Genomic DNA, 121,896 nt, shown 5'->3' with positions numbered 1-121,896 from the left:
GCCATAATCTAGCCCCTGTTTGCCATCATCTAAAACCTGTTTGCTATAATTTTCTGGAATGAGAAATCAAAATTCCGACTTAAATATAATATAGTTCTGCTATACAGTGAGCAGCATGTGGTTGTGGATTGAACACCTCCATAGTGGTCATGGACACTCCCTATTCAAATAGAGTCGTGTATAAACAGCATGTTCTTGACTGCTCTAGTTTCCAGTGAGCTCTGTGATAGATAACACTCCCATACACTTTAAATCTGGGTGAAGCAGAACTCAGAGAAGGATGATTTTAGGACAGTGTATTTTACTGATACTCATTTCATGTAAGTTTATGCTTTTTATGTGATGATTACCAGCATTACAATCATTATAAGATAACATTACCTAGTCCTTTCTTCTCTTTTAGATTCTTATGGACAGTCCCTGACCTCCTCTGCTTCTGTAGTGAAGAGACCTGGAGAGTTGGTCACTCTGTCCTGTACTGTCTCTGGATTCTCAATGGGAAGCAGCTACATGAACTGGATCCGTCAGAAACCAGGACAAGGACTGGAGTGGATTGGGCAGATTGACACTGGCACTGGCACTATATTCGCTCAGTCACTGCAGGGCCAGTTCTCCATCACTAAAGACACCAATAAAAACATGCTGTACCTAGAAGTGAAGAGTCTGAAAGCTGAAGACACGGCAGTTTATTACTGTGCACGAGACTCACACTGACACAACAGACTCCAGAGCTGCACAAAAACTTACACAAGCACGTCCTCATGAGCTGTAAATATTCCCTCAGCAGGAAGCTGCACCCAAGAGACATTCATTATAAACATCCATTCACACTCAGCACTCAGATCTTCCTCTTTATTCCTCTTTATTCCTCTTCTAGTACTTATTAATATTAATAATAAGAATCCCTATGTAATGTATCACATTTACATTATAATGTCTTTACATATTTGACGAGGGAAATCAGCTCTAGGACAATGATTCATATGAATAGTTGTGACTAGAATAGTTGTATATACTGTACTATTCATTGTTTTATTCTTCTTATTTGTGATACCAGCTGCCGGAACACTACAGGACAATGGATTAATTTCCTGAATTTAGAAACACAGAGTCTGTTCAGTAGATCAAACAAAATGTACATGTTTTCTGCAGCATCATTACTACAAACTGCTGGAATTAAAAATCATCTGTAGGGGGCAGCAGCACACTTGTATTTGAGAAGGATTCATGAAACTGAAATCTAACAGCTGAAGGATGTTTATGCAAATTCACCCTGCTAAAAAAAAAAAAAAAAATCAGCCTCTTGCTCACCAGAAGTTTGTTTCACACAACTTGATGATGGAGCTGAGGGTCACTCAGTACTACATCTTTGTTATAATGTTAACCAAAGGTACCTGAGACTTCTTCACTGTATATTTCTTCCCTCAGAATATCTTGACTGTGTTGATGATGATCTTTGATTGTTATGTTTTATCTGCTAGGTGTCAGCAGTGATGAGATCAGACTGGACCAGTCTCCTGCTGTGGTAAAGAGACCTGGATAAACTGTGAAGATCTCTTGTAAGATAAGATCTCTTGTAAGATAAGTGGATATTCAATGACAAGCTACAGCATAAACTGGATAAGGCAAATTTCCTTGGCATCTCATAAATGTATGACATATAATGTTTTTTGTTTTTTTTTGAGGCGAGATCTTGTTTCTCTTCGTTATATTCCTTGGTGAATGTATTTAAGTATACCTGACCATTATTGAGAGATGTTTTTGTAAATATTTTCAAATGTCTTTTGTCTGAATTTACCACGTATGACTCTGTAAGTGAAAGAAATTATCTGTAAAATATCCTATTTTCTTCAATAAAATTTTATTAAAAAAGCAAAAACTGGGGAAAGCTCTGGAATGGCTTGGCAAGCACACAGTACTTAGAGGCCAAGAGTCTGAGGACAGAGGACAGTGCAGTTTATTACTGCGCCCGAAGAGCCACAGTGACTGGAGCTGAGGAAGCAGCTGTACTAAAACCAGACACACATTGTAACTGAACTAACTGAATTTACCTCACTTATAATTCATACACAGATAAATGTATTGTATTTTGTCTCACGCCACAAAGAAATCCCACAACTCTACTGGCTTTGGTGGACTATGTCTGCAGTTTATTAAAAACAGGACAAGGATTAACACAAATCACAACACACCCTCAGTTCTGTAGTCTCTGCCTCGCTCACGTTCAAAGCTGTTCTGAGCGTTTACTAGTAATATTCTTTCATTTTACAGTGTCATATTTCACTTATTCCCATCAAAACATGCATCACATTACACTGTTCCACATTATACACACATTCTTATAGACACATTCAATAAAATTCACATAGATTCCTTATACTAACATATTACATACATCACTCTTTACAAAATTACATTTCAGTCTAAACTCTATAAATCAGTCTAAACATATGATGGTATAGTGGTAATATTATTGTTGAAATTCGACATACCTGCAGTTTATTAAGTACAAGACAGGGATTAATACAAATCGCAACACACCCTCAGTTCTGTAGTCTCTGTGAGGAGTGTGAAAAGAGAGAAAAGTAAACCCCCGCCCCATTAACACTGCACTTGTGTCTAGAAAAGAAAGAAAATAGAAATACCTCTAGAGCAGAGAGAGTTAACGGTCTTGCTCAAGGGCCCAACAGTGGTGGTGCTGGGGCTTGAACCCCTGAGCTTCTGGTCAGCAACCTAGAGCCTTAACCACCTGAGCCACCACCACCACATGTGAGCACCTAATTCAAATATTCACACAGCATTTTAGACGTAACAGGAAAATATACTTCAACAAAATATTATTTTATATCATTTTATGCATTTTTACTAACCGATATGAAATATACCTTGCGTTTTAAAATGGCATTGGGTGGCAACTTGAGCCGAACTTATACAGCTCGTTAGCACTAAACTCCAAATATACATACAACTAACAACAATTAAGCACACTATGTGACTCAGTCCAACATAAAAACATGTCATCCACAGATATTAACCAAAACCTTAACTTAATCTGCTACATTTTAGCACTTTACTACAGAACCCATTTGCAACATACCTGCCTCGCTCATGTCCAACAGGGATGGGCTGATCGATCCTGAAGTATTGTTATTTTCGATACTGCCACAATGGCAGTAGAATTGATTCTCAAAAACAAGTATCAATCCTATCTGTTTTTTTAAACAAGTGATTTTAGAACATTTTCATAGTTCCCTATAGAGCACAACAAAGTACAGCTGAGGCGAGCAGAGGCTTGAGGCAGAGTTCTTTAGCAGAATCCTTTCAGAGAGGTGGACATTATCCAGGTACCAAATGGTGATTAGATTATTTGAATACAAAACGTGGAGTCATATTTATCATAGCTATACTCTGTACAATACAGATTTTTTCAGATATGAAGATATTACGGTATATCATGTGGAACAGAATATTACACTGCATATAAGTATTTAAACTGAATATTTTGTTTTAAACAGTAGGATTTTAATTAAAACCTTTCATACATTTTTTTCATCAGCCTATATCTATTTCTGTTACCTGATATCTGGTGGATATTCTTAATGAAATCATTTATGTATTATTTATAGAATTTAAAACATGTTTATTAAATAAATTACATAGTTTAAGTGTCAAGTAATTCCTGGGAGGGATTTACTATCATTATAAATTCTTAATGCCTGTTACACAGCTTTGAGAACATAATATATATACTATATTTTATAGATGACTCACAGAGAGCATCAGAAATTACAAGAAGCATAGGAGAGATGATTGTAAAGGACCTCCAGCCAATCTCAGTTGTAGAAGACAGAGGATTTATCGCTCTTGTCAAGACTCCACGTTACCAGATCCCTAGCCAGAAAAAGCTGGAGGAAGGCACAATTAACATGCTTATGCTGATTGTAAATCCAAAGTATAGGCAGCATTACAACATGCAAACCATTTCATTCTCACAACAGTTATGTGGACCTCAAGGTCCACAGAGGCATATTTAACTGTGACATTTTATTGACAACTGGCAAATGCAGGAATTTGTGCTAGAAACCTGCCATTTCAATCTATAGCACACAGCTGACAATATTAGTGCAAAGATGAAAAGAATAGCCAAAGAATGGGGCATAACTCAAAGGAGCTTGCAGCTGTCACAGACAATGGTGCAAATATGGTTTCTGTAGTACATAAGCCTGGGTGGAAGCATTACCCATGTTTTGCCCACACATTAATCTTGGTGGTCAAAGATGCAATAAAAGCATCTCCTGAGACCTCTCACCTGCTGGAAAAATGCAGAAGCATTATATCCTTTTTCCACCATAGCACAAAAGCCACAGAGAAGCTTAAACAGATACAAAATCAACTAAAAGTGGCAGAAAATAAACTGATTATTTCAGTTGAAACCAGGTGGACTTCAGCTTTCTACATGTTGGAGAGGCTACATGAACAAATGGATCCAGTCACCACAGCCCTCTGTTTACTTGGGAAGAGTGACCTGTGCTTTACAAATGAAGAGCGGTCTGTTATCCATCTGATCAATGAGGACTTGAAACCGTTTGAGGAGGCAACATGTGAAGTATCAGCAGAAAAATACATTTCTGTCTCAAAGGTCATTCCTCTAGTATCTCTGCTGCTTAGAGCAACTGCTGCCAGTGAGCGTCAAGGTAGCTCTTTTGCCACGGAACTGGCACAGCAATGTCAGCGTAGATTCCATGGGATTGAAACCATACACAGCCTTGCTGCCAGCACCTTTCTTGACATTAGGTTTAAGCACCTGGCATTTCGTGACAAAGATCATGTAGAAGCTGTGAAAAAGCGACTCCTATCTGAAATGCAGGATGTCCACTTAGCTGCTGCACCACTATTATTATTATACAGTTATAATAATAATAATAATAATAATAATAATAATAATAATAATAATAATAATAATAATAATAATAATAATAATAATAATTATTATTATTATTATTATTATTATTATTATTATTATTATTATTATTATAATGAGAAGAAGAAGTAGGGGAAGAAAAAATTAGTTATTAAATAACTAGCAGGAAGTTGATATAAGCTAATTGTAGAGTTCTTTCTAACCGTTTCTTACTTTTTCCTCCTTGGCTGCATAGAAGCTGTGGGCTAAAATGAGTAGCCGGATGACCAGTGGTGTAGCTTTTTTCCCTTATCTTGTGCTGTCGTCCATTCATGGTGTTTCCCATGTGTATTTGGTGTGCTCACTTGTGGTGTGCCATCCCAGACGTCGCCTTCCATTAGAGCAGCCTTTGGCCATCGTGGTAAGTCCCAGTGTCTCTGTGCTAGCTGGCAGTGTTGGTCTGGGATTCAGTCTATAGATCATTGATCCCTGTGTGTGTGTGTGTTCTGAAGAGCTGTACTCTTTCATTTAGTATTTCTCTCACACACTCTTGCCAGACCTTGTTATACTGTAGTGTCTTTGGCTAACAATGATCATATAAACAAATAAGAATTTGTTTGAACATGTGTGAGAAAGTGTAAAAGCATTCTGTCAGGAATTTTCAGAGGTAGAATTTTTCTATTAATATGACGTGAGTATGTTCAGTCATAGATAATAATCCTCAAATAATCCTCAAATTTGCCTATTTCAGGCAAATATTTTATTGAAAATTATAGTATTTGATGAAGAGGCTTCTGTTCCATTCAAAATCCACATATAATCTGGAGCTCTGGTTAGATATATCAACAGCGGTGGGGGTACAGCTTACAGTGACAAACTGATCCTCACACTGACACGACAAGCTGGAGTCTTCTCTGTGTTTCAAAGTTTAACTGACACCATTCTTCTTACCACCTTCCTTTTCCGGATTTTTCTTCATTGGTGCCATTGCTGCAGTACTAAAGAACAGTCTCTACACTTGGATGCAAAATATGAACATACACACACACACACACATAGTTACAATGATATAGTAAACAGTACGCTCGCGCAGATGTTCCCTATACGAGAGATTTATGCCGACTGAGGACGAGTACATGGGAAGCTTAACCGAGCTCCCATTGTTTTACGCAGCGAGACAGAAGAACCACCGTACGGAAGCCCAGAGAGGCCATGTGACTAACTTCACTGCGGTTCTGATTATGTCGTGATCACGAGAAAACAACTTTTGTTATCTCAAGATCACGAGAAAATTAAGTCGTGATCTCAAGATAACAAAAGGAAAAAAAATAATATCACATGGCCTCTCTGGGCTTTCATATCATTAATAATAATAACAAACAAATTAATTATTTTCCACATTAAATTGATATTGATTAAAACAGGGTGTGAGTGTGATTAACATTCTTTTCACAGATGTGTTCTGTGCTACTGAGCTCATCCAGCCAGACTCACTGCTTATAAAGCCAGGAGAGACTTTAACCATCACCTGTAAAGTGTCTGGAGCTTCTATCAATGATAGCAGCAGCCACTATGGAACAGCTTGGATTCGACAATCGATCAATATAATTTATAATAATGGGGATATTTATCAGAAAGATTCACTTAAAGACTTGTCATCTCTCGAGACACTTCCAGTAACACCGTGACCTTACGGGGACAGAACATGCAGACTGAAGACACAGCTGTATTACTGCACTGCGCTCGTGACTCACAGTGAGACAGAATAGTAGATTCCTCTTACAAAAATCTTATGAGACATGTTACACACATCCTCCCAACAAGCTGCAGTGCTACACAAAAGCCTCATCACAATTCACTTTTTAATTAATTAACAACTACATTTTACTGATTACCTAATCCCCCAATTACAAACACAAACTTTAACAAGAACTATTATAAACATGACGCATTTCAGAATTATTGTGAATATGTTGCGTCTGAATGTCCAGTTAACATTCCACCTGTTTCACATGTTTGAAAGCAATTTTTACTCCATATAACTGAGTTCAAATGATACTCACAATAATTCGTCCAATAATTTTGATTCAATACACGATACAGAGAGAGGTATTAGAGGAACAAAACATGTCCACACATGCTACTGTATCCCATCACCCTGTCATTGATTATTTTTCCTAGAACATCATGCCTCCATGTGTTTTATTCCTTTCTCAATCTGTCACTGAGCTCTTCTGCTTCTGTTGTATTTTAGATGAAGGTCCAGGTCTTCATGTCTTTTAGCAGAACTGTGAAATTATTCTCAATACAGGACCAAGCTATTGATGTCTAAAAGCCTTGAGAGGGCAGTCTGTGTGAATGAGACCCTCTTTAACTGCTCATTAATACACATTCAGCTTCAGTTACAGTGATACAAGTGATGGATTAAAAAGTCATGAGATCTAATGAGTAAAGAGCAGTGATGAACCTGACAGCATGAAACACACCCAGAGTCTTACAGGAAGCTTTTTCTCATCTCAGCTGTTCCTCTGTGAATGTTTTTATATCTCTAGTGGGCGTGTCATGCAAATGAAATCCTGTATTTGAACCCTTTATGCTGAAACATTCAGCCCAACAACATACCAGCAGTTTGTGTTCATTTACAGCAGCAGGAATTATTTTAATTCTTTGAGATGGGACTATCCAGTGTTTTGAGTTACTTTACTCTAGCAATCTGCATTCAATGTTAGTATGATTATTTTTCCATATAGAAAAAACATTTTACGGATTTTTCATACTTTCTTTTTTAACTTCAACAATTATCTTTGTGTGTTCTTGCAGATTCTTGCAGTCAGACACTGATCGAGTCTGATCCAGTGATCATCAAACCTGATCAGTCTCATAAACTGACCTGCACAGCCTCTGGATTAGACATTAGTAGCTACTGGATGGCTTGGATCAGACAGGCGCCTGGAAAAGGACTGGAATTTGTTGCTCCAAGTGAGATGCTTTTTATTGACAGCCAGAAGATTATAATCTTTTTCTCATAAATAACTCATTCTAGTTACTGATCATTTGAAAAGAGGAATTTTATGCCTCTAGAGGGCAGTCTGTACAAACTCAACCACACAATCATTACATAAAGTGTCTTAGAACCCTGTGTTGATCAATAAATTCTACTGTCTAATTTTATACAAATAAATACCTGATTAAAGCTTTATACGAAATGTGAATTTCTCTGCATACTTTAGGGTTTTCTTTCATTTAGAGAAAGTATTATTAAAAATGATCTAAAGTAAAGTGGATAATTACGGCTTTTCCGAATTCTAATAAATAGCAAGAGTGAAACATTTAGTTGTTGCTTTTCTACACAGAACCTTATAATCATCCACACATCTATACAGTGAGCAGCATGTGGTTGTGGATTGAACTCCTCCATAGTGGTCATGGACACTCCCTATTCAAATAGAGTCGTGTATAAACAGCATGTTCTTGACTGCTCTAGTTTCCAGTGAGCTCTGTGATAGATAACACTCCCATACACTTTAAATCTGGGTGAAGCAGAACTCAGAGAAGGATGATTTTAGGACAGTGTATTTTACTGATACTCATTTCATGTAAGTTTATGTTTTTTCATGTGAAGATTATTAGTATTATATTTATTATAACATAAAATTACATAGGTCTATTTGTCTCTTGCAGATTCTTATGGACAGTCCCTGACCTCCTCTGCTTCTGTAGTAAAGAGAGGAGAGTTGGTCACAATGTCCTGTACTGTCTCTGGATTCTTAATGAGCAGCTACTACATGCACTGGATCCGTCAGAAACCAGGACAAGGACTGGAGTGGATCGGGTGGATTGACACTGGCACTGGCACTACATTCTCTCAGTCACTGCAGGGCCAGTTCTCCATCACTAAATACACCAGTAAAAACATGCTATACCTAGAAATGAAGAGTCTGAAATCTGAAGACACAGCAGTTTATTACTGTGCACGAGACTCACACTGACACAACAGACAAACTTACACAAGCATGTCCTCATGAGCTGTAAATATTCCCTCAGCAGGAAGCTGCACCCCAGAGACATTTATTATAAAGAACAACATCCATTCACACTCAGCACTCAGATTCTCCACTGTATTCCAATCTTTTTTAGCAGTTATTAATATTAATAAAAATAATCCCCATTGTAATCTATCACATTTACATTATGATGTCTTTACTTATTTGACTCGAGGCAAATCAGCTCTAGGACAATGATTCTGATGACTAGTTCTGACTATATACTGTACTATTCATGCTTTTATTCCTCCTATTTGTGATACCAGCTGCAGGAACACTACAGGTAAACGGTTAATTCCTGAATTTAGAAACACAGAGTCTGTTCAGCAGCACAGAATCTGACGAGAGATTAAACGGAATGTAACATGCATTCTGCAGCATCTCTACTACAAACTCCTAAATATAAAAATCATCTGTAGGGGCAGCAGCACACTTGTTTTCAAGAAGGATTCATGAAACTATGAAATCTAACCGCTGAAGGATGTTTATGCAAATTTACCCTGCTATATAAAAAATCAGTGTCTTGCTCACCAGAATTTTGTGTCACTCGAAACACTTGAATCAAAGAGTCTGATGATGGACTACATCTTTGTTTTAATGATAACCAAAGGTACCTGAAACTTCTTTCTGTCTTTCTCTGTTGAGCTATATGTCCCACTCCCGAGCTCCAAGTGTTCTAAGTTCCAGTGTGACCACTGGCTCTACCCCTGGTCTGAGTCTCATCGCTTGGTGGTGCTCACTGTGGATGCTGTGGATGGATCTGCGTGGACAGCCTGTGACCAGGAGACAGCCGTGGACAGAGCCACCTGGGGACTTTCACACCGTCACGGATCTGCCGTTACATCTGTCAGCTTGTGACAAATATACCTGCGGCAACTGGAGCGGACCTTATACAGCTCATTAACACTAAACTCTAAATATACATACAACTAGCAACAATTAAGCACACTATGTGACTCAGTCCAACATAAAAACATGTTGTCCACAGATATTAACCAAAACCTTAACTTAATCTGCTACATTTTAGCACTTTACTACAGAACCCATTTGCAACATACCTGCCTCGCTCATGTCCAAAGCTGTTCTGATTGAGGGTGGGAATTAATTAAGCAATTACACAGGCAGAAATGACATCACTCAAATATAAAAGACCCTTCTGTGCTTCAAAGATAACAGGACATCAACATAATTCATCTTTATCTCAACAATACATTAAATTGTTGTTCTGAATACAAGTGAATACACAGTTAATCCATCATTAATACTACACCAATCCAATTGTGCAGGTTGTTGAAGTGGATGTTGCTATCAGTGATAGAAGCTCCACACACTCAGCTCAGTACAAAACACAAAAAAGAGAAACATGTAAATATTTATTGCACCTATTGAGGGCAGCAGCTCACTTCTACTGAAGTAAAACTCAACTGGCAAACTAAAAATGTGACAGCGTTTTCATCCTCAGCTCCTCCAAAATCAGCCTGTGGATGTCCAAAATACAAACCTGAGTCTACTGGTTAAAAGGATGTCTGTTTGTTCGGCATAAAAATCAGCTTGTTGCTCAGCTGATAATCACCCAAGTAAATTACAGACCTATCACCAAGTTTTGGGGCTCAGTGTCATTCAGCAGTGCATTTTATACTCCTTTTAACACAAGGTATCTGAGACTTACTCATACACCCACTCAGTGTAAGATTTAATGCATTAATGACTATTTTTTATCATTCTATGTGGCAGGTGCTGAGATGAGACTGGACCAGTCTTCTGCTGTGGTGAAGAGACCTGGAGAAACTGTGAAGATCTCTTGTAAGATAAGTGGATATACAATGACAAGCCGCAATCTTTGCTGCAGCATTAAGACTGTGATACCATTTCTGATCACCCATTATATCTGTACTTTTATACTGTAAGTTTGGCTTTAACAGTTTCATCACTGTTCATTTTCTGGTTCTCTAAATGACTCTAAATAAGTTACAGCTAAATTTCTCCATCTGCATCTGCAGGTTTTATGTGTTCAGGAGTCCACAAGAGAACAAATGTCTGTGCTCTCATAAATAGAGAACCAAAACTACAGGAATTAGAGGTGTAAGGATATATATACTGTAAATAAAAATTTACTTTTTGAATATCATGAGACAATAATCATGATAACGTATTCAGTCACTTGTTCATGTTTAGGAAGTGTTTTATTCGGGTCACAGTGCTGGATCCAGAGTCCATTTCAGGAACACTGAGCACACACATGTTGCACATTCACACTCGCATTCACACCTAGGGGCAATTTACAGAGGACAAGTCACCTGCTTTATTCCTGATCTTCTTAAAGAAGATAATCAAGAATGAAGAAGAAGAGGTATAGAAAATAGTTTCACTGTTGAGTTGTTGATAGATATTAGATTTCAGCTTTGCCTTCTGCTCACTAGAGATTACAATTCTTCTTCAGAATTTAAAAACACCTGATCTAGAATCTTCTCAGCTATTTCTCTCTGGATTCATCAGTTAAAGCCTCTAGAGGGCAGACTATACCAGAATGAACATCATGTTCTATTGAACGGTTTGATTATAATGTTAAATGTAGTTCATGCTGTTCAGAAAACACTGCAATATTTCACCATGTCAGAGTCAAATATAGAAGCAGTTACTCACACTGTTTAACACAGAAACCAGGAAATTTGTAGACATGAGAATCATTTCTGTGTTAATGTAATTCTCTAGAGTGCAGCCTACACATGACTGATAATGACACAAAGGACTGTTTATCTAACTATTATTATTTTCATGTGTTATGGCAGATTCAGATGGAATTTTAGGGAACTGGAAATAAATCAGTTTTCGTTCTGACCATTACAGGAACTGTTAATTACATCACAATTTACATAAAACAGGGTGTGAGTGTGATTAACAGCTGCAGAGCTGCACTCAACACAGCCTCTCTGGAATGTTTATGCAAATCTTCATCTCCTCTTGTAATATTAGCAGCGTGCTGATCTAGAGAGGAAACACTTCTCATTAGTCTTCCTTCAACACAAACATGTTAGCTTCAGCTCCACTGCTGCTGCTGGCTCTCGCCCCCTGTGAGTGTTTGGATTGAAGCTTTATTATTTCATCTGATCCTTTCAGTTGGACATGTCAACCTTTTCTTTTTCTCTTTTCACAGATGTGTTCTGTGCTACTGAGCTCATCCAGCCAGACTCACTGCTTATAAAGCCAGGAGAGACTTTAACCATCACCTGTAAAGTGTCTGGAGCTTCTATCACTGATAGCAGCAGCCATTTTGGAACAGCTTGGATTCGACAACCTGCAGGAAAAGCTTTAGAATGGATCAATTTAATTTATTATGATGGAGATATTCGTCAAAAAGATTCACTTAAAGACAAGTTTGTCATCTCTCGAGACACTTCCAGTAACACAGTGACCTTACGGGGACAGAACATGCAGACTGAAGACACAGCTGTGTATTACTGCGCTCGTGATCCACACAGTGACACGACAAGCTGCAGTGCTGCACAAAAACCTCATCACAATTCACTTCTTTAATTAAATCACAACTACATTTTACTGAGTAACTAATCCGCAGCTTACAAACACTTCAGCCTTAATACTGTACTTTGATAATTATTTAACCAAAACAAATACAAAAGTTTACTCAGTTCATAATTATTAAGAATATGTTGCTGTTTGAAATGAGAAGATTTTTTTTCAAAACAAAGATTTGTTTTGATTTCAGGGTACATAACATTGAATTTTTTTTTGTTGTTGTTTTTTTGTTTTGTATATATGTATATTTTTTATGTGCATTTTATTATTAAGTATGTGCATTGTCATTTGAGTTAAACCTTATCTTGTTAGAGAGTCACTAATGGATCTTGTTAGCCCATTGGGTTATTAATAAGTATGTGTGTGAGTGACTGAGTGTGCCCTGCGATGGGTTGGCACTCTGTCCAGGGTGTATCCTGCTTTGATGCCCGATGACGCCTGAGATAGGTTGGGGGTCGGGACTTGTGTCGGACATTGAGTGAGCACAAGAAAGAACCAAGGGGAAACGGTAGGGCAAGGGGTGAGGCAGATTTGCACCACCATGCTCACGAGCATCGCTCAGGCCTGCAATGTTTTTTTTTGTTTTTTTTTCTTGTTTAATTATTATAAATTATTAGTAAAATATTTCTATTTTAGTTGTTTTACTTAGTGTTGTATGCATACCAGAAGTTCTGGGACCAGTTTATTCAAATGAATATGCTGAGTACTGAGTAGCACCAATTGTACCCTTTTGTTTTCTGTGACTTTGTACGCTGTTGACTGAATTTTAGTTTCTTTAGTTAAGTAAAGTTTTAATACCAACCTCAATTGCTTAACTTCTACAGTATTAGTTGACACTTCATTTTCGTTTGATTATTTTTATATTCTACTGGTCATTAATGTTATACACCATTTCATTAACAGGGAAAAGTCCCGTAAAATAATAAATATATAATTTAACTTGATATAATAAAGTCAAGTGTTATTTGTTTTTTCCATCTGGTTGTTCTTCTAGTTGCTTTACTTAGACACCCTGGTTTGCCATAATCTGCACAAGGGTCTTAAGCCATTTCAGTTACAAGCATAGTGTCGAACCCACAGCACACTTATTTTACAGGTGTGGAGAAGAGTGCTACATGAGTTCAAATGATACTCACAATAATTCCTCCAAGTCAAGTCAAGAAGCTTTTATTTTCATTTCAACCACATATAGCTAATGCAGTACATGGTGAAATGAGAAAACGTTTCTTCAGGACCCCGGTGCTACGTTAACATACAACAAAAACAGTACACAAAGTGCAGAAAAAGAACATGTGCAATGAAATGAAATAAAATGCAATTATGTTCAACTTTGAGAGACTGTAAAAAACAGGTAACAAATAACATGATTGTTATATACACTATATATATACATATACATATACATAGCAGCCTGACAATACGTACTGTGTATTGTGTACGGTTGAGGTAGTGCAATAAGTAGTGAACAATATATTTTGATTCTGTTCACACAGCTGAGAGAGAGAGTTTTGTACAGTTCAGTCCTGGGTTCAGTCCACCAAGGAATTTGGTGCTCATTTTCACTTTCTACCACTGTAATGTATTCGTAATGTTTTGCAGCAGTTTAAAACACAGTCACACAAAGTCATTTTTAAATAAAAAAGAAAACATTAATGAAAGAGTGTTCATTCTGAACTATTATTAATCCCTTCATTTTACAGGATTTTTTACCAACAGTTGGAATCAGTGTTTATTGACTGGATTCAGGAATAATACAGCATGTTTCCAGCAGTGTGTTGTGTTTAACACACAGTTAAACACAACACACAATGTGAGGTGCAATGAAGGAGGCAGCAGAGTTTAACAAATAAAAGAGAAAAAAAAGGTGAATCCACAAAATGCATTCTGTATGAGACTCATTCAGTATCACTCATTATCAAAAATAACTGTTTGTTTTTCATAAATTAGGATTATTTGTGTTACATATCACCTAAGATTTACATCTAGCATTTTCTTTGGCAGGTGTGAAATGTTTACTGTTTATATTTATATGTTCATGTGAGAAACTGAAGGTTAAGACATACTAGAGACATCTTCTCAAAGGCTTCTGGACAAAGAGCATATACTTTATACATTCACAAAGATTTAACAGACAAGTTGTTGGCATGAGCTCCTGACTGAATGAATCAGTGATGATTTGTGACCTGAATTATTTATTTAATTAATTTCACTTTTTATAAGACACACAGATGAAAAAGGCAGGTTCTGAACAGACGAGAATGTTCTTCTGGGTGTTACAGTGATACACAGTGATGGACTAAAAAGTCATGAGATCTAATGAGTAAAGAGCAGTGATGAACCTGACAGCATGAAACACACCCAGAGTCTTACAGGAAGCTTTTTCTCATCTCAGCTGTTCCTCTGTGAATGTTTTTATATCTCTAGTGGGCGTGTCATGCAAATGAAATCCTGCATTTGAACCATTTATACTGAAACATTCAGCACAACAACATACCAGCAGTTTGTGTTCATTTACAGCAGCAGGAATCATTTTAATTCTTTGAGATGGGACTAGGCAGTGTTTTGAGTTACTTTCTTTAGCAGTGTTCTTTCAATGTTAGTATTATTTTTTTTTAACATAAATATTTTATGGATTTTTCTTACTTTCTTTTTTTAAACTTTAACACCAATCTGTGTGTTCTTGCAGACTCCTGCAGTCAGACACTGACCGAGTCTGATCCAGTGACCTGGAGCACAGTGACATTAACAGGGCAGAACATTGGAGAGGATTGGATACATCAGTAGTGGTGGGAGTACAGCTTACAGTGACAAACTGAAAAATAAGTTCAGCATCTCCAGAGACACTTCTACTAACACAATAACAATTGGAGGACAGAACATGCAGACTGAAGACACAGCTGTGTATTACTGCGCTGGTTACACACAGTGAGACAGAATAGTGGATTCCTCTTACAAAAACCTTATGAGACATGTTACACACATCCTCTCAATGCAACTAATAAATCATCTCAGTCACACTTTCACTTTCTTCTATTGTAATAAAGTTGTAATAGTTTGCAGTGTTTTAAAACACATTCACACAAAATCTTTATTAAATAAAAAATAAAACATTACTGAAAGAGTTTATTATCAGTTTATTCTGAACTATTATTAATCCCTTCATTTTACAGGATTTTTAACCAACAGTTGAATCAGTGTTTACTGAGTGGATTCAGGAATAATACAGCATGTTTCCAGCAGTGTGTTGTGTTTAACACACAGTCTGTTCTCACAGTGTGAGGTGCAATAATTGAAACAACTGAAGGAGGCAGCAGAGTTTAACAAATAAAGTGAAAAAAGTGAATCCACAAACTGTATTCTGTATGAGACTCATTCACTATCACTCATTATCAGACAAATATTCATTTATTTTTCAAAGTTTAGGATTATTTGTCACATATTTCCTGAGATTTACACCAGATATATAGCATTTTATAAAAACAGAATATAAAAATTCATTCTATCTTCCTTTATCCCTCAACTGATTAATTGTTTCAGTGAAATGTTTACAGGTTAGATTTGTGTTTATGTGAGACATTGAAGGCTAAGACATGCTAGAGAAATGCTAAGAAATCTACTCAAAGTCTTCTGGATGAAGGACTTTGCCCCTTGTCGTTTCTTCAAAAAGGATAGAGAAAAAAGAAAAGCAGATGCTTTAAATTATTTCATCATTCACAAAAATTTAACAATAGACAAGTTGTTTGCATGAGCTCCTGACTGAATGAATTAGTGATTTGTGACCTGAATTAAATACAGTTTCTAAACAGACCAGAATGTTCTTCTGGGTGTTACAGTGATACACAGTGATGGACTAAAAAGACATGAGATGTAATGAGTAAAGAGCAGTGATGAACCTGACAGCATGAAACACACCCAGAGTCTTACAGGAAGCTTTTTCTCATCTCAGCTGTTCCTCTGTGAATGTTTTATATCTCTAGTGGGCGTGTCATGCAAATGAAATCCTGTATTTGAACCATTTATGCTGAAACATTCAGCCCAACAACATACCAGCAGTTTGTGTTCATTTACAGCAGCAGGAATCATTTTAATTCTTTGAGATGGGACTAGGCAGTGTTTTGAGTTACTTTACTCTAGCAATCTTCATTCAATGTTAGTATTATTTGTTTCATATAGACAAAAATATTGATATATTTTTCATACTATTTTTAACATCTTTGTGTGTTCTTGCAGATTCCTGCAGTCAGACACTGATCCAGTCTGATCCAGTGATCATCAAACCTGATCAGTCTCATAAACTGACCTGCACAGCCTCTGGATTTGACTTTAGTAGCTACTGGATGGCTTGGATCAGACAGGCGCCTGGAAAAGGACTGGAATGGGTTGCAAGCATCTACAATAGTGCTAACATATATTACTCCAGTGCAGTTCAGGGCCGCTTCACCATCTCCAGAGACGACAGTAAGAAGCAGGTGTATCTGCAGATGAACAGCATGAGGACAGAAGACACTGCAGTTTATTACTGCGCTCGTGGACCACAGTGATACTTCCCCTTAGACATCAGTACAAAAACACATACTTGCTATAGTCACATGACAAACCCACATTTTCATTTTCATGGAGGTCAAACAATCTAAATGTTTAATCTAAATGAGTCAGTGTACTGGATTACTGGATTGTTGTGAACGTTGTCGGGACATTTACACTGATGCAAAGTTCCATACTTCAATTCAGAATTCATGCAATAAAAATATAAGCAACACACACAACAGTGTAGCTTTCCTGCATCCTTCAGGAGTCTGTGTAATGAGATCCAGTCAGTATAAATATTTTCCCTACATGCTGTTTAAAACACAGAAATATTTCACAATATGACAGAGTGAGAACTATGTAAACAGTTTAGAGTTTAAAAGTCATTTACATACTAAATTTAACTTTACTTATCCAGTTTTAAATAAATATAAAGTAACATAAGCACCAAAGAAAATTTTTCACTGTGATTATTAAAACCTGTAGAACACCATCATAACAATATGTAAATGAATATGCAAAATGTTCCCCTTACAGCTACATATAGAGAAATATCAGCCACGGTCACTGTGGGCTCTGGAGAGTTTAGCACTGCTTTTAGATAAAAGATGTTCCTTCCAGTTCTGCTGCTGCTGGCAGCTTCATCCTGTGAGTTTCACTTCAGTAATGAACTCAGAGCTGCTAGTAAATTACTGCAGTTATAACCTACTGTACATACATTTTTACTGAAACTGTGACATCTCTTTTTTTCAGATGTGGAATGTGCAGTAGAGCTCACTCAGGACACCTCAGTGATGTTAAAGCCTGGAGATTCTTTAACCCTCAGCTGTAAAGTATCCGGTTACTCAGTTACTGATAACAGCTACGCTACAGGTTGGATTCGACAACCTGCAGGGAAAACTCTGGAATGGATAAACTACATTTGGGGGGGTGGAATCATTATTCATAAAGAGTCTCTAAAAAGCAAGTTCAGTATTTCTAAAGATGCCTCCAGCAGCACGGTGACTCTGAGAGGACAGAACATGCAGACTGAAGACACAGCTGTGTATTACTGTGCACGAAGACCACACTGATGCATTTCCAAGACAAGTGTCATTACAAAAACACATGTGTACTGTAATCATACACTGAGCTCATATTTTCATAATCTACGTATTTGCACTAAAAAAACATTAAGACTGAAAAACATTTCACAATTAAACAGCATTTACTTACTAAATTTAACTTAGATATTCAGTCTTAAATAAATACAAACTAATTTAAGCACCAAGGAACATTTTAATAAGTGTGTGAATTTATTAACTTCACATATCTTTACAGTCTTATTTTTTTTTCTTCAGATGACTTTAGAGTTGGACACTGAGAGTGAAGTACAACCTCCATCATAAAGACATGGTTATAAATGACTTAACTGACCACTGATTCATTTGATTAAAATTGCTGCTATCACAAAAATCCCCTTTACCATACAACTGCATTGCTATTATTTTTAAGGCAATTACTTTAAATTTTATGTACATGTGTGTCTACACACCTTCACAGATGCTGAGTTAGCTGTTAGCCCTCAAAAATGTCAGCTCACATAACACGTTATGGACTTCTAAGTATTTATTTACTGAAGACAGATGTAAAGTTGTATGCTTTCTTTGTGAAATACAGATTGCTGTTTTTATAAATTACAGTTTGAATTGCCTCTACAGAACTAAACATGCAGAAAAACACAAGACCTTGACTGATGCAAAGCAGTGACAGTGCGGTCAGTTAAAGGGTTTGATTTTAAGATGATTTTAAGGGGAGAGGATGACATGTTATAATGATGAAGTGTTTCTTCAGTTTGAAATCTCTAAACACTTGTGAAATCCTGATTACATTCTACACCAAATACCACAAAATGCAGACTTAAACATAATATAGTTGACCTATACAGTGAGCAGCATGTGGTTGTGGATTGAACACCTCCATAGTGGTCATGGACACTCCCTATTCAAATAGAGTCGTGTATAAACAGCATGTTCTTGGCTGCTCTAGTTTCCAGTGAGCTCTGTGATAGATAACACTCCCATACACTTTAAATCTGGGTGAAGCAGAACTCAGAGAAAGATCATTTTAGGACAGTGTATTTTACAGCACTCAGATCTTTCTCTCTATTCCAATCTTGTTTTTTTTTAGTAGTTATTAATATTAATAATAATAATCCCCATTGTAATCTATCACATTTACACGGACAATGCTCTAGGACAATGATTCTGATGACTAGTTGTGACTATATACTGTACTATTCATGATTTTATTCCTCCTATTTGTGATACCAGCTGCAGGAACACTACAGGCCAGTGGTTAATTTCCTGAATTTAGAAACACAGAGTCTGTTCAGCAGCACAGAACCTGACAAGAGATCACATGAAATGTACATGTTTTCTGCAGCATCATTACTACAAACTCCTAAATATAAAAATCATCTGTAGGGGGCAGCAGCTCACTTGTTTTCAAGAAGGACTCCTGAAACGATGAAATCTAACAGCTGAAGGATGTTTATGCAAATTCACCCTATTATATAAAAAATCAGCCTCTTGCTCACCTGAAGTTTGTGTCACATGACTATATCAAAGATCTTGATCATGGAGCTGAGGGTCACTCAGTACCAGTGGCGGACTGTCAGGGCCAGCAAACAGCAGTGATCTGAATCACTGACTTGCATGTTAATATATTTAATATATTTTTCCATGAATGTGTATTAAATTATTCCCAATAGTCTATTCTCTACATTTCATAGCTTTTCTCTTGGTTGCGCTGCTTCCAGTAGTGTATATTTATGATAAGAGTATTTATCCAATCATATTTCAGCCAGTGGCTGACATCATGTGTTGCCCAGCTCTAAGGCCTTCAGAATCAATAGTGCAGGCGCCCGTAGATTAAAATGAGTGGCAATGAAACTGCTCCATTAACCAATCAGATTTCGAGTTGGCGTCACGGGGTCATCTAGCAGGCATACGATTACGTCAGCAATTTCATGTCTTGTGATTGGATAATTGGAGTAGTCAGAGGCGGCGAACCACATAAACTAAATAAAATATATATATTTTATCTCACAATGGCTGACAGAGGAGAAGAAATCGATTTGGTCACGGACATCCTTACAAATGCATTTTCAAGGCGGACATTTTAAGAAAATCCTTTTGATTCTTCAAAATAGTTGGTAAGCTTTTTCAGGAACCATTTATGCTTTTGGGTTTTCTTTTTTTCTGGGTTTTCAGTTTGCCTTCATTCCAGATCCCCGGGGTGGACTGTGGTTTTGTTTTTTTTTGCTGCAGTGAAAGGAAACTTGTGAGACTGAATTGTGTTAATGTGTTTTTTTTGCTATATGTAATGTAATTTTATTCATGTTCTCTACAAGAGCCTGTGACACAGCGCACTGTTATACAGTGTTTCTATATTCACTGTGTCTCATTTCAGATGCTGCGTCCTCCGGAGATTGCAGTTTGCTGCATACGGCATCAAGAATGACTTTTTTGAGAAAAGTAACCCTAATAAAATTGACTATTCCTTGTGAGGTGTGAAATACTGTAGACTAATTTCTTTTTTACTTCGTTATTTAATAGTTGATTAGTATCTATAGTGATGCTATGAAGGTGGATTAATTCAGTTAGGACACCAGTGAAGGCCTAGGTCTGAAATGCACGGCCCGCCACTGTTTATATCAATGTTGTGCATGAAAGGGTTAAGAATTCTCTCCAATTCTGCATTATCCTCAGAGGGAATTTGGGGCATTTTAATGGTATTTAAAAAAGAATCAAGTTCAGAACAGTTATAATCAATTTCAGATGAATACAGGGCTGTATAGAATTGTTCAAAGACCGAAATGATTTCCAACTCATCCTTGGTGATCCTGCCATCATCCCTACGAATAGATGTTATAGTATTTGTAGTTAAGTACTGTCTTATTTGTTGAGCAAGAATTTTCCCACATTTGTCCGAAAGTTTCTATAATTTAGAGCGAGATTGGAGCAAAAGTCTTTCTGTCTGTTCAGATGTTATTAGATCACTCTCTGTCTGTAGCTTTGTTCTTTCCTTAAAAATGTCAGGTGAGGGCTTAATTGCACATTTCAAGTCTAATTGTTTAATTTGATTAAAAGATCATTTAGTTGATGGTTTCTTTTTTTCCCCTCTCCCTCGATGAAAATGAGATTATTTCCCCCGTAATATAGCCTTTTAAAGACTCCCAAAGTGGATATGAACGATGCAGTGGGGAAAAAAAGAGAACTGCTTATGGCTTGGATATAAGAAACGTCAGAGATCAGGAAATGTATATGTCTCAAAAAAGTATTAATAGACATGGCGGATTTAGTTATTTTGTAGGGCAGGGACATTCGAAGGTCCAAATATGAATTTTCATCAATGTCCAAGTTCTTGAAGATTCAAGATTCAAGAAGCTTTATTGTCATTTCAACCACATATAGCTGACGCAGTACATAGTGAAATGAAACAACGTTTCTCCAGGACCTGGTGCTACATAAACATACAACAACAAAGTTCAACATAAAAAACAACACCACAGAGCTAGGACAGAAGATTGTCATTAGCCACGTAAAGTCCACAGTGTGCAGCTAGGTGCAAACAGAGCATAGACAAGACAGTACAAAAGACAATAAATACAAGAAAAACAACACAAAAGAACACAGGACACTTAGCGCCGAAAAGAAAGAAAAGAATGTGTACTGGAATGTAAGTGAAATAAGATAAGATGAAGTGAAATGATGTAAAAAAAAAAAAAAGTATTGTACAAAAATAATTGTGCAAAAATACACAGCAGCGGTTGAGGTAGTGCAAATAGAAATAAACATAAATATAACTATAGCAGCGGATGACAGGTTGAGGTAGTGCAATAAGTGTGAACAATATAAATTGTGTGTGCACGTGTGTGTGCGTCCACACAGTCAAGAGAGAGTATGTGTGTATCTGTGTGTGAGAGAGACAGAGAGTTGATATACAGTTCGGTCCTGAGTGAGAGTGTGTGTGTGTGTGTGTGTGTGAGAGAGTGTAGGACAGTTCAGTCCAGGGTGTTGAGGAGCCTGATGGCTTGAGGAAAGAAACTGTTACACAGTCTGGTTGTGAGGGCCCGAATGCTCCGGTACCTCTTTCCAGATGGCAGGAGGGTGAAGAGTGTGTGTGAGGGGTGTGTGGGGTGTGTAAGAGTGTGTTTGAGGGGTGTGTGGGGTGTGTAAGAGTGTGTGTGAGGGGTGTGTGGGGTGTGTGTGAGGGGTGTGTGGGGTGTGTGAGAGGGGTGTGTGGGGTGTGTGTGAGGGGTGTGTGGGGTGTGTAAGAGTGTGTGTGAGGGGTGTGTGGGGTCATTCACGATGCTGTTGGCTTTGCGGATGCAGCGTGCGGTGTAAATGTCCGTGATAGAGGGGAGAGAGACTCCGATGATATTCTCAGCTGTCCTCACTATCCGCTGAAGGGTCTTGCGATCCGAGACGGTGCAGTTCCCAAACCAGGCAGTGATGCAGCTGCTCAGGACGCTCTCGATGGTCCGTCTGTAGAACAAAGTCGGGATGGGGGAAGGGAGATGGGCTTTCCTCAGCCTCCTCAGGAAGTAGAGGCGCTGCTGGGCTTTCTTGGTGATGGAGCTGGTGTTGAGTGACCAGGTGAAGTTCTACGCCAGATGGACACCAAGGAATTTGGTGCTCTTGATGATCTTCACAGAGGATCCGTCGATGGACAGCGGAGAATGGTCACTCTGTGCTCTCCTGAAGTCAACAACCATCTCTTTGGTCTTGTCGACGTTCAGGGAGAGGTTGTTGGTTCTGCACCAGGCTGTTAGATGTTGCACCTCCTCTCTGTATGCTGACTTGTCGTTCTTGCTGATGAGACCCACCACGGTCGTGTCATCAGCGAACTTGACGATGTGGTTGGAGCTGTGCATTGCTGCACAGTCGTGAGTCAGCAGAGTGAACAGCAATGGACTGAGCACACAGCCCTGAGGAGCTCCAGTGTTCAGTGTGGTGGTGCTGGAGATACTGCTCCCGATCCGGACTGACTGAGGTCTCCCAGTCAGGAAATCCAGGATCCAGTTGCAGAGAGAGGTGTTCAGGCCCAGGAGACTCAGCTTTTAACAACTGGTTATCATAAAACTTGGTTTTAAAAAGCAAGCATGCATAACAAATCAACACTATTATTGAAAAAAGTGACTTTTGCATTCAAAATACATTAATAACAAATGGCAAAACAAATAATTTAAAGTGTTCAAGAGGCAGGCTAAAAATAACATAATAGAGAGCAGTCTAATGTGAGAAAAGGCTCTGTCTGTCTTCCATCAGCTGCCTAAACCATGGCACAAAAGGAGTGGTTGCTAGACGGGACACTGGCCTAAATGTTAATTAGTCAAGCTGCTGCAGTATGAGTTCTTCACAACATTCATTACTGAGAAGACTCGCACTGATAGGTCGACCCAGAGTTCAGTCTGCAGAGATGCCATACTTGCCCATGGGAAGATGCTCTTGTTTCTTTTGACAACTCCTCAACATTCTTGACCAGGAATGGAGATGGAATGCAGAGCAGCACTAGTCTGCCTACACTGAAGCCCTCAAAGCGCTCCCTGAAATTTTCAGCTAGCTTCTCCAAAAAGGAAAGATGGTGATGATGGTGATTGCCATTAGTCTGCTGGAGAAGAGTTGGAAAGTGGATATGTGGCCATGTGATGTCACTCTTAAAGATCTCCAGCCGTCTTTCAGAGGAGAGTCCTGCTGCCATCAGATCACACACTGTGTTGCCTTTGCCCTGGAGCCTCTGATTCAGTTCATTTAGCTGAGATGTTATGTCCACTAAAAAGGCCACAAGCTCTATGCTATCATCATTCCTCAGAAAATCCATGTAAAGGCTGGCTTTGACAAATCCATGTCCAAATCTTTCCTGATGACCCTAACCTCTCCAAGACTCTTCCCTTACTCAGCCACCTGACATTGTTATGGAGGAGTAAGTCATCATAAGCAGCATTTACCTGGTAAGAGAAAGAAAAAAGAAATAAATAAACAAACAAAGAAATAAATACGAGATCTTTTGTGTTGCAGAAATATTCATAAAGTGAACACAAACACCTTGTAAATGCTGTAAATGTAAATGGTTTAAGTCTGTTGAAAGTAGATTTTGATGACAACTGTTAATACTTCCAAATGCATATAATAACATTTTCTCCTACATTTTATTGACAATTGAAAATGATTATATGCATAAAAATTCATAATGTCTGTGTTTTGTTTCGTAGTGGCGTGTGACATTTCCACTCTTCACAACTCCAACTGTCTCATTACAAATCAAACAGAACGGTTTTGTGTTGGATTTGGGCAAAATGAATGCATACCTCTCTGTCCAATTACCTTTGAAAACTCTATTTTCTTCATCAACTTTTCTTTTCCTGGAAACTGACATCCTCACCCATCCAATCACTCACTGTGGTGAAGTGTCACCCGATTACGTCAAACGTCATACACACACTAGATGTCATGACAACAATGTCAAAAACAAAACTTTTAATATCTTGCCTTCGCTTTCATTTTGGAACATCTTTAAAAAGACATTAAAAAACTAAACAGATGATTTACAAGTCTGACATGCGTTTATCAAAGTAGGAAATCCACACTTTTATTCACCAGAGTCCAGACTTTGAGAAGTGATGTAGGGTGTTTTTGAAGACCGATCCATAGTGGGGTGGAGCACACAGTTAAAATCCCCTCCTGGGATTAGTTTAGGTGAAGTCAAATTGGAAAAACTAGTTAAGAATTTTTTTTATAAATAATACATAGTCCCTATTAGGGACATAAATATTGTCTAATATCAGGGGAACATTATATAATGAACCTGTTGCTATTACAAATCTACCCCCCACCCAGCCCCACCCCCCCTATCTTTTGGACATTACTTACACAGAATGGTGTGTTTTCTCTTATAAGAATCACAGTCCCTCTGGATCTCTGTACATTTGCCCCACCCAAGATTTTTGTAGTTTATAATGATCAGCTGGTATTGAACACACCTTAAATACTGTACCAGATGATGGTAGCTATGTAGAAACTAATGAATTATTACTGTTTAATGTTTACAAAATAAACAGTTTAATTGTAGTGTGTGTGTGTGTGTGTGTTTAATTTCAGAGAAAAAATAATAATTATATTTATTTGGACATTTATCAAAAGAAAATTAATACTTAAAAATATCCAACAGAAAACAATATAATAAAATCTACTTATTTAATTCACAACAGGAAATTCTACAGACATTTAAGATTTACTTCATATGTGGATGAAAGTGATGTTTCTGTCTGTAAAAACTTGACTACTTAATTAGTTTAATTAAATAGAACTTATGACTTAAATATAATTAAGTATTTTTTTTTTATTTTATTTTTTTTTATTGAGGTTTTTTGAAAAGGGACCATGTACAATTATAAACATAAATGTGTCCATTTAATGCACCGAATTTAGCCAAAAGGCTAATTTTCATCCGAAAAGATCTAGTAGATCTTAAAAAATCTGCAGAGCGGAGGTGCACAAAAACATGAAGTATGGGAGGGGCCAAACCATTTAGAATTTTATATACCATACACAAATTTGTAAAAAGTCTAAAATTATCGAAACTCAAAAAATTATATTTCTCCAAAACCCTACAGTGGTGATACTGGTTAGGCTTTTTGTCCAAAGTTTTTAAAGTCTGTTTATAAAGAGATCTTAAAGGTTTAATAACTGTTTCTCCTGCTTGACCCCAACATGTCGCACAATATGACAAATGAGAAAAAATTGTAGCATGCATGAGAGTCGTAGCTACGTCAGTGGGAAGACATTGTCTAATTTGTCTGAAATTTATCAAGTTACATTTTATAGTCCTCACCATTTTCTTTACATGCTTTTTGAAACTAAGCTTTGAATCCAACGTTAAACCAAGATAATTAAACTCTGACAATTTTCTCCATTTATAGAGATCTACATATCTACAATACTTGATATCTTCATGAAGGTTATGTTTAGTGGTAAGTACATTTTACTTGATACTCCTAAGTGAGTTGTACTTGTTATTCCAGCAGAAATATTTACTTAAAAAGTGCTAGTGCACATCGCTATGAGGATTTTTTCAAGTAAACCCTAAAAGGTTTTTGTTAAGTGTATGAACAGGGTACTGTGATTAGTAATTAGTAATTAGTAATGCTCTAAATTTCCCAGTCTACCTTATCCCACTGATTCTTAAGATGTTTTATAAACATACTTAACATGATTTGTAGGTTTATTATTATTTATATATTGTATTCGACTTTAACACTTTTGCTCATTATTGAAGACAATATGAAATATGTTCAAATTTGAGATAAATGTATACTATAGATGTATATTCTCTCCTGTGGGTTGGACATTTAAAATATCCATATTTTTTAACCTATAATACAAGATCAAGTTCATTTCTGGCTATTACTCATTTGCTGGATTGAACGGTTGCCACACATGAATACAAAAACGACAAAAATGAATAGAAAAATCATCCTAGGCCAAAAATGAAAATGAAAGGTGCAGTCGCATATGCAATATGATTGTGCAATGGGATTTGACTATTGTTTACCAGCTCTTCTATGTGGAATTAAGTTACATTAAACGTGCAGCTATCTTTTTGGGAAGCTGAGCTCACTCTTGTTGTTTGAAATACACAATATTGCCAAAAGTTTTGGGACACCCCTTCAAATGATTGTCTTTAGGTGTTGTTTTTTAGTGGTTGGGCTCAGGCCTCTGAGAAATCTCACAGCTAAAATAATTAAGGAGATAAATCCTGTTGTAATTAAAACCAAGCTGTTAAGAGAAAACCTAAAAACAGCACGAGTTACAACATGATTTCATGAGGGTCGACCATATACTGCATATAAAACCTCCACTGGTTTCCAACAGAACGTCGACCCTTCCAACATGGCGGAGGAATTGACGTGTCTGTATACAAATCACAGCGGCGCCCTCTACTGCCTCCTGATATAAGTGAATAGGACAAGCTGTTATGACAGGAAAGTGTATTTATTAACCATTTATTATCAGATTTAATTGAAACATAATCATCATGCATTATAACCTTAATTAATGTTTATATAAAATATTAAGAATATAACGCGCCATGTTGATGTTTTTTGAAAGTCCCGCCCCTTTTGTGGTTTTCATTTAAAAGTCCAGAGCGCGTGCTATGCGTCATCTAGAAGGCTTTTAAAAGAGATTTCAAAAGAAAACGACGGAGACAGCGACACTGCGGATTACCTGGAGATATTTCAAGGATAAACAGCAGATTTTCTTGGAGAGAAATGATGGATTTAGGTAAGTATCTTCCCTTCCTAGGTAGATGGTCAGGCCGGGGCCTGGCCTGCGCCGCCGTGGATGCTCGCGCTCACCTCCGCTGGGATACTGCGCGTATCGCTGGCTGAAGAGGAGCAGCGATCTTCAAGCTGCTGAACTTCAAGCTGCTCACGGTGAGAAAAGCTCACTTTTTACTCAGTCTGTGTGTTTCTAATCGCTTTAGAACTTACAGAGAGAGTGTGTGTGGAAAATGAATGACTTTAATCGGTACAGAGGACAAACAGGATCAAATATCCTGTGTAGTTTAGCTAACAGAGCTAGCCAAAAGCTAAGGCGCGTGACTGAGCTAACATTAGCCGGCGATGCTACATGGCTCATATCAAGAGCATTTTAAAGTATAAAAGTGATTATTGTGTGGATTAAAACATTTCGAGGCACAACATCAGGACTTTTAGAAATAGTCTTGAAGTTCTAGGAAAATAATCAAGTACAGGGCGGAGTCACGAAGCCTGACATGAAGCGGAGTTACTGTTAGCACCGGGATTATTATTATTATTATTATTATTATTATTGTTATTATTATTATTATTATTATCGTTGAAGTGTTTTATTTCTCTTCTTGGTCTCGGCATTGTTTCTTCTGATGTGTTAATAGTTAGAGTGAATGTTGTGGTAATGAGTGAGTTCCTGTTAGCGCATCATTGTAGCAGCTGTAAAGAGTCAGTCCCTCACCAACTCGCCTTTTTATTTCCCTTCCTCTTCAATAAGACTCGTTTCTCCTTACTGATCACTAATATAACCCTCTGATTAAAGACATGAAGGGGATGAGAGAGTGTCTTCTTGAAATATTTTCTTTCCTACATGAATGTCAGTTTCCACTGATGAAATTTGTCATCTCCGTGACATACTGATGTGGTTAAATGTGTCAAATGTTTTCCAGGATCTGTTGTTGATGATGTGGAGGAAGCCGAGACCACCGAGGTATGTGTCAGGAAAAAAGGACTAGGATTAATATATTATATACTATAATATCAAATGTATTAGTTTTTCATTTTTAACTGGTGTGTGTGTGTGTGTGTGTATTAAGGTCACTGATCCAAGCGTCCAGCTCCTTTGCTCTGAACACGACCCTCAGATGTCAGCTGATGCCCTGGTAATTTTATATTTCTGTTATTTTTAGTGTATTCTTTAGATGCTTTTGGTTGAAACAGCAAATTTTAATCTTTGTGCTTTATTCAGGTCACTGAGATAAATATCCAGCTCCGGAGCACCAGCCTTGACCCTCAGAAGTCGGCTGTCATTCTGGTAATTTTATATTTCAGACATTTTTCAGTGAAATGTTTCTCAACCTTTTGTTTTTGTTTTTGTTTGGCCTTGTCATTGTCCATGCTTGTAAATCCAAATATGAAGTAATTCTCGCTGGATAATCCTCCTCTTGGGAATTTCTTTTAAAGACGACGCTTGTAGCCACTCAGAATGTTTGAGTTAGTTTACAGTAATTTACATTTAACTCTCACATGCAGTGAACTCTATGAACTCATATCTCATGATATGAACCATTTAATCAGCTTGTATCACTTTTTTATTCGTGAAGTTACAGTAGTCACAGAGGTATGTGTCAGTAAAAAGTAGTACAGGTAAAATACTATATACAACAATTTAAAATATATTAGCTGTTCATTTCTAACAGGTGTGTGTGTGTGTGTGTGTGTGGGCGCACTGTATTAATGTCACAACTTCCTTCACTTCTGAGATTTTGCACAGAAGTTATGTGTAGAATTATGTGTCGGTTGAATTGTTTCGGGAGGCTTCGGGACAGTCTGTGCAGGAGTCTGTAATGCTGATGGCAAGCAGGTCATATGACTGCACACGACATCTACAGGTCATTTACACTTAGTAACAAAATGCAGGAATTGTAAAGCATTAAAAATGACCAATGTCCCTGAGGTACAATCACAGGGTTAAGCAATAACACTTGCCTGATTATTTGGGGCAAAGGAAAACGCTATGTCAGAACAGCAGAATGAAAAAACATAGTTTTTGCAGGGAACTGTTTAGTAACTGAACAATGTAATTGATATCACTGTGATTTATTTAATCTTCACCAAATGCTGAAAATTGGTCTAATTTTTCCCAGAATAGGAGTATGAGGCTAAGCAAGTCTGAAGCCTTATTCCCCAATGAAATAGTTTCATTTTATTTCTGATCATAACTGTGTACAAATTATGAATTGTATATGCTCTGTTCATGTTTTACAATAAGAATGTTCATGTGTTTTATATCTGAACAGGTTGCACTCAAATATGTGGGGAAAACTCCAGACGATAGATTCATCACCATTGTAAGTAAACTTCTACTTCTGAGATTCTGCAGAGAAGACATAGGGTCCAAATAACAACCACCTGATAGATCAAATGATGTGTCCATTTACTCAGTCCTACTAAAATAATCCTAAACAATTTACCTTCAAATTAGAGTTCACATTTAGATTGTATTCCCTATCATCCATAATCGATATCTGAATCATTACCAGTTCAACCCTTCGTATTGTATCATGTCTGATCCAGTAGTTTAGAAGAATTCACTAGGGCTAACTAGTAAACAGTAGTGGCAGAAACACTGCTTAGATTCATGATACTGCGTTATTTACATGAGTCTCTGATTTACAGAATTATATTCCTTACTAAATCCATTTCAGATGCTACGAATCTGACACGACAGAAAGGCATTACAGAGGGTGATCAAGCTGATCCGGAAAATCCCAGGGACAGATCTCCCCTCACTGCATGACATCTACAATAAAAGGAAATGGGCTTGAAACATCATCAAGGACACCACCCATCCCATCCACAATTTCCTCACCTTAATGAAGTCTAGCAAGCGGTACCGGAGCACTGCGGCCAGAACATCCAGACTCCAGAACAGTTTATATCACCAGACCATTAGATTGATAAATAGTCCAAACCCACTGCCACTTCCACCTGTATCATCAGGGTCAGTTCAGTCTGTTCAGTGGCACTCTGCACTTTACCTGCTGAACCATCATGCACTCATAACGGATAATCATGGACAATTTAAACACTAGACTTTACACGGACACTTTATCACCACAAAGTAAGAATTTCATTGTACCAGTACATATGACAATAAAGCTCTTGAATTGAATTGATTAGTATCGTCATCTGTAACATTACAATCAATAGAATGAATTAAATGAGACGTAATTACAAGAACACAGTTTAGTTTAGTAAAATTTCCCTGGTGACAATGCTGTATGTTCTCTTTAATAAAAGTGAAAAAATGTAATGTAGGGGCCTTTGGGGGGAAAAAATTAGTATGCTTTCTAGTTAAGGTACAGAAAAATCATTTGTGTTTAGAAAAACAGTGCCTGCAGAAGGTGCCTTAAAAAATCTGAGCAAATTGGATCTTTTATATTAAGCATTCCCATGTGGAATGAAAAAGTATTCAACAAAACATTCTGAGGTTATTCATTCATTCATTTATTAAATAAAATACTTTGTGCTTATTAATAATTAATATCCATTATTAAAGTGACGCAAATGACTAAGTTACAAGAACTCTCAACTCTTGCTTGCATGTACACCAGTTATTAAACACAGCCACTAAGCTGAACTGATGAACTGTAAAAATGTGACAGCGTTTTCATCCTCAGCTCCTCCAAAACCAGCCTGTGGATGTCCAAAGTACAGACCTGAGTCTATTGGTTAAAAGGATGTGCAAAGGATGTCTTTTTGTTCTGCAGCATTCAGACTCTCTAAAGACCAAGTGATACCATTTCTGATCACCCATTATATCTGTACTTTTATACTGTAAGTTTGGCTTCAGCAATGTTCATTTTCTGGTTCTCTAAATGACTAAATAAATTGCAGCTAAATTTCTCCATCTGCAGGTTTTATGTGTTCAGGAGTCCACAAGAGAACAAATGTCTGTGCTCTCATCAATAGAGAACCAAAACTACTGGAATTAGAGGTGTAAGGATATATATATATACTGTAAATAAAAATATTGCTTAATCCACTTAATCCATTGCTTAAATATAATTGCTTAATATCATGAGACAATAATCATGATAATGTATTCAGTCACTCGTTCATCTTTTAGGAAGTGTGTTATTCGGGTCAGAGTGCTGGATCCAGAGTCCATTTCAGGAACACTGAGTGTACAGCCTGGACATGTTACACATGCCCTTTTAAACTGTGATTTATATGCTTCATTTATATGTTTCTTATATTGCTGTAGTTTTTGTTCTTAGCATTGCACTAGTAACTTCTGGTCAGTTATCACATTACCCTGTGTATACTGACTATATGTAAGATATACAGTGTGCAGTCTACACCCCATCTTCATGTTACTGTCTCTATTTCTGCTGAATATCTATCTATCTATCTATCTATCTATCTATCTATCTATCTATCTATCTATCTATCTATCTATCTATCTATCTATCTATCTATCTATCTATCTATCACACCTAGGGGCAATTTAGTCACCTGTTTGATTCCTGATTCAATTTCTTGAAGAAGATCATTTTAAACTTTTGAATAAGAAAGAAGAAGAAGTACAGAGAATAGTTTCACTGTTGAGTTGTTGATAGATATTAGATTTTACATTTTCACAAGATCTGCAGGTGGCGCTAGAGCTTAACAAATATACTGTTGCATTGTAGGTTTTTTTAAAGTGGTCATAAGTAGGTTGTAGGTGTTTTTTAAAGTGTTCTGTCAGACAATGAAAACTGAGACTCTTATAGTCTAATTCCCAAAGAGGACCAAAAAGGGAAATAATAACATTCACAGAAAAATTGTCAACTTCTAATCAGTGATTATTAAATACATACATTTCACAGAAGTTCCACAACATTAACTGTTAACTATAAACAAACAAAATGTTCACTGTATTCTTCTTTAATTAATAAATAAATCGTAACCGTTCACAGACTGCTGCTTTATAAGAGAAATTGTGATTATAATAATTAATGGTATTGAATATTGGAAAATAATTGTCTTCATGTTTGTAGCAGTAACTCCCTGACACAGTTCAGCCAAAGTATGCAGAACTACACAATGTCATTTTTTCTTTCTACTTCACACAATTAATCACCTTGACAAATTAGAATGTGTGATCATGTGTAATGCTCTCACACTTTCTCAAATATTGTTTAAATTAAAAATGTGAGAAGTGTGAGGGCATTTTTTCATGACTTCAGAGAGGTAGATTTTTTTCTATTACCATGATCCCAGTATCATCAATCATAGAAAATAGTTGTCAAAGTTGTCAAATCCGTGATGTCTGTTTCTACATATGATCCACTTATCCTCCATCAGATGAATCTCCTCCTCATGATTTAAATACATTGCAGATACATTCTCCTCCCATCATCAGCAGATAAGCAAATCCAAGCATCAGAGCTGGATCTCACTCTATTTATATGATGTGATGGTGTCTGTTAAACTTTGGAGAACAGAGAAGACTCCAGTACAAACAACACACACCATGTTCTCTACATCTCTACTGCTCCTGCTGGCAGCTGCTTCTTGTGAGTGCTTTATCAAATTCATTCATTTACTAGATGAAGAATAAAGGTGCAGCAGATATTGTGTGAGATATCACCATGTGTTTTCCTCCACAGATGTACATGGTGAGGAACTGACTCAGCCTGCTTCCATGACAGTCCAGCCAGGCCAGAGTCTCTCCATCCACTGTAAGGTTTCATATTCAGTTACGAGCTATGCTACAGCTTGGATCCGACAACCTGCAGGAAAAGCTCTGGAGTGGATTGGAATCATCTATAGTGGTGGGAGTACAGCTTACAGTGACAAACTGAAAAATAAGTTCAGCATCTCCAGAGACACTTCTACTAACACAATAACAATTGGAGGACAGAACATGCAGACTGAAGACACAGCTGTGTATTACTGCGCTCGTGAACCACAGTGAGACAGAATAGTGGATTCCTCTTACAAAACCTTATGAGACATGTTACACACATCCTCTCAATGCAACTAATAAATCATCTCAGTCACACTTTCACTTTCTTCTATTGTAATAAAGTCATAATAGTTTGCAGTGTTTTAAAACACAGTCACACAAAGTCATTTTTGAATATAAAACAAAACATTATTGAAAGAGTGTTCATTCTGAACTATTATTAATCCCTTCATTTACAGGATTTTTAACCAACAGTTGAATCAGCATTTACTGAGTGGATTCAGGAATAATACAGCATGTTTCCAGCAGTGTGTTGTGTTTAACACACAGTCTGTTCTCACAGTGTGAGGTGCAATAATTGAAACAACTGAAGGAGGCAGCAGAGTTTAACAAATAAAGTGAAAAAAGTGAATCCACAAACTGTATTCTGTATGAGACTCATTCACTATCATTCATTATCAGACAAACATCTGATTATTTTTCACAAATTAGGATTATTGAAATGAAAGCAAAATGATAATTAAATGGTGATAAAATTTTCTTTCCTTTGCAAGTGGGCTCAAAATATATTCTGGTTACATTTGTTAAATCATTTACTTGTTACCATAATAACTAGGAAAAAATACATAACCCATTCTGCATGCAAATTTCCCAGTTCCCAGGCAGATATAAATACACTGCATGTACATGGCAGCCTCTGTGTTTAGTTGCGTACAGCAGAGGAATCATGAGCTGGTCTTTTCTTCTTCTTTTGATATCCTTTGTTCCTTGTGAGTAAACATGTCTCTCACATCGTACTCAGATAAATATAGATATTAAATATAAATATAGATATGATAAATATTTCAGTCTGTGTTGAGTCCACTCTCCTCTTTTCAGATGTGTGTTGCATCAGTCTGACCTCGTCTCCTGATGAGGTTAAATCTCCCGGAGCCTCCGTGAAGTTGTCCTGTCAGATTTCTGGCTATGCCCTCACTGACTATGGAACAGTCTGGATCAAGCAAGCTCCAGGAAAAGCCTTCGAGTGGATCGGGATCATATGGGGTGATGGAAGCATAAACTATGGAGCTTCCTTTAAAACTCGTTTCAGCATCTCCAGAGACACGAGCAACAATGTGCTTTACTTAGATATCAGCAGCCTGGTGTCAGAGGACACGGCTGTTTACTACTGTGCAAAGACAGACACAGCTGTACAGCTCAGTGCTAGAGGTGTACAAAAACATCATCAATAAAAATGCAAGGATGATCAAATTAACAAGTAATACATTATAATGGGGAAAAAAAAATCTCTTTCATCAAAACTCAGTCAAACAGATGTAAAGCCCCTAGAAGGCAACACTGCAATATATTATACACACCTAACATTTTTTCTTTATTTTATTTTATTTTGTGCTTAATATAAAGATGTATGTAAATAATATTTGGTGTCTCATGAATTATTACATTGGCAAGATTAACTAAACTAAGCAACACGTCATGTCAGTTTTCATCCACTCCAAAACCTAATAAATAAAAATATACAAATACATTTTTATAAAATTAAAAGAGTCACACACCACTTGACACATTTCCCTCAGTAATTACACTGATTAGTGCATCTTTATCTTGAGTCTCAGGATTTATTGCCTCTATAGTGGTCATGGACACGCCCTATTCAAATAGATTCAGGTATAAACAGCATGTTCGTGGATGGTCTGGTCATCAGTGTGCTCTTTGATAACACTTATACATTTTAAAATTGTGTGTATGCGAACTGTGAGAATGATTTTAGGATACTGTATTTTATTTGCGCTAATATCATGTACGTTTCACATGATCCTCACTAGGAAATTTAAATATTTCTCAGTACTGTTTCTCTCAGCAATATAACATTTAATTCATAACTCCCTTCTTTTCAGATTCTTATGGACAGTCCCTGACCTCATCTGCTTCTGTGGTGAAGAAACCAGGAGAATCGGTCACTCTGTCCTGCACCGTGTCTGGACTCTCCCTTAGCTGGCTGCACTGGATCCGTCAGAAACCAGGACAAGGACTGGAGTGGATCGGGTACATTGACAGTGGCACTGGCCACTTTAGTTATATATATATATATATATATATATATATATATATATATATATATATATATATATATATATATATATATATATATATATATATATATATATATATATATATATATATATAAAACTAACAATTAAAGACTTGATTTGCTTAAAGGAAACTATCTAAAATATCCTCTAATATGGGTCTCAGAGACCTTTCATGAGCTAATCCATGTCTAGCCAGTGACCGGCTTCAAGTCGTTTTAGTATTTACATCCAACGTTTTTAACTTTAAACGGTAAAGAAACGCTGTTTCAGTGATATTTTTCACTGCACCGTCATATGAGTTTGGACTTAAAAACCAGAGGCGGCTGGTCAATAGGGGGCGCTGGGGCACCGCCCCCTTAAAGTTAGCCAGAGAAGAATGCTGCTTTAACACAATAACAATAATTATATATTTTAATAACGAAATAAAATCAGTTAGTCGTACTATTCCACTGTTAGTCATATTATTAATAATTTAAAATAAACTAAAACTAAAATAAAATCAAACTGTATTTCGTTCGTGTGTGTGTGTGTGTGTGTGCGCACGCGCACGGCACCGGACACACGAGTGTGTAAGTAGGTTTCAAACTTTTGAAAAGGCTGATTGTCATGTTTCATATTGTCCCCGCCCACTTTTGTTGTTAGCGAATCAATATTGTTTTTATATATTTGGCCTCATGTGATTGGACCATTCTCAACGAGTCTCATTACCGCTCAACAGATACTGACAGTACTAACGAGGCAGGTACTGAGTAACGTGGAAGCAGGCGAGAAAAAAATTCGGTTATATCTTTACACAAGACTCTCGGATGAAGAAAAGAAAAGAATCACGCAGGTTGGACCACATCGACTCAATTTGTAAATTCAGCAGCAGTCAGATGTTCACGGTCGAGCTTACACACTGTCAATGGAAAAGAGACTAGTGATTGAGATGACTGACTTTTAACCAGAAGGTCATTGAGAAATTTGCAAGCCAGAAAGACAGAAAAGCAAAGTTTATTTTCAAAAAGTGCCACTGGTCTGTGATTAGGCAACTTTCAAATTTGTTGCAACTATCCACGGCAGTAGCATATATTACTCCAGTGCAGTTCAGGGTTCACCATCTGCAGAGACAACAGTAAGAAGCAGGTGTATCTGCAGATGAACAGCATGAGGACAGAAGACACTGCAGTTTATTCTCAGAAGCACTGGATTCATGGAGGTAAAACAAACCAAATAAAAATAAAATTGTCTCGGACTTACGTGTGACCACATGTTGACTTTTACTGCATGTGGATTATTATGAATACTGTCTGGACATCTCATTCAAACTTTCATCTAAGTCTATTGGAATAATTTGCAGCATTTTAAAACACACTCACACAAAGTCATTTTTAAATAAAAACAGAAAACATTATTTAAAAAGTGTTCATTTTGAACCATTATTAATCCCATCATAACCAATATTTGAAATCAGTGTTTAATGAGTGTATTGGGAAATATCTGAAGGAGGCAGCAGAGCTCAACAAATTAAGTAGAAAAAAGGTGAATCCACAAACTGCATTCTGTATTCAGTATCACTCATTATCACACAAATATCTGTTTGCATAATTTATGATCTGGGTTGTTAAACACAGGTTGGACAAATGAAAACACTATCATTTATGTGACTACATCATCCTTTGGTTGTGAGGTTTCTCAGTAACATGACAAGATGTGTTTCATAATGCTGTTATAACACAAGTTTCCACATTAAACATAACTATTAATGAATAAAAATAAAAATTTCTTGTTCTTATTTTGCAAACAGGTCTTTTGTGCCTCTAGAGGGCAGTCTGTACAAACTCAACCATCTCAATGTGTTTCCATCTGTACATTTGGGCAATCTCTCTTTTCACATTCTGTTATGACTCCAGCATCATGACACTCAGATTAAACTCAATTACATAAAGTCTCTTACTGACTTGTTTTGTATTGATCAGTAAATAAGGTTCTTAGTTATAGAAACACTGATTTCTGTGGAAAATTCATATGAAGTCAAACAAGCGAGACAATCGATTGTCTAATTTTATACAAATAAACACCTCATTAAACTTTTAATTAATTTATAGCTTACACATGTCAATTTTCATAATCCCAGGATCCTCAAGCATACAGTACATAATAATTCTTATGATATATTTAATATTTATTCCTTGTTGCCTATTTCACTGAGACTTTGAGAGGAAATTAAAGTATTTGATGAAGCTTCGATTCCATTATAATTCGATTCCCACATATCCTCCATCAGATGAATCTCCTCCTCATGATTTAAATACATTTCAGATACATTCTCCTCCCATCATCAGCAGATAAACAAATCCAAGCGTCAGAGCTGGATCTCACTCTATTTATATGATGTGATGGTGTCTGTTAAACTTTGGAGAACAGAGAAGACTCCAGTACAAACAACACACACCATGTTCTCTACATCTCTACTGCTCCTGCTGGCAGCTGCTTCTTGTGAGTGCTTTATCAAATTCATTCATTTACTAGATGAAGAATAAAGGTGCAGCAGATATTGTGTGAGATATCACCATGTGTTTTCCTCCACAGATGTACATGGTGAGGAACTGACTCAGCCTGCTTCCATGACAGTCCAGCCAGGCCAGAGTCTCTCCATCCACTGCAAGGTTTCATATTCAGTTACAAGCTATGCTACAGGTTGGATCCGACAACCTGCAGGAAAAGCTCTGGAGTGGGTCTCACTTATGGGTTATAGTGGTAACACTTACTACAGTGAGAAACTGAAAAGCAGGTTTCAGGTTTCCAGAGACACGTCCAGCAACACAGTGACATTAACAGGACAGAACATGCAGACTGAAGACACAGCTGTGTATTACTGCGCTCGTGAACCACAGTGAGACAAATAAACAACATCCCTGTACAAAAACTCCTCATCCAGTGTTCATTACAATAGAATGTCCACAATACTGATCTATCCAATTCTCACAAATAATAATAATAATAATAATAATAATAAGTAGAAGAAAAAGAAATCACACAGATGAGATCAAAGAGTTTTAAATTAATACATTTTTAAAAATATTTATATTCCTTTAACATTTCCACTCAGCTCCCCTAAAAATTCTGCAATTCTCCATAAACTGTAGACAAATTGGTGATCTTCTCAGTCCCCTTTAAATTTCATATGGAAACTCCGGCAGTCTTGGGCTCCTCCCCGTCTTTCAGCACGTTCTTCAATCCGCAGACTGCGGCATCACAGAGTGAGGATCAGAGGACAAGTGTGTGTGTGTGTGTGTGAGAGAGAGAGAGAGAGAGAGAGATCAGGAAGACTCATATTTGGCTTGTTCAATACTCAAAGTTGATACTTAATACTCAAAAACACATCTATGCAATACAGTGGAATACTGCAATTAGTTTACCATTCTACTCTGTTAGTCAAACCTTTATTTTATTTTACTTTTTTTTTTTATTTTTTACTATTATACTATCATTGGGGGCTGAGCCCCCCTAAAATGGAAATCCTAGAATTGCCCCTGAACATTGCTGTAAATAATAAGCATTTTTATAATCAAATCAACAGTCTCCTGCTGTGGTAAAGAGACCTGGATCTCTTGTAAGATAAGTGGATATTCAATGACAAGCCACAGCATAAACTGGATACGACAGAAACCAGGGAAAGCTCTGGAATGGCTTGGCTGGATGAGTACAGGCAATAATCAAGCAATATATGCAGAGTCTGTGAAGAACCAGCTCACCTTTACAGAAGATGTCTCAGCAAGTACACACTCCTGTTTCAATTAAATTAAAATACAATTTTTCAATTAAAAATACAATTCTTCTTCAGAATTTAAAAACACCTGATCTAGAATCTTCTCAGCTATTTCTCTCTGGATTCATCAGTTAAAGCCTCTAGAGGGCAGACTATACCAGAATGAACATCATGTTCTATTGAACGGTTTGATTATAATGTTAAATGTAGTTCATGCTGTTCAGAAAACACTGCAGTATTTCACCATGTGAGGGTCAAATGTAACATGAGCATCATTTCTGTGTTAATGTAATTCTCTAGAGTGCAGCCTACACATGACTGATAATGACATAAAGGATTGTTTATCTAATTATTATCATTTTCATGTATTTAACCTAGATTCTGATTTATTTGAGTGAACTAGAAATAGATCAGTTTTCATTCTGACCATCACAGGAACTGTTAATTACATCACAAAACATCCATGGTTAATACAGTAATAATAAGAAAAAACTGAATTATTTTCCACATTAAATTGATATTGAGACAAAACAGTGTGTGAGTGTGATTAACAGCTGCAGAGCTGCACTCAACACAGCCTCTCTGGAATGTTTATGCAAATCTGCATCTCCTCTTGTGATATTAGAGACAACAATAAAGAGCAGGTGTATCTGCAGATGACCAGCATGAGGACAGAAAACACTGCTACACACCACAATGATACTTCCGCTTGAACATTAATGCAAAAACACATACTTACTACAATCAATACAATAAAAACAATAAATAATATTGATGACAATCCTGTCTGCAGCACAGGAGCATCATGGACAATTTGACAGTCGGTATCTGATTACAAACTGAATTGATTAGGCTCATGTTCATTTCACTTTAACGCACAGCTATCAATATCTGACATTCACTGTGAGAGGAAATCACACTTATAGCAAGGTTTTACAAATCTTCAGGCAGACTGACTGTTTGTTGAATTCACTCCTTACCCAAGATTTTTACAGGAACATAACTGAACCTGTATTACACATTCATTATAAACAGTTTCATGCATGGTTTCTTAACACTGATGTTAACTGCACCGTCACTGATGTTTCTGCAAAAATGTTTAAAAATTCATTTGAACAGTTGTGCAAATTATGTTCCATTTTTCCTGACAGTCAAACTGAAAAAGTTTACTCAACCTTTGGTCTTGAACTGTATACTGTATATTTAACCTGCACACACATTAGAAATGTTTAAACATTATACTTTTCTTTAAGCTTTAAGGCCTGTGTTGGTCGCTCTTTCTTTATTCACACAACATCTACCCAACATTTTGAGGCTTAAAGGACTGAGGGTGTGTCATAAATATGAGAACATGTTCTCCTGGGATTTACATCAAAGTCATAAACTCTACAGCATTGTTATGAAGCTAAGACATTACAGCTCCATTATATCAGTGTCTCATTAAACCAGGCTGCTTCATCCACACTGGTTGATCAACTACATTAAATAAATAGTAAGTAACTAATATTTGTGAATGTGTATGTTTTTACATTTGCAGGCAATGCCTCATGTCTTCTGAAAGCCTAAACACTTACATGCAAATCAAACCCCTTTATAAATGATTAGAGGTGTTCTCAGGAGAAGTGAGGTTCTGGGTTCAGGTTCTGCTCAAACCATGTTCTTTACACTTCTACTCCTGCTGTTAACAGCTACATCTGGTAAGTGTGTGGAGAATTTTGGAGAGATGCAGATCATTGTGTACATTTTTCCTGTTGATAGATTTCACCTGAATAATTGCATGATTGTTGTTCACAGGTATTAAATGTATTGAACTGGTAAAGTCTGCAGTCATGCTGGTTAAGCCTGGAGAATCATTTTCAGTCCCCTATCAGATCAAGTGATACTTCCAGTGTCTCATTAGTGTCTCATCAGTGTCTCATTAAACCAGGCTGCTTCATCCACACAGCTTGATCAATTACATAGTAAATAAATAGTAAGTAACTAATAATTTGTGAATGTGTATGTTTTTACATATTCGGGAAATGCCTCATGTCTTCCTAAAGCCTAAACACTTACATGCAAATCAAAGCAGTTAACTGGACTGCAAAGTTATAAGTGTTTTATAGAAACTATTCACTTCATGCAGTTGTGGTAGTTTCATGTAAATGTGTACAATAAGTGTCATTTATGTCAATAATTATATAATAATTATTATACTATTAATTGTTATATTTATATAAGAATTAAAATGATTAATAGAAAACACTGCGTCCTAAAGAGTATTATAGCAGAAAAAAAAATATTGATTTCAAATCTGTGAATCTGGAGACTCTATATATGCTTTGGTTCGATCAGGTGTGTATAGAGTAGGGAAAACTCCAAACTGTTGAATAAAGTGAACAGAGACAACAAGTCCTCTTCTGTGCATGTGAATAAAAGAGTATGACGCTTATGATTAAAACATAATGTGAGAAATTTGCATGTTAGTCTGAGTCTCCTCCCTTTTTCACATCAAGTCTGAAGCACAGAGACATAATAAAAAGCTCTGTGAACTGTGGAGATCCAAGATCAGTAGCCATAGCTGGTGGAAATCCAATCACCATGAGCTCCATCTGTCTCCTGCTGTTTCTGACAGCTGTGTCCTGTAAGTGCAGTTCTCACTCACTGAAATGACTTTTCTGTTTCATTCTGCATCTCTTACAGATATGAAAAAGTATTGACTGTATTATAAAATACAGCATTTGATCTTGTGTTGCTCTTTACAGGTGTGGATTCAGTTGAATTTACTCAGTCAGATAATATAGTGGTACGAACTGGAGAGGTGTTTACCATCTCCTGTAAATTCTCTGGGTTTTCAATATCCAGCTACTGTCCACGCTGGATTCGCCAAACACCATCCAAGACTTTGGAACATATTGGATATGTGTGTAGCAGCAGCTCGAATGTAAAGGACTCACTCAAGAACAAAATCAGTTTCTCTGCAGACGTCTCCAGCAGCACAGTGTTTTTAAAGGGACAAAACTTTCAGACGGAGGACACAGCTGTGTATTACTGCACACGAGAGCCACAGTGATTCAGAGTACTGGTGCAGCTGTACAAAAACCAGGGTCATACTGTGTGGAGCTCTCTTTAGTCTGCATTTAGACATATCCTACAAATAACATTGGACAAAGACCTGACTGAATATTGAATATTGTATTTTAGACCTTTGTGTGGTTGCTTAATGTAACAGGAAATAAAATAAAATTGATGAATTTCTGTATATCCGAACACATACAGTATAGATCCTGCACAAGTGATACATAACATTCTACTTAACTCACAGTCATTCTACTAAATTTAAGTTTGTAGTTTATTTATAATAAATGGCCTGTAATAGATTCTATATTCTTATTTCTGGTATAAATAAATATGAAAACTACAGATTTTCCTTTCCTGAAGTATATTTCTCTTTTGCATGTCTCTCAACTTCAATTAAAGTTTTAGATTTTCAAGGTTTTATTCTGTTTATGGTGCAGAAGATAATCGCAGACAATCGCAGACATTTGACATCCAGTATCAGATTACATACTGATCTGACCATATAAGAGTTTATCCAGATCACTAAACATACATGTGATAAATATTCTAATTTAAAACTTTACAGTATATGCTGTATTTTGTAGAAATCTATTCCATCCTAATCACATTATATACAGTTTGAGAGCATATAATGGATGGATGCATAAACAAAAAAAGCATGAACATTGTGGGAAGAAGAGAATGTTCCATATACAAAATATTGTTCTTAGTTAGGTTTATAAAGTTTATAAGGAAGACTTGTCATCTTTATAAGAGTTTTTCTCCCAATTCTAAACCCACACATACAGTACTTCATGAGATGAATCTCCTCCTGATGATTTAAATACATTTCAGATACATTCTCCTCCCATCATCAGCAGATAAGCAAATCCAAGCATCAGAGCTGGATCTCACTCTATTTATATGATGTGATGGTGTCTGTTAAACTTTGGAGAACAGAGAAGACTCCAGTACAAACAACACACACCATGTTCTCTACATCTCTACTGCTCCTGCTGGCAGCTGCTTCTTGTGAGTGCTTTATCAAATTCATTCATTTACTAGATGAAGAATAAAGGTGCAGCAGATATTGTGTGAGATATCACCATGTGTTTTCCTCCACAGATGTACATGGTGAGGAACTGACTCAGCCTGCTTCCATGACAGTCCAGCCAGGCCAGAGTCTCTCCATCCACTGCAAGGTTTCATATTCAGTTACAAGCTATTATACAGCTTGGATCCGACAACCTGCAGGAAAAGCTCTGGAGTGGATTGGGCGCATCAGTAACAGTGGGGGTACAGCTTATAGTGACAAACTGAAAAATAAGTTCAGCATCTCCAGAGACACTTCTACTAACACAATAACAATTGGAGGACAGAACATGCAGCCTGAAGACACAGCTGTGTATTACTGCGCTCGTTACACACAGTGAGACAGATCAACAACATCACTGTACAAAAACTCCTCATCCAGTGTTCATTATAACAGATTGTCCACAAGATACATGTAATGAACGGGGATGAACCGGCCGATGGCAGAGATCAAACCCTGATCACCACCGTAAGCTCTATCACCCGCAATAGCAGATCAGACCCAAACGCAGGGATCCAGTACGTGCACTGTTTTTATTTAACAAAACTAAACACAACTACATTAAACGTGACAGAAATAAACTATAAATATGACATGAAAAATTCAATAACCTCAACAAAACATGACTATAACATAAAAGCCTAAATAACACGGCGTTCGGCCTTACAGCACACATACACCGCTACGTCAACACATATTTAAAAATAATGACAGAAGGGCAAAGATATATAAAGCAGCACATCAATGGAAAACAAGGGACAGGTGAGAAAGCAGGAAAACTCATTAGGAAAAGGCGTGGCACCGCCCACACAGGAATAACACAATAATAAATAAACCACTTGCCAGTACCCAAGGAACTGTCCCAATAACTCTTGACTATACAACACTGACAAAAATAAATGAATGAATGAATGAATGAATGAATGAATGAATAAATAAATAAATAAATAAATAAATAAATAAATAAATAAATAAATAAATAAATAAATAAATATTGTAGTGTAGATTTTAAACCATAATACTATATCTAACATTACTGCACATGATGATGAAGCCGTGGGTGGATAAGACAATCTGCGACACCCTGAGATCCCGCTCCGCTGCCTACAACGCGGGGCTCGTCACCCAACCCAGTCTCACGCCATTACATGCAATAGTCACGTAATTTAATTTATTGATTCATGCACACTGACACAAATTTCCCTTTTTTTTTCGTGCCAGACAGCACGATTTTCAAACTAATTCACTTTTGTGACTATTGCACGTAATGGCGTGAGACTGGGTTGCGTCACCGGGAACATGGACGACTACAAGGCTGCGTCTTACAGCGTGCGCAGAACGGAGAACGAGGCAAAGCGGTGCTACGGGAGGAAACTAGAGTCGCAATTCCAACATGGCGGCTCTAGGAGCCTGTGGCAGGGACTTAGAACCATCAGGGACTATAAAACACCACCCTCCAGAATGGGGAATGCGGACGCTTCTCTGGCAGACGAGCTAAACACTTTTTATGATCGCTTCGAGGCTGCAGCTAATCAAGCTAGCTGTGCTAGTGGCACAAACAGCATGCATGCTGAGAGAGCCAGTGAGGTTAACGCGTTCACCATCTCGGAGCCTGACGTGAGGAGGACATTCAGGAGAGAGAACACGAGGAAGGCAGCAGGACCAGATGGCATCACAGGTCGGGTTCTGAAAGCGTGCGCTGACCAGCTAGCACCGGTGTTCACCGAGATCTTCAACCTCTCCCTGAAACAGTCTACAGTCCCCTCATGCTTCAAACAGTCCACCATTGTTCCTGTCCTGAAGAAACCCCAGCCCACCTGCCTCAACGACTACCATCCTGTAGCCCTGACTTCAGTAGTGATGAAGTGCTTTGAAAGACTGGTCAGAGACTTCATCACTGCATCACTACCAGACACACTGGATCCACTACAGTTTGCGTACAGGCAAAACCGCTCCACTGAGGACGCCATTTCACACCTCCTTCACACAACAACAAGCCACCTGACTGCAGAAAAGGGAATTATGTAAAAATGCTGTTTGTGGACTACAATTCAGCATTCAACACCATAATTCCTTCCATGCTCACCTCTAAGTTGGAGGTCCTAGGTCTCAGCTCACCCCTGTGCCAGTGGATTTCCAACTTCCTGACAGACAGACCACAAGCCGTACGGATGGGCAAACACACCTCATCCTCCATCACCCTCAGCACTGGAGCTCCTCAAGGTTGTGTTCTGAGCCCCCTGCTGTACTCACTGTACACTTATGACTGTGTGGTCACTTCCAACTCCACCACCATCATTAAGTTTGCTGATGACACTGTTACATTTGGCCTGATCTCAAACAACGACGAGATGGCCTACCTACAGGAGATTAAAAACCTGCAGAGCTGGTGCCAGGTGAACAACCTACTCCTGAACATCAGCAAGACTAAGGAGTTAATAGTGGACTTCAGTACAAAGCAGGAGCGGTCATACCAACCGACCATGATCAGCGGAACCCCAGTGGAGAGAGTGGACAGCTTCCAGTACCTAGGTGTTCACATCACACAGGACTTGACTTGGTCCTGTCATACCAACACCCTGGTAAGAAGGCCCGGCAGCGTCTATACCACCTGAGATGCTTTAGGAACTTTAATCTTCCTTCTCAGGTGCTAAAGACTTTTTACACCTGCACCACTGAGAGTGTCCTGACGGGTAGCATCACTTCCTGGTTCGGGAACAGCACCATGCAGGACAGGCGAGCCCTGCAGAGAGTGGTGGTTTCAGCTGAACGTACCATCCACACCGAGCTCCCTGACCTGCAGGACATCTACAGCAAGTGGTGCTGGATCAGAGCCAGGAAGATTGTGAAGGACCTCAGCCATCCCAACAATAGACTCTTTTATCTGTTGCGTTCAGGGAAGCGCTTCCGCTCCATGAAGGCAAACACAGAGAGAATGAGGAGGAGCTTCTTCCCGCAGGCCATTCGGAGTCTGAACCAGGAAACACCTAGAACCTGATACAGATACGGGGACTCTCTCTGCTTTTTTTAATCACTTTGCACAACCTCGCACATTTGCACAAACGGACACTTTGACACTGGACTGGCACAAGTCACTTTATACAATTATTCCAGCATATGGACACTTTAATGATAAACACTGGATCACCTCAATATATGCCATATACACATACATCCCTTCATGTCTGCATTTATGTGTATATATGTGTATATACTGTATGTATTTTTTTTAAAATGGATCTGAAAACAAAAGCAGAAAGAAAGTGAAAAAATAAAGGGCAAAAAGATTTTAGGCATGGACAGGAAAAGAGAAAGAAAAAAATAAGACAAAGAATCAATTGGGAAGTTTTCAAAAGTGCACAAAAACACTCAAACCCTTCTCTAAAGCTTGATCTTACCTGTATATTCTGAACTGTCCTGTAACAATGACAGCATGTCCCGATGTGTTTTACTCCTTTATCACAGCATTTTGAAAATACTGACATTTTTACGAATTTAAGAAAACATTTTGTACTTTTTATTCTTTATAGAAAGTAATATTATGAAACAACCACAAAACAAATTGGTTTCTTTTATCAGTTGTGCTCAGTGTCAGTGTCTGTTTCAGGAAGGGGCTTTAGCGGGCCATGTGCGGCAAGACGAGTTACTGTGACACAACAACCCAAATTTTAACCTGTTTATGTTCAGTGATAGACAGATATAACTGTCCACGACAGCCACACTGACACAAAAGACTTCAGAAACGTATACAAGCACATCCTCCTGAGCTGTAAATATTCCCTCAGCAGGGACCTGCACCCCAGAGACATTTATTAGATATTTTAGTTCTCAGTTTCTTTTCATCTTTTCTCAAACTTAACTAACTCTCAATAGTTCTCATTCAAAAATTCTCAGCCCTTTTCTTTTAATTATCTCTGGCTGGTGATTAAGGATGAAGACAAAAATGAAAGCAAAATGATAATTAAATGGTGATGAAATTTTCTTTCCTTTGCAAGTGGGCTCAAAATATATTCTGGTTACATTTGTTAAATCATTTATTTGTTCATTTGTTTACAAAATTTGATGAAAAATGTTTAAAGAAATGATGTACTATAGGAAAACTGTCCCAATAACTAGGAAAAAATACATAACCCATTCTGCATGCAAATTTCCCAGTTCCCAGGCAGACATAAATACACTGCATGTACATGGCAGCCTCTGTGTTTGGTTACGTACAGCAGAGGAATTATGAGCTGGTCTTTTCTTCTTCTTCTGATATCCTTTGTTCCTTGTGGGTAAACATGTCTCTAACATCATACTCAGCTTTTTATATGATAAATATTTCATTCTGTGTTGAGTCCACTCTCCTCTTTTCAGATGTGCGTTGCATCAGTCTGACCTCAGTGCATTGCATCAGTTAAATCTCCCGGAGCCTCCGTGAAGTTGTCCTGTCAGATTTCTGGCTATGCCCTCACTGACTATGGAACAGTCTGGATCAAGCAAGCTCCAGGAAAAGGCTTAGAGTGGATCGGGATCATATGGGGTGGTGGAAGCATAGACTATGGAGCTTCCTTTAAAACTCGTTTCAGCATCTCCAGAGACACGAGCAACAATGTGATTTACTTAGATATCAGCAGCCTGGTGTCAGAGGACACGGCTGTTTACTACTGTGCAAAGACAGACACAGCTGTACAGCTCAGTGCTAGAGGTGTACAAAAACATCAACATCAGTAAAAATGCAAGGATGATCAAATTAACAAGTAATACATTATAATGGGGAAAAAAAAATCTCTTTCATCAAAACAGATGTAAAGCCCCTAGAAGTCAACACTGCAATATATTATACACACCTAACATTTTTTCTGTGTTTTATTTTGTTCTTAATATAAATATGCATGTAATTAATATTTTGGGTCTCATGAATTATTAAATTGGCAAGTTTAACTAAACTAAGCAACACAAGTTCACCTAATTTAAAGTGAAATGCATGTGTCAGTTTTCATCCATTAAAATTAAATAAAATTAAAAAAGTCACACACCACTTGACACATTTCCCTCAGTAATTACACTGATTAGTGCATCTTTATCTTGAGTCTCAGGATTTATTGCCTCTATACTGGTCATGGACACGCCCTATTCAAATAGATTCAGGTATAAACAGCATGTTCGTGGATGGTCTGGTCATCAGTGTGCTCTTTGATAACACTTATACATTTTAAAATTGTGTGTATGCGAACTGTGAGAATGATTTTAGGATACTGTATTTTATTTGCGCTAATATCATGTACGTTTCACATGATCCTCACTAGGAAATTTAAATATTTACTCAATACTGTTTCTCTCAGCAATATAACATTTAATTCATAACTCCCTTCTTTTCAGATTCTTATGGACAGTCCCTGACCTCATCTGCTTCTGTGGTGAAGAAACCAGGAGAATCGGTCACTCTGTCCTGCACCGTGTCTGGACTCTCCCTTAGCTGGCTGCACTGGATCCGTCAGAAACCAGGACAAGGACTGGAATGGATCGAGCGTATTGACAGTGGCACTGGCACTATATTCGCTCAGTCACTGCAGGGCCAGTTCTCCATCACTAAATACACCAGTAAAAACATGCTGTACCTAGAAGTGAAGAGTCTGAAAGCTGAAGACACGGCAGTTTATTACTGTGCACGAGAGTCACACTGACACAACAGACTCCAGAGCTGTACAAAAACTTACACAAGCACGTCCTCATGAGCTGTAAATATTCCCTCAGCAGGAAGCTGCACCCCAGAGACATTTATTACAAAGAACAACATCCATTCACACTCAGCACTCAGATCTTCCTCTTTATTCCAATATAACTTAGCATTTATTAATATTAATCATAATAATCCCCATGTTATGTATCACATTTACATTATGATGTCTTTACTTATTTGACTCGAGGCAAATCAGCACTACGACAATGATTCTGATGACTAGTTGTGATTATATACTGTACTATTCATGCTTTTATTCCTCCTTTGTGATAGCAGCTGCAGGAACAATACAGGTAAATGATTAATTTCATGAATTTAGAAACACAGAGTCTGTTCAGCAGCACAGAATCTGACAAGAGATCACGTGATATGTACATGTTTTCTGCAGCATCATTACTACAAACTCCTAAATATGAAAATCATCTGTAGGGGGCAGCAGCACACTTGTTTTCAAGAAGGATTCATGAAATCTAACAGCTGAAAGATGTTTATGTAAATTATGTAAATATATATATATAATCAGCCTCTTGCTCACCCCAAGTTCATTTCACACGACTGAATCAAAGAGCTTGATGATGGGGCTGAGGGTCACTCAATACTACATCTTTGTTATAATGTTAACCAAAGGTACCTGAGACTTCTTTACTGTATATTTCTTCCATCAGAATATCTTGACTGTGTTGATGATGATCTTTGATTGTTATGTTTTACCTGCTAGGTGTCAGCAGTGATGAGATCAGACTGGACCAGTCTCCTGCTGTGGTAAAGAGACCTGGAGAAACTGTGAAGATCTCTTGTAAGATAAGTGGATATTCAATGACAAGCCACAGCATAAACTGGATACGACAGAAACCAGGGAAAGCTCTGGAATGGCTTGGCCGGATGAATACAGGCAATAATCAAGCAATATATGCAGAGTCTGTGAAGAACCAGCTCACTTTAACAGAAGACGTCTCAGCAAGCACACAGTACTTAGAGGCCAAGAGTCTGAGGACAGAGGACACTGCAGTTTATTACTGCGCCCGAAGAGCCACAGTGACTGGAGCTGAGGAAGCAGCTGTACTAAAACCAGACACACATTTTCACACAGCGTTTATTTTAAACAAGTCACATGTACTGTTATCATTTATCTATTATGTTCTATGGTTATTAAATAGCTCAATCATATTTTGTTTACAACTGATTATATTTCAATCTAGAAATAAATAAACTTTTATTTAATACTGTAAAATTGTGGAGGTGTCCTGAGTGATGCTGAACCTGTCTTTCAGTGACTCTGTGTACCCTGTGCTTCCACTGCTACAAATGAATCCAATCCTCTGTATATTTTTCCCAGTGGCATGTCGAATCCAGTTTGTACAATAGCTGCTATCAGTCAAGCTATATCCAGACACTTTACAGACAATGGTGAAAGCCTGTCCAGGCTGGACATTCACATGACCTGGCTGAGCAAAATTGATTGTGCCAAAAACAACTGCAATAAAAAATGTAAAAAGTACATATTAATCAAATTTCTCTAAAAAATCTCAAGAACAATTACACAAAGTACAACGATAGATGCTTTAAACAAATGTGTGAACTTACAAGATGCAGATATGCACAGCACCAGGAAATAAACAAGCAGCATGTTTGCTCTTGAGGCTGTACTGGTGGGATCTGCTCTTTGGTCATCAGGCTTTATTGAGGTGTTGTCAGGGACAGAGTTTATATAATGTTAGCGCACGCAAAATGGCTCTTTTCCTGTTTTGGTGTACAGGTTGAAGGGGCTGCTGGATATAGCTGTGATATTTCCTAATGTAATAGGTAGACTGTTTTTTTTTTTTACCTTAAACATCAGTGTAAAATACAATAATTAGAATCAGGAATTTATTTAACATCAAAATATAACATTTAGATATCTGATAGTATTTCCTGTGCATTTATCGAGAAGCCAAAATGCCAATGATCTTATGTTCATCAAAATTTGTTGTCAAAGGTTGTAATTAGTTATAAATTCTTTTCATAGAGGATTTTTAGTTATTGTTAGCTAAACAGGTGTGTTGTATTTCTGTTAAAATTATACAATGTCTATAAAATCAGATTTACATTTTTATTTCAACAAAACCCTCATTCCAGGATACAGTATAAACTATTATTAAATTATAATTCTCTACTTGTTTGTTTTTATGCCTCTAGATGTCAGTCTTTGTAAAGAAGCCCTTCTCAGTATATTTTAACACATTCAGCATCTCTCTCTTTAAACACTCTAATCATTCTCCAGCTTCATTTAACTCAAATAACAGATAATTGCTTTTTTTGGGACTCTGCAAAAGTGATCTATATTTAACAACAATATTCAGTTTATTTTATAAATTCTACAGTTATACTCACTTTTTGGGGTTTTATAAAATATTTAGAAAATAAATGATAAATGAGCAGGATTGGGAAAGTTTGTGTATTTATGCTTAGCACAGTGCAATAATACTTCAATACAAGCAGCAGGAGTGTTAGGGCACACTAGAAAATACCACAAGAATACATACAGGAAGCTTTCTTGTCTCGGCTGTTCATCCGTAAATGTTTTTATATCTCTAGTGGGCGTGTCATGCAAATGAAATCCTGCATTTGAACCATTTATGCTGAAACATTCAGCCCAACAACATACCAGCAGTTTGTGTTCATTTACAGCAGCAGGAATCATTTTAATTCTATGAGATGGGACGAGGCAGTGTTTTGAGTTACTTTACTCTAGCAATCTTCATTCAATGTTAGTATTATTTATTTATTTATTTATTATAAAGAAACAATTTAAGTATTTTATTACTTGCTTTTAAAATAACTTTGTGTTAACATGAACACAAATGTTTGTATGTTCTTGCAGATTCCTGCAGTCAGACACTGATCCAGTCTGATCCAGTGATCATCAAACCTGATCAGTCTCATAAACTGACCTGCACAGCCTCTGGATTAGACATTAGTGGCTATTACATGAATTGGATCAGACAGGCTCCTGGAAAAGGACTGGAATGGGTTGCAAGCATCTACAGTAGTAACATATATTACTCCAGTGCTGTTCAGGGCCGCTTCACCATCTCCAGAGACGACAGTAAGAAGCAGGTGTATCTGCAGATGAACAGCATGAGGACAGAAGACACTGCAGTTTATTACTGCGCCCGTGACACACAGTGATACTTCCCCTTAGACATCAGTACAAAAACACATACTTGCTATAGTCACATGACAATCCCACATTTTCAGATTCATGGAGGTCAAAATAGCAAAATGTTTACAGTGTCTCTGACTTACATGTTGCCACTTGCTGACTTTTAATGGATTGTTAGGAACATAATCTGGACATTTATGCTGATGTAAGGTTATGTAAGTCAATTCTGAACTCAAGCAATAAAAATATAACAACACATACAACAGTGTGGCATTGGACACATACTTAAACACATACTTACACAAACTTTGGACACATATTTAACCTCAAACACATACTTACTGTAGTCACATGACAATATCACAATGTATCCATGTATTTTTATTTAATTCACTGAATACACATATACATATATATATATATATATATATATATATATATATATATATATATATATGTGTGTATATATAATATTATGTGACAGAGAGAGAACTATGGAAAGAGTGTTAATAAATCTAGAAAATTGAGCTCACTGAGACTAATATTGATTTCTCAATTAACTGATTGGTTAAACCAATTGATTAACTATTTATTTAATTAGTGCTTTCACCCTTTTAAACTCTCCGAGGGAAATGCTCCAATTCTGAATTTCTTCTTTAATTTTTTTTGCTGTTTCATTTGAGACTTTTTTATTGACAGCAAGAAAATTCTCTTTTTTTCTCCTAAATGACTCTCAATCTGGATCATTTGGAAACAGGTCTTTTGTGCCTCTAGAGGGCAGTCTGTACAAACTCAACCATCTCAATGTGTTTCCATCTGTACATTTAGGCAATCTCCCTTTTCACATTCTGTTATGACTCCAGAATCCAGCATCAAGACACTCAAATTAAACTACATTGTGTTGATCTGTTAATACAGTTGCTTGTTTTGGAAAACCTGGTTTCATGGAAAATTCTTTGAATGAGCAAAACAATCAAATAAACACCTTATTAAACTTTTGATAAATTTTTAGCTTACATATAGCAATTATTATAATCTGAAGATCCCCGAGCATAGATAACAATTATCAGCCAATATCATCAGCAGATAAGCAAATCCAAGCATCAGAGCTGGATATCATTCTATTAGATAAAGAATAAAGGTGCAGCAGATATTGTGTGAGATATCACCATGTGTTTTCCTCCACAGATGTACATGGTGAGGAACTGACTCAGCCTGCTTCCATGACAGTCCAGCCAGGCCAGAGTCTCTCCATCCACTGCAAGGTTTCATATTCAGTTATGAGCTATACTACAGCTTGGATCCGACAACCTGCAGGAAAAGCTCTGGAGTGGATTGGACACATCTATTCTAATAGGAAGACATTTTTCAGTTTGTCACTGTATGCTAAGTTCAGCATCTCCAGAGACACTTCTACTAACACTAACAATTGCCAAGACAGTGACAAGACAAGTAACTAATACCCACATTCCAAACACTTTAGCATAGACACCTAAATTTGCATTTATCAAAAAAAAATGCAAAAGATTACTTCAAGTCAAGTCAAGAAGTTTTTATTGTAATTTCGACCATAAATAGCTGAAACAGTACACAGTGAAATGAAACAACGTTTCTCCATGGTGCTACATAAAACAACAGAGCTACATGTGACAAAGCAGAGCTAAGGACCTAAAGTAAGTTGTCCTAGCCATGTAAAGTGTGTAGTTTGCAACTTAGTGCAAACAGTGCAAGACAAAACACTGCAGGACAGATACACAAAATAGACCAGTGTATATTTAGTATATTATACAGCACACTGAGCAAAAATAAGAGGATTGTAAACAAAGGTTACTTGTAAAAATATATACACTTAGGTAATAGCAGCAGTTGGTGGCAGTGTGCAAAAACAGCAATTCAGCAGATTCCACAGAGGATTGTCAATGTTCAGTGGAGAATGGATGCTCTGTGGCTCCTCAACAACCATCTCTTTAGGTTTGTCAACATTCAGAGACAGGTTGTTGGACTCTACACCAGGCTATTAGATGTTGTACCTCCTCTCTGTGTGCACACTCACCGTTCTTGCTGATGAGACCCACCATGGTCGTGTCATCAGCGAACTTGATGATATGGTTGGAGCTGTGCATTGCTACACAGTCGTGTGTCAGCAGAGTGAACAGCAGTGGACGGAGCACTCAGCCCTGAGGTGCCCCAGTGCTCATCACGGTGGTGCTGGAAATGCTGTTCCTGATCCAGACTGACTGAGGTCTCCCACTATTACTGCGCTCATGACTCACAGTGAGACAGAATAGTGGATTCCTCTTACAAAAACCTTATGAGACATGTTACACACATCCTCTCAATGCAACTAATAAATCATCTCAGTCACACTTTCACTTTCTTCTATTGTAATGTATTTGTAAGGTTTTGCAGCATTTTAAAACAGTCACACAATCATTTTTAAATAAAATCATTGTGAACTATTATTAATCCCTTCATTTTACAGGATTTTTAACCAACAGTTGAATCAGTGTTTACTGAGTGGATTCAGGAATAATACAGCATGTTTCCAGCAGTGTGTTGTGTTTAACACACAGTCTGTTCTCACAGTGTGAGGTGCAATAATTGAAACAACTGAAGGAGGCAGCAGAGTTTAACAAATAAAGTCGAGAAAAAGGCACGAACTGCATTCTGTATGAGACTCATTATAAAAAATAACTGTCTAAATGTTTCAAAAATTAGGATTATTTATGTTACATATAACCTGAGATTTACACCTAGTATGTAGCATTTTCTTTTGCATGAGTGAAATGTTTACAGTTTATATTTATGTGTTCATGTCACTAAGACATACTAGAGACATCTTCTCAAAGGCTTCTGGATGAAGAGCTTTGCTCCTTATGAGAAAAAAAGACAAGCCTATGCTTTAAATTATTCCATCATTCACAAAGATTTAATAACAGACAAGTTGTTGGCATGAGCCCCTGACTGAATGAATCAGTGATGATTTGTGACCTGAATTATTTCTTTAATTAATTTCTTTAATTAACACAAAGATGAAAAAAGGCAGGTTCTGATCAGAGCTGAATGTTCTTCTGAGTGTTACAGTGATACACGGTGATGGACTTTAAAGAAGTGAGAGCCAATGTGTAAAGAGCAGTGATGAACCTGACAGCATGAAACACACCCAGAGTCTTACAGGAAGCTTTTTCTCATCTCAGCTGTTCCTCTGTGAATGTTTTTATATCTCTAGTGGGCGTGTCATGCAAATGAAATCCTGTATTTGAACCATTTATGCTGAAACATTCAGCCCAACAACATACCAGCAGTTTGTGTTCATTTACAGCAGCAGGAATCATTTTAATTCTTTGAGATGGGATTAGGCAGTGTTTTGTGTTACTTTTCTTTAGCAATGTTCTTTCAGTATTATTATTTATTTAACATAAATATTTTATGGATTTTTCTTACTTTCTTTTTTAACTTTAACACCAATCTGTGTGTTCTTGCAGATTCCTGCAGTCAGACACTGACCGAGTCTGATCCAGTGATCATCAAACCTGATCAGTCTCATAAACTGACCTGCACAGCCTCTGGATTTAACTTTAGTAGCTATTACATGTCTTGGATCAGACAGGCTCCTGGAAAAGGGCTGGAATTTGTTGCAAGAATCTACAGTAGTAACAAATATTACTCCAGTGCAGTTCAGGGCCACTTCAGCATCTCCAGAGACAACAGTAAGAAGCAGGTGTATCTGCAGATGAACAGCATGAGGACAGAAGACACTGCAGTTTATTACTGCACCCGACATGGAGGTCAAAGAACCAAAATGTGAACATTGTCTGGACATTTATGCTGATTTTAGATTATGATGAATTTAGGCAATAAAAATATAAGCAACTCACAAAACAATGTAGCTTTCCTGCACCCTTTCAGGATTCTGTGTAATGAGATCCACTCAATATAAATGTTTTCCCTACATGTTTAAAACACAGAAATATTTCACAGTTTGACAGAATGAGAACTATGTAAAAATTTTAGAGGTTGAAAGTTATTTACATACTAAATTTAACTTTACTTATTCAGTTTTAAATAAATATAACGTAACTTAAGCACCAAAGAACATTTTTCACTGTTCTACAAAACCTGTAGAACACCATCATAACAATATGTAAATGAATATGCAAAATGTTCCCCTTACAGCTACATATAGAGAAATATCAGCCACGGTCACTGTGGGCTCTGGAGAGTTTAGCACTGCTTTTAGATAAAAGATGTTCCTTCCAGTTCTGCTGCTGCTGGCAGCTTCATCCTGTGAGTTTCACTTCAGTAATGAACTCAGAGCTGCTAGTAAATTACTGCAGTTATAACCTACTGTACATACATTTTTACGGAAACTGTGACATCTCTTTTTTTCAGATGTGGAATGTGCAGTAGAGCTCACTCAGGACACCTCAGTGATGTTAAAGCCTGGAGATTCTTTAACCCTCAGCTGTAAAGTATCCGGTTACTCAGTTACAGATAACAGCTACGCCACAGGTTGGATTCGACAACCTGCAGGGAAAACTCTGGAATGGATAAACTACATTTGGGGGGGTGGAACCATGTATCATAAAGAGTCTCTAAAAAGCAAGTTCAGTATTTCTAAAGATGCCTCCAGCAGCACGGTGACTCTGAGAGGACAGAACATGCAAACTGAAGACACAGCTGTGTATTACTGTGCACGAAGACCACACTGATGCATTTCCTTAAATATCATTACAAAAACACACGTGTACTGTAATCATACACTGAGCTCATATTTTCATAATCTACATATTTGTACTAAAAAAACATTAAGACTGAAAAACATTTTCTCACCAGTTCACAATTAAACAGCATTTACTTACTAAATTTAACTTAGATATTCAGTCTTAAATAAATTCAAACTAATTTAAGCACCAAAGAACATTTTAATAAGTATGTGAATTTATTAACTTCACATATCTTCACAGTCTTAAATTTTTCTTCAGATGACTTTAGAGTTGGACACTGAGAGTAAAGTACAACCTCCATCATAAAGACATGGTTATAAATGACTTAACTGACCACTGATTCATTTGATTAAAAACTAGTGCTGTCACAGAAATCCCCTTTACCATACAACTGCAATGCTATTATTTTTAAGGCAACTGTTAATTTATTTAATTTATGTACATGTGTCTATACACAACTTCACAGATGTTGAGTTAGCTGTTAGTCCTCAAATGTCAGCTCACGTAACAAGTTAAGGACTCCTAAGTATTCATATACTGAAGTCAGATGTAAAATATTGTGCTTTGTTTGTGAAATACAGATTGCTGTTTTTATAAATTACATTTTGAATTGTGACAATGCAACTAAACATGCAGAGAAACACAAGAACTTGACTGATGCAGAGCAGCGATAGTGCGGTCAGTTAAAGGGCGGCCATAATCTAGCCCATTTGCCATCATCTAAACCCTGTTTGCTATAATTTTCTGGAAAGAAAAATCAAAATGCAGACTTATATAAATATATATAAATATAATATAGTTCAGCTATACAGTGAGCAGCATGTGGTTGTGGATTGAACACCTCCATAGTGGTCATGGACACTCCCTATTCAAATAGAGTCGTGTATAAACAGCATGTTCTTGGCTGCTCTAGTTTCCAGTGAGCTCTGTGATAGATAACACTCCCATACACTTTAAATCTGGGTGAAGCAGAACTGTTTCAGAACAGAAAGATGATTTTAGGACAGTGTATTTTATTACTACTCATTTCATGTAAGTTTATGTTTTTTTATGTGATGATTACTAGCATTACAATCGTTATAACATAACATTACCTAGTTCTACTCTTCTCTTCCAGATTCTTATGGACAGTCCCTGACCTCCTCTGCTTCTGTAGTAAAGAGACCTGGAGAGTCGGTCACTCTCTCATGTACTGTCTCTGGATTCTCAATGGGAAGCAGCTACATGAACTGGATCCGTCAGAAACCAGGACAAGGACTGGAGTGGATCGGATACATTGACACTGGCACTGGCACTACATTTGCTCAGTCACTGCAGGGCCAGTTCTCCATCACTAAAGACACCAGTAAAAACATGCTGTACCTAGAAGTGAAGAGTCTGAAAGCTGAAGACACGGCAGTTTATTACTGTGCACGAGACTCACACTGACACAACAGACTCCAGAGCTGTACAAAAACTTACACAAGCACGTCCTCATGAGCTGTAAATATTCCCTCAGCAGGAAGCTGCACCCCAGTGACATTTATTATAAACATCCATTCACACTCAGCACTCAGATCTTCTTCTTTATTCCTCTTTATATCTCTTCTAGAAATTATTAATATTAATAATAAGAATCCCCATGTAAAGTATCACATTTACATTATAATGTCTTTATATATTTGAGTTGTGACTATATACTGTACTATTCATTGTTTTATTCTTCTTATTTGTGATACCAGCTGCCGGAACACTACAGGACAATGGATTAATTTCCTGAATTTAGAAACACAGAGTGTTCAGCAGTTCAAACAAAATGTTTTCTGCAGCATCATTACTACAAACTCCTGGAATCAAAAATCATCTGTATCTGCAGCAGCACACTTGTATTTGAGAAGGATTCATGAAACTATGAAATCTAACAGCTGAAGGATGTTTATGCAAATTCATCCTGTTATATAAAAAATCAGCCTGGTTGTTGTAGTGGATGTTGCTATCAGTGATAGAAGCTCCACACACTCAACTCAGTACAAAACTCACTTCTGTAACATGTAAATATTTATTGCACTTATTGAGGGCAGCAGCTCACTTCTACTGAAGTTAAACTGGCTCCAAGACGGATCATTTTACAGGAAAGCAAGAAAAGACATGAGTTCTATCTCAAATAACTAGGAGCAGAGGAATCCTCTAAATAACAACAGTAAAAACACACCCGATATACTGTATCAGTTTGGATGACTTATGTATACATAAAGAGCCTTTGTAAATGATAACCTATAGAGACAGTGCAAATTGGAACTTTTATATTAAGCATTCACTTCACTCCTGATTCGATTTTTTGAAGCAGATAATTTTAAACTTTTGAGCAAGAAAGAAGAAAAAATATAGAAAATAGTTTCACCATCTAGCTTTCGATTCGATTCGATTCACTCAGGACTGAACTGTATACAATATGTACTGTATACACTGTCTCTCTTGACTGTGTGGACGCACACACGCACACACATAATTTATATTGTTCATTACTTATTGCACTACCTCAACCTGTCATCCGCTGCTATAGTTATATTTATGTTTATTTCTATTTGTACTACCTCAACCGCTGCTGTTGTATTTTTGCACAATATTTTTTTACATCATTTCATTTTATCTTATTTTATTTCACTTACATTCCATTACACATGTTCTTTTCTCTTTTTTTTCAGCGCTAAGTGTCCTGTGTTCTTTTGTGTTGTCTTTCTTGTATTTATTGTCTTTTGCACTGTCTTGTCTATGCTCTGTTTGCACCTAGCTGCACACTGTGCACTTTACATGGCTAAGACTTCTGTCCTAGCTCTGTGGTGTTGTTTTTTTGTGTTGAACTCTTTGTTGTTGTATGTTTATGTAGCACCAGGTCCTGGAGAAACGTTGTTTCATTTCACTATGGACTGCGTCAGCTATATGTGGTTGAAATGACAATAAAGCTTCTTGAATCTTGAATCTTGATTAGATTCAATTAGATTTCAGCTTTGCCTTCTGCTCACTAGAGATTACAATTCTTCTTCAGAATTTAAAAACACCTGATCTAGAATCTTCTCAGCTATTTCTCTCTGGATTCATCAGTTAAAGCCTCTAGAGGGCAGACTATACCAGAATGAACATCATGTTCTATTGAACGGTTTGATTATAATGTTAAATGTAGTTCATGCTGTTCAGAAAACACTGCAATATTTCACCACGTCAGAGTCAAATATAGAATCAGATATTCACATTGTTATTTTAACAACTTCTCAAAAACAGAAACCAGGAAATTTGTAGACATGAGAATAATTTCTTTGTTAATGTAATTCTCTAGAGTGCAGCCTACACATGACTGATAATGATATAAAGGATTGCTTATATAATTATTATTATTTTCATGTATTTAACCTAGATTCAGATTAATTTGAGGGAACTGGAAATAGATCAGTTTTCATTCTGACCATCACAGAAACTTTTAATTACATCACAAAAAATCCATATCGTTAATAATAATAACAAAAAAAAGAGTTATTTTCCACATTAAATTGATATTGATTAAAACAGTGTGAGTGTGATTAACAGCTGCAGAGCTGCACTCAACACAGCCTCTCTGGAATGTTTATGCAAATCTGCATCTCCTCTTGTAATATTAGCAGCGTGCTGATCTAGAGAGGAAACACTTCTCATTAGTCTTCCTTCAACACAAACATGTTAGCTTCAGCTCCACTGCTGCTGCTGGCTCTCGCCCCCTGTGAGTGTTTGGATTGAAGCTTTATTATTTCATCTGATCCTTTCAGTTGGACATGTCAACCTTTTCTTTTTCTCTTTTCACAGATGTGTTCTGTGCTACTGAGCTCATCCAGCCAGACTCACTGCTTATAAAGCCAGGAGAGACTTTAACCATCACCTGTAAAGTGTCTGGAGCTTCTATCACTGATAGCAGCAGCCACTATGGAACAGATTGGATTCGACAACCTGCAGGAAAAGCTTTAGAATGGATCAACACCATTTATTATAATGGTGATATTTATAAGAAAGATTCACTTAAAGACAAGTTTGTCGTCTCTCGAGACACTTCCAGTAACACTGTGACCTTACGGGGACAGAACATGCAGACTGAAGACACAGCTGTGTATTACTGCGCTCGTGATCCACACAGTGACACGACAAGCTGCAGTGCTGCACAAAAACTTCATCACTATTCACTTCTTTAATTAAATATTGTAACTAATCCTCCCATTACACGTTGGGTCACGTGGTGATCATTTTCACTTCGCGGTCCGTAGATTCATTCCTAGCGGCGGCAAGCCAGAAGGCCACCGGGAAATGTCCCGGTGCTCCCGATGGCCAGTCCGCCCCTGGATCCAGGTCTGCTTGTCTTTTAGCAGAAATGTGAAATTATTCTCAATACAGGACCTAGTTAGCTACTGATGTCTGTTGCTTTGATAGGGCAGTTTGTGTAAACGAATACATCTTTAACTGCTCATTATTACACACTCAGCTTCAGTTACAGTGATACACAGTGATGGATTAAAAAATCATGAGATCTAATGAGTAAAGAGCAGTGATGAACCTGACAGCATGAAACACACCCAGAGTCTTACAGGAAGCTTTTTCTCATCTCAGCTGTTCCTCTGTTTTTATATCTCTAGTGGGCGTGTCATGCAAATGAAATCCTGTATTTGAACCATTTATGCTGAAACATTCAGCCCAACAACATACCAGCAGTTTGTGTTCATTTACAGCAGCAGGAAACCTTTTTTTCCTTGCTTTGAGATGGGACTAGGCAGTGTTTTCAATCTAGCAATGTTCATTCAATGTAAGTTTTATTATTTATGTTTTATTATTTGTTGCATACTTTTATCAAAAATATCTTCTTTTATTATTTCTTTCTTTTATATATATATAACTTAACACCTATCTTTTTGTATTCTTCTTTTTCAGATTCCTGCAGTCAGACACTGATCGAGTCTGATCCAGTGATCATCAAACCTGATCAGTCTCATAAACTGACCTGCACAGCCTCTGGATTAGACTTTAGTAGCTACTGGATGGCTTGGATCAGACAGGCGCCTGGAAAAGGACTGAAATTTGTTGCAGTTATCGAGTATGATAGTGTTAGAAAGTTTTACTCCAGTGCAGTTCAGGGCCGCTTCACCATCTCCAGAGACAACAGTAAGAAGCAGGTGTATCTGCAGATGAACAGCATGAGGACAGAAGACACTGCAGTTTATTACTGCGCCTGAAGAACACACAGGGATACATCCGTTTAGACATCAGTACAAAAACACATACTTGCTCTAGTCACATGAGAAGCTCCCAGTTTCTGGACATTTATCCTGATGTAATATTTTTTTATTCTTTGAACATATGTAATATATATTGCATAAATTCACAATGTCACAGACAGAGAACTATGAAAGCTGTTGTTCACAAAGCTAGGAAATTGAGCTCAGTACCATAATCATTGTGATTAATGTTGATTTCTCAATTAACATATTGGTTAAACCACTAGATTTACTTTACCACTGATACTGTATCTGAGCGCTTTCTTTCTTTTAACCCATCTTTAATCATTTTAATTGTTGCTCCATGTGAGACTTTTTTTTAAAGCAAGAAAATGATAATCTTTTTCTCCTAAATGACTCTTTCTAGATCTGGATCATTTGGAAACAGGTCTTTTGTGCCTCTAGAGGGCAGTCTGTACAAACTCAACCATCTCAATATGTTTCCATCTGTACATTTAGGCAATCTCTCTTTTCACATTCTGTTATGACTCCAGCATCATGACACTCAGATTAAACTCAGTTACATAAAGCATCTTACTGACCTGCTTTGTATTGATCAGTAAATAAGGTTCTTAGTTATAGAAACACTGATTTCTGTGGAAAATTCATATGAAGTCAAACAAGTGAGACAATCGATAATCTTATTTTATACAAATAAACACCTCATTAAACTTTTGATTAATTTATATCTTACACATATCACTTTTCATAATCCCAGGATCCTCAAGCATACATAACAATTATTTTGATGTATTAAATATTTATTCCTTGTTGCCTATTTCACTGAGATGCTGAGTTTTTTGAAAAGGAAATTTAAGTATTTGATAAAGAAGCTTCTATTCTATTATAAACCCACATATCCTCCATCAGATGAATCTCCTCCTCATGATTTAAATACATTTCAGATACATTCTCCTCCCATCATCAGCAGATAAGCAAATCCAAGCATCAGAGCTGGATCTCACTCTATTTATATGATGTGATGGTGTCTGTTAAACTTTGGAGAACAGAGAAGACTCCAGTACAAACAACACACACCATGTTATAAAGGTGTAAGCAGTATAAAGGTGCAGCAGATATTGTGTGAGATATCACCATGTGTTTTCCTCCACAGATGTACATGGTGAGGAACTGACTCAGCCTGCTTCCATGACAGTCCAGCCAGGCCAGAGTCTCTCCATCCACTGCAAGGTTTCATATTCAGTTACGAGCTATCATACAGCTTGGATCCGACAACCTGCAGGAAAAGCTCTGGAGTGGATTGGATTCATCAATAGTGGTGGGAGTACAGCTTACAGTGACAAACTGAAAAATAAGTTCAGCATCTCCAGAGACACTTCTACTAACACAATAACAATTGGAGGACAGAACATGCAGACTGAAGACACAGCTGTGTATTACTGCGCTCGTGACTCACAGTGAGACAGAATAGTGGATTCCTCTTACAAAAACCTTATGAGACATGTTACACACATCCTCTCAATGCAACTAATAAATCATCTCAGTCACACTTTCACTTTCTTCTATTGTAATAAAGTCGTAATAGTTTGCAGTGTTTTAAAACACAGTCACACAAAGTCATTTTTAAACAAAAAATAAACATTACTGAAAGAGTGTTCATTTTGAACTATTATTAATCCCTTCATTTTACAGGATTTTTAACCAACAGTTGGAATCAGTGTTTACTGAGTGGATTCAGGAATAATACAGCATGTTTCCAGCAGTGTGTTGTGTTTAACACACAGTCTGTTCTCACAGTGTGAGGTGCAATAATTGAAACAATTGAAGGAGGCAGCAGAGTTTAACAAATAAAGTGAAAAAAGTGAATCCACAAACTGTATTCTTTATGAGACTCATTATCAATCATCTCATTTATCATAATTTAGGAATATTTGTGTTGAATATTAAAAAAAATTACACTTGATATGTAGTATGATATAAAAACAGAATAAAAAAAATACATTCTATCCTACGTTATCCCTCAGTCATTATCATGATGATGTGAAACCTCTGGTAGGTTTGAGTTTTACTGATTAATTCATTAAGGGAATGCTTTAATTTCTTTAGCAGGTGTGAAATATTTACATTTCATATAATAGGTTTATGTGAAATACTGAAGGCTAAAACATATTAGAGAAATCCTCTCAAAGTCTACTGGATTAAGGGTTTTGCTCCTTGTGGTTTATTCAGAAAGGATACGTAAAAAAGAGAAGCAGATGCTTTATTCCATCATTCACACAAAATTCACAAGATTTAACAACAGACAAGTTGTTAGCTCCTGACTAAATAAATTACTGATTTGTGACCTGAATTATTTCTTTAATTAAATTCAGTTTCTATTAGACACACAGATAAAAAAAGACATATTCTGAACAAACCAGAACATTCTTCTGGGTGTTACAGTGATACACAGTGATGGATTAAAAAGTCATGAGATCTAATGAGTAAAGAGCAGTGATGAACCTGACAGCATGAAACACACCCAGAATCTTACAGGAAGCTTTTTCTCATCTCAGCTGTTCCTCTGTGAATGTTTTTATATCTCTAGTGGGCGTGTCATGCAAATGAAATCCTGTATTTGAACCATTTATGCTGAAACATTCAGCCCAACAACATACCAGCAGTTTGTGTTCATTTACAGCAGCAGGAATCATTTTAATTCTTTGAGATGGGACTAGGCAGTGTTTTGAGTTACTTTACTCTAGCAATCTTCATTCGATGTTAGTATTATTATTTATTTCATATTGAGAAACATTTTAAAGATCTTTCATACATTTTTTTAACTTTAACACTTATCTTTGTGTGTTCTTGCAGATTCCTGCAGTCAGACACTGATCCAGTCTGATCCAGTGATCATCAAACCTGATCAGTCTCATAAACTGACCTGCACAGCCTCTGGATTTAGTAGTAGCTATGATATGGCTTGGATCAGACAGGCGCCTGGAAAAGGACTAGAATGGGTTGCATACATCTCAAGTGGCAGTAGTAGCATATATTACTCCAGCGCTGTTCAGGGCCGCTTCACCATCTCCAGAGACAACAGTAAGAAGCAGGTGTATCTGCAGATGAACAGCATGAGGACAGAAGACACTGCAGTTTATTACTGCGCCCGTGACACACAGTGATACTTCCCCTTAGACATCAGTACAAAAACACATACTTGCTATAGTCACATGACAAACCCACATTTTCCGAAGCTGTGGATTCATGGAGGTCAAAGAACCAAAATATTTTCATTCTCTCTGACTTACCTGTTAGCACTTGCTGATTTTTACTGGATTCTTCTAAATATTCCCTTAATATATCTTAACTAATATTGATTTCCATATTGATTGAAATAATTAGTAATACTCTAAATTTCCTAGTCCACCTTATCCCACTGATTCTTAAGACATTTTGTAAACATACTTAACAAGATTTGTAGGTTTATTATTATTTATATATTGTATTCAATTTTAACACTCTTGCTCAGTACTGAAGATAAAATGAAATATGTTGAAATATGAAATAAATGTATACTATAGATGTATATTCTCTCCTGTGTGTTGGACATTTAAAATATCCATATGTTTGAAACTATTATACAAGATCAAGTTCATTTCTGGCTATTACTCATTTGCTGGATTGAACGGTTGCCAGACATTAGTATGAAAATGACAGAAAAATCATCCTAGGCCAAAAATGAAAATGAAAGGTGCAGTCGCATATGAAATATGATTGTGCAATGGCATTTGACTATTGTTTACCAGCTCTTCTGGGAGCTACTTTAAACTATTTAAATGAAGATTTAAAAAAATATATTGTGGAATTAAGTTACATTAAACATGCAGCTTTCTTTTTGGGAAGCTGAGCTCACTCTTTCTGTTTGAAATACACAATATTGCCAAAAGTTTTGGGACACCCCTTCAAATGATTGAGTTTAGGTGTTGTTCTTAGTGGTTGGGCTCAGGCCTCTGAGAAGTCTGACAGCTAAAATAACTAAGCAGAAAAAGCCTGCTGTAATTAAAACCAAGTTGTTAAGGGAAGTTACAACTTACAGCATGCGAGTTACAGCATGATTTTTTGAGGGTCGACCATATACTGCATATAAAACCTCCGCTGGTTCCCAACAGAACGCCGACCTTTCCAACATGGCGGAAGAACTGACGTGTCTGTATACAAATCACAGCGGCGCCCTCTATTGCTTCCTGATATAAGTGAATATGACAAGCTGTTATGACAGGAAAGTGTATTTATTAAACATTTATTATCAGATTTTATTGAAACATAATCACCATGCATTATAACCTTAATTAATGCTTAAATAAAATATTAAGAATATAACGCGCCATGTTGTTGTTTTTTGAAAGTCCCGCCCCTTTTTGTGGTTTTCATTTAAATGTCCAGAGCGCGTGCTTGCGTCATCTAGAAGGCTTTTAAAAGAGATTTCAAAAGAAAACGACGGAGACAGCGACACTGCGGATTACCTGGAGATATTTCAAGGATAAACAGCAGATTTTCTTGGAGAGAAATGATGGATTTAGGTAAGTATCTTCCCTTCCTAGGTAGATGGACAGGCCGGGGCCTGGCCTGCGCCGCCGGGATGCTCGCGCTCACCTCCGCGGGATACTGCGCGTATCGCTGGCTGAAGAGGAGCAGCGATCTTCAAGCTGCTGAACTTCAAGCTGCTCACGGTGAGAAAATCTCACTTTTTACTTAGTCTGTGTGTTTCTAATCGCTTTAGAACTTACAAAGAGAGTGTGTGTGGAAAATGAATGACTTTCATCGGTACAGAGGACAAACAGGATCAAATCTCCTGTGTAGTTTAGCTAACAGAGCTAGCCGAAAGCTAAGGCGCGTGACTGAGCTAACATTAGCCGGCGATGCTACATGGCTCATATCAAGAGCATTTTAAAGTATAAAAGTGATTATTGTGTGGATTAAAACATTTCGAGGCACCACATCATGACTTTTAGACTTTTAGAAATAGTCTTGAAGTTTTAGAAAAATAATCAAGTTCAGGGCGGAGTCACGAAGCCTGACATGAAGCGGAGTTACTGTTAGCACCGGGATTATTATTATTATTATTATTATTATTATTATTATTATTATTATTATTCTCGTTGAAGTGTTTTATTTCTCTTCTTGGTCTCGGCATTGTTTCTTCTGATGTGTTAATAGTTAGAGTGAATGTTGTGGTAATGAGTGAGTTCCTGTTAGCGCATCATTGTAGCAGCTGTAAAGAGTCAGTCCCTCACCAACTCGCCTTTTTATTTCCCTTCCTCTTCAATAAGACTCGTTTCTCCTTACTGATCACTAATATAACACTCTGATTAAAGACATGAAGGGGATGAGAGAGTGTCTTCTTGAAATATTTTCTTTCCTACATGAATGTCAGTTTCCACTGATGAAATTTGTCATCTCCGTGACATACTGATGTGGTTAAATGTGTCAAATGTTTTCCAGGATCTGTTGTTGATGATGTGGAGGAAGCCGAGACCACCGAGGTATGTGTCAGGAAAAAAGGACTAGGATTAATATATTATATACTACAATATCAAATGTATTAGTTTTTCATTTTTAACTGGTGTGTGTGTGTGTGTGTGTATTAAGGTCACTGATCCAAGCGTCCAGCTCCTTTGCTCTGAACACGACCCTCAGATGTCAGCTGATGCCCTGGTAATTTTATATTTCTGTTATTTTTAGTGTATTCTTTAGATGCTTTTGGTTGAAACAGCAAATTTTAATCTTTGTGCTTTATTCAGGTCACTGAGATAAATATCCAGCTCCGGAGCACCAGCCTTGACCCTCAGAAGTCGGCTGTCATTCTGGTAATTTTATATTTCAGACATTTTTCAGTGAAATGTTTCTCAACCTTTTGTTTTTGTTTTTGTTTGGCCTTGTCACTGTCCATGCTTGTAAATCCAAATATGAAGTAATTCTCGCTGGATAATCCTCCTCTTGGGAATTTCTTTTAAAGACGACGCTTGTAGCCACTCAGAATGTTTGAGTTAGTTTACAGTAATTTACATTTAACTCTCACATGCAGTGAACTCTATGAACTCATATCTCATGATATGAACCATTTAATCAGCTTGTATCACTTTTTTATTCGTGAAGTTACAGTAGTCACAGAGGTATGTGTCAGTAAAAAGTAGTACAGGTAAAATACTATATACATCAATTTAAAATATATTAGCTGTTCATTTCTAACAGGTGTGTGTGTGTGTGTGTGTGTGTGTGCGCACTGTATTAATGTCACAACTTCCTTCACTTCTGAGATTTTGCACAGAAGTTATGTGTAGAATTATGTGTCAGTTGAATTGTTTCGGGAGGCTTCGGGACAGTCTGTGCAGGAGTCTGTAATGCTGATGGCAAGCAGGTCATATGACTGCACACGACATCTACAGGTCATTTACACTTAGTAACAAAATGCAGGAATTGTAAAGCATTAAAAATGATCAATGTCCCTGAGGTACAATCACAGGGTTAAGCAATAACACTTGCCTGATTATTTGGGGCAAAGGAAAACGCTATGTCAGAACAGCAGAATGAAAAAACATAGTTTTTGCAGGGAACTGTTTAGTAACTGAACAATGTAATTGATATCACTGTGATTTATTTAATCTTCACCAAATGCTGAAAATTGGTCTAATTTTTCCCAGAATGGGAGTATGAGGCTAAGCAAGTCTGAAGCCTTATTCCCCAATGAAATAGTTTCATTTTATTTCTGATCATAACTGTGTACAAATTATGAATTGTATATGCTCTGTTCATGTTTTACAATAAGAATGTTGATGTGTTTTATATCTGAACAGGTTGCACTCAAATATGTGGGGAAAACTCCAGACGATAGATTCATCACCATTGTAAGTAAACTTCTACTTCTGAGATTCTGCAGAGAAGACATAGGGTCCAAATAACAACCACCTGATAGATCAAATGATGTGTCCATTTACTCAGTCCTACTAAAATAATCCTAAACAATTTACCTTCAAATTAGAGTTCACATTTAGATTGTATTCCCTATCATCCATAATCGATATCTGAATCATTACCAGTTCAACCCTTCGTATTGTATCATGTCTGATCCAGTAGTTTAGAAGAATTCACTAGGGCTAACTAGTAAACAGTAGTGGCAGAAACACTGCTTAGATTCATGATACTGCGTTATTTACATGAGTCTCTGATTTACAGAATTATATTCCTTACTAAATCCATTTCAGATGCTACGAATCTGACACGACAGAAAGGCATTACAGAGGGTGATCAAGCTGATCCGGAAAATCCCAGGGACAGATCTCCCCTCACTGCATGACATCTACAATAAAAGGAAATGGGCTTGAAACATCATCAAGGACACCACCCATCCCATCCACAATTTCCTCACCTTAATGAAGTCTAGCAAGCGGTACCGGCGCACTGCGGCCAGAACATCCAGACTCCAGAACAGTTTATATCACCAGACCATTAGATTGATAAATAGTCCAAACCCACTGCCACTTCCACCTGTATCATCAGGGTCAGTTCAGTCTGTTCAGTGGCACTCTGCACTTTACCTGCTGAACCATCATGCACTCATAACGGATAATCATGGACAATTTAAACACTAGACTTTACACGGACACTTTATCACCACAAAGTAAGAATTTCATTGTACCAGTACATATGACAATAAAGCTCTTGAATTGAATTGATTAGTATCGTCATCTGTAACATTACAATCAATAGAATGAATTAAATGAGACGTAATTACAAGAACACAGTTTAGTTTAGTAAAATTTCCCTGGCGACAATGCTGTATGTTCTCTTTAATAAAAGTGAAAAAATGTAATGTAGGGGCCTTTGGGGGGAAAAAATTAGTATGCTTTCTAGTTAAGGTACAGAAAAATCATTTGTGTTTAGAAAAACAGTGCCTGCAGAAGGTGCCTTAAAAAATCTGAGCAAATTGGATCTTTTATATTAAGCATTCCCATGTGGAATGAAAAAGTATTCAACAAAACATTCTGAGGTTATTCATTCATTCATTTATTAAATAAAATACTTTGTGCTTATTAATAATTAATATCCATTATTAAAGTGACGCAAATGACTAAGTTACAAGAACTCTCAACTCTTGCTTGCATGTACACCAGTTATTAAACACAGCCACTAAGCTGAACTGATGAACTGTAAAAATGTGACAGCGTTTTCATCCTCAGCTCCTCCAAAACCAGCCTGTGGATGTCCAAAGTACAGACCTGAGTCTATTGGTTAAAAGGATGTGCAAAGGATGTCTTTTTGTTCTGCAGCATTCAGACTCTCTAAAGACCAAGTGATACCATTTCTGATCACCCATTATATCTGTACTTTTATACTGTAAGTTTGGCTTCAGCAATGTTCATTTTCTGGTTCTCTAAATGACTAAATAAATTGCAGCTAAATTTCTCCATCTGCAGGTTTTATGTGTTCAGGAGTCCACAAGAGAACAAATGTCTGTGCTCTCATCAATAGAGAACCAAAACTACTGGAATTAGAGGTGTAAGGATATATATATATACTGTAAATAAAAATATTGCTTAATCCACTTAATCCATTGCTTAAATATAATTGCTTAATATCATGAGACAATAATCATGATAATGTATTCAGTCACTCGTTCATCTTTTAGGAAGTGTGTTATTCGGGTCAGAGCGCTGGATCCAGAGTCCATTTCAGGAACACTGAGTGTACAGCCTGGACATGTTACACATGCCCTTTTAAACTGTGATTTATATGCTTTATTTATATGTTTCTTATATTGCTGTAGTTTTTGTTCTTAGCATTGCACTAGTAACTTCTGGTCAGTTATCACATTACCCTGTGTATACTGACTATATGTAAGATATACAGTGTGCAGTCTACAACCTGTCTTTATGTTACTGTCTCTATTGCTGCTGAATATCTATCTATCTATCTATCTATCTATCTATCTATCTATCTATCTATCTATCTATCTATCTATCTATCTATCTATCTATCTATCACACCTAGGGGCAATTTAGTCACCTGTTTGATTCCTGATTCAATTTCTTGAAGAAGATCATTTTAAACTTTTGAATAAGAAAGAAGAAGAAGTACAGAGAATAGTTTCACTGTTGAGTTGTTTTCACAAGATCTGCAGGTGGCGCTAGAGCTTAACAAATATACTGTTACATTGTAGGTTTTTTTAAAGTGGTCATAAGTAGGTTGTAGGTGTTTTTTAAAGTGTTCTGTCAGACAATGAAAACTGAGACTCTTATAGTCTAATTCCCAAAGAGGACCAAAAAGGGAAATAATAACATTCACAGAAAAATTGCTAACTTCTAATCAGTGATTATTAAATACATACATTTCACAGAAGTTCCACAACATTAACTGTTAACTATAAACAAACAAAATGTTCACTGTATTCTTCTTTAATTAATAAATAAATCGTAACCGTTCACAGACTGCTGCTTTATAAGAGAAATTGTGATTATAATAATTAATGGTATTGAATATTGGAAAATAATTGTCTTCATGTTTGTAGCAGTAACTCCCTGACACAGTTCAGCCAAAGTATGCAGAACTACACAATGTCATTTTTTCTTTCTACTTCACACAATTAATTATTGGCATCTACATCCACCACCTCTACAATTCCTGACATCACACTGCCTGGTCCTTGATTATTGTCCTATAATAACACACCCCCAAATGTTTTACTCCTTACTGAATTTGCTGATAAGGAAAGTGCATTCTATTCACATAAATTCACCTGAGAAAGTCTCTTAATGATCCAAATTTTATAGATTTATAATCACAGGTTAGAGACGTTCATGAGATGAGAGGAGGATTTCCTGTGTAAAGGAATCCATCCCATTCTGACCCTAAGATAAGGAGTGTCTCTATGTAAATGTCTTTCCCTGTTATATATTTAAGCAACAAAGACCAAGTGCTTTTACTTCTTCTGCTTCAACACACACCATGATCTCTACATCCCTACTGCTGCTGCTGCTGGCAGCCGTACACTGTAAGTGTTTTTACATTTGACATGGAATACAGTTTTGGTTCCTTAAAGCTTTTCACTTTTACATCATTAAAATAACTTTTCTTTAACAGGTGTTCACTGTGTTGAGCTGATCCAGACCGGATCCACAGTATTAACTCCTGGTCAGTCACTGACTCTGACCTGTAAAGTGTCTGGATATTCATTAACTGATAGCAGCTACTGTACATACTGGATACGACAACCTGCAGGAAAAACTCTGGAGTGGGTCGGATGTATATGTGGTGATGGTAACACTTACTACAGTGAGAAACTGAAAAGCAGGTTTCAGGTTTCCAGAGACACGTCCAGCAGCACAGTGACATTAACAGGACAGAACATGCAGACTGAAGACACAGCTGTGTATTACTGCGCTCGTGACCCACAGTGAGACAAATAAACAACATCCCTGTACAAAAACTCCTCATCCAGTGTTCATTATAACAGAATGTCCAAAAGACACAACACTGATCTATAGAAGTCAAAATAACACTAAATATACCACAAATGAGAAGAAAGTGTTTCAATCTAGTTATTTTTTAAAGTCAGTAGTGTTGATTTAAAACCATAATATTTTATCTGTAATATTGCTCCACATCATGAACACTATTATAGTGATATCAGTATCCAGAACTTTATCTAGTGTAGTGTCTTTGACTAACAATAATCACCTTGACAAATTAGAATGTGTGATCATGTGTAATGCTCTCACACTTTCTCACATATTGTTTAAATTAAAAATGTGAGAAGTGTGAGGGCATTTTTTCATGACTTCAGAGAGGTAGATTTTTTTCTATTACCATAATCCCAGTATCATCAATCATAGAAAATAGTTGTCAAAGTTGTCAAATCCGTGATGTCTGTTTCTACATATGATCCACTTATCCTCCATCAGATGAATCTCCTCCTCATGATTTAAATACATTTCAGATACATTCTCCTCCCATCATCAGCAGATAAGCAAATCCAAGCATCAGAGCTGGATCTCACTCTATTTATATGATGTGATGGTGTCTGTTAAACTTTGGAGAACAGAGAAGACTCCAGTACAAACAACACACACCATGTTCTCTACATCTCTACTGCTCCTGCTGGCAGCTGCTTCTTGTGAGTGCTTTATCAAATTCATTCATTTACTAGATGAAGAATAAAGGTGCAGCAGATATTGTGTGAGATATCACCATGTGTTTTCCTCCACAGATGTACATGGTGAGGAACTGACTCAGCCTGCTTCCATGACAGTCCAGCCAGGCCAGAGTCTCTCCATCCACTGCAAGGTTTCATATTCAGTTACGAGCTATGCTACAGCTTGGATACGACAACCTGCAGGAAAAGCTCTGGAGTGGATTGGACTCATCAGTCGTGGTGGGGGTACAGCTTACAGTGACAAACTGAAAAATAAGTTCAGCATCTCCAGAGACACTTCTACTAACACAATAACAATTGGAGGACAGAACATGCAGACTGAAGACACAGCTATGTATTACTGCGCTCGACGACACACAGTGAGACAGAATAGTGGATTCCTCTTACGAAAACCTTATGAGACATGTTACACACATCCTCTCAATGCAACTAATCACACTCAGTGTGATGTAAACTCAGTCACACATTCACTTTCTTCTATTGTAATAAAGTTGTAATAGTTTGCAGTGTTTTAAAACACAGTCACACAAAGTTATTTTTAAATAAAAAATAAAACATTAATGAAAGAGTTTATTATCAGTTTATTCTGAACTATTATTAATCCCTTCATTTTACAGGATTTTTAACCAACAGTTGAATCAGTGTTTACTGAGTGGATTCAGGAATAATACAGCATGTTTCCAGCAGTGTGTTGTGTTTAACACACAGTCTGTTCTCACAGTGTGAGGTGCAATAATTGAAACAACTGAAGGAGGCAGCAGAGTTTAACAAATAAAGTGAAAAAAGTGAATCCACAAACTGTATTCTGTATGAGACTCATTCACTATCACTCATTATCAGACAAACATCTGATTATTTTTCACAAATTAGGATTATTGAAATGAAAGCAAAATGATAATTAAATGGTGATAAAATTTTCTTTCCTTTGCAAGTGGGCTCAAAATATATTCTGGTTACATTTGTTAAATCATTTACTTGTTCTTTTGTTTACACAATTTGCTGAAAAATCTTTAAAGAAATTATGAAGACTGCCATAATAACTAGGAAAAAATACATAACCCATTCTGCATGCAAATTTCCCAGTTCCCAGGCAGATATAAATACACTGCATGTACATGGCAGCCTCTGTGTTTAGTTGCGTACAGCAGAGGAATCATGAGCTGGTCTTTTCTTCTTCTTTTGATATCCTTTGTTCCTTGTGAGTAAACATGTCTCTCACATCGTACTCAGATAAATATAGATATTAAATATAAATATAGATATGATAAATATTTCAGTCTGTGTTGAGTCCACTCTCCTCTTTTCAGATGTGTGTTGCATCAGTCTGACCTCGTCTCCTGATGAGGTTAAATCTCCCGGAGCCTCCGTGAAGTTGTCCTGTCAGATTTCTGGCTATGCCCTCACTGACTATGGAACAGTCTGGATCAAGCAAGCTCCAGGAAAAGCCTTCGAGTGGATCGGGATCATATGGGGTGATGGAAGCATAGACTATGGAGCTTCCTTTAAAACTCGTTTCAGCATCTCCAGAGACACAAGCAACAATGTGCTTTACTTAGATATCAGCAGCCTGGTGTCAGAGGACACGGCTGTTTACTACTCTGCAAAGACAGACACAGCTGTACAGCTCAGTGCTAGAGGTGTACAAAAACATCATCAATAAAAATGCAAGGATGATCAAATTAATAAGTAATACATTATTCTCTTTAATATTATTATTAATTTTATATAATTAATGTTTCTATACCTCTAGAAGTCAACACTGCAATATATTATACACACCTAACATTTTTTCTTTATTTTATTTTATTTTGTGCTTAATATAAAGATGTATGTAAATAATATTTGGTGTCTCATGAATTATTACATTGGCAAGATTAACTAAACTAAGCAACACGTCATGTCAGTTTTCATCCACTCCAAAACCTAATAAATAAAAATATACAAATACATTTTTATAAAATTAAAAGAGTCACACACCACTTGACACATTTCCCTCAGTAATTACACTGATTAGTGCATCTTTATCTTGAGTCTCAGGATTTATTGCCTCTATAGTGGTCATGGACACACCCTATTCAAATAGATTCAGGTATAAACAGCATGTTCGTGGATGGTCTGGTCATCAGTGTGCTCTTTGATAACACTTATACATTTTAAAATTGTGTGTATGCGAACTGTGAGAATGATTTTAGGATACTGTATTTTATTTGCGCTAATATCATGTACGTTTCACATGATCCTCACTAGGAAATTTAAATATTTCTCAGTACTGTTTCTCTCAGCAATATAACATTTAATTCATAACTCCCTTCTTTTCAGATTCTTATGGACAGTCCCTGACCTCATCTGCTTCTGTGGTGAAGAAACCAGGAGAATCGGTCACTCTGTCCTGCACCGTGTCTGGACTCTCCCTTAGCTGGCTGCACTGGATCCGTCAGAAACCAGGACAAGGACTGGAATGGATCGGGCGTATTGACAGTGGCACTAGCACTGCATTCGCTCAGTCACTGCAGGGCCAGTTCTCCATCACTAAATACACCAGTAAAAATATGCTGTACCTAGAAGTGAAGAGTCTGAAAGCTGAAGACACGGCAGTTTATTACTGTGCACGAGAGTCACACTGACACAACAGACTCCAGAGCTCTACAAAAACTTACACAAGCACGTCCTCATGAGCTGTAAATATTCCCTCAGCAGGAAGCTGCAGAGACATTTATTATAAAGAACATCATCCATTCACACTCAGCACTCAGATCTTCCTCTTTATTCCAATCTTTTTTAGCAGTTATTAATATTAATAATAATTCCCATGTTATGTATCACATTTACATTATGATGTCTTTACTTATTTGACTCGAGGCAAATCAGCTCTAGGACAATGATTCTGATGACTAGTTGTGACTATATACTGTACTATTCATGCTTTTACTCTTACTTACTTATTTGTGATGCCAGCTGCAGGAACACTACATGTAAATGGTTAATTCCTGAATTTAGAAACACAGAGTCTGTTTAGCAGCACAGAATCTGACGAGAGATTAAACGGAATGTACATGTTTTCTGCAGCATCATTACTACAAACTCCTAAATATAAAAGTCATCTGTAGGGGGCAGCAGCACATTTGTTTTCAAGAAGGATTTATGAAACTATGAAATCTAACAGCTGAAGGATGTTTATGCAAATTTACCCTGCTATATAAAAAATCAGCCTCTTGCTCACCAGACGTTTGTGTCACACGACTGAATCAAAGAGCTTGATGATGGAGCTGAGGGTCACTCAGTACTACATCTTTGTTATAATGTTAACCAAAGGTACCTGAGACTTCTTTACTGTATATTTCTTCCCTCAGAATATCTTGACTGTGTTGATGATGATCTTTGATTGTTATGTTTTATCTGCTAGGTGTCAGCAGTGATGAGATCAGACTGGACCAGTCTCCTGCTGTGGTAAAGAGACCTGGAGAAACTGTGAAGATCTCTTGTAAGATACATGGCTTTGATATGACAAGCTACTACATGGAGTGGATACGACAGAAACCAGGGAAAGCTCTGGAATGGCTTGGCCAGATGAATGCTGGTAATAATCAAGCAATATATGCAGAATCTGTGAAGAACCAGCTCACCTTAACAGAAGACGTCTCAGCAAGCACACAGTACTTAGAGGCCAAGAGTCTGAGGACAGAGGACACTGCAGTTTATTACTGCGCCCGAAGAGCCACAGTGACTGGAGCTGAGGAAGCAGCTGTACTAAAACCAGACTCACATTGTAACTGATCTAACTGAAGTTTGTTTGTAATTCATACACTGATGAAAACAGTCTGCATCTATTTCCTGCTCTAATTATCCATAGATGTATCTGGATATAACCCTAAAATGGGTGTGGCTTAATGTAGAATTTTTTTCTCACTTCTACTGAACTAAAACGTTCTTTTCTTTAGAATTCAAAACACATGACCTAGAACCTTCTCAGCTACTTCTCTCTGGATGCACCAGTTAAAGATCCTTTCAGGTCGTTGTGTCAACCTTCTCTTTTTCTGTGTTTTAGAATGGTTCAGTGTCATTTATTGTGATGGGGATATTTATCAGAATCATTCATTTAAAGACAAGTTTGTCATCTCTCGAGACACTGTGACCTTACGGGGACAGAACATGCAGACTGAAGACACAGCTGTGTATTACTGCACTCGTTACACACAGAGACACGACAAGCTGCAGTGCTGCACAAAAACCTCATCACAATTCACTTCTTTAATTAAATAAAAACTACATTTTACCTAGTAACTAATCCCCACATTACAAAGCCTAATGCTTAAATGCTTATTTAACCAATAACTAATACAAAAGTTTACTCACTGTAAAAAATAAAATGTTGAGAAAAAATTAAAAAACAAGGCAACTTGCTGCAGTAAGACCTTTGAGTTGTCTTAACAACTATTTTATAGTTCTACGGAGTAACAATACTTTGTTTAGCCAACCTAAATTTCTTTTCTCATGCAATGTTGATCGTCTTATTTTGCTAATAAAGACATTTTTGTCGCAGCGACTGAAACAACAATTACTGTTCTTGAGTCAATTTATTTATTTCGCTGTTTACTGGATGAAATTTTTTCAAAAAAATAAGGTATTACTAGTCGGCATATTATCCTTTTAAAAATTTTTTTAAGCCTACTTACAAATGACAAACATGAACTTATTACTTATTTCAGTTGGAAGCAACAAATAAACAACCTTTTTTTTTATCATGCAACGAGTACACAATCAGGGTATCTGCAGGTTTCTAAGAGTTAGATTTAAGACATTTTAAGACCTTTTTAATACCGTGCAGTATGAAATTTAAGACGAATTTTGTAGAAATAAAATAAAACATCACACAATAAAGCCAATTACCTTAACACACAGTTTATTGATATACAGAAAGAGTAAAACAAAAATAAATTGCAAAACATTGCCTTTATACTGACTAATCATTGACTGCCTGAGCCTATAAAGATTTTAAACAAACACTGCACAGCAGTAACATGAGGCATGTACACTGAACGTCATTAACCTGAACATTTGGTTTTTACTGCAGTGATCTCAGTTCTTTGCCCTTTGTCTCCAACTCTGTCTCAATTTGCTGTAATTCACTTGTTTTTTCTTTATATCTCTTCCTCAGTGTGTTTACAATTAGCACACCATTAGCAATTAACACACAATTAGCTGTGTGCCAAACTGCTCATGATGCTCCAGTTGCAGGAGTTCTAAAAACCTCCAACTGAAATTTGGTCCATCCATAGAAACAGAGAGAAGCTTTTTCATGTCCAACTGCAATGCACTTTTTTTTAAAAAAAAAAAACCTTACATTTATGTGTATGTGAAGAATGTGCTAATAGTATTTTTTCCCCAAAATGATTTACATTTCTCAGACATCAAATAAAACTTTTTTTTTTTTTTAAATTAAAAATAGAATAGATCATGTTAATAAAACAACCAAAGTTAAAAATATTTTATATAGCTCTGTTTATAAGAGTTCTGCTGGAGCAGAAGTCGCGGTGTTTGAACTGAAAGCTGATGCAGACGCCGGTGTTTGGGATGCAGCAGCGCTCTGCTCTGTGGAAGGTTTAATGATGTGGGCGTGACGGAGCAGAACTGAGAAATGCCAGGTGTTTTCCGACAGGTTTCTGCAGCCGCTTTGTGTTTTTCACACTGCATGTGGGTCTCCAAAGCTTTCATCCACATTGCATCCATATTATGGAATTTAAGACTTTTTAAGGACGCGTGGACACCCTGACAATACACAAAAGTGTGTAAATGTTTTCAGATGAAAAAGCACTGCAAATAAATAAACAACAAAAATAAAAACACAATTTTGAAGTTTTACAACATAATCAAATTAAACATTTTAACCAGCTAATCAAGGTCTTCATGATCACAAGAATCTTCCAGACAGGTTGGAGCTAAACTCTGCAGGACACTGGCCATGCAGGAGCAGGTTTGGACATCCCTGCTTTAAACCACTTAAAGTCTTTGATAAATACTTCACATTTCTTGAACAGCTTGCTCGAGTTCTCTCGAAAAACAAAGGCAGGCCCTCCAAAGCAGCCATCCTTCTGTGATGAACAATTTCTGTCGTCTTCAAAAACATACAAAGGAAACAACAAAATAGTCAAAGTATGAAAACTGAGTTATCACCAGCCAAATTAACATAAATCAAACTGTAAAAACAACATTTAAATACTGAAACTTAACTTGCCCTTTCATCCAGTCTTTCCAGTAACTCTCCTATTTCATGTCCAAAAGCTCCTTTTCTGGCTCCTTTTCTGTATAGTTTCAGAAGGTTTGGTGTGTACTTGTCAATGGCTGCCATGAAGACTCCCAGAAGGTCTTTGTTGGTGATGCGGAAATATTCCTCACAGATCTGTTTATAACAAACAATTCAATCATATTAACAGTAATTAAATTTTCTGTAATTAATACTGAGTATATATTACATACTGTGATCTTATCTCATTACCTGTTCTTGGAAGAAGACTGCAGGCTACCTCTCCTGAACCTCTACAACTATTGGCTGCTCTTGGACCATTTCTTTTCTTCTAAGGGAAAAGTTAGTTTCTCTGCATGACAGATGATTTTTAAGGTGAATGAAAAACCTTTTCTCAGTACAAATCTTTCGGAATTCACATTCTCTCGGTGTCAGTGTTGTGGTGTGATTTAGAAACTCTAAGTGGGATCTTAAAGAACCTGCAGTATTAAAGGCACAAACACACTCTGTATAAAGGCAAGGCCAGTTGGAAAGATGCAGCTGATAGTGCTTCAGAAGAACATCTTCGCTTGAAGTGCTGAATTTGCAGTTTTTACACTGCATTAAGTCTTTAGATCATTCTGCAAAATAGAAAATAATCAGTTAATCTAATATTGTTAAATCACAACCTTATATTAATTAAAATTATTACAAAAATATAGTTAAAAATCCATGCATTTAAAAGCTTAGATCATTTTTCAAGTTCATGCCCCGATATTTTAAATGATACATGAACCTTTACAGACCAAACATGTACATGGGAGCAGACAATGACAAAGAAATGTCTGTTAAAGTTTTTTTTTAAGAATAAATAAATATATATATATATATATATATATATATATATATATATATATATATATATATATATATATATATAACTAACAATTAAAGACTTGATTTGCTTAAAGGAAACTATCTAAAATATCCACCTTTCAAATATATACCTTTCATGAGCTAATCCATGTCTAACCAGTGACTAAGTATCAAAAATCTTTGGCTTCAAGTCGTTTTAGTATTTACATCCAACGTTTTTAACTTTAAACGGTAAAGAAACGCTGTTTCAGTGATATTTTTCACTGCACCGTCATATGAGTTTGGACTTAAAAACCAGAGGCGGCTGGTCAATAGGGGGCGCTGGGGCACCGCCCCCTTAAAGTTAGCTAGAGAAGAATGCTGCTTTAACACAATAACAATAATTATATATTTTAATAACGAAATAAAATCAGTTAGTCGTACTATTCCACTGTTAGTCATATTATTAATAATTTAAAATAAAAAAATCAAACTGTATTTCGTTCGTGTGTGTGTGTGTGTGTGTGTGTGCGCACGCGCACGGCACCGGACACACGAGTGTGTAAGTAGGTTTCAAACTTTTGAAAAGGCTGATTGTCATGTTTCATATTGTCCCCGCCCACTTTTGTTGTTAGCGAATCAATATTGTTTTTATATATTTGGCCTCATGTGATTGGACCATTCTCAACGAGTCTCATTACCGCTCAACAGATACTGACAGTACTAACGAGGCAGGTACTGAGTAACGTGGAAGCAGGCGAGAAAAAAATTCGGTTATATCTTTACACAAGACTCTCGGATGAAGAAAAGAAAAGAATCACGCAGGTTGGACCACATCGACTCAATTTGTAAATTCAGCAGCAGTCAGATGTTCACGGTCGAGCTTACACACTGTCAATGGAAAAGAGACTAGTGATTGAGATGACTGACTTTTAACCAGAAGGTCATTGAGAAATTTGCAAGCCAGAAAGAAAGAAAAGCAAAGTTTATTTTCAAAAAGTGCCACTGGTCTGTGATTAGGCAACTTTCAAATTTGTTGCAACTATCCACGGCAGTAGCATATATTACTCCAGTGCAGTTCAGGGTTCACCATCTGCAGAGACAACAGTAAGAAGCAGGTGTATCTGCAGATGAACAGCATGAGGACAGAAGACACTGCAGTTTATTCTCAGAAGCACTGGATTCATGGAGGTAAAACAAACCAAATAAAAATAAAATTGTCTCGGACTTACGTGTGACCACATGTTGACTTTTACTGCATGTGGATTATTATGAATACTGTCTGGACATCTCATTCAAACTTTCATCTAAGTCTATTGGAATAATTTGCAGCATTTTAAAACACACTCACACAAAGTCATTTTTAAATAAAAACAGAAAACATTATTTAAAAAGTGTTCATTTTGAACCATTATTAATCCCATCATAACCAATATTTGAAATCAGTGTTTAATGAGTGTATTGGGAAATATCTGAAGGAGGCAGCAGAGCTCAACAAATTAAGTAGAAAAAAGGTGAATCCACAAACTGCATTCTGTATTCAGTATCACTCATTATCACACAAATATCTGTTTGCATAATTTATGATCTGGGTTGTTAAACACAGGTTGGACAAATGAAAACACTATCATTTATGTGACTACATCATCCTTTGGTTGTGAGGTTTCTCAGTAACATGACAAGATGTGTTTCATAATGCTGTTATAACACAAGTTTCCACATTAAACATAACTATTAATGAATAAAAATAAAAATTTCTTGTTCTTATTTTGCAAACAGGTCTTTTGTGCCTCTAGAGGGCAGTCTGTACAAACTCAACCATCTCAATGTGTTTCCATCTGTACATTTGGGCAATCTCTCTTTTCACATTCTGTTATGACTCCAGCATCATGACACTCAGATTAAACTCAATTACGTAAAGTCTCTTACTGACTTGTTTTGTATTGATCAGTAAATAAGGTTCTTAGTTATAGAAACACTGATTTCTGTGGAAAATTCATATGAAGTCAAACAAGCGAGACAATCGATTGTCTAATTTTATACAAATAAACACCTCATTAAACTTTTAATTAATTTATAGCTTACACATGTCAATTTTCATAATCCCAGGATCCTCAAGCATACAGTACATAATAATTCTTATGATATATTTAATATTTATTCCTTGTTGCCTATTTCACTGAGACTTTGAGAGGAAATTAAAGTATTTGATGAAGCTTCGATTCCATTATAATTCGATTCCCACATATCCTCCATCAGATGAATCTCCTCCTCATGATTTAAATACATTTCAGATACATTCTCCTCCCATCATCAGCAGATAAGCAAATCCAAGCGTCAGAGCTGGATCTCACTCTATTTATATGATGTGATGGTGTCTGTTAAACTTTGGAGAACAGAGAAGACTCCAGTACAAACAACACACACCATGTTCTCTACATCTCTACTGCTCCTGCTGGCAGCTGCTTCTTGTGAGTGCTTTATCAAATTCATTCATTTACTAGATGAAGAATAAAGGTGCAGCAGATATTGTGTGAGATATCACCATGTGTTTTCCTCCACAGATGTACATGGTGAGGAACTGACTCAGCCTGCTTCCATGACAGTCCAGCCAGGCCAGAGTCTCTCCATCCACTGCAAGGTTTCATATTCAGTTACGGGCTATCATACAGCTTGGATCCGACAACCTGCAGGAAAAGCTCTGGAGTGGGTCTCACTTATGCATTATAGTGGTAACACTTACTACAGTGAGAAACTGAAAAGCAGGTTTCAGGTTTCCAGAGACACGTCCAGCAACACAGTGACATTAACAGGGCAGAACATGCAGACTGAAGACACAGCTGTGTATTACTGCGCTCGGGAACCACAGTGAGACAGATAAACAACATCCCTGTACAAAAACTCCTCATCCAGTGTTCATTACAATACAATGTCCACAATACTGATCTATCCAATTCTCACAAATAATAATAATAATAATAATAATAATAAGTAGAAGAAAAAGAAATCACACAGATGAGATCAAAGAGTTTTAAATTAATACATTTTTAAAAATATTTATATTCCTTTAACATTTCCACTCAGCTCCCCTAAAAATTCTGCAATTCTCCATAAACTGTAGACAAATTGGTGATCTTCTCAGTCCCCTTTAAATTTCATATGAAAACTCCGGCAGTCTTGGGCTCCTCCCCGTCTTTCAGCACGTTCTTCAATCCGCAGACTGCGGCATCACAGAGTGAGGATCAGAGGACAAGTGTGTGTGTGTGTGTGTGAGAGAGAGAGAGAGAGAGAGAGAGAGAGAGATCAGGAAGACTCATATTTGGCTTGTTCAATACTCAAAGTTGATACTTAATACTCAAAAACACATCTATGCAATACAGTGGAATACTGCAATTAGTTTACCATTCTACTCTGTTAGTCAAACCTTTATTTTATTTTACTTTTTTATTTATTTTTTATTTTTTACTATTATACTATCATTGGGGGCTGAGCCCCCCTAAAATGGAAATCCTAGAATTGCCCCTGAACATTGCTGTAAATAATAAGCATTTTTATAATCAAATCAACAGTCTCCTGCTGTGGTAAAGAGACCTGGATCTCTTGTAAGATAAGTGGATATTCAATGACAAGCCACAGCATAAACTGGATACGACAGAAACCAGGGAAAACTCTGGAATGGCTTGGCTGGATGAGTACAGGCAATAATCAAGCAATATATGCAGAGTCTGTGAAGAACCAGCTCACCTTTACAGAAGATGTCTCAGCAAGTACACACTCCTGTTTCAATTAAATTAAAATACAATTTTTCAATTAAAAATACAATTCTTCTTCAGATTTTAAAAACACCTGATCTAGAATCTTCTCAGCTATTTCTCTCTGGATTCATCAGTTAAAGCCTCTAGAGGGCAGACTATACCAGAATGAACATCATGTTCTATTGAACGGTTTGATTATAATGTTAAATGTAGTTCATGCTGTTCAGAAAACACTGCAGTATTTCACCATGTGAGGGTCAAATATAACATGAGCATCATTTCTGTGTTAATGAATTATTTTCCACATTAAATTGATATTGAGACAAAACAGTGTGTGAGTGTGATTAACAGCTGCAGAGCTGCACTCAACACAGCCTCTCTGGAATGTTTATGCAAATCTGCATCTCCTCTTGTAATATTAGAGACAACAATAAAGAGCAGGTGTATCTGCAGATGACCAGCATGAGGACAGAAAACACTGCTACACACCACAATGATACTTCCGCTTGAACATTAATGCAAAAACACATACTTACTACAATCAATACAATAAAAACAATAAATAATATTGATGACAATCCTGTCTGCAGCACAGGAGCATCATGGACAATTTGACAGTCAGTATCTGATTACAAACTGAATTGATTAGGCTCATGTTCATTTCACTTTAACGCACAGCTATCAATATCTGACATTCACTGTGAGAGGAAATCACACTTATAGCAAGGTTTTACAAATCTTCAGACAGACTGACTGTTTGTTGAATTCACTCCTTACCCAAGATTTTTACAGGAACATAACTGAACCTGTATTTCACAGTCAATATAAACAGTTTCATGCATGGTTTCTTAACACTGATGTTAACTGCACCGTCACTGATGTTTCTGCAAAAATGTTTAAAAATTCATTTGAACAGTTGTGCAAATTATGTTCCATTTTTCCTGACAGTCAAACTGAAAAAGTTTACTCAACCTTTGGTCTTGAACTGTATACTGTATATTTAACCTGCACACACATTAGAAATGTTTAAACATTATACTTTTCTTTAAGCTTTAAGGCCTGTGTTGGTCGCTCTTTCTTTATTCACACAACATCTACCCAACATTTTGAGGTTTAAAGGACTGAAGGTGTGTCATAAATATGAGAACATGTTCTCCTGGGATTTACATCAAAGTTATAAACTCTAACTACAGCATTGTTATGAAGCTAAGATATTACAGCTCCATTATATCAGTGTCTCATTAAACCAGGCTGCTTCATCCACACTGGTTGATCAACTACATTAAATAAATAGTAAGTAACTAATATTTTGTGAATGTGTATGTTTTTACATTTGCAGGCAATGCCTCATGTCTTCTGAAAGCCTAAACACTTACATGCAAATCAAACCCCTTTATAAATGATTAGAGGTGTTTTCAGGAGAAGTGAGGATCTGGGTTCAGGTTCTGCTCAAACCATGTTCTTTACACTTCTACTCCTGCTGTTAACAGCTACATCTGGTAAGTGTGTGGAGAATTTTGGAGAGATGCAGATCATTGTGTACATTTTTCCTGTTGATAGATTTCACCTGAATAATTGCATGATTGTTGTTCACAGGTATTAAATGTATTGAACTGGTTCAGCCTGCAGTCATGCTGGTTAAGCCTGGATAATCATTTTCAGTCCCCTATCAGATCAAGTGATACTTCCAGTGTCTCATTAGTGTCTCATCAGTGTCTCATTAAACCAGGCTGCTTCATCCACACAGCTTGATCAATTACATAGTAAATAAATAGTAAGTAACTAATAATTTGTGAATGTGTATGTTTTTACATATTCGGGAAATGCCTCATGTCTTCCTAAAGCCTAAACACTTACATGCAAATCAAAGCAGTTAACTGGACTGCAAAGTTATAAGTGTTTTATAGAAACTATTCACTTCATGCAGTTGTGGTAGTTTCATGTAAATGTGTGCAATACGTGTCATAATTATATAATAATTATTATACTATTAATTTTTATAATTATATAAGTATTAAAAGGATTAATAGAAAACACTGCGTCCTAAAGAGTATTATAGCAGAAAAAAAAATATTGATTTCAAATCTGTGAATCTGGAGACTCTATATATGCTTTGGTTCGATCAGGTGTGTATAGAGTAGGGAAAACTCCAAACTGCTGAATAAAGTGAGCAGAGACAACAAGTCCTCTTCTGTGCATGTGAATAAAAGAGTATGACGCTTATGATTAAAACATAATGTGAGAAATTTGCATGTTACTCTGAGTCTCCTCCCTTTTTCACATCAAGTCTGAAGAACTGAGACATAATAAAAAGCTCTGTGAACTGTGGAGATCCAAGATCAGTAGCCGTAGCTGGTGGAAATCCAATCACCATGAGCTCCATCTGTCTCCTGCTGTTTCTGACAGCTGTGTCCTGTAAGTGCAGTTCTCACTCACTGAAATGACTTTTCTGTTTCATTCTGCATCTCTTACAGATATGAAAAAGTATTGACTGTATTATATAATACAGCATTTGATCTTGTGTTGCTCTTTACAGGTGTGGATTCAGTTGAATTTACTCAGTCAGATAATATAGTGGTACGACCTGGAGAGGTGTTTACAATCTCCTGTAAATTCTCTGGGTTTTCAATATCCAGCTACTGTCCACGCTGGATTCGCCAAACACCATCCAAGACTTTGGAACATATTGGATATGTGTGTAGCAGCAGCTCGAATGTAAAGGACTCACTCAAGAACAAAATCAGTTTCTCTGCAGACGTCTCCAGCAGCACAGTGTTTTTAAAGGGACAAAACTTTCAGACGGAGGACACAGCTGTGTATTACTGCACACGAGAGCCACAGTCATTCAGAGTACTGGTGCAGCTGTACAAAAACCAGGGTCATACTGTGTGGAGCTCTCTTTAGTCTGCATTTAGACATATCCTACAAATAACATTGGACAAAGACCTGACTGAATATTGAATATTGTATTTTAGACCTTTGTGTGGTTGCTTAATGTAACAGGAAATAAAATAAAATTGATGAATTTCTGTATATCCGAACACATACAGTATAGATCCTGCACAAGTGATAATAACATTCTACTTAACTCACAGTCATTCTACTAAATTTAAGTTTGTAGTTTATTTATAATAAATGGCCTGTAATAGATTCTATATTCTTATTTCTGGTATAAATAAATATGAAAACTACAGATTTTCCTTTCCTGAAGTATATTTCTCTTTTGCATGTCTCTCAACTTCAATTAAAGTTTTAGATTTTCAAGGTTTTATTCTGTTTATGGTGCAGAAGACAATCGCAGATAATCGCAGACATTTGACATCCAGTATCAGATTACATACTGATCTGATTAGGCTGATGTCCATTTCGCTATGACTATGTAACTAGGTTGTACCATATAAGAGTTTATCCAGATCACTACACATACATGTGATAAATATTCTAATTTAAAACTTTACAGTATATGCTGTATTTTGTAGAAATCTATTCCATCCTAATCACATTATATACAGTTTGAGAGCATATAATGGATGGGTAAACAAAAAAAGCATGAACATTGTGGGAAGAAGAGAATGTTCCATATACAAAATATTGTTCTTAGGTTTATAAAGTTTATAAGGAAGATTTGTCATCTTTATAAGAGTTTTTCTCCCAATTCTAAACCCACACATACAGTACTTCATCAGATGAATCTCCTCCTCATGATTTAAATACATTTCAGATACATTCTCCTCCCATCATCAGCAGATAAGCAAATCCAAGCATCAGAGCTGGATCTCACTCTATTTATATGATGTGATGGTGTCTGTTAAACTTTGGAGAACAGAGAAGACTCCAGTACAAACAACACACACCATGTTCTCTACATCTCTACTGCTCCTGCTGGCAGCTGCTTCTTGTGAGTGCTTTATCAAATTCATTCATTTACTAGATGAAGAATAAAGGTGCAGCAGATATTGTGTGAGATATCACCATGTGTTTTCCTCCACAGATGTACATGGTGTGGAACTGACTCAGCCTGCTTCCATGACAGTCCAGCCAGGCCAGAGTCTCTCCATCCACTGCAAGGTTTCATATTCAGTTACAAGCGATGAAACAGCTTGGATCCGACAACCTGCAGGAAAAGCTCTGGAGTGGATTGGAATCATCTATAGTGGTGGGAGTACAGCTTACAGTGACAAACTGAAAAATAAGTTCAGCATCTCCAGAGACACTTCTACTAACACAATAACAATTGGAGGACAGAACATGCAGACTGAAGACACAGCTGTGTATTACTGCGCTCGTGAACCACAGTGAGACAGAATAGTGGATTCCTCTTACAAAAACCTTATGAGACATGTTACACACATCCTCTCAATGCAACTAATAAATCATCTCAGTCACACTTTCACTTTCTTTCACTGGAATAAAATTGTAATAATTTTCAGCATTTTAAAACAGTCATACAAAGTTGCATAAAAAAGAAAACATTATTGAAAGAGTTTTCATATTACAGGATTTTTAACCAACAGTTGGAATCAGTGTTTACTGAGTGGATTCAGGAATAATACAGCATGTTTCCAGCAGTGTGTTGTGTTTAACACACAGTCTGTTCTCACAGTGTGAGGTGCAATAATTGAAACAACTGAAGGAGGCAGCAGAGTTTAACAAATAAAGTGAAAAAAGTGAATCCACAAACTGTATTCTGTATGAGACTCATTCACTATCATTCATTATCAGACAAATATCTGATTATTTTTCACAAATTAGGATTATTTCATATTACCTGAGATTTACACCTACTCTGTAGCATTTTTTTTGCATGTGTGAAATGTTTACAGTTTATATTTATGTGTATAGTGAGTGCAGCCGTGTGAACTCGGTTACCCAGAATTCTCCGGGCTCATTAATTTGGATTGCCTGCACCTGCCAGGAAGGATAATTAAAGGCAGCCCCTTGTCACATCCCCTTGTACAGGGGTGACTTGTATCGTATGTTGATATGCATTTGTTTAAAACTGGAACTGAAAACAAAAGCTGAAAGAAAGTGAAGGAATGAAGGGGGAAGAAGATTTTAGGCATGGCCAGGAAAAGAGAAAGAAAACAAGACAAAGAATTAATTGGAAAGTTTTCAAAATTACACAAAAACACTCAAACCCTTCTCTAAAGCTTGATCTTACCTGTATATTCTGAACTGTCCTGTAACAATGACAGCATGTCCCGATGTGTTTTACTCCTTTATCACAGCATTTTGAAAATAATGACATTTTTACGAATTCAATACAACATTTTGTACTTTTTATATTAAAGTAATATTATGAAACAACCACAAAACAAATTGGTTCTTTTATCAGTTGTGCTCAGTGTCAGTGTCTGTTTCAGGAAGGGGCTTTAGCGGGCCATGTGCTCCAAGACGAGTTACTGTGACACAACAACCCAAATTTTAACCTGTTTATGTTCAGTGATAGACAGATATAACTGTCCACGACAGCCACACTGACACAAAAGACTTCAGAAACGTATACAAGCACATCCTCCTGAGCTGTAAATATTCCCTCAGCAGGGACCTGCACCCCAGAGACATTTAATAGATATTTTAGTTCTCAGTTTCTTTTCATCTTTTCTCAAACTTAACTAACTCTCAATAATTCTCATTCAAAAATTCTCATCCCTTTTCTTATAATTATCTCTGGCTGGTGATTAAGGCTGAAGACAAAAATGAAAGCAAAATGATAATAAATGGTGATAAACTTTTCTTTCCTTTGCAAGTGGGCTCAATATATTCTGGTTACATTTGATAAATCATTTATTTGTTCATTTGTTTACACAATTTGATGAAAAATGTTTAACGAAATTATGTACTATAGTAAGACTGCCATAATAACTAGTAAAAAAAATATAAAATTCATGCAAATTTCCCAGTTCCCAGGCGGATATAAATACACTGCATGTACATGGCAGCCTCTGTGTTTGGTTACGTACAGCAGAGGAATCATGAGCTGGTCTTTTCTTCTTCTTCTGATATCTTTTGTTCCTTGTGAGTAAACATGTCTCTAACATCATACTCAGCTTTTTATATGATAAATATTTCAGTCTGTGTTGAGTCCACTCTCCTCTTTTCAGATGTGTGTTGCATCAGTCTGACCTCGTCTCCTGATGAGGTTAAATCTCCCGGAGCCTCCGTGAAATTGTCCTGTCAGATTTCTGGCTATGCCCTCACTGACTATGGAACAGTCTGGATCAAGCAAGCTCCAGGAAAAGGCTTAGCGTGGATCGGGACCATATGGGGTGGTGGAAGCATAGACTATGGAGCTTCCTTTAAAACTCGTTTCAGCATCTCCAGAGACACGAGCAACAATGTGCTTTACTTAGATATCAGCAGCCTGGTGTCAGAGGACACGGCTGTTTACTACTGTGCAAAGACAGACACAGCTGTACAGCTCAGTGCAAGGGGTGTACAAAAACATCAACATCAATAAAAATGCAAGGATGATCAAATTAACAAGTAATACATTATAATGGGGAAAAACCCTCTCTTTCACCAAAACTCAGTCAAACAGATGTAAAGCCTCTAGAAGTCAACACTGCAATGTATTATAAACACCTAACATTTTTTTTGTGTTTTATTTTGTGCTTAATATAAAGATGTATGTAAATAATATTTGGTGTCTCATGAATTATTACATTGGCAAGATTAACTAAACTAAGCAACACGTCATGTCAGTTTTCATCCACTCCAAAACCTAATGAATAAAAATATACAATTAAATTTTTTATAAAATTAAGAGAGTCACACACCACTTGACACATTTCCCTCAGTAATTACACTGATTAGTGCATCTTTATCTTGAGTCTCAGGATTTATTGCCTCTATACTGGTCATGGACACGCCCTATTCAAATAGATTCAGGTATAAACAGCATGTTCGTGGATGGTCTGGTCATCAGTGTGCTCTTTGATAACACTTATACATTTTAAAATTGTGTGTATGCGAACTGTGAGAATGATTTTAGGATACTGTATTTTATTTGCACTAATATCATGTACGTTTCACATGATCCTCACTAGGAAATTTAAATATTTTCTCAATACTGTTTCTCTCAGCAATGTTATTAATATTAATAATCCCCATGTTATGTATCACATTTACATTATGATGTCTTTAATTATTTGACTCAAGTCAAATCAGCTCTAGGACAATGTTTCTGATGACTAGTTGTGACTATATACTGTACTATTCATGCTTTTATTTCTCCTGTTTGTGATACCAGCTGCAGGAACACTACAGGTGAATGGTTCATTTCCTGAATTCATAAACACAGAGTCTGTTCAGCAGCACAGAATCTGACGAGAGATCACGTGATATCAGTGGTGGGCCATCAGGGTCAGCAAGGCCTTCTCTGCTGTGATCTGAATCACTGACTTGCATTTTAATATATTTAATATATTTTTCCATGAATGTGTATTAAATTATTCCCAATAGTCTATTCTCTACATTTCATAGCTTTTCTCTCGGTTGCGCTGCTTCCAGTAGTGTATATTTATGATAAGAGAATTTATCCAATCATATTTCAGCCAGTGGCTGACATCATGTGTTGCCTGGCCTTAAGGCCTTCAGAATTAATAATGCAGGCACCTGTACCTTAAAATAAGTGGCAATGAAACTGTTCCATTAACCAATCAGATTTCGAGTTGGCATCACTGGGGCCATCTAGCAGGCATATGATTACGTCAGGAATTTCACGTCTTTTGATTGGATAGTTGGAGTAGTCAGAGGCAGCAAACCACACAAACTAAATAAAATATACATATATATATATATTTTAACTCACAATGGCTGACAGAGGAGAAGAAATCTGTTTGGTCGCAGATATCCTTACAAATACAATATGTGAAATATTGTAGCCTAATTTCTTTTTTACTTTGCTGTTTAACGGTTGATTAGTATTTATTGCCGTGGCGTCATAATAATGCTATAGAGGTGGAATAATTCAGGAAATGCACGGCCCTCCACTGCCTGATATGTACATGTTTTCTGCAGCATCATTACTACAAACTCTTAAATATATAAATCATCTGTAGGGGGCAGCAGCACACTTGTTTTCAAGAAGGATTCATGAACTATGAAATCTAACAGCTGAAGGATGTTTATGCAAATTCATCCATTTATATAAAAAAAAATCAATCTCTTGCTCACCAGAAGTTTGTGTTACACGACTGAATCAAAGATCTTGATGATGGGGCTGAGGGTCACTCAGTACTACATCTTTGTTATAATGTTAACCAAAGGTACCTGAGACTTCTTTACTGTATATTTCTTCCCTCAGAATATCTTGACTGTGTTGATGATGATCTTTGATTGTTATGTTTTATCTGCTAGGTGTCAGCAGTGATGAGATCAGACTGGACCAGTCTCCTGCTGTGGTAAAGAGACCTGGAGAAACTGTGAAGATCTCTTGTAAGATAAGTGGATATTCAATGACAAGCTACTACATGCACTGGATACGACAGAAACCAGGGGAAGCTCTGGAATGGCTTGGCCGGATGAATACAGGCAATAATCGAAGAACACATGCAGAGTCTGTGAAGAACCAGCTCACTTTAACAGAAGACGTCTCAGCAAGCACACAGTACTTAGAGGCCAAGAGTCTGAGGACAGAGGACACTGCAGTTTATTACTGCACCCGAAGAGCCACAGTGACTGGAGCTGAGGAAGCAGCTGTACTAAAACCAGACACACATTTTCACACAGTGTTTATTTTAAACAAGTCACATGTACTGTTATCATTTATCTATTATGTTCTATGGTTATTAAAAAGAAAAATTATATTTTATTTGCAATTGATTATATTACAATAATCTTTTTAATTTTGTATTCGGTCGCTGGCTCCAGAGTCCATCCCAGGAACACTGAGTGTACAGCCTGGACATGTTACACATTCACACACTCCTTCACATTTAGAAAAGACGAGTCACCTGCTTCACTCCTGATTCAACTTCTTGAAGCACATTATTTCAGACTTTTGAATAAGAAAGTAGATGAAGTATAGAGAATAGTTTCACTGTTGAGTTGTTGATAGATATTAGATTTCAGCTTTGCCTTCTGCTCAATAGAAATTACAATTCTTCTTCAGAATTTAAAAACACCTGATCTAGAATCTTCTCAGCTATTTCTCTCTGGATTCATCAGTTAAAGCCTCTAGAGTGCAGACTATACCAGAATGAACATCATGTTCTATTGAACGGTTTGATTATAATGTTAAATGTAGTTCATGCTGTTCAGAAAACACTGCAATATTTCACCATGTCAGAGTCAAATATAGAAGCAGTTACTCACATTGTAACATTTTAACAACTTCTCAGAAAGAGAAACAAGGAAATTTGTGGACATGAGAATAATTTCTTTGTTAATGTAATTCTCTAGAGTGCAGCCTACACATGACTGATAATGACATAAAGGATTGTTTATCTAATTATTATTATTTTCATGTATTATGGCAGAGATTCAGATGAATTTGAGGGAACTGGAAATGGAGCAGTTTTCAACAGGTGAATTATTTTCCACATTAAATTGATATTGATTAAAACAGTGTGTGTGTGATTAACAGCTGCAGAGCTGCACTCAACACAGCCTCTCTGGAATGTTTATGCAAATCTGCATCTCCTCTTGTAATATTAGCAGCGTGCTGATCTAGAGAGGAAACACTTCTCATTAGTCTTCCTTCAACACAAACATGTTAGCTTCAGCTCCACTGCTGCTGCTGGCTCTCGCCCCCTGTGAGTGTTTGGATTGAAGCTTTATTATTTCATCTGATCCTTTCAGTTGGACATGTCAACCTTTTCTTTTTCTCTTTTCACAGATGTGTTCTGTGCTACTGAGCTCATCCAGCCAGACTCACTGCTTATAAAGCCAGGAGAGACTTTAACCATCACCTGTAAAGTGTCTGGAGCTTCTATCACTGATAGCAGCAGCCACTATGGAACAGCTTGGATTCGACAACCTGCAGGAAAAGCTTTAGAATGGATCAACACCATTTATTATAATGGCAGTGTTAATAAGAAAGATTCACTTAAAGACAAGTTTGTGGTTTCTTGAGACACTTCCAGTAACACTGTGACCTTACGGGGACAGAACATGCAGACTGAAGACACAGCTGTGTATTACTGCGCTCGTGACTCACAGTGAGACAGAATAGTGGATTCCTCTTACAAAAACCTTATGAGACATGTTACACACATCCTCACAACAAGCTGCAGTGCTGCACAAAAGCCTCATCACAATTCACTTTTCTAATTAAATAACAACTACATTTTACTGATTAACTAATCCCCCAATTAAAAACACTTCAGTCTAGATATATAGATAATTATTTAACAAAAACTATAATAAACATTTGCTCAGTTCATAATTATTATGAAAATGTTGCTGTTTGAAATGAAAAGCATCTGAATGTCCAGGTAACATTCCATCTGTTTTACATTTTTGAAAGCAGTTTTTACTTCAGATAACTGAGTTCAAATGATACTCACAATAATTCCTCCAATAATTTAGATTCAATACACGACACAGAGAGAGGTATTAGAGGAACAAAACACGTCCACACATGCTACTGTATCCCATCACCCTGTCATTGATTAGTTTCCTATATCATGCCTCCATGTGTTTTATTCCTGACTCAATCTGTCACTGAGCTCTTCTGCTTCTGTTGTATTTTAGATAAAAGACCTAGTTTCTAATGTTTGTTGCCTTGAGAGGGCAGTCTGTGTGAATGAAACCATCTTTAACTGCTCATTAATACACACTCAGCTTCAGTTACAGTGATACACAGTGATGGATTAAAAAGACATGAGATGTAATGAGTAAAGAGCAGTGATGAACCTGACAGCATGAAACACACCCAGAGTCTTACAGGAAGCTTTTTCTCATCTCAGCTGTTCCTCTGTGAATGTTTTTATATCTCTAGTGGGCGTGTCATGCAAATGAAATCCTGCATTTGAACCATTTATGCTGAAACATTCAGCCCAACAACATACCAGCAGTTTGTGTTCATTTACAGCAGCAGGAATCATTTTAATTCTTTGAGATGGGACTAGGCAGTGTTTTGAGTTACTTTACTCTAGCAATCTTCATTCAATGTTAGTATTATTATTTATTTCATACAGATAAACATTTTATGCATTTATTTTCTTCTTTTTTACCTTTAACACCTATCTTTGTGTGTTCTTGTAGATTCTTGCAGTCAGACACTGATCGAGTCTGATCCAGTGATCATCAAACTTGATCAGTCTCATAAACTGACCTGCACAGCCTCTGGATTTAACTTTGGTGACTACTGGATGGCTTGGATCAGACAGGCACCTGGAAAAGGACTGGAATTTGTTGCAACTATAGAGTATGATAGTGATAGAAAGTAGAAAGATTTACTCCAGTGCAGTTCAGGGCCACTTCACCATCTCCAGAGACGACAGTAAGAAGCAGGTGTATTTGCAGATAAACAGCATGAGGACAGAAGACACTGCAGTTTATTACTGCGCTCGTGACACACAGTGATACTTCCCCTTAGACATCAGTACAAAAACACATACTTGCTATAGTCACATGAGAAGCTCACATTGTCTGGACATTTATCCTGATGTAATATTTTTTTTGATTCCCTGAATATATGTAAAATATAATGCATAAATTCACATTGTCACAGAGAAATCAATATTAATCTCAATGATTATGGAAGCTGTTGTTCACAAAGCTAGGAAATTGATCTCAGTTCTATAATCTTTGAGATTAATACTGATTTCTCAATTAACTTATTGGTTAAACCACTAGATTTACTATTTAACCACTGATACTGTATCTGAGTGCTTTCTCTCTTTTAAACCATCTTCAATCATTTTTATTGTTGCTTCAAGTGAGATTTTTTTTTTTTTGACAGCAAGAAAATGATAATCTTTTTCTCCTAAATGACTCTTTCTAGATCTGGATCATTTGGAAACAGGTCTTTTGTGCCTCTAGAGGGCAGTCTGTACAAACTCAACCATCTCAATGTGTTTCCATCTGTACATTTAGGCAATCTCTCTTTTCACATTCTGTTATGACTCCAGCATCATGACACTCAGATTAAACTCAGTTACATAAAGTCTCTTACTGACTTGTTTTGTACTGATCAGTAAATAAGGTTCTTATTTATGGAAACACTGATTTCTGTGGAAAATTTATATGAAGTCAAACAAGCGAGACAATCGATTATCTTGATTATCTTATTATTTTATACAAATAAACACCATTATTAAACTTTTGATTAATTTATAGCTTACACATATCAATTTTCATAATCCCAGGATCCTCAAGCATACATAACAATTATTATGATGTATATAGGCTTTGAGTTTTTTGATAAAGAAATTAAAGTGTTTGATGAAGCTTCTATTCTATTATAAACCCACATATCCTCCATCAGATGAATCTCCTCCTCATGATTTAAATACATTTCAGATACATTCTCCTCCCATCATCAGCAGATAAGCAAATCCAAGCATCAGAGCTGGATCTCACTCTATTTATATGATGTGATGGTGTCTGTTAAACTTTGGAGAACAGAGAAGACTCCAGTACAAACAACACACACCATGTTCTCTACATCTCTACTGCTCCTGCTGGCAGCTGCTTCTTGTGAGTGCTTTATCAAATTCATTCATTTATTAGATGAAGAATAAAGGTGCAGCAGATATTGTGTGAGATATCACCATGTGTTTTCCTCCACAGATGTACATGGTGTGGAACTGACTCAGCCTGCTTCCATGACAGTCCAGCCAGGCCAGAGTCTCTCCATCCACTGCAAGGTTTCATATTCAGTTACGGGCAGTCACACAGCTTGGATCCGACAACCTGCAGGAAAAGCTCTGGAGTGGATTGGATACATCAGTAGTGGTGGGAGTACAGCTTACAGTGACAAACTGAAAAATAAGTTCAGCATCTCCAGAGACACTTCTACTAACACAATAACAATTGGAGGACAGAACATGCAGACTGAAGACACAGCTGTGTATTACTGCGCTCGTTACACACAGTGAGACAGAATAGTGGATTCCTCTTACAAAAACCTTATGAGACATGTTACACACATCCTCTCAATGCAACTAATAAATCATCTCAGTCACACTTTCACTTTTTTCATTTTTTTTTAAAAAGAAAACATTACTGAAAGAGTGTTCATTCTGAACTATTATTAATCCCTTAATTTTACAGGATTTTTAACCAGCAGATGGAATCAGTGTTTACTGAGTGGATTCAGGAATAATACAGCATGTTTCCAGCAGTGTGTTGTGTTTAACACACAGTCTGTTCTCACAGTGTGAGGTGCAATAAGTTAAATAACTGAAGGAGGCAGCAGAGTTTAACAAATAAAGTTGAGAAAAAAGGTGAATCCACAAAATGCATTCTGTATGAGACTCATTCACTATCACTCATTATCAGACAAATATCTGATTATTTTTCATAAATTAGGATTATTACATATTACGTGAGATTTACACCTACTCTGTAGCATTTTCTTTTGCATGTGTGAAATGTTCACAGTTTATATTTATGTGTTCATGTGAGACAGTGAAGGCTAAGACATACTAGACACATCTTCACAAAGGCTTCTGGATGAAGAAGTAGATGAAGTAAATTCTTTAAATTTAACAACAGACAAGTTGTTTGCATGAGCTCCTGACTGATCGAGTCAGTGATGGTTTTTGACCTGAATTATTTCTTTAATTAAAATTTGTTTCTATTAGACTCACAGATGAAAAATGAAAGTTTCTGAACAGACCAGAATGTTCTTCTGGGTGTTACAGTGATACACAGTGATGGAATAAAAAGACATGAGATCTAATGAGTAAAGAGCAGTGATGAACCTGACAGCATGAAACACACCCAGAGTCTTACAGGAAGCTTTTTCTCATCTCAGTTGTTCCTCTGTGAATGTTTTTATATCTCTAGTGGGCGTGTCATGCAAATGAAATCCTGCATTTGAACCATTTATGCTGAAACATTCAGCCCAACAACACACCAGCAGTTTGTGTTCATTTACAGCAGCAGGAATCATTTTAATTCTTTGAGATGGGACTAGGCAGTGTTTTGAGTTACTTTACTCTAGCAATCTTCATTCAATGTTGGTTTTATTGTTGTACACTTTTATCAAAAAAATCTTCTTTCATTATTTCTGTTTTTTATGTAACTTAACACCTATCTTTTTGTATTCTTCTATTTCAGATTCCTGCAGTCAGACACTGATCCAGTCTGATCCAGTGATCATCAAACCTGATCAGTCTCATAAACTGACCTGCACAGCCTCTGGACTTGACTTCAGTAGCTACTGGATGGCTTGGATCAGACAGGCGCCTGGAAAAGGACTGGAATGGGTTGCAACTATCTCACACACCAGTGGTAGCATATATTACTCTAATGCAGTAAAGGGTCACTTCACCATCTCCAGAGACAACAGTAAAATGCAGGTGTATCTGCAGATGAACAGCATGAAGACAGAAGACAAGCTGGGGAACAATAGTCTGTTTCGGGTGGGGAAGAATGGAAAAAAATGGGGAAGAAGGGGAAGAAAGAAGAAAAGAGAGAAAAGAGAAGAAAAGAAAGAAAGGAAGAAAGCAAAAGAGAGACAGAGTGCCACGTGTGATTTATATGCACCTGTTTTGCAATTTTTTTTTAAAAAATGTGCTTTTTACAAAAAAATCACAAAAAATTCACACTGACCCGGTTCGAATCCCACCTCAGACAAGGATTAAATTAATTAATATGATTTAATTCAGTTTTGAAATGGCAATTGTTAGTCTACAGAAACATTCCTGTTGACTTCGATTATTTAATTATATGTAAAATATGGCTTCTCAGTACAACCTACTGTTAGAAATATTGTCTTTTTTTTTTACATAGATGAGAATAATACAGCACAAAACACACACCATAACAATATACATAAGTGCTAAATTATTATAAAATATTAACAAAGTATAGAAATCTATAAACAAAAAACTACCAATATTTATATTATTAAATATATATGTTAAAGCACACACCTAAATATGCAGTAACCTCCCAAAACTTATAAATAATGATTAAACAAAGAATACATTCAAATCAAGTCAAGTCAAGAAGCTTTTATTGTCCTTTTGACCACATATAGCTGACGCAGTATACAGTGAAATGAGACAACGTTTCTCCAGGACCCTGGTGCTACATAAACAACATAACAACATATAATTACAAAACACCACAGAGCTAAGGACAGAAACAGTGCAAGACAAAAGACTTGGATAATGTGCAAATACAATTCAAATAATACATCACATGTACCCTAACAATAAATACAAGTGACAAATTATAAAATAGCAATATATTAAACTATAAACAAAAAAGAAAAATGCTATTTAAACATCAAATATTTAAATATAAAATATACATAGAACTTTGTAAGAATACAAGCACTATATGCAACATATCTATATTTTCTTTATTTTTTGAGCACCTGCTATTTTGTCATCGTCTCTGTCACTGGACAATAAATTCTGGCCATGTCCTGGCTATGTCCAGTTGCTGATGTCCTAGAATGACCACTCTTTCTGCAAGTGTCGGCCTTCCACTCACCTAATGTATGGCACAGGTGGTTGAAATGCTGTTGGAGGAACATGGCTTGGCTGATGGACCATCATGTAGGGTGGAGTGCTGCTGGGCTGGGGAGTGCTGGTTGCTGAGGCTCCAGGGTCCATGTCCAGGGTCCGAATGTGGGTTCGGCGTGGGGACCATGCTTGATAGAAATGCTGGGCCCATTGGGAACAGCACTGGCTTGCGCCAGTATGCCTAAAACAACATGATGAAAAAAATAATCATTAGCAGTCTACGTATATGGCAGTAGAATTTAAGCAATGGGTAAAGAGTTTAGGTGAGATATTTCAGATATAATATACTGAGATATTTACATACCAAATTCTCCTCAATAACTTAAGTGGTAGAATCTGAAAAAAAGTGATGAGTGTCCACAGGCCTGCACTGGACATTTACTTATCTGTAACATTAAAAAAACACTGTCAGTTGGCACGCAGCCTATAGATTTCATGGTATGGCTTCATGTCTTTTCTATGCATACCTTCTGCTGAGAAGCAGGTCTGTCCCCAGCTGCAGAGGGCCACACACCTGTGCTGGAAAACTGCCATGGCCTTACGAGATTTTTGAGGCTTCTGTAATCAAAAATCTGTGAAAGTTAAATTCGGCATGTTGAATTGAATAATAATTAAATCATAATATACAATAATTAAATGAATAAAAACGAACATGCAATTGACTATCGTTCTTCAGGTAGCGCCATAGGATTTGACTATTGTTTAATAGCTCTTCTGGGAGCTACTTTAAACTATTTAAATGAAGACTTAAAAAAAAATATATTGTGGAATTAAGTTACATTAAACATGCAGCTTTCTTTTTGGGAAGCTGAGCTCACTCAAAAACACCCCTTCAAATAATTGAGTTTTGGTGTTGTTTTTAAGTGTTGTTAAGCTTTTTTAAGTGTTGTTTTTTAAGCCTCTGAGAAGTCTGACAGCTAAAATAACTAAGCAGAAAAATCCTCCTGTAATTAAAAGCAAGCTGTTAAGAGAAAAACTAATCTAAAAACAGCAAACTGCATATAAAACCTCCGCTGGTTTCCAGCAGAACGTCGACCTTTCCAACATGGCGGAGGAATTGACGTGTCTGTATACAAATCACAGCGGCGCCCTCTACTGCCTCCTGATATAAGTGAATAGGACAAGCTGTTATGACAGGAAAGTGTATGTATTAACCATTTATTATCAGATTTTATCGAAACACATTCATCATGCATTATAACCTTAAATAATGCTTAAATAAAAATATTAAGAATATAATGCGCCATGTTGATGTTTTTTGAAAGTCCCGCCCCTTTTTGTGGTTTTCATTTAAATGTCCAGAGCGCGTGCTTGCGTCATCTAGAAGGCTTTTAAAAGAGATTTCAAAAGAAAACGACGGAGACAGCGACACTGCGGATTACCTGGAGATATTTCAAGGATAAACTGCAGATTTTCTTGGAGAGAAATGATGGATTTAGGTAAGTATCTTCCCTTCCTAGGTAGATGGACAGGCCGGGGCCTGGCCTGCGCCGCCGGGATGCTCGCGCTCACCTCCGCGGGATACTGCGCGTATCGCTGGCTGAAGAGGAGCAGCGATCTTCAAGCTGCTGAACTTCAAGCTGCTCACGGTGAGAAAAGCTCACTTTTTACTTAGTCTGTGTGTTTCTAATCGCTTTAGAACTTACAAAGAGAGTGTGTGTGGAAAATGAATGACTTTCATCGGTACAGAGGACAAACAGGATCAAATCTCCTGTGTACTTTAGCTAACAGAGCTAGCCGAAAGCTAAGGCGCGTGACTGAGCTAACATTAGCCGGCGATGCTACATGGCTCATATCAAGAGCATTTTAAAGTATAAGTGATTATTTTGTGGATTAAAACATTTTGAGGCACAACATCATGACTTTTAGACTTTTAGAAATAGTCTTGAAGTTTTAGGAAAATAATCAAGTACAGGGCGGAGTCACGAAGCCTGACATGAAGCGGAGTTACTGTTAGCACCGGGATGATTATTATTATTATTATTATTATTATTATTATTATTATTATTATTATTCTCGTTGAAGTGTTTTATTTCTCTTCTTGGTCTCGGCATTGTTTCTTCTGATGTGTTAATAGTTAGAGTGAATGTTGTGGTAATGAGTGAGTTCCTGTTAGCGCATCATTGTAGCAGCTGTAAAGAGTCAGTCCCTCACCAACTCGCCTTTTTATTTCTCTTCCTCTTCAATAAGACTCGTTTCTCCTTACTGATCACTAATATAACACTCTGATTAAAGACATGAAGGGGATGAGAGAGTGTCTTCTTGAAATATTTTCTTTCCTACATGAATGTCAGTTTCCACTGATGAAATTTGTCATCTCCGTGACATACTGATGTGGTTAAATGTGTCAAATGTTTTCCAGGATCTGTTGTTGATGATGTGGAGGAAGCCGAGACCACCGAGGTATGTGTCAGGAAAAAAGGACTAGGATTAATATATTATATACTACAATATCAAATATATTAGTTTTTCATTTTTAACTTGTGTGTGTATTAAGGTCACTGATCCAAGCGTCCAGCTCCTTTGCTCTGAACACGACCCTCAGATGTCAGCTGATGCCCTGGTAATTTTATATTTGTTATTTTTAAAACAATAAAGTGCAATAAAAACACCAAGGCTGACGCTCTTTCCCGGATGTACTCACCGGACCCCCAACCAGAGGAACATGAACCAGTACTCCCACCAGACTTATTTGTATGTCCCATCCTTTGGGTGCTGGATGAGGACATTCGTGCCACCGCCACCGCAGGACCTGCTCTGCTGGGAGGTCCAGAAGACAAAATGTATGTTCCACCATCACTTCGTCTTGCTCTCCTGGACGCGGTACACGCTTCACCAGGCTCTGGCCATCCAGGCAGACAGCGCACCGTCTCACTCCTCCAAAACAGGTATTGGTGGCCAAACATGATCAGTGACATTAACCGGTTCATGAAAGGATGCTCCGTTTGCGCCGTCATTTCCACGCCGCGCCATCTACCGGAAGGGAAACTCATGCCACTCCCGATTCCCCACCGACCATGGTCTCACCTAGGAGTTGACTTCATCAGCGATCTACCCAAATCAGACGGCTTCACCACCATCCTCGTTGTGGTAGATCGGTTCTCTAAGGCATGCAAGCTCATACCCGTTAAGGGCCTCCCCACAGCCATGGAGACAGCTAAAGCCCTCTTCCACCAAGTGTTCAAACATTTTGGCATCCCTGAGGACATTGTTTCGGACAGAGGGCCCCAATTCACCTCCAGGGTGTGGCGTGGGTTCCTAAAACAGCTAGGGGTATCAGTGAGCTTATCTTCAGGTTACCATCTGCAATCTAACGGCCAAACGGAGAGAAAGATCCAAGAGATTGGGCACTAGGGTTAGAGAGCATACCTCAGAGCGTACTGCCGTGACCACCAACATGATTGGAACCAATACCTGCCGGGCGATCGAGTCTGGCTTTTACGCGGGACCTCCGCCTCAAACTCCCCTGTAGAAAGCTTAGTCCCCGCTACATCGGTCCCTTCGATGTCTGGAGGCGTATTAATGACGTCTTGTATGAGCTCGTCCTCCCTGCGCGCTACCGGATCTCTCCCACGTTCCATGTTTCTCTTCTCAAACCTTATTCTAACCCTGTTCTCTCTCCTCCCACAGAGCCCGAGATCTCGTCGCCGCCCGAGATCGACGCAGACAGCTCTGTCTACCAGGTCCGAGAGGTTATGAACTCCAGGCGACGTGGCGGCTGTCTGCAATATCTAATCGACTGGGAGGGGTATGGTCCCGAGGAAAGATCTTGGGTGGACTGAGGGAACATCCTCGATCCAGCGCTGCTCGCCGAGTTCCATCAGCACTGCCCAGATCCACCCGCTCCCAGAGGCCGCGTTCGCCCCCGTCGTTGCTCTTGGACGTCTGGAGACGCCCGTGGGGGGGGGGTGTTTACGGTCATGGGCACGCCAACCTCAACCACGCTCCCGTGCTCACAATCACCTGACCTTTTAATCACCTCAACCTGCACTCTCTCACAGCACATATTTAAAGCACTTACTCGCCGAGGACAGCGGCAAGTATTAACACTATTTAGTAGTGACGTGCGTGTTTCAGTTCTGTCTGCCTGCGTTTCCTGTTGCCTATGTTATGTTACCTGCCTACCTATTTGCCTGAGTTTGTTTGTGTTTCGTTTCTTCCTCTGCAACCTCAGATATTTAAAGAAATAAAGAGGAGATTTTGGATTCTCTCTGTCTCCCGAGTCTGTGGATACAATATTTAAGCAACAAAGACCAAGAGCTTTTACTTCTTCTGCTTCAACACACACCATGATCTCTACATCCCTACTGCTGCTGCTGCTGGCAGCCGTACACTGTAAGTGTTTTTACATTTGACCTGTAATACAGTTTTGGTTCCTTAAAGCTTTTCGCTTTTCCATCATTAAAATAACTTTTCTTTAACAGGTGTTCACTGTGTTGAGCTGATCCAGACCGGATCCACAGTATTAACTCCTGGTCAGTCACTGACTCTGACCTGTAAAGTGTCTGGATATAGAAACTGGATACGACAACCTGCAGGAAAAACTCTGGAGTGGATCGGATGTATATGTGGTAGCGGTAACATTTACTACAGTGAGAAAAAACATTTACTACAGTGAGAAAAGCAGGTTTCAGGTTTCCAGAGACACGTCCAGCAGCACAGTGACATTAACAGGACAGAACATGCAGACTGAAGACACAGCTGTGTATTACTGCGTTTGTCACCACAATGAGACAAACAACATCCCTGTACAAAAACTCCTCATCCAGTGTTCATTATAACAGAATGTCCAAAAGACACAACACTGATCTATAGAAGTCAAAATAACACAAAATATACCACAAATGAGAAGAAAGTGTTTCAATCCAGTTATTTTTTAGTCAATAGTGTTGATTTAAAACCATAATATTTTATCTGTAATATTGCTCCACATCATAAACACTATTATAGTCATATCACTATCCAGAACTTTATCTAGTGTAGTGTCTTTGACTAACAATAATCACCTTGACAAATTAGAATGTGAGATCATGTGTAATGCTCTCACACTTTCTCACATATTGTTTAAATTAAAAATGTGAGAACGTGTGAGAGCATTTTTTCATGACTTCAGAGAGGTAGATTTTTTCTATTATCATGATCCCAGTATCATCAATCATAGAAAATAATTGTCAAAGTTGTCAAATCCTAATCACATTATATACAGATTGAAAGCATATAATGGATGGATGGATAAAAAAGCATGAAGATTGTGGGAAGAAGAAAATGTTCCAAATATAAAATCTTGTTTTGAGGTAGGTTTATAAAAAAGTCTTCTTTGTAAGAATTTTTCTCCCCACTATAAACCCACATATCCTCCATCAGATGAATCTCCTCCTCATGATTTAAATACATTTCAGATACATTCTCCTCCCATCATCAGCAGATAAGCAAATCCAAGCGTCAGAGCTGGATCTCACTCTATTTATATGATGTGATGGTGTCTGTTAAACTTTGGAGAACAGAGAAGACTCCAGTACAAACACCACACACCATGTTCTCTACATCTCTACTGCTCCTGCTGGCAGCTGCTTCTTGTGAGTGCTTTATCAAATTCATTCATTTACTAGATGAAGAATAAAGGTGCAGCAGATATTGTGTGAGATATCACCATGTGTTTTCCTCCACAGATGTACATGGTGAGGAACTGACTCAGCCTGCTTCCATGACAGTCCAGCCAGGCCAGAGTCTCTCCATCCACTGCAAGGTTTCATATTCAGTTACAAGCTATGAAACAGCTTGGATCCGACAACCTGCAGGAAAAGCTCTGGAGTGGATTGGAATAATCTATACTGGTGGGGGTACAGATTACAGTGACAAACTGAAAAATAAGTTCAGCATCTCCAGAGACACTTCTACTAACACAATAACAATTGGAGGACAGAACATGCAGACTGAAGACACAGCTGTGTATTACTGCGCTCGTGACTCACAGTGAGACAGAATAGTGGATTCCTCTTACGAAAACCTTATGAGACATGTTACACACATCCTCTCAATGCAACTAATAAATCATCTCAGTCACACTTACACTTTCTTCCTTTGGAATGAAGACAGAATCGTTTGCAGCATTTTAAAACACAGTCACACAAAGTCATTTTTAAATAAATAATAAAACATTACTGAAAGAGTGTTCATTCTAAACCATTACTAATCCCTTCAATTTACAGGATTTTAACCAACAGTTGGAATCAGTGTTTACTGAGTGGATTCAGGAATAATACAGCATGTTTCCAGCAGTGTGTTGTGTTTAACACACAGTCTGTTCTCACAGTGTGAGGTGCAATAATTGAAACAACTGAAGGAGGCAGCAGAGTTTAACAAATAAAGTGAAAAAAAAAAAAAGAATCCATAAACTGTATTCACTATAAGACTCATTCAGTACAAATCATTATCAGACAAACATCTGATTTATTTTTCATAATTTAGGATTATTTTAATTACGTATTACCTGAGATTACACATGACATAAAAATAAAATACAGTACAAATAAACAAAAAATAAATATAAAAAAAAATACATTACATCCTCCTTTATCCATCGTTCATCAACACTTTTCTGAAACCACTGCTAAGTTTGAGTTTTACAGATTAATTGTTTAATTGAATACTTTAATGTCTTTGTGACTTGCATCCAAATTGGGAAAAAAAGGGAAAAAAGAGAAGCAGTTGCTTTAAATTATTCCATCATTCACAAAGATTTAACAACAGACATGTCGTTGGCATGAGCTCCTGACTGAATGAATCAGTGATGATTTGTGACCTGAATTATTTATTTAATTAATTTCACTTTCTATTAGACACAGAGATGAAAAACAACAGTTTCTGAACAGACCAGAATGTTCTTCTGGGTGTTACAGTGATACACAGTGATGGATTAAAAAATCATGAGATCTAATGAGTAAAGAGCAGTGATGAACCTGACAGCATGAAACACACCCAGAGTCTTACAGGAAGCTTTTTCTCATCTCAGCTGTTCCTCTGTGAATGTTTTTATATCTCTAGTGGGCGTGTCATGCAAATGAAATCCTGTATTTGAACCATTTATACTGAAACATTCAGCCCAACAACATACCAGCAGTTTGTGTTCATTTACAGCAGCAGGAATCATTTTAATTCTTTGAGATGGGACTAGGCAGTGTTTTGAGTTACTTTACTCTAGCAATCTTCATTCGACGTTAGTATTATTATTTATTTATTATAAAGATTTTAAGGATTTTTTTGCTTTCTTTTTTTTAACATAAAAATATCTTTGTGTGTTCTTGCAGATTCCTGCAGTCAGACACTGATCGAGTCTGATCCAGTGATCATCAAACCTGATCAGTCTCATAAACTGACCTGCACAGCCTCTGGATTAGACTTTAGTAGCTACTGGATGGCTTGGATCAGACAGGCACCTGGAAAAGGGCTGGAATTTCTTGCAACTATCCACGGTGGTAGCATATATTACTCCAGCGCTATTAAGGGCCGCTTCACCATCTCCAGAGACAACAGTAAGAAGCAGGTGTATCTGCAGATGAACAGCATGAGGACAGAAGACACTGCAGTTTATTACTGCGCCCGTGACACACAGTGATACTTCCCCTTAGACATCAGTACAAAAACACATACTTGCTATAGTCACATGACAAACCCACATTTTCAGAAGCTGTGGATTCATGGAGGTCAAAGAACCAAAATACTTTGATTCTCTCTGATTTACCTGTTACCACTTGCTGATTTTTACTGGATTGTTCTAAATATTTCTTTAAAATATCTTAACTAATATTGATTTCCAAATTGATTAATTATTTAAACCAATAGATTTACTATTTTTACCACTGATACTGTATCTGAGTGCTTTCTCTCTCTTTTAAACTGTGCTGATAAAAATGCTCCACTTCTGAATTCCTACTTTATGTTTTTTTGCTGCTCCAAGTCAGATGCTTTTTATTGACAGCCAGAAGATTATAATCTTTTTCTCATAAATAACTCATTCTAGTTATTGATCATTTTGAAAAGAGGAATTTTGTGCCTCTAGAGGGCAGTCTGTACAAACTCAACCACACAATCATTACATAAAGTGTCTTAGTACCCTGTGTTGATCTATTGTCTAATTTTATACAAATAAATGCCTGATTAAACCTTTATATGAAATGTGAATTTCTCTGCATGTGAATTTTTTTTTCTTTCAGAGAAAGTAATATTAAAAATGATCTAAAGTAAAGTGGATAATTACGGCTTCTCCGATTCTAATAAATAGTGAGAGTGAAACATTTAGTTGTTGCTTTTCTACACAGAACCTTATAATCATCCACTCATCTATACAGTGAGCAGCATGTGGTTGTGGATTGAACACCTCCATAGTGGTCATGGACACTCCCTATTCAAATAGAGTCGTGTATAAACAGCATGTTCTTGACTGCTCTAGTTTCCAGTGAGCTCTGTGATAGATAACACTCCCATACACTTTAAATCTGGGTGAAGCAGAACTCAGAGAAGGATGATTTTAGGACAGTGTATTTTACTGGTACTCATTTCATGTAAGTTTATGTTTTTTTCTGTTGTGACTAATAGCATTATATCATTATAAAATAACATTACCTAGTTCTACTCTTCTCTTCCAGATTCTTATGGACAGTCCCTGACCTCCTCTGCTTCTGTGGTGAAGAGACCTGGAGAGTCGGTCACTCTGTCCTGTACTGTCTCTGGATTCTCAATGAGCAGCTACTACATGCACTGGATCCGTCAGAAACCAGGACAAGGACTGGAGTGGATCGGATACATTGATTATGGCACTGGCACTACATTCGCTCAGTCACTGCAGGGCCAGTTCTCCATCACTAAAGACACCAGTAAAAACATGCTGTAGCTAGAAGTGAAGAGTCTGAAAGCTGAAGACACGGCAGTTTATTACTGTGCACGAGACTCACACTGACACAACAGACTCCAGAGCTGTACAAAAACTTACACAAGCACGTCCTCATGAGCTGTAAATATTCCCTCAGCAGGAAGCTGCACCCCAGAGACATTTATTATGCAGAACAACATCCATTCACACTCAGCACTCAGATCTTCTTTATTCCAATCTAATTTAGCAGTTATCAATATTAATCATAATAATCCCCATGTTATGTATCACATTTACATTATGATGTCTTTAATTATTTGACGAGGCAAATCAGCTCTAGGACAATAATTCTGATGACTAGTTGTGACTATATACTGTACTATTCATGCTTTTATTCCTCCTTTGTGATAGCAGCTGCAGGAACACTACAGGTAAATGATTAATTTCCTGAATTTAGAAACACAGAGTCTGTTCAGCAGCACAGAATCTGGCAAGAGATCACGTGATATGTACATGTTTTCTGCAGCATCATTACTACAAACTCCTAAATATGAAAATCAGCAGCACACTTGTTTTCAAGAAGGATTCATGAAACTATGGAATCTAACAGCTGAAAGATGCTCATGTAAATTCACCCATATATATATATATAATCAGCCTATTGCTCACCCCAACTTCATTTCACACAACTGAATAAAATAGCTTGATGATGGAGCTGATGGTTTCTCAATACTACATCTTTGTTATAATGTTAACCAAAGGTACCTGAGACTTCTTTACTGTATATTTCTTCCATCAGAATATCTTGACTTTGTTGATGATGACCTTTGATTGTTATGTTTTATCTGCTAGGTGTCAGCAGTGATGAGATCAGACTGGACCAGTCTCCTGCTGTGGTAAAGAGACCTGGAGAAACTGTGAAGATCTCTTGTAGGATACATGGCTTTGATATGACTGAGTACTACATGCACTGGATACGTCAGAAACCAGGGAAAGCTCTGGAATGGGTTGGATATGTGAACTCTGGTACAACAGATGAACCCACATATGCAGACTCCATGAAAAGGCATTTTCTCCTCTCTGAAGATGTCTCAGAAAGCACACAGTACTTAGAGGTCAAGAGTCTGAGGACAGAGGACACTGGGGTTTATTACTGCGCTTATTACTACAGCTGTACTAAAACCAGACACACATTGTAACTGAACTAACTAAATTTTCTTCACTTGTAATTCATACACAGATAAACACAGCCTGTATCTAGATACTGCTCCAATTATCCATAATTGTACCCGGATATAACCCTAAAGTGGGAGTGGGCTAAACCACATTTTTTTTAAACATACTAAAAATACTAACAATTTTTTTTTATTAAATTATTTTACTCCTGGATAGAGTGGAAAAATGCCCATGATAGAAATGGCAGCTCTGTCAGCATGCTGTGTGAATGTGGTTCTGACTGTTCCTCACCCAACAAACTAACAGACTAATAGGATTAAAAACAAACCTCCTGTGTGTATTAGTGCATGCTCAGAACACACTACAACTTCACCATATCAACAATACCACACGTTTATGTGGCTCATCTAGTACAGAAATCATAACATACAGAAACTACAGAGACCTATGGCCTCTCTGTAAACCCTGCAGCTGGAAACCGTGTCATAGCAGCTTTTGTAGAAATGTAACTAACACCTTCTGAACACTCAGTCAGCTGTACTAAAACCAAACACACATTTTTACACAGTGTTTATATTGAACGAGTCACATGTACTCTTATCATTTATCTATTCTATATCTATCTGAAGTTAATTTTAATTTTAATCTTTACTTATTTTGATTTACATATATTAATCTCACTTATCTTAATATGTGCTTCAGGAATATAATTATGAGTTATCAGCCATGACAAAAGTTTACCAGAAGTATAAAATAGTATATATAATGACCTCATCTAATGTCCATGTTTCTAGCAAATTCGAGAAAGGAAAGCAGGTCAGAAAGGTCTGACCTGCGTATATATGTCCTCACTAACTATATAGGGAGCTAGGAACAGAGTATGCCTTGAGCATAGGAGAGAAGAAGGGCATAACAGGCCACAGATATGAAAACAATAAGATATGAGACTCATATGACAGCATGAGGGTGCAAAACAACCAGAGTTAAAATTAGAAGCAAAATTCATACACAATATACAAACATAATGCAGAAGCACATAATGCAGAAGCACGGTAAAGGCGGACATCACAGAGTGATGAGAAGCTAAAGAGATATGATGCTTATGTAGGCCCGTAAGCTGTGTATAAAAAAAGAACCATTCTAGTGGCTGGTAATAACTAAAACAAGTGAAAAAACGGCAAAAGCACCGAATGGCAGTCGAGCATAGATGTGAGGTACAGGTGAAATATGCATGAATGATGGGAGGGAAATAAACTAAAAACTAGACCAAACTAACCTAAATTAAACTAAACAAAACTAAACTATAAACAGAGCAAATAAGTTAGCCACTAGGCAATAAGCAAAACTAAGCAAGTAAGTAAATAAGGATAGCACCATCCCTTAAGAGTTGGGGAAATTAATTAAATGCCAGGCAACCACAATGATCCTCACAAAGCAAGTGCACAAGTACACAAGTGTATAGGATACAATAATAATAAATACATTCCTTAAATACAATACATGGTGTATTTAGTAATGCCTAAATTTTAGCAAATACTAACACTTGTTAAAGCCGAACCATGATAAACAGCCCTAGGCCTGACTTAAAGGCCAGCAGTTGGTATCCACAGGGTCATCAGTATAGATAAACACTAAAGGGAAGGAGGGGTTGTTATTATAGGGCATATTAATTAGCAGAAAAAAATTCCTTACGTCAAAACACTTATGAGACAAATAGGAGGCGTAGCAATAGCAATAGGAGGGGTAAAGATACCAGTACAAACAGAGGGGGTTTTTGTACGGGGGGTGTGCACTTGACCACATCAGGCCTGAAGCTGTGTATTTTGAGTGCCAATTTCGGTGTTATTGTTTTTTGCAGTAAAGCCGGTTGCTTCTTCTCAACCACACCTGGAGAAGTTTCTTTATTTTATTTTTATAGATTAGTAAAGTTTTGTAAGTATTTGGTAATAATGGGTAATTAGAGAAGTCTTCAGAACCACCCTGTAATGTGTCCACTCAGAGGGGGACATCTTCCAGATTATTTTCCAGATTATAACTGTGCACGAGAGTTACACTTTTATTCCTCCTATTTGTGATTCCAGCTGCAGGTACACTTCAGGTCAGTGGTTAATTTCCTAAATTTATAAACATAAAGTCTGTTCAAAAGCACAGAATCTGATTAGAGATCAAACGAAATGTACATGTTTTCTGCAGCATCATTACTACAAACTCCTAAATATAAAAATCATCTGTAGGGGGCAGCAGCACGCTTGTTTTCAAGAAGGCTTCATGAAACTATGAAATCTAACAGGTGAAGGATGTTTATGCAAATTCATCCTGTTATATAAAAAAATCAGCCTCTTGCTCACCAGTTTGTTTCACACGACTGAATCAAAGATCTTGATGATGGGGCTGAGGGTCACTCAATACTACATCTTTGTTATAATGATAACCAAAGGTACCTGAGACTTCTTTTGTGTATATATCTTGACTGTGTTGATGATGATCTTTGATTGTTATGTTTTATCTGCTAGGTGTCAGCAGTGATGAGATCAGACTGGACCAGACTCCTGCTGTGGTAAAGAGACCTGGAGAAACTGTGAAGATCTCTTGTAAGATAAGTGGATATTCAATGACAAGCCACAACCTACACTGGATACGACAGAAACCAGGGAAAGCTCTGGAATGGCTTGGCCGGATGGATACAGGCAATAATCAAGCAATATATGCAGAGTCTGTGAAGAACCAGCTCACCTTAACAGAAGACGTCTCAGCAAGCACACAGTACTTAGAGGCCAAGAGTCTGAGGACAGAGGACACTGCAGTTTATTACTGCACCCGAAGAGCCACAGTGACTGGAGCTGAGGAAGCAGCTGTACTAAAACCAGACACACATTTTCACAGTGTTTCACAAGTCACATGTACTGTTATCATTTATCTATTAAGTTCTATGGTTTTTAAAAAGAAAAATTATATTTTATTTACAATTGATTATATTACAATAATCTTTTTTTTTGTATTCGGGCGCTGGCTCCAGAGTCCATCCCAGGAAAACTGAGTGTACAGCCTGGACATGTTACACATTCACACACTCCTTCACATTTAGAAAAGACAAATCACCTGCTTCACTCCTGATTCAATTTCTTGAAGCACATTATTTCAGACTTTTGAATAAGAAAGAAGATGAAGTATAGAGAATAGTTTCACTGTTGAGTTGTTGATAGATATTAGATTTCAGCTTTGCCTTCTGCTCAATAGAAATTACAATTTTACTTCAGAATTTAAAAACACCTGATCTAGAATCTTCTCAGCTATTTCTCTCTGGATTCATCAGTTAAAGCCTCTAGAGTGCAGACTATACCAGAATGAACATCATGTTCTATTGAACGGTTTGATTATAATGTTAGTTAGTTAGTAACATTATAATGTTAATGTTAGTATGTAGTTCATACTGTTCAGAAAACACTGCAATATTTCACCATGTCAGAGTCAAATATGCAATCAGTTACTCACATTGTTATTTTAACAACTTCTCAGAAACAGAAACAAAGAAATTTGTGGACATGAGAATAATTTCTTTGTTAATGTAATTCTCTAGAGTGCAGCCTACACATGACTGATAATGACATAAAATATTGTTTATCTAATTATTATTATTTCCATGTATTATGGCAGAGATTCAGATGAATTTGAGGGAACTGGAAATGGAGCAGTTTTCAACAGGTGAATTATTTTCCACATTAAATTGATATTGATTAAAACAGTGTGAGTGTGATTAACAGCTGCAGAGCTGCACTCAACACAGCCTCTCTGGAATGTTTATGCAAATCTGCATCTCCTCTTGTAATATTAGCAGCGTGCTGATCTAGAGAGGAAACACTTCTCATTAGTCTTCCTTCAACACAAACATGTTAGCTTCAGCTCCACTGCTGCTGCTGGCTCTCGCCCCCTGTGAGTGTTTGCATTGAAGCTTTATTATTTCATCTGATCCCTTCAGTTCAACATGTCAACCTTTTCTTTTTCTCTTTTCACAGATGTGTTCTGTGCTACTGAGCTCATCCAGCCAGACTCACTGCTTATAAAGCCAGGAGAGACTTTAACCATCACCTGTAAAGTGTCTGGAGCTTCTATCACTGATAGCAGCAGCCATTTTGGAACAGCTTGGATTCGACAACCTGCAGGAAAAGCTTTAGAATGGATAAATTTAATTTATTATAATGGGGTTATTCAACAAAAAGATTCGCTCAAAGACAAGTTTGTCATCTCTCGAGACACTTCCAGTAACACTGTGACCTTAGGGGGACAGAACATGCAGACTGAAGACACAGCTGTGTATTACTGCGCTCGTGATCCACACAGTGACACGACAAGCTGCAGTGCTGCACAAAAACCTCATCACTATTCACTTCTTTAATTAAAGTACATTTTACTGAGTAACTAATCCACAGGTTACAAACACTTCAGCCTTAATACTGTACTTTGATAATTATTTAACCAAAACTAATACAAAAGTTTACTCAGTTCATAGTTATTAAGAATATGTTGCTGTTTGAAATGAGAAGCGTCTGAATGTCCAGTTAATATTCCACCAGCTTTGGGTGTTTGAAAGTTTTGATTTCAGGGTACATAACATTGAAATTTTTTTGTTTCTTTCTTTCCTTTGTGTACATATTAAAGTTATGTACATATGCATATTCATACTGTATATGTACATATTTTTATTAAGTATGTGTGTGTATGAGCACTGTCATTTGAGTTAAACCTTATCTTGCTAGAGAGTCACTAATGGATCTTGTTAGCCCTTTGGGTTATTATCTATTTAATTTTGTTTCTTATAAATGTGATCGGGGCGGCACGGTGGCTTAGTGGTTAGCACGTTCACCTCACACCTCCAGAGTGGGTTTGCTCCAGTTTCCTTCCACAGTCCATTTGGATTCTCTAAATTGCCCATAGTGTGTGAATGGCTGAGTGTGCCCTGCGATGGGTTGGCACTCTGTCCAGAGTGTATCCTGCCTGACACCTGAGTGAGCACAAGAAAGAAACAAAGGGAAGTGTAGTGTCGCTCCAGAAAAGAAAACTTTCTACTAACTTTTGACAGCTTTTAGTTGGTCGGTTTCACTGGATACAGGTTCCAGAAAATGCTTCGGTCTACTAGACACATTTGGTCGGGCAAGGGGCGAGGCAGATTTGTGCCACCATGCTCACAAGCATCACTCAGGCCTGCTACGTTTTTTTTTTTCTTGTTTAATTATCTATTTCTGTTTTAGTTGTTTTATTTAGTGTTGTATGCATACCAAAAGTTCTTTGCCCAGTTTATTCAAATGAATATGCTGAATACTGAGTAGCACCAATCGTACCCTTTTTGTTTTCTGTGACTTTGTACGCTGTTGACTGAATTTCAGTTTCTTTAGTTTAAGTAAGTTAAGTTTTAATACCGACTTCAACTGCTTAACTCCTAATAGTTGACACTTCATTTTCGTTTGATTATTTTTATATTCTACTGGTCATTAATGTTATACACCATTTCATTAACAGAGAAAAGTCTTGTATGATAATAAATATATAATTTAACTTGATATAATAAAGTCAAGTGTTTTTTTTTTCCGTCTGGTTGTTCTTCTAGTTGCTTTACTTAGACACCCTGGTTTGCCGTAATCTGCACAAGGGTCTTAAGCCATTTCAGTTACAAGCATAGTGTCGAACCCACAGCACACTTATTTTACAGGTGTGGAGTGCTACATGAGTTCAAATGATACTCACAATAATTCCTCCAATAATGTTGTTTCAAGTCAAGTGAAGAAGCTTTTACTGTCATTTCAACCACGTATAGCTGACACAGTACACAGTGAAATGAGAAAACGTTTCTCCAGGACCTTGGTGCTACGTTAACATGCATACATTTAAACACAAAAAGAGCTAGGACAGAAGTTTGTCCTAGCCACATAAGGTGCAAAGTGTGCAACTAGGTGCCAACAGAGCAAAGACAACACAACAGTGCAAAAACAATAAGTACAAAAAAACAACTAAAAAAAAAAACAGTATACAAAGTGCCGAAAAAGAACATGTACAATGAAATGAAATAAAATGCAATGATGTTCAACTTTGAGAGACTGTAAAAAAACAGGTTACAAATAACATGATTGTAATATATATATATATATATAGCAGCATGACAATATGTATTGTGCAAAATGCAATAGCAGTGATTGAGGTACATAAGTACATCTTATTGGTACTACCTCTTATTATGTGTGTGTGTGTGTGTGTGTATGTGTGTGTGAGAGAGTTTTGTACAGTTCAGTCCTGGGTGTTGAGGAGCCTGATGGCTTGAGGGAAGAAAATGTTACACAGTCTGGTTGTGAGGGTGTGTGGGGTCATCCACAATGCCGTTTGCTTTGCGGATGCAGCGTGTAGTGATGCAGCTGCTCAGGACGCTCTCGATGGTAGAACACATTCAGTATGTGGGGAAGGGAGATGGACTTTCCTCAGCCTCCTCAGGATGTAGAGGCGTTGCTGGGCTTTCTTGGTGATGAAGCTGGTGTTGAGTGACCAGGTGAAGTTCTATGCCAGATGAGCACAAAGGAATTTGGTGCTCTTGACGATCTCCACAGAGGATCTGTCGATGAACAGCGGAGAATGGTCACTCTGTGCTCTCCTGAAGCCAACAACCTCTCCTTAGTCTTGTTGACGTTCAGAGAGAGGTTGTTGACTTTACACCAGTCTGTTAGCTGCTGCACCTCCTCTCTATACTGAGCGCCTCTTCTCTGTATGCTGTATACAACATACCAGCAGTTTGTGTTCATTTACAGCAGCAGGAATCATTTTAATTCTTTGAGATGGGACTAGGCAGTGTTTTGAGTTACTTTACTCTAGCAATCTTCATTCATAATTAGTATCATTTATTACATTATTTAAAAAAACAATATATTTTTCTTTTGGTCTTTTTTTAATGTTAATGCCTCCTATTCTTTTTCAGATTCCTGCAGTCAGACACTGATCCAGTCTGATCCTGTGACCATCAAACCTGATCCGTCTCATAAACTGACCTGCACAGCCTCTGGGTTTGACTTTGGTAGCTATGAAATGGCTTGGATCAGACAGGCGCCTGGAAAAGGACTGGAATGGGTTGCATATATCTCAAATGGTAGTGGTATCATATATTACTCAGGGCCGCTTCACCATCTCCAGAGACAACAAGAAGCAGGTGTATCTGCAGATGAACAGCATGAGGACAGAAGACACTGCAGTTTATTACTGTGTTCAATGACCACACAGTGATACTTCCCTTTAGACATCAGTACAAAAACACATACTTGCTATAGTCACATGAGAAGCTTACATTGTCTGGGCATTCATCCTGATGGAATATATTTAATTCCCTGAATATATATAATATATATTGCATAAATTTACAGTGTCACAGACAGATAACTATGGAAGCTGTTATTCACAAAGTTGTTGTTTTGTAGTTTTGAGCTTAGTGCTATAATCATTAAGACAATGATTTCACAGTTAAATGATTGGTTTAACCTCTAGATTTACTATTTTACCACTGATACTGTATCTGAGTGCTTTCTCTCTTTTAAACTTTCTTAAAATTAATCTTTAATCATGTTTATTGTTGTGTCACATGAGACTTTTTTTGGATAGCAAGAAAACTATAAGCGTTTTCTCCTAAATGACTCTTTCTAGATCTGGATCATTTGGAAACAGGTCTTTTCTGCCTCTAGAGGGCAGTCTGTACAAACTCAACCATCTCAATGTGTTTCTATCTGTACATTTAGGCAATCTCTCTTTTCACATTCTGTTATGACTCCAGCATCATGACACTCAGATTAAACTCAATTACATAAAGTCTCTTACTGACTTCATTGATCAGTAAATAAGGTTTTTAGTTATGCAAACACTGATTTCTGTGGAAAATTTTTATGAAGTCAAACAAGTGAGAAAATTGATTGTCTAATTTTATACAAATAAACATCTCATTAAACTTTTGATTAATTTATAGCTTACACATCAATTTTCATAATCCCAGGATCCTCAAGCATACATAATAATTACTATGATATAATTAAAATTTATTCCGTGTTGCCTATTTCACTGAGACTTTGAGAGGAAATTAAAGTATTTGATAAAGAAACTTCTATTCTATTATAAACCCACAAATCCTCCATCAGATGAATCTCCTCCTCATGATTTAAATACATTTCAGATACATTCTCCTCCCATCATCAGCAGATAAGCAAATCCAAGCGTCAGAGCTGGATCTCACTCTATTTATATGATGTGATGGTGTCTGTTAAACTTTGGAGAACAGAGAAGACTCCAGTACAAACAACACACACCATGTTCTCTACATCTCTACTGCTCCTGCTGGCAGCTGCTTCTTGTGAGTGCTTTATCAAATTCATTCATTTACTAGATGAAGAATAAAGGTGCAGCAGATATTGTGTGAGATATCACCATGTGTTTTCCTCCACAGATGTACATGGTGAGGAACTGACTCAGCCTGCTTCCATGACAGTCCAGCCAGGCCAGAGTCTCTCCATCCACTGCAAGGTTTCATATTCAGTTACAAGCTATAATACACATTGGATCCGACAACCTGCAGGAAAAGCTCTGGAGTGGATTGGATACATCGATAGTGATGGGGATACAGCTTACAGTGACAAACTGAAAAATAAGTTCAGCATCTCCAGAGACACTTCTACTAACACAATAACAATTGGAGGACAGAACATGCAGACTGAAGACACAGCTGTGTATTACTGCGCTCGTGAACCACAGTGAGACAGAATAGTGGATTCCTCTTACAAAAACCTTATGAGACATGTTACACACATCCTCTCAATGCAACTAATAAATCATCTCAGTCACACTTTCACTTTCTTTCACTGGAATGAAGTTGTGATCATTTTCAGCATTTTAAAACAGTCACACAAAGTAATTTTCAAATAAAAAAAGAAAACATTATTGATAGAGTGTTCATTCTGAACCTTTATTAATTCTTTATTTTACATTTTTAACCAACAGTTGAATCAGTGTTTACTGAGTGGATTCAGGAATAATACAGCATGTTTCCAGCAGTGTGTTGTGTTTAACACACAGTCTGTTCTCACAGTGTGAGGTGCAATAATTGAAACAACTGAAGGAGGCAGCAGAGTTTAACAAATAAAGTGAAAAAAGTGAATCCACAAACTGCATTCTGTATGAGACTCATTCACTATCACTCATTATCAGACACGTATTGATTTTTCATAATTTAGGATGATTTGTGCTACATATTACCATATTTACACCAGATATGTAGCATTTTATGAAAACAAAATAAAAAAATACATTCTATCCTACTTCGTCCCTCAGTCATTATCATGATGATGTGAAACCTCTGCTAGATTTGAGCTTTACAGATTAATTGATTAAGTGAATGCTTTAATTTCTTTTGCAAGTTTAAAATGTTAACATTTCATATTATGGGTTTATGTGAAACATTGAAGACTAAAACATTTTAGAGAACTCCTCTCAAAGTCTACTGGGTAAAGGGTTTTCCTCCATGTGGTTTATTTGAAACGGATAAGTAAAAAAAGAGAAGCAGATACTTAAAATTATTCCATCATTCACAAAGATTTAATAACAGACAAGTTGTTGGCATGAGCTCCTGGCTAAATGAATCAGTTTCTTTAATTCTGAATTATTTCTTTAATTAATTTCAGTTTATTTTAAACACACAGAAGAAAAAATGACAGTTTCTGAACAAACCAGAATGTTCTTCTGGGTGTTACAGTTTAGAGGTTGAAAGTCATTTATATACTAAATTTAAGTTGCTTATTCAGTTTTAAATAAATATAAAGTAACTTAAGCACCAAAGAACATTTTTCACTGTGGTTATAAAAACATGTAGAAGACCAGCAAAACAATAGGTAAATGAATATGCAAAATGTTCACCTTACAGCTACATATAGAGAAATATCAGCGACCATCACAACTACATTTTACACAGTAACTAATCCCCACATTATCATAAACTCAGCTTAAACAACTAGATCAGCATTTATCAAAAAATAATACAAGTGTTTACTTAGTTGATATTTAGTAATAATTTTTTTTTCTTCATTTATTATTTCAAATGTTATCTCAAATAAATGGTAATAATTAAAATTACAAATTAGATTTTAACTCTTTTCTTAGTGTATTAGATGTAAACTGTTTCAATATTTATAATGTTATTAGAAGATAATTTTTCAATTCAATTTATTTGCATAGCGCTTTTTACAATGAACATTGTCTCAAAGCAGCTTTACAAAAGTAGAGAAACAGAAAGGAGAAAAAAAAGAAATATTAAATGAAATTATTAAACTATTTTATCCCTATTTATCCCTAATAAGCAAGCCTGAGGCGACAATGGCAAGGAAAAACTCCCTGTGATGAAATGAGGAAGAAACCTTGAGAGGAACCAGACTCAGAAGGGAACCCATCCTCATTTGGGTGACACTGGACAGTAAATAATGTAAGTGTAAATAATGTCCTATCTACAACAGTAACCATGGGCCTATGAGGAACTATTAAGTCAGTGTAGTTTCTGAGTTCATTATAGACACTAATTCCTTGCTATCAGAAGCTAACAGATGTAACGGGCGATCTGTGATGGTGTTAAAGTCCCCAAATGGCTCTGTCCACGGCTGTCTCCTGGGTCACAGGCTGTCCACACAGATCCATCCACAGCATCAGTGGGCACTACTGGAACATCCAGACAGTAAGGCATTACAATAATCCAACCTAACAAAAGCATGAACTAGTTTTTCTGCATCATGAAGTGACAACATATTTCTTATCTTAGCAATATTTCTAAGATGAAAGAAGGCTACCCTAGTGATATTATCTACATGAGCTTCAAACGAAAGACCAGAGTCAATAATCACACCAAGATCTTTTACTGCTGGACATGAAACAGAAAGACCATCCACTGTTACTCTGCAATCAGAAAGCTTACTTCTAGCTGCATGTGGTCCAAGTAAATGACCTCTGTCTTGTCAGATTTAAGCAGGAGGAAGTTAGTAAGCATCCACTGTCTAATGTCTTTTACACATTCTTCAATCTTAATGAGCTGGTGTCTCTCATCTGACTTAGCTGAAACATATAGCTATGTGTCTTCGGCATAACAGTGGAAGCTAATACCATGTTTACGAATAATTGCACCAAGGGGTGGCATATATAAGGACAGAAGCAGTGGGCCTAAGACAGAACCTTGTGGAACACAGAACATAACCTTGGTATGCATAGAGAAGTCACCAATTAGATCTACAAACTGATAACGGTCAGTCAATTAAGACCTGAGAGGGCTGTTCCTTTAACACCAACATGTTCTACCTTATCAAGTAGAATAGTGTGGTCAGTGGTGTCAAAAGCATTTGTTGATATGAGGACGTTTTCTGTAAAGAGATGTTTATATCGAGTTGTTGGAAGAAGTCTCCAGTATCAGGGTCAGGGTTAAAGCTGTGACTTTATTTTCAGTATGGGTAAGTCTTCAAGACAGAGGAGTTTTACTCAGTAGCAGGACAAGTGGTGAGGGAAGGACTGTTTCTAGCTGAAATAATGCTTGAGATAACAAGAAATAACTTCATTGCTGATTATTTCTCTATAACAAAACCTCCCCAGTGTTTTATTCCTTACTTACTGGCACTGAGTTTCTCCACTTGTGTTTGTTTATGTAAAGCTCCAAGTAAGTAACAGCAATTTATTATTAATACAAGACAATGAGAAGGCAGTCTGAGTGAATAAACCATTCAAATTACAATTTTCACATTCAAACTTTTTTTTTGTCACACTCATAATCATATACAATACAACATGTAGTGAAATGCTTTTTAGGACTGTCCTTAAAAATTAATTAACACTAATATAACTATCACTAGAGTAAAACAATAAAGATAATACAAATGAGATACAATAAAATAAAATAGAAAATATAGGGCATATAGGGAATATAGAGGGGAACTATGGTGGAAAAGTACAGAAAAGTACAGAAATATCTGAATACAGTGATTGGATTTGTATAAGATACAGTGATGTGGTATGAATGGAATGATGAATATAAATATAGAATGTTGTATTTATTGGTAAAGCACATGTAGTGCAATTTTACTATT

General features: G+C 37.1%; 2 long non-coding RNA genes, 1 pseudogene and 30 gene segments (V, D, J or C); all 33 read left to right on the top strand.

The window, feature by feature from the left end:
- Positions 1 to 221: 221 nt before the first annotated feature.
- On the top strand, positions 222 to 702 carry LOC131343020 (Ig heavy chain V region 5A-like; the record flags this gene model as incomplete). The annotated part of the segment is given in 2 exon segments: positions 222 to 320; positions 404 to 702. Coding segments are annotated over 2 exon segments (339 nt in total), but the record flags the coding sequence as incomplete, so codon positions are not given.
- Positions 703 to 11,971: 11,269 nt separating this feature from the next.
- Positions 11,972 to 15,261, top strand: LOC131364710 (immunoglobulin heavy variable 2-5-like). The segment is given in 3 exon segments: positions 11,972 to 12,014; positions 12,098 to 12,421; positions 15,164 to 15,261. Coding segments are annotated over 3 exon segments (465 nt in total).
- Positions 15,262 to 17,612: 2,351 nt separating this feature from the next.
- Positions 17,613 to 18,077, top strand: LOC131364702 (Ig heavy chain V region 5A-like). The segment is given in 2 exon segments: positions 17,613 to 17,652; positions 17,758 to 18,077. Coding segments are annotated over 2 exon segments (360 nt in total).
- A 10,472-nt stretch (positions 18,078 to 28,549) lies between these two features.
- LOC131344181 (uncharacterized) lies at positions 28,550 to 30,557 on the top strand. The gene is made up of 3 exons (XR_009203299.1): positions 28,550 to 28,616; positions 29,602 to 29,652; positions 30,010 to 30,557. It is a non-coding gene; the product is annotated as an uncharacterized LOC131344181 (long non-coding RNA).
- A 2,121-nt stretch (positions 30,558 to 32,678) lies between these two features.
- Positions 32,679 to 33,254, top strand: LOC131370899 (Ig heavy chain V region 5A-like; the record flags this gene model as incomplete). The annotated part of the segment is given in 2 exon segments: positions 32,679 to 32,865; positions 32,959 to 33,254. Coding segments are annotated over 2 exon segments (396 nt in total), but the record flags the coding sequence as incomplete, so codon positions are not given.
- A 4,393-nt stretch (positions 33,255 to 37,647) lies between these two features.
- Positions 37,648 to 38,596, top strand: LOC131364693 (Ig heavy chain V region 914-like). The segment is given in 3 exon segments: positions 37,648 to 37,828; positions 37,922 to 38,213; positions 38,533 to 38,596. Coding segments are annotated over 3 exon segments (456 nt in total).
- A 3,071-nt stretch (positions 38,597 to 41,667) lies between these two features.
- On the top strand, positions 41,668 to 42,227 carry LOC131363078 (Ig heavy chain V region 914-like). The segment is given in 2 exon segments: positions 41,668 to 41,724; positions 41,846 to 42,227. Coding segments are annotated over 2 exon segments (351 nt in total).
- Positions 42,228 to 43,001: 774 nt separating this feature from the next.
- Positions 43,002 to 43,561, top strand: LOC131342843 (Ig heavy chain V region 914-like; the record flags this gene model as incomplete). The annotated part of the segment is given in 2 exon segments: positions 43,002 to 43,172; positions 43,266 to 43,561. Coding segments are annotated over 2 exon segments (396 nt in total), but the record flags the coding sequence as incomplete, so codon positions are not given.
- A 4,851-nt stretch (positions 43,562 to 48,412) lies between these two features.
- On the top strand, positions 48,413 to 48,884 carry LOC131362834 (immunoglobulin heavy variable 3-74-like; the record flags this gene model as incomplete). The annotated part of the segment is given in 2 exon segments: positions 48,413 to 48,496; positions 48,595 to 48,884. Coding segments are annotated over 2 exon segments (345 nt in total), but the record flags the coding sequence as incomplete, so codon positions are not given.
- A 646-nt stretch (positions 48,885 to 49,530) lies between these two features.
- On the top strand, positions 49,531 to 50,750 carry LOC131364685 (immunoglobulin heavy variable 1-3-like). The segment is given in 3 exon segments: positions 49,531 to 49,582; positions 49,674 to 50,014; positions 50,712 to 50,750. Coding segments are annotated over 3 exon segments (432 nt in total).
- A 5,594-nt stretch (positions 50,751 to 56,344) lies between these two features.
- LOC131364680 (Ig heavy chain V region 5A-like) lies at positions 56,345 to 56,809 on the top strand. The segment is given in 2 exon segments: positions 56,345 to 56,384; positions 56,490 to 56,809. Coding segments are annotated over 2 exon segments (360 nt in total).
- Positions 56,810 to 57,816: 1,007 nt separating this feature from the next.
- Positions 57,817 to 58,240, top strand: LOC131370214 (Ig heavy chain V region 5A-like; the record flags this gene model as incomplete). The annotated part of the segment is given in 2 exon segments: positions 57,817 to 57,856; positions 57,942 to 58,240. Coding segments are annotated over 2 exon segments (339 nt in total), but the record flags the coding sequence as incomplete, so codon positions are not given.
- A 2,271-nt stretch (positions 58,241 to 60,511) lies between these two features.
- Positions 60,512 to 67,788, top strand: LOC131364675 (Ig heavy chain V region 5A-like). The segment is given in 5 exon segments: positions 60,512 to 60,554; positions 60,638 to 60,961; positions 66,636 to 66,764; positions 67,537 to 67,577; positions 67,777 to 67,788. Coding segments are annotated over 5 exon segments (549 nt in total).
- Positions 67,789 to 67,834: 46 nt separating this feature from the next.
- On the top strand, positions 67,835 to 69,745 carry LOC131363811 (uncharacterized). The gene is made up of 3 exons (XR_009206379.1): positions 67,835 to 67,901; positions 68,889 to 68,939; positions 69,297 to 69,745. It is a non-coding gene; the product is annotated as an uncharacterized LOC131363811 (long non-coding RNA).
- Positions 69,746 to 72,034: 2,289 nt separating this feature from the next.
- On the top strand, positions 72,035 to 72,473 carry LOC131342392 (Ig heavy chain V region 914-like; the record flags this gene model as incomplete). The annotated part of the segment is given in 2 exon segments: positions 72,035 to 72,082; positions 72,172 to 72,473. Coding segments are annotated over 2 exon segments (348 nt in total), but the record flags the coding sequence as incomplete, so codon positions are not given.
- A 515-nt stretch (positions 72,474 to 72,988) lies between these two features.
- Positions 72,989 to 74,343, top strand: LOC131364672 (Ig heavy chain V region 914-like). The segment is given in 3 exon segments: positions 72,989 to 73,204; positions 73,298 to 73,603; positions 74,327 to 74,343. Coding segments are annotated over 3 exon segments (423 nt in total).
- Positions 74,344 to 74,398: 55 nt separating this feature from the next.
- On the top strand, positions 74,399 to 74,903 carry LOC131364666 (immunoglobulin heavy variable 3-33-like). The segment is given in 2 exon segments: positions 74,399 to 74,441; positions 74,551 to 74,903. Coding segments are annotated over 2 exon segments (396 nt in total).
- A 478-nt stretch (positions 74,904 to 75,381) lies between these two features.
- LOC131343232 (immunoglobulin heavy variable 3-74-like) lies at positions 75,382 to 75,852 on the top strand (the record flags this gene model as incomplete). The annotated part of the segment is given in 2 exon segments: positions 75,382 to 75,465; positions 75,563 to 75,852. Coding segments are annotated over 2 exon segments (345 nt in total), but the record flags the coding sequence as incomplete, so codon positions are not given.
- A 651-nt stretch (positions 75,853 to 76,503) lies between these two features.
- Positions 76,504 to 77,779, top strand: LOC131342438 (immunoglobulin heavy variable 1-3-like). The segment is given in 2 exon segments: positions 76,504 to 76,555; positions 76,647 to 77,779. Coding segments are annotated over 2 exon segments (423 nt in total).
- Positions 77,780 to 82,582: 4,803 nt separating this feature from the next.
- LOC131361942 (Ig heavy chain V region 5A-like) lies at positions 82,583 to 83,175 on the top strand (the record flags this gene model as incomplete). The annotated part of the segment is given in 2 exon segments: positions 82,583 to 82,789; positions 82,883 to 83,175. Coding segments are annotated over 2 exon segments (393 nt in total), but the record flags the coding sequence as incomplete, so codon positions are not given.
- Positions 83,176 to 86,393: 3,218 nt separating this feature from the next.
- LOC131364660 (Ig heavy chain V region 914-like) lies at positions 86,394 to 86,977 on the top strand. The segment is given in 2 exon segments: positions 86,394 to 86,488; positions 86,610 to 86,977. Coding segments are annotated over 2 exon segments (411 nt in total).
- A 795-nt stretch (positions 86,978 to 87,772) lies between these two features.
- LOC131342609 (Ig heavy chain V region 5A-like) lies at positions 87,773 to 88,448 on the top strand. The segment is given in 2 exon segments: positions 87,773 to 87,971; positions 88,065 to 88,448. Coding segments are annotated over 2 exon segments (408 nt in total).
- Positions 88,449 to 90,048: 1,600 nt separating this feature from the next.
- Positions 90,049 to 90,533, top strand: LOC131364656 (Ig heavy chain V region 914-like). The segment is given in 2 exon segments: positions 90,049 to 90,091; positions 90,178 to 90,533. Coding segments are annotated over 2 exon segments (399 nt in total).
- Positions 90,534 to 92,291: 1,758 nt separating this feature from the next.
- LOC131364650 (immunoglobulin heavy variable 1-3-like) lies at positions 92,292 to 93,496 on the top strand. The segment is given in 3 exon segments: positions 92,292 to 92,343; positions 92,435 to 92,775; positions 93,479 to 93,496. Coding segments are annotated over 3 exon segments (411 nt in total).
- Positions 93,497 to 93,788: 292 nt separating this feature from the next.
- LOC131363530 (immunoglobulin heavy variable 4-39-like) lies at positions 93,789 to 94,225 on the top strand (the record flags this gene model as incomplete). The annotated part of the segment is given in 2 exon segments: positions 93,789 to 93,831; positions 93,915 to 94,225. Coding segments are annotated over 2 exon segments (354 nt in total), but the record flags the coding sequence as incomplete, so codon positions are not given.
- Positions 94,226 to 95,138: 913 nt separating this feature from the next.
- LOC131342406 (immunoglobulin heavy variable 3-7-like) lies at positions 95,139 to 95,581 on the top strand (annotated as a pseudogene).
- Positions 95,582 to 96,505: 924 nt separating this feature from the next.
- LOC131342945 (Ig heavy chain V region 5A-like) lies at positions 96,506 to 97,137 on the top strand. The segment is given in 2 exon segments: positions 96,506 to 96,721; positions 96,815 to 97,137. Coding segments are annotated over 2 exon segments (408 nt in total).
- A 7,968-nt stretch (positions 97,138 to 105,105) lies between these two features.
- LOC131343324 (Ig heavy chain V region 5A-like) lies at positions 105,106 to 105,782 on the top strand. The segment is given in 2 exon segments: positions 105,106 to 105,302; positions 105,396 to 105,782. Coding segments are annotated over 2 exon segments (408 nt in total).
- A 1,108-nt stretch (positions 105,783 to 106,890) lies between these two features.
- Positions 106,891 to 107,475, top strand: LOC131363796 (Ig heavy chain V region 914-like). The segment is given in 2 exon segments: positions 106,891 to 106,942; positions 107,034 to 107,475. Coding segments are annotated over 2 exon segments (360 nt in total).
- Positions 107,476 to 108,247: 772 nt separating this feature from the next.
- On the top strand, positions 108,248 to 108,616 carry LOC131363800 (immunoglobulin heavy variable 1-46-like). The segment is given in 2 exon segments: positions 108,248 to 108,287; positions 108,372 to 108,616. Coding segments are annotated over 2 exon segments (285 nt in total).
- A 688-nt stretch (positions 108,617 to 109,304) lies between these two features.
- LOC131364642 (immunoglobulin heavy variable 1-69-2-like) lies at positions 109,305 to 109,794 on the top strand. The segment is given in 2 exon segments: positions 109,305 to 109,356; positions 109,448 to 109,794. Coding segments are annotated over 2 exon segments (399 nt in total).
- Positions 109,795 to 112,156: 2,362 nt separating this feature from the next.
- On the top strand, positions 112,157 to 117,480 carry LOC131364634 (Ig heavy chain V-A2 region P-MU-3-like). The segment is given in 5 exon segments: positions 112,157 to 112,208; positions 112,285 to 112,671; positions 113,785 to 113,859; positions 116,727 to 116,894; positions 117,443 to 117,480. Coding segments are annotated over 5 exon segments (720 nt in total).
- A 445-nt stretch (positions 117,481 to 117,925) lies between these two features.
- On the top strand, positions 117,926 to 118,606 carry LOC131343093 (immunoglobulin heavy variable 1-69-2-like). The segment is given in 2 exon segments: positions 117,926 to 118,139; positions 118,233 to 118,606. Coding segments are annotated over 2 exon segments (408 nt in total).
- Positions 118,607 to 121,896: the final 3,290 nt, after the last annotated feature.

The sequence above is a fragment of the Hemibagrus wyckioides genome, linkage group LG02, assembly GCF_019097595.1.
Source record: "Hemibagrus wyckioides isolate EC202008001 linkage group LG02, SWU_Hwy_1.0, whole genome shotgun sequence".
Classification (NCBI taxonomy): Eukaryota; Metazoa; Chordata; class Actinopteri; order Siluriformes; family Bagridae; genus Hemibagrus; species Hemibagrus wyckioides.
The sequence above is the reverse complement of the archived record's forward strand: the minus strand, read 5'-3'. Positions and strand labels throughout refer to the sequence as shown.